General features: G+C 37.5%; 16 protein-coding genes and 2 pseudogenes across 31 annotated transcripts in view; 13 read left to right on the top strand and 5 right to left on the bottom strand.

Annotated features, from left to right (window-relative positions):
• The first annotated feature begins 281 nt into the window (after positions 1-281).
• LOC103321723 (threonine--tRNA ligase, mitochondrial 1) lies at positions 282-7,214 on the top strand. The gene is made up of 20 exons (XM_008223549.2): positions 282-631; positions 757-994; positions 1,075-1,134; positions 1,680-1,769; positions 1,980-2,054; positions 2,177-2,305; positions 2,407-2,496; positions 3,191-3,279; positions 3,368-3,464; positions 3,543-3,629; positions 4,097-4,181; positions 4,423-4,517; positions 4,597-4,629; positions 4,720-4,806; positions 4,921-5,013; positions 5,313-5,405; positions 5,503-5,727; positions 5,917-5,988; positions 6,353-6,424; positions 6,759-7,214. Exons 1-20 carry the CDS (start codon positions 363-365, stop codon positions 6,852-6,854), a joined length of 2,175 nt encoding a protein of 724 aa, XP_008221771.2. The 5' UTR covers positions 282-362; the 3' UTR covers positions 6,855-7,214.
• An 882-nt stretch (positions 7,215-8,096) lies between these two features.
• On the bottom strand, positions 8,097-11,092 carry LOC103321722 (Serine/threonine-protein kinase WNK (With No Lysine)-like protein). Its single transcript, XM_008223548.2, has 7 exons — positions 10,036-11,092; positions 9,822-9,872; positions 9,529-9,720; positions 9,242-9,347; positions 9,033-9,074; positions 8,885-8,941; positions 8,097-8,794 (listed from the first exon to the last, which is right to left on the bottom strand). The coding sequence occupies exons 1-7, from the start codon at positions 10,170-10,172 to the stop codon at positions 8,210-8,212; spliced, it is 1,170 nt and encodes a 389-aa protein (XP_008221770.2). The 5' UTR covers positions 10,173-11,092; the 3' UTR covers positions 8,097-8,209.
• Positions 11,093-17,617: 6,525 nt separating this feature from the next.
• Positions 17,618-19,712, top strand: LOC103321721 (WAT1-related protein At4g15540-like). 2 transcript variants are annotated; one of them, XM_008223547.3, is made up of 7 exons: positions 17,624-17,967; positions 18,053-18,118; positions 18,206-18,319; positions 18,412-18,652; positions 18,734-18,892; positions 18,980-19,131; positions 19,247-19,712. In XM_008223547.3, the coding sequence occupies exons 1-7, from the start codon at positions 17,792-17,794 to the stop codon at positions 19,449-19,451; spliced, it is 1,113 nt and encodes a 370-aa protein (XP_008221769.2). In that variant the 5' UTR covers positions 17,624-17,791; the 3' UTR covers positions 19,452-19,712. The 2 variants fall into 2 exon arrangements, with proteins under 2 accessions (XP_088900935.1, XP_008221769.2); XM_089044809.1 differs by lacking the exon at positions 18,734-18,892 and having other exon boundaries at positions 17,618-17,967.
• Positions 19,713-42,463: 22,751 nt separating this feature from the next.
• LOC103321720 (WAT1-related protein At3g28050-like) lies at positions 42,464-44,854 on the top strand. 2 transcript variants are annotated; one of them, XM_008223546.3, is made up of 7 exons: positions 42,470-43,049; positions 43,137-43,199; positions 43,315-43,428; positions 43,588-43,834; positions 43,959-44,117; positions 44,224-44,375; positions 44,491-44,854. In XM_008223546.3, exons 1-7 carry the CDS (start codon positions 42,871-42,873, stop codon positions 44,627-44,629), a joined length of 1,053 nt encoding a protein of 350 aa, XP_008221768.1. In that variant the 5' UTR covers positions 42,470-42,870; the 3' UTR covers positions 44,630-44,854. The 2 variants fall into 2 exon arrangements, with proteins under 2 accessions (XP_088900939.1, XP_008221768.1); XM_089044813.1 differs by lacking the exon at positions 43,315-43,428 and having other exon boundaries at positions 42,464-43,049.
• A 4,851-nt stretch (positions 44,855-49,705) lies between these two features.
• Positions 49,706-54,088, top strand: LOC103321719 (WAT1-related protein At3g28050-like). 5 transcript variants are annotated; one of them, XR_016123727.1, is made up of 8 exons: positions 49,706-50,200; positions 50,316-50,378; positions 50,562-50,675; positions 50,864-51,089; positions 51,201-51,359; positions 51,452-51,603; positions 52,002-52,157; positions 52,249-52,401. XR_016123727.1 is itself a non-coding variant. In XM_089044807.1 (8 exons), the coding sequence occupies exons 1-8, from the start codon at positions 50,019-50,021 to the stop codon at positions 54,071-54,073; spliced, it is 1,089 nt and encodes a 362-aa protein (XP_088900933.1). In that variant the 5' UTR covers positions 49,707-50,018; the 3' UTR covers positions 54,074-54,088. The 5 variants fall into 5 exon arrangements, 4 of the variants coding, with proteins under 4 accessions (XP_088900933.1, XP_088900934.1, XP_016647390.1 ...); XM_089044807.1 differs by lacking the exon at positions 52,002-52,157 and adding an exon at positions 54,051-54,088 and having other exon boundaries at positions 49,707-50,200; positions 52,220-52,389; XM_089044808.1 differs by lacking the exon at positions 52,002-52,157 and adding an exon at positions 53,502-53,641 and having other exon boundaries at positions 49,708-50,200; positions 52,220-52,389.
• On the top strand, positions 53,516-56,595 carry LOC103321717 (WAT1-related protein At5g40240-like). 2 transcript variants are annotated; one of them, XM_008223543.3, is made up of 8 exons: positions 53,516-53,694; positions 53,805-53,864; positions 54,038-54,151; positions 54,604-54,838; positions 54,922-55,080; positions 55,182-55,333; positions 55,456-55,656; positions 56,247-56,595. In XM_008223543.3, exons 1-7 carry the CDS (start codon positions 53,516-53,518, stop codon positions 55,607-55,609), a joined length of 1,053 nt encoding a protein of 350 aa, XP_008221765.2. In that variant the 3' UTR covers positions 55,610-55,656; positions 56,247-56,595. The 2 variants fall into 2 exon arrangements, with proteins under 2 accessions (XP_008221765.2, XP_088900936.1); XM_089044810.1 differs by having other exon boundaries at positions 53,793-53,864.
• Positions 56,596-56,744: 149 nt separating this feature from the next.
• On the top strand, positions 56,745-59,237 carry LOC103321716 (WAT1-related protein At5g40240-like). 2 transcript variants are annotated; one of them, XM_008223542.2, is made up of 7 exons: positions 56,745-57,378; positions 57,480-57,542; positions 57,662-57,775; positions 57,935-58,172; positions 58,263-58,421; positions 58,622-58,773; positions 58,964-59,237. In XM_008223542.2, exons 1-7 carry the CDS (start codon positions 57,068-57,070, stop codon positions 59,109-59,111), a joined length of 1,185 nt encoding a protein of 394 aa, XP_008221764.2. In that variant the 5' UTR covers positions 56,745-57,067; the 3' UTR covers positions 59,112-59,237. The 2 variants fall into 2 exon arrangements, with proteins under 2 accessions (XP_008221764.2, XP_088900930.1); XM_089044804.1 differs by having other exon boundaries at positions 58,263-58,398; positions 58,964-59,191.
• A 544-nt stretch (positions 59,238-59,781) lies between these two features.
• Positions 59,782-67,062, top strand: LOC103321745 (uncharacterized; annotated as a pseudogene).
• A 249-nt stretch (positions 67,063-67,311) lies between these two features.
• LOC103321715 (WAT1-related protein At3g28050-like) lies at positions 67,312-70,606 on the top strand. Of its 2 annotated transcripts, XM_089044811.1 has the most exons (8): positions 67,316-67,653; positions 67,769-67,831; positions 67,988-68,101; positions 68,449-68,683; positions 68,777-68,935; positions 69,039-69,190; positions 69,329-69,535; positions 70,285-70,606. In XM_089044811.1, exons 1-7 carry the CDS (start codon positions 67,475-67,477, stop codon positions 69,480-69,482), a joined length of 1,056 nt encoding a protein of 351 aa, XP_088900937.1. In that variant the 5' UTR covers positions 67,316-67,474; the 3' UTR covers positions 69,483-69,535; positions 70,285-70,606. The 2 variants fall into 2 exon arrangements, with proteins under 2 accessions (XP_088900938.1, XP_088900937.1); XM_089044812.1 differs by lacking the exon at positions 68,777-68,935 and having other exon boundaries at positions 67,312-67,653.
• A 132-nt stretch (positions 70,607-70,738) lies between these two features.
• On the top strand, positions 70,739-82,342 carry UMAMIT36 (nodulin MtN21 /EamA-like transporter family protein). 2 transcript variants are annotated; one of them, XM_089044806.1, is made up of 8 exons: positions 70,739-71,512; positions 71,621-71,695; positions 72,566-72,682; positions 72,797-73,064; positions 73,202-73,366; positions 73,461-73,612; positions 73,740-73,965; positions 81,406-82,342. In XM_089044806.1, the coding sequence occupies exons 1-7, from the start codon at positions 71,310-71,312 to the stop codon at positions 73,897-73,899; spliced, it is 1,140 nt and encodes a 379-aa protein (XP_088900932.1). In that variant the 5' UTR covers positions 70,739-71,309; the 3' UTR covers positions 73,900-73,965; positions 81,406-82,342. The 2 variants fall into 2 exon arrangements, with proteins under 2 accessions (XP_088900932.1, XP_088900931.1); XM_089044805.1 differs by lacking the exon at positions 81,406-82,342 and adding an exon at positions 74,062-74,257.
• Positions 82,343-83,841: 1,499 nt separating this feature from the next.
• Positions 83,842-84,689, bottom strand: MLP423 (MLP-like protein 423). Its single transcript, XM_008246988.3, has 2 exons — positions 84,411-84,689; positions 83,842-84,310 (listed from the first exon to the last, which is right to left on the bottom strand). Exons 1-2 carry the CDS (start codon positions 84,598-84,600, stop codon positions 84,039-84,041), a joined length of 462 nt encoding a protein of 153 aa, XP_008245210.1. The 5' UTR covers positions 84,601-84,689; the 3' UTR covers positions 83,842-84,038.
• A 2,475-nt stretch (positions 84,690-87,164) lies between these two features.
• Positions 87,165-89,770, top strand: LOC103329050 (Protein kinase superfamily protein). Its single transcript, XM_008231485.3, has 8 exons — positions 87,165-87,321; positions 87,427-87,643; positions 87,730-87,920; positions 88,014-88,212; positions 88,305-88,468; positions 88,579-88,683; positions 89,052-89,174; positions 89,263-89,770. The coding sequence occupies exons 2-8, from the start codon at positions 87,574-87,576 to the stop codon at positions 89,500-89,502; spliced, it is 1,092 nt and encodes a 363-aa protein (XP_008229707.3). The 5' UTR covers positions 87,165-87,321; positions 87,427-87,573; the 3' UTR covers positions 89,503-89,770.
• Positions 88,961-92,505, bottom strand: LOC103343323 (Acyl-CoA N-acyltransferases (NAT) superfamily protein). Of its 6 annotated transcripts, none has more exons than XR_016123723.1 (4): positions 91,294-92,505; positions 90,620-90,925; positions 90,205-90,444; positions 88,961-89,595 (listed from the first exon to the last, which is right to left on the bottom strand). XR_016123723.1 is itself a non-coding variant. In XM_089044802.1 (3 exons), the coding sequence occupies exons 1-2, from the start codon at positions 92,070-92,072 to the stop codon at positions 90,655-90,657; spliced, it is 1,050 nt and encodes a 349-aa protein (XP_088900928.1). In that variant the 5' UTR covers positions 92,073-92,505; the 3' UTR covers positions 88,961-90,444; positions 90,620-90,654. The 6 variants fall into 6 exon arrangements, 2 of the variants coding, with proteins under 2 accessions (XP_088900928.1, XP_088900929.1); XR_016123724.1 differs by having other exon boundaries at positions 88,961-89,588; XR_016123725.1 differs by having other exon boundaries at positions 90,306-90,444.
• Positions 92,506-92,793: 288 nt separating this feature from the next.
• TBL27 (TRICHOME BIREFRINGENCE-LIKE 27) lies at positions 92,794-94,944 on the bottom strand. The gene is made up of 2 exons (XM_008246993.2): positions 94,367-94,944; positions 92,794-94,231 (listed from the first exon to the last, which is right to left on the bottom strand). The coding sequence occupies exons 1-2, from the start codon at positions 94,599-94,601 to the stop codon at positions 93,132-93,134; spliced, it is 1,335 nt and encodes a 444-aa protein (XP_008245215.2). The 5' UTR covers positions 94,602-94,944; the 3' UTR covers positions 92,794-93,131.
• A 4,220-nt stretch (positions 94,945-99,164) lies between these two features.
• LOC103343327 (RNA-processing, Lsm domain-containing protein) lies at positions 99,165-100,976 on the top strand. Its single transcript, XM_089047216.1, has 5 exons — positions 99,165-99,343; positions 99,472-99,630; positions 99,739-99,819; positions 100,319-100,442; positions 100,606-100,976. Exons 1-5 carry the CDS (start codon positions 99,213-99,215, stop codon positions 100,651-100,653), a joined length of 543 nt encoding a protein of 180 aa, XP_088903342.1. The 5' UTR covers positions 99,165-99,212; the 3' UTR covers positions 100,654-100,976.
• An 8,085-nt stretch (positions 100,977-109,061) lies between these two features.
• Positions 109,062-109,859, bottom strand: LOC148919827 (uncharacterized; annotated as a pseudogene).
• A 2,064-nt stretch (positions 109,860-111,923) lies between these two features.
• LOC103343328 (nucleobase-ascorbate transporter 6-like) lies at positions 111,924-116,441 on the top strand. The gene is made up of 15 exons (XM_008246996.2): positions 111,924-112,204; positions 112,495-112,638; positions 113,001-113,098; positions 113,226-113,402; positions 113,496-113,596; positions 113,936-114,011; positions 114,120-114,179; positions 114,312-114,496; positions 114,773-114,869; positions 115,007-115,093; positions 115,280-115,338; positions 115,448-115,539; positions 115,612-115,689; positions 115,780-115,940; positions 116,056-116,441. The coding sequence occupies exons 2-15, from the start codon at positions 112,527-112,529 to the stop codon at positions 116,272-116,274; spliced, it is 1,602 nt and encodes a 533-aa protein (XP_008245218.2). The 5' UTR covers positions 111,924-112,204; positions 112,495-112,526; the 3' UTR covers positions 116,275-116,441.
• Positions 116,442-120,679: 4,238 nt separating this feature from the next.
• LOC103343329 (uncharacterized) overlaps positions 120,680-121,896 on the top strand; it is a 1,522-nt gene continuing 305 nt past the window's right edge. Inside the window, exons 1-3 of the mRNA XM_008246997.2 lie at positions 120,680-121,234; positions 121,332-121,483; positions 121,673-121,896. The exon at positions 121,673-121,896 is cut by the window's right edge and continues 305 nt beyond it. Coding sequence (XP_008245219.2) covers positions 120,955-121,234; positions 121,332-121,483; positions 121,673-121,780 — 540 coding nt within the window. The 5' untranslated portion in view covers positions 120,680-120,954 and the 3' untranslated portion in view covers positions 121,781-121,896. The remainder of the gene's footprint in view (positions 121,235-121,331; positions 121,484-121,672) is intronic.

Below are 121,896 nucleotides of genomic sequence, written 5' to 3'. Positions count from 1 at the left end.
GGTACAGTTTTGTTTTACTTTTATTAATTATTAAAAGATGAAATTTTTTTGTTGGCATTCTAGTTTATTATCAAAATTGTACTACCATACATACACGTTTCACTGTTTTTATTTTCTGAAACTATTTTACAATTAAACTACTAGACATATTCTCAAATATTTTAAATGCAAATTTGTTTTCTGATTTTTATTTTCTGAAACGTTACTAGACGGTCCTTAGTTTTGACTTTGGGTGTCCAGAGAGGAGAGACACCTGAACTCCTCAAAATCAAATCATTCCTAATTTGCTTGATATCCACGCTGGCCCTGAGAATATAAGAAAGAAGGGCCAACCTGTGAGAGGAGGCCCAAACAATATCCATATGCAATTGAGTTCTAAAACCTGGACAGCTGCTTTCTCATTTCTTCTCCGCCGTAACTGCTACAGCAGCTCTTCTTATTCACTCTCAGCTCCTCTTCTTCTTCGTCCTCTTCGTCCTCTTCTTCTGTATAGAAGCAACCACGCCATGGTGCCCCACCCTAAAGACGACACTTATCTCGCCGCCGTAATTCCGAAGCGCATTAAGCTCTTCGAGGCCATCCAGGCCCAACAGCGCGCTCACCTCCAGTCCCTCCCCTCGGATCCCATCAAGTAAGCCCTAAACCCTAAACCCTAAACCCTAACTCAAAGTCTCTGTCTTTCTCTTTGTTTCTGTTTTTTGCTCAAGTATATGTATATATGTCTTGCATTTTGATTCATTTTTGGGGTTCTTTTAGGATAACATTGCCGGGCGGGCAGGAGAAGGAAGGAAAGAGGTGGATAACTTCGCCGTTTGACATTGCCAGGGAGATTTCGAAGAGTTTGGCTTCAAATGCTTTGATTTCTGAGGTCAATGGGGTTTTGTGGGACATGAACAGGCCTTTGGAGGGCGATTGCACGCTTAAGATCTTCAAATTTGAAGACGATGTAGGACGTGATACTTTCTGGCATTCTAGTGCTCACATTCTCGGACAGGTGCAGAGAGTTATTTAAATTGTGGTTTAGTGGATGATATTGGAGATTGATAATGTTTTTGAATTTTGATTACGGTGCAGGCTCTTGAGGTTGAGTATGGATGCAAGCTCTGCATCGGTCCGTGCACTACTAGAGGAGAGGTTCGATTGATCTATCTTTATCCTTGGCTATATTAACATGGTCGTTTACTTTGAGTTTTTGAGTAATTTGACTAGTTTATTATCATTATGTCTTTTCGTTTAATTGCACTACACTACAGCTCTTGCTTCATTATTTGTTATTATATCATTTTTTTTCAATTGGTTTTCTTTCTAGATTATGCTAATTCTGTTTCTTCTAAGACTGTAAATATGTGGATGAAAAGTAATCGAGTCTTGGAGATTATTGCTTTCTGTTACTGTTCTTTGTTAGTTTCTAGTACCCACATTTCAGTAAAAGTTCTTCTTTTTCAATTTCAGTACGCAATGCACCTTTCATGTTTCTGTACTTTTTTTTCCTCTTTGGTTGACCAATATGTTGGGTGGAATTCTATGTGCTTATGTGGTTGTTTTCATGTGTAATTTTATTACTTGGATATTGCAATCTTGTGATCTTAGTCTTGGTGATACATTTGTATAGATATCATTCCATGCTATCAGTTTCTGGATTACTCATTTGGTGGGTCCCTTATGAAATTCAATAACAGGGTTTCTATTATGATGCATTTTATGGTGATTTGGGCTTGAATGATGAACATTTCAAGGAAATTGTATCAGCAGCAGAGAAGGGTGTTAAGGTATTGGTTTTTTTCTCTTTGTAGAAAAGTTAATTTATACTTCTTGTATGGAGGAATTTCTTGCTCATCGACTGACTGTAAATTGATAAGGTGTTTCAACATTTTTCTCTTTCCTGTTGAGATTCCTTGACTGATTGCAGATTCATAAGATGTTCAATATATTGCTCTTTCTTGTTGTAGTTCCTTGACTGGTTGTATCTTTATCCCCAGGACAAACAGCCTTTTGAGCGTATTGAAGTATCAAGGGAACAGGCACTTGAGATTTTTTCTGATAATAAATTCAAGGTAAGTGAAGCTGTTGATTTTGTGTCTTACAGATAAATATGATTTTTATCTGCTTTTCTTGTACGCCTTCCATACTCAAAATCAATTTCAGATATGTTTTTGTTTTCACCAACTGTAATCAGGTTGAAATCATCAATGATCTTCCGGCAGACAAAACTATCACTGTGTATAGATGTGGCCCGTTGGTTGACTTGTGTCGTGGGCCCCATATACCAAATACATCCTTTGTCAAAGCTTTTGCATGTTTGAAGGTATGTGTTTGCACGAAATTTTAGTGATGCAGGTTGTATTTGCATCTTGTTTGCATGTGTTGTGTTGTGTGTATATTTAACCTATGAATATGTAATTTCAGGCGTCTTCAGCGTACTGGAGGGGAAATAAAGATCGTGAAAGTTTACAGAGAGTTTATGGAATATCATATCCGGATAAGAAAAGTTTGCAGGTGTGATATTTTATTTTGACCTTTTATATGGTTTTGGTTTTTCTTATCTGCTTTCTTACCTGTATCAGCCACTTCGGTTAAATTTCTGTCTTGTTAAAATTGGAAGTTCCTTGTATGCATAGATGCACCAGTTCCTCAAATTGTATACAGAAAAAGAAGTATGGATAATTAATCTCAATCCTAACTCAGAATATAATTTCAGCATAGGATTGGATATAGCTTAGAGAATGCAGTTCAATGAAAGGAAAAAGGTTTTAGATGTGTGAAGGCAAAAGGATGTTGCCTTCTAGTTAACCAAACATCCCTGCATAGTAGAAACTGAAATATTTTGTTGCTATCTTTTAAACTTGAGTCTGGTGGCTCTAGTCCCTCATATGGAAATTCAATTATCAAAGTCAAAATAGGTGGCAGGTTTGATGATATTTATTGAAATTGAGAAGTTGTTAGGTTGTGAATTGTGATATGTTTTTTATTTTTTATTTATTTTTTATACAAGTGATATTCTACTTTAATCTAATCTAAACTACGGGTAGGGGGATTCGAACTTGGGTGCAGAGTGGGGAGCACATCCGCTCTAGCCAACTTGACTAAGCCCATGGTTGAGGTTGTGAGTGGTGATTGAAAAGGAGTGAAAGCTGCTGGACATTGGTCTTGAATTATTTCATTTTCTTACCAACATCTACTTTTTCTGCAGCTATATATCCAGAAGCTTGAAGAAGCAAAAAAATATGACCATAGACTGTTGGGTACAAAGCAGGAGCTCTTTTTCTGTCACCCACTTAGGTATGTTTTGAGCTAATATTTCTTCATTGTATAAGTGATCAAGATTCCCCATGATTTTCATTTGATTATCTCTTCTTGTCAAGTTCAGCCCAGGAAGTTGGTTCTTCCTCCCTAATGGTGCTCGTATATATAAGAAACTAATGACATTTATACAAAATCAATACATAGAGAGAGGCTATCACGAGGTTGGCAGTTAATCTTCAGTTTTTATAACATCCTATTAATCTTAAATCATTTGCGCCTAAATTACTTTTCCTTGGTAGGTTATATCACCAAACGTGTACAATATGCAACTTTGGGAAACATCTGGTCATGCTGCAAATTACAAAGAGAATATGTTTGTTTTCGAGGTGAGTTTTGACATTATGCCATTGTGATTATTTATATTGAAACACCTTTATGCTTAAACTAGTAAACGAACTGTCAAAGCCAAATTAATAGCAGAAATAAAAATAAGATCAATACACAGATTTGAAAATGTACATTTTATTTATTTACTATTTGTATTTTTGTGTGTATGGATGGATACCAAATATTGGCTACATACATATTAATCTCTTAACAGCTAATCTGGTGCCAACAAAACTTGTCTGATTATTTTCTTGGGAACTTTGTATAGCTGTGGTCATGAAGGGGTCTCTTGCTTGGCTAATAAACAATATGGAAATAATAGTATGGAACTCAATGTAGATGATTAAGATTTTCATTGAGTAGTATTCATGTAAATGAACATGACTATCTTTAAACATGAGACTACTACAGGGTTGTTCAACAAGACGATGCTTAACTTACTGGATATTGCATTTTTGCCTTGCAGATTGAGAAACAGGAATTTGGATTGAAGCCAATGAATTGCCCCGGCCATTGTTTAATGTTTCAACATAGGGTTCGCTCTTATAGAGGTATGCTTTTTAATAAAAATTTCTTGACCTTTTATTCACTTGAATTGCTTAATAGGAAATTCACTGTATAAAGTAGTATTAACACACTTTCCTTGGCCTGACATTTTAGCACTGTACTTTGTCTAACATTTTTGGACCAATACTTTGTCTGACATATTATTTATTTTATTCTAAGCACTTGTGTTTACTTTGTCTGAACTTCGTTCATTTGTGTTTTTTCTTTCAAACCTTGATCACAAAGAACTTCCACTTAGACTGGCTGATTTTGGTGTTTTGCATCGGAATGAGGCCAGTGGTGCACTGACTGGATTAACACGTGTACGGAGATTCCAGCAGGTATACTTTCAATGCCTTTATTTTAGCTTAAACCTAGCTGTTAATTTTCTGACAAGTTTTCGTCCAAACTATGCTACAGGATGATGCTCATATCTTTTGCAGGGAGTCCCAAGTGAGTTGAACTTAATTAAATTGCAGATATTTTTGTTTTTCTTTTTTCTTGGCTTTGTTTTGTTTGTAAGACATAGTGCTTCTATGTCAGGTAAAAGATGAAGTCAAGGGTGTCTTAGAATTCATCCAGTATACCTATGATATATTTGGCTTCACTTTTGATCTGAAGTTATCAACAGTAAGCTTCTTGATCCTTATGCTTAAAGCATGAACCTTTTGACTTTATTGCCTAAGGATGTGGAATTCAAATTTGATGTGTTGTACAACATTTGTATTGGTGTTTGTGTTGTAGAGGCCAGAAAAATACCTTGGAGACGTGGCAACATGGGAGAAAGCTGAGGCTGCTCTGACAGAAGCACTAAATGAGTCCGGCAAGCCCTGGCAGGTACAACGTTTTTACCTTATGCTTAGCTCAGTCCAAACCAGGTTCAAAACTTGATGAAGCTTAGTAGCCGTGTTTTTAAAATGGTTTAGCTTATTGACCTGAATGGATAGTATTGGACCCGCTAGCCATTTTCTACACCACCCATTCACCATGGACATGAACTAGAATGGGAAATTTTTGTGATTGGTGGATTCTTGTTGTGGTCCATTATCTGTTTTGTGTTTTGTTAAGCAGCACTTTAGGTGCCCCTGACTTTCTTGTTTGTGTCTGGATACTTACTCTGTTAGTTGCCTATACAGTTAAATGAAGGGGATGGTGCATTTTATGGACCAAAGATAGACATCAGTGTATCTGATGCGTTGAACAGAAAATTTCAGTGTGCAACATTACAGGTATCTGATGATCACTTTGTTTCAGTTGCACCTCTTGCTATTTTGTTGTGTTTTGTTTCCGTTTAACACGGTCATTTGAAAAATACTGTTGTTGCAGCTTGATTTTCAGCTTCCTGCTCGCTTTGAGCTGTATTACTCAGCAGAGGGTGAAGAAGGAAAGAGGGAGACACCGGTTATGATACACAGAGCTATTTTAGGTTCTGTTGAGCGTATGTTTGCTATACTGTTGGAGCACTACAAAGGAAAATGGCCCTTCTGGCTTAGTCCACGTCAGGCAATTGTTTGCCCTGTCTCAGACAAATCCCAACCTTATGCTCTGGAGGTAGGTTGATATTATGCTTTCCTTGTTTTTTATTGGCTGCTCACTTTAAGGTTCTAGGAACATTTGTTGTTCCCCTTCAGGAAGTTTGCACTGGATCAATATAAACAAAATGCTCGAGTGAGATGTACTAAGGGTTACAGTATTATTTAATCTTAAGTCATGGATAAAGCTATTGTTGCAATTTTGTAGGTTCGGAATCGGATCCATCAGGCTGGTTATTATGTTGATGTTGACACAAGTGATAGAACCATCCAGAAAAAGGTAAGAGTTCATAACTTTGTCCTTTGTTGATACTTTCCATTTTTAAGGTTTCATTTTATTTTATTTTCTGGTTTATTGGAGGTCCATTGAGCTATTATGGGTTTCATAACGGGAGCTGGCTCTCTCTCATTATTGGGTTCTGGGTTTTTTTTTTTTGGGGGTTCAATGGCAATAAAATTTACTGTTTGATACACTTCATGAATTTTGTTTTCCAGTGACGAACAGTCAGTCACAATTGTTTTCTTTAAGAATCTAGCACCGCTAGTGTCAATTTCTTTGACATGAACTGAAGTATTTAATTGTTCAACCGAGGCTTGTGTCCCAAAGGTTGGTTTCTGTATACTGAATTGTTTTGTCCCTGCAGGTACGAGAAGCCCAGATGGCACAGTACAACTACATTTTAGTTGTTGGTGAAGAGGAAGTCAAAACTGGACAGGTTCTATTCAATTCTAATTCTCTTATTTATTTATGTTGTATTTCCCCCTAGTTGCAGTTGTCCAGCCACAGAAATTATGTGATGCCGTTCAACTTTCGTATATAATTTATGCATCAAGTGGTCCGCTTTGGTTTTTTGCGAAATAGCCTTTTACAAGGCACCGTGACAACAAGAATTGTGACAAGTCAACGTAAAAGAAGAAGAAAGGATTACGTTGAAACCATCCATCAAACAACAAGAGTCACCGCACTGTCTAAGAGCGATCCTCTCGTGTTAGTTATGATGAATTATGCTTTTCCACTGAGAAGTTAATCTTTGATCCGTATTGTTCCAGGTGAGCTTACGGGTTAGAGACAAGGGAGATGTTACCGTAATGAGCATGGAAAATCTACTTCAACATTTCAAGGCCGAAGTTGAAGCTTTCCATTAGGATTTTGCTCTTTGAAAAATGCTCAAAGCAATCTTGGACTTCTACCCAGATGGACAAAACATATTTGTGATCCCAACTGGAAATTACCTGTTAATTCCTGCCACCACGTCATGTACTTTTGGTTTACTGTTTGTTTTGTTTTGGGATTCAATGTAGGTTAAGAACTCTGTTGTTAAATCATCAAGATAGAAGGATTTTTTCAGATTGACAAAAAATTGGCGTGTCTCTAGTGTTGTTTGCTTTAGCTTTTGTACGATGCACCGAACCTTGACATGGAAAACTTCTGACTGTCGTACTTGAATTAGGCGCTGAGCTTTTCTGCAATTGACATGCGATTCATTTTATTTGAAAGAAAGAAAAGCTGTGTACGAGTATAACGTGTATGGTACTGATTTCAATTTCAATTTATGGAATGAGATTGAATTGGTGCTTTCTAGGCACTTGCTGTCTGCACCGCACGTTTTCCTACACCACGCTTCTACACAAGTGACAAACGCACTAACTAAGCTCTGTCTAGAGCTTTTTGGTTTTTCTGACCCAAAAAAAAGGCTCTAATTTAAAATTTTATTTTTACCATCAAGGGTCGTATTATACACATAATTCGATTATTTTTTCCATGATGAAATGTATGAAGTGTAGGGCCAGGCATTTGATGTGCTTTCAAGTGGTATTGAATTTAAACCCTTATGGTACCCGTATGCGTCGAGTTTCCCCTACCTAACTTTGACAAAATAATAATAGGGTTCCTTATATAAAAAAATAAAATGTGATGCATAAGTTTTAGTACCTCTCCTCAACATGACAGGGTTCGGTTAACTTCTTTTACAACCCAAATAATTTCCAAGAAACCACGGCCTCTGGACTCTATATATCATCTCCTCAGGCGCTCTTTAAAAGATTACAATATGGAGTGCGAATTCAGGGATTTAATACTAATGAATGCATTTGTTGTTTTACCATTCTTTACTCAAATTAAAGAAAAAAAAGATAAAAAATTATATCAGCTATATTGTCCAAAAGAATTTTTTAAGTTTCTTTTTTCCCACAATTATCTATCTATCATAAATATATTTCCTCTTGCAGTTATCCTATTTTCAGCAAGCCTTTGACTCGTCATTTCCAACGAAGGAAACATGTGCATTCATAAGAGCAACAACACATTACAGTGTAATACGAGAGAGAGAGAGAGAGAGAGAGAGAGAGAGAGAGAGAGAGAGAGAGAGAGAGAGATTGCTAGCAATGTTAGAAACCAATCCTCGATCCTTCTACAATATATAATTAAGCTAAGGACAAAATAAATAACACTATTAATTAATTGCTTAATCAATTATTAGTAATATTAGTTCTGATCTTAGCTAGTGGTGATGGAAATGGTGTTGTTGACGAGCATAAGCAGACATAGAAGTGCTAGTCTCACCCACGTTGTTTTGATGATCTGATGCCCTATTATTATTATTATTATACTCTTCATTATGATCATCAGTCTCCCCCTTGGCCACCAACTTCTGCTCCGTGATTGCCATGAAATCGAGCGGTCCATGGGATAACATAAACTGGGACCCTTGATGATCATGTTCTTGCGGCTGCTGCAGCTGATCATGATTTGATGGTGCAGAGGGCACGACTGAAGGAAGCTTTGAGAGGAGGGCTTCAAGGCTGCTCATGGAGGGTGTTATGTTTTTCAATGGAACTGCTTGGTTGTTGAGATATTGGTGGTGGTGATCATACATGAATTCATGAGTTGGAGTGCCTGCTTGGAAATGCCATGCATGATGATGATCTGGGGTGGGACCATATGCATAGCCATGATGATGATGATGATTATCAACCTTGTAGGGGAAGGGTGGAGATGATGGGTGTGGCAGAAGCACCCCTGGGATGCTTTCAATGTAGCTGAACTTCTTTCTTAGCAGAACTACATAGCTCAAATCTTCAACCACCTTCAGGATTTATAAACATTATTGATCAATGGCATACATACATGTTGAACTAGTTTCTAGAGAGAGAGAGAGAGAGAGAGTATCTCTCACCTTGTGAGTAGCTCCTAACTGAACAACACCTTCTCTAACTGCTATAAGGGCTATGGTCTGCAACATATTTGAATCAAATTAATAAATAAATAAAAACAAATCTATGTGAAATTTTGGACTTTTTGAGGTGGATTTTGATGCTATATACCTTTATGCCAGACTGGAACTGGGCTTCCCATGTCCTAGGGTGCTGAAGGAAAGGAAAAAAAAGAAGAAAAAACCTAAGAAAACAGACAGATCGATGTTTTGCAAAGAAAAACTAGGGTATAAATATAAAGTAGTGCCTGCAGTTAGTATATGTAGCATGAAATCACGAAGTTAATTATATATATAAGCATTGATCAGGAGCAATCATACCGAGTCAGCTGAGTTGTGCCAGGCAGATAAGAAGTTGATTTCTTGATCATTTGGTTCTTTGTGTATCCACTTATGACTATGATCTGCAGCCACTTTCCCTATCAACCTGCCCAACCCCCAACACAACATTAATAAATAAATATTTCTCAACTAATTGCTTTGCTTCCTGTGTGTTCTTTCTTAGAGCTCAGTGAGTACTATATCCACACACACACAAACAAAAAATCAAAGTCAGCAATTTGGTAATTAATTTCTTGATATCGTCATCATTGCTATATAGCTTTTACCCTTCTCCGTAGTTGTAGATTTCATGGGACATCTTGAAGAAAAGCTCTGGTTGCAGGCCATTGTATTGTTGAAATTCACAGTTGCCATACATTGATGACGAAGGGCCTGCAGGACAATCAGAACTGGAGTTGACCTCATGAGCTGTTGAGGAGGCACCAAAGTTGCAGAAACCATCTTCCCAAACCAATATCCTGCCATGTGCATATATAGTATATACATACATATATATAATAAGCCAGAACATCATTTGCAGAAATCCATTTTACTATGAAACTAGAACATCATTATATACCAGTTCCTTCTGTTCCCTCTTGATCTGTCATAAGCTCCATGACCTTCCCATCTGTTACAAAACCAAAATTGTTAATGAAAATTATAATATACACTAAGCTTTTTGTGAACCTGTACTTTATACTTTGAAGAAAAACAAGTAAAGAATCTTTTTATTTTTATTTTTATAATTTTTAAAATTTGGCAAAGTTGTTGTTTTCTTTTTATTTCCTTACTTGGGTGGTGGGTAGTTTCTAGGCAGGATCCTCCAGAAGACGGCGTAAATCCACTGAGAGTTTTCATGAATGCACAAGCTTCTCAGGGTGTGTTGAAGCAGATGAGTCACAGCTAAGGGGTTCAGATGTTCTTCCATCTCTTGGGAGTATCTCTCAATGTTTTCTCTACCTTTTTTTGTTTTCAATTTCTCCTCTTCCAATCTTCACCTATCGTCCTTTATATAATAAGCCTACCAACATGTTCATCTCTCATTTATACCCCCCCCCCCCTCTCTCTCTCTCTCTCTCTCTCAGAGTGTGGAAGACTACTGGAAGTAAAATAAAATTTTCTTCAACTTTTTTTTTACCGAAGTGTTTCCTGAGGCCCCACCTTGTCTTTCTTTCAACCCTTCATTCAAAACTACTATTAAAATTTTATTTTATTTTCTTGGTTAAGTCCTACCTCATGATCCCAATTATGTTATTATATCAGAGAAACGACCAAACCTTAGTTTTCTCAGACTAAATGATGGCAAGTATTGAGTAGCTAGCTCCCCTTCTTTCTCTCCAATCCCCAATGGTATTATTATCATTCTGACTTTCTGACGCACTTACCATTTGGTGTTCCCACTCTCATTTCAGTCCCATGAAAAACTTTCTTACCCTCGACCTTCAACACTGCACCGCCATCAAGCTTAGTTATTGAAGCATGTTATAAAATTAACCAAAGATTGTTTGATGACCAACGAAATATACATAAACAAATAAAGGGTTCTTCCAATTTCTGATTTTCCTGTGGTGTTGAGGAAGGCACTGTATTTGTGTACGTATTTTTCTGCTGGTGTACGATAGATAGATATCTTGTTCAGTAAAAAACAATGGGTGCTAGCTATCATTTAGGTTCGAGAAACATTAGCCCATAATACGTACAGAGTTGCAGTTCGTATAGTAGTACTTGATATTGATGCCCTACTCCTGCCACTTCATAATAATGGCACTTTCCCAATTACAAAGAGGGTCAGCCAGCCATTATTAAGCATTTGCAGATAATAATGTGGAAAAAAGCTGCTTTCTTTCTGGTTGCTGCCATAGAGTTTAAAGAGTGCTTCTCTTAGTCTTTTAGCCCTCACTGAGATAAAGCCATGTTACATATATAAAATGCTGATCGACTATATTGCATTCATTAATTATAAGTTATAACCATGCATCGATTTCAATCTCTATATTTCTCTCTCTCTCTCTCTCTCTCTCTCTCTCTTCTGTGAACAACATGATGACCAAGAGGAGCTATCAGTGATTTCATTTCCTCACCCTCTCTCCCTGACACCAAGGAAAATATTGACAGAAAATTATACTGTCCCTTTGACCGTCCTTTTCTTTTTTACAAGAAAGAAACCGTCGTCTCATTATAACACCGTGTAGTAAATGTATGCATCAGTGTAATTTACAGGATATATAGCCAAACATTTGTCACCTTCATTGCTAGCCTTGATAGTGACACACATTGCTATCTCCATAATTTTCCCTTTGGATTCTTGTTACCAAGGCCAACCCCATCCATGTCTCTACTCAATGAGAGAGAGAGAGAGAGAGAGAGAGAGAGAGAGAGAGTGGGGTGTTATAATTCATAAATGGGTTCTGTTATATTGTAGTTTTTGGGATCTTATAATGCATGAATTCACGATCCCTTTGGCAGAGTAAAATATTAATATTGGGAGACAAAGTCTGATGGTGGTGATGTAAGCAAAAGGAGTGTGTTTTGGGGCAACTATTGAATGAGCTTTGGATTTTATTGGTGCTGGTGATGGTTCTGGTCTACACTTTATATTGTTGTTTTGTTGATTTTTGAAAAAGCACTTCCAAAAATTGATATTGGAGAAGTTGGTATGGAAGCAAAGAATGGCTCAAGATAGATACCAGTGGTCAAAGATTATTGGTGTTGAAATTTGGCCCATCCCTTTCTCCCCATTAACAAGTGGAATCTGTGCTCTTCCCATCCCCCATCCCTTTTTGAATCCCATTTGATATATTTAAATCTCTCAATGTAATGCAAAATATTAATTAACAAATGGGGTTGCTTTGTGAAAATGTATAGTGATAATCAGACAATATGAGACAGTATCTACTAATGCTCACTCTAAGGCAGGCATATGATCTTCTTCTTCTCTCTCACCACACAACTTTAGCATATGATATAAATATAGGAGCAGAGAATGGCAGGGGATCAATGTAATTTGATATTGTTTTGGAATGTTTGATATTGTATTATAATTCAGATGATGGGCTGTTGCGTTGGGTGGATTGCCTCTTTTGTCTTCAAGAAGCAGAAACACTAAATGCTCCTCAGTTATTTGGTTTTGTTAGAAAGGGTTGGTTATTAGCTTCTCTAGCTCTACTGTGAATTTGTGATGAATGTCCAAAAATCTAAATTTCAGTGTTTCTTGGAGTGATGAAATCTCTTATCCACTTAACAAGATGATTTGTTCTCACACTCATATAAAAATGGCATCCACATTTCCCAACATGCATGTGTCACAACAATACGGTGAGTTTAATTCTTTTTCTAGCAAGGCTTTGGTCCATGTTTTTCAAAGTGAGAGGTGCCTTTTGTTTTCTGCACAATTAATAATTTCTAATACAAAGCGATATCAGGAGGAGGAACCGAACCTAAGATGAAGGAAACTATACATGATTAGGGTGTGCCATAATATCCAGAGGGCAAAAAACTCAAATAAGTCCAGAGTGGAGGGGTTTTTAGGCTGTGACAGAAGTTGATCAAATGCATGAATATACTGGGAATTCTTTACCCTAACATAGAAAACTCCAAGGCAATCACGTGAAGGCATTGCCAGTGACAATTTTGGGCTATAAAAAAAGCTGTGTGTACAAGTCCATAACGAAAAGGAAAAGGGAAGAGATTAAAGAAAGATATCCCTTTTCTGGGTAGGTTTTGCAACCTTTTCATTGCTGTAAAATTGAGCCTGTCTTTCAAAGACAAAATATTCTTGGCTCCCACACACACACCACACCCAACTTTTACATGTCATCAGTGTTGCAAAAACCCATCCCATATATGGTATCAAAAAGTGGTCGTAAGCTCAAACCTGCAATCAAAAGATGGAAGATGCTCTTTCATTCTGGACCGTCCATCACAAGGGAAGGGACCAAATAATCAAACGTGTAGAGACAGTAGAATATACATCAGATATTGCATTAGGCATGTGCCTCTGCTCTGTTAAGAAGGTAAAATTTCTGGTGGAAAAAAAAGAAATATAATGGTGCAAGTTCTTGTTCTTGTATGTCTTCACAAAGGCGAATATAATTAGTTCTTTGAGGGGGGAAAAAAATAGGAAAATGAAAACATTCAAACATGATCATTGGTGCTGCTGTGAAAGTCAGAGAAAGATACCCAATGTTTGCTTTTGTACTTGAAAGAATGGAAAATGATTTTTCATCACACTCTCTTTGAAGTCTGAAGCTTGGTCAATCTAGTGGACGATCCATATGAGGATCCACCTACCGTTATTGTGAGATACAGATGCTCTACACATAATATATAATTCAATCTTTGAGGGGACTTGTAAAGATTTTTTCTCCAACGCTCGTTCATAATCATCACCATCCCTTTCACTATCAGCATGCATCAGCATCAAAATTAAAGTGCCACTGGACAACCAAGACACAACTAATATAATATTATATTATATATATATATATACTGGTCCATTTATAAGCTGTAAGCAATGTGACATCGTGATGTCTTTAAGGAAAAAAAATTCTTCTAAGGGGAATAGCTTATTTCTAGCCAATAACATATAATGACACGTTGAAAAGTTATCTTACTTGTCAGTGTGTGTTATTGGTTCGAAATAACGAAAAGTATTATCCCTATTATATGAGAGTTTTTCTCGTCCTTGAGGGGCCTAATTGATTAATTTCATTATTCACTTTGCAAAACATGTCATCTCATATGCATTAATTAATTGATTAATAGGAAACTTTTGTCAATATTACCCGCTTAAGTTGACATTATAAATATAGGCTTTGGTTGATGGAAACATGCATGCACAGAATCTTGTGTACTTTTAGGAGAAGGAATTAGGGGGACAATTAGATTATGCTAATCATTGGATATGATCAATTAATGATAAATTAGTTATGTTGTTATACATATATAGACAAAGTGTTAACAAGGGTTAAGTGAGATACATGCATGGATCGCCATGATTGCACTCATTTGAGTGGGGTTTGAAGGGATGATGCTAGCTTCTTTGGCTAACAGAAGGATGAAAGGGACTAACAATCATAGAGAGATAGAATTGGCATCTAAAGCTCTGCAGTTGAGGACACCATGACTAAGATATGTGGGACATACATGGAGAGATAGGGACTTGATCAAATCACACAGAAGCTGCCTCCTCATCCCTTTTCTTCTCAATCACCAAAACCCTCTCTTTTTCTCCCTCATTTGTGCCCACATGGAGACTTATCAAATCAAACACAATTAACCTTCCAATGCATTCTCATGGTAATTAATTCATCTAACAAATCAAAGACAGGTTGAGATTTTATACACCAAGTGATTACATGTAAAAAAGAAAAAAAAAGTCTGCTCTGCTACAGCTACCATGCATATCTTGATTAATATTGCTATAGTATTTTTGACTTATTGAAGCTCTCTTTACAGTTGGCATGACACACATAAAAACATGGCCATAGTGAAGTGAGATGCTCGTTGTTCTCTACTTTGAAAAAGAAGCAGAACATAAAGATATAATTTTTTTGGCCTACATTATGCAGTAACAACCGAAGCATGGATTTTTCTTTAGGTGTTCAAATTGGACTAAATTCTTGTTTTTCCTATCAAAGTACTATTGACCACTTTTTTTTTATTGTCAATCTTTACAGAATAAACATAAACACGAGACATGTTTACCTGCATCATTTGCAAACAAGTTTACCAAATGAACAAAGAAACATGATGCATGTAACTCAAGAAAGAGAAAAAAAAAGAAAACATGATACATGTTTTTAAAAAAATGGTTGCATGTTGAGTTTGTTTGTGGTAGGTGCCTGCCTTGCAGATGCTCTTATCCAGTTAGGCCGCTAAGTTTGTACTGTGTGGGGCATGGACCAAAGCAACTAAAATATGATCCCACATCCTCCCAAGTCTCAACAATCCCCATTCTAGATTGTCCACCTTATGGCCCCGTTTCTTTGGACTATACGCCTGGGTAGGTTACAGTCAATTCCCAATCTTCTGAGACTTTGATGATATAGGGTTTACGGCTGACGGATGGTTTAAAATGTAGGTTTCTGGGAGTTTGTGTATTCGTTTATAAATAATTGATAGTTTGCGTGTATGAATCTGAAAATACGCTTCTCATTTTACTTCACTTCAAAGTTAATGTTCATATTTTCTTTTGGATTGAAGGAAGTACCATGACACCACTTTCATCATGTACCAATATTTTGATTGTTTTTGAATAATGGTTAAAGCTTTTGTACTGGTTTCGTGAGAAAACAACATTTAATTATGGAGGAATGGAGATCCAGTGATATGCCACTATCAAAGCCCTCAAAGGGCCCCTCATATTGTACGTTTGCTCTCTCTCTCTTTGAAGCTTTTTTTTTCTTCCTTTATTTGCGTCTGTCAGTGAATGAAACAAGGGGGGAGGTAATTGGTACTAGCAGCCAATGGCTTGCATTGACTTGTCCTTCTCTGTGCCTTTGCTAGTGCTTGCAAATATCAGAACCAAATTTTTTTCAGAGACTTATTGATCGTAGAATATTTGAGAATGATCAAGAATTAAAAGGGTTAATTTATCTTCTTATTGTGCATTTTCCTGAAGTTTTTTTCTTAACCAAAGGCAGAAGTTAATTGATTCAAATAGATGCACGTCCTTACCAAGTTTGCCTATATTTGAACACCGACTCAAATGTCCTTTTCTCATTTTATCGTGTCTATTTTCTTTTCCAAGTTCTAGGCAGACAGGGACAATGTCCAAAAATTACTGCTTTTTTGGCAATCTTGTATTAGACTAATATCAAAAGCTCCAGAACCTAATTTGCTCTAAGGGGAGATTTTCCGGCCTACTTTACTGATGGGCACAGTACAATATGAACTTTAGAGTGTGTGGAATTTTATGCATTAGAGTCAAATTGAGGCATGATTCATGTGGCTTTTCCTCTCCAAAATAATTGCTCCCTCCCTCCCTCCCTCCCTCCCTCCAATTATTTCGAGTAAGCATTGACATCACCATATCATCATTGCCAAATGCCTGCAGCAACCCCCACTTCAGTATAGAAATGCAACATGGAGAGACACATGCATACATACATGCATACATGCATGCACACATACTACGTACGCCTGGCATGTTCCAATAGGAGGGCCGAGATCACATTCATTAAGGTTGTGACCTTAAAAAAACAGCTGGAGAAGCAGTGAGTATGTTGATGATAAGTAACCCATCAGAGAGACCACCAGGGAGCTAAGCTGCAGAGAAGAGCCCCCAAAGTGGTCATTGTCGATTTGTCATTCAAACCGAACTATAGGACCACCAGATGGAAGAACTATGTTCTATTGGTCCACTGCCTAAGCATACAACTGACTTGCATAAGTTCAACCAGACTCACATTCATCCTATGTGGTAAATAGGTTCAAATTTCAACACATAAAGGTGCTCGCATGCTGCTTCTTGTTGTTGTTGGTTTTTGTTTCTTAATTTTTTGGCCAAAGTTAGAAAGCGGGAGGGGAATTTTCTTACACACATATTGACAAGGTGCCATAGAGATGTGAATCTAAGACCACTGATCATCAAATCAAGATCATTTTTCATTGGGTTAGACCCGTTGCTTTTGGACTGTATGATCGACCCCGCCGCAAACTAGAATAGTAATGCCCTTAATTTGGCATTAGAAACACAAAAAGAATGATTACTAATCAGATTTTATACTCCTTGCTTATAAAATTTGAAAAAAATTAGGAATTTTATTTTTACACTTACCAAGTTGGACCATGCAGACGCAGAGAGCTGCCCTTGATTGTTGCATCTCTGTGGCCTTCCAATCAGCCCTTCCTACTGCAGGGGAAAGACCCAAAAGTTGGGAAACTAAAAAGGCTTTGAATACTGAGAATCTGATCGCTAAAGGCTTGGATTTACAGACTAGCAGCCGCCTTCATTTTCCATGGGCCACTCTAGATAAAGGGAAAAACTTTCCGGCAAGGAAATAAACATGGTCTCAGTTAAATTTAAACTAAGGCCTCTTGTTGCGAATGCTTTCATGGGCAAAGCCCAAGAAGAAGAGAAGATGGTCCAACAAACACAGCTACTATCTTTCTCTGAGCCACAAAACAACAGAAAGAAATATATCGTCACGTCTCTCATAATTTTCTCTGTTTTTTATATTTTAATAGCGAAAAAAAGAACACTATGATGATCATGAGGTAACATCATTCGAATTTTAATCTGTTACCGCACAAACAGAACATCACATCTCAAACTCCAATCCAAGCCATTGTTCGAGTGCAATTGGTCGAGCATTTAATCACACCTTTGTTGTTTACCAATTATATATAGGTGGTCCATACTCAACCGATATAATTGGTAAACAGTTAATGTCATCATTTCTTGTATACTCAACAACCTAATTCAATCGACCCACAAAAGTAAAATATGATCGTATGTTATGATTGAATTATTGATCTATTGAGCAAGTGGGAACGAGAAGCAAGCATGCATACAGAGGAAGCAGGGCACAGAAGCAAGCAGCAATGTTGGGTTTAAAATCAGTAACAGTGATCATGGTGATGGTGGAGTTTTTGGATGTGGGGTTGAACATTTTGAGCAAAGCAGCTATGAAGAAAGGGATGAGTGATTTTGTCTTTGTTGTCTATGCGAATGCCCTCGCCCTTTTTGTCTTGCTTCCATCTTCCTTCTTCTTCTACAGGTTTTAATCTCATCCAATTAATTACCCAATAACCCTTCTTTTAATTTTTAGTTTTAATGAAGTAGTTAATTATTTATTTCTGCAGAAGAAGAACTTATCCACCTCTCTCATGGTCCTTCATCTGTAAACTGTTCCTTGTTAGCTTTATGAGGTAGCTTAAACTTAGTCATCTCTGCTGATCTATTTTACTATATATTTTGGTTAATCGTGTTTAAATTTGTTTGAACATGATTTTTAGCTCTAGTGCGCAGCTGCTAAGGTTTATTGGGATAAACTACAGCTCTCCAACTATGGCCTCTGCAATGATTGATCTCATGCCAGCTTTTACCTTCATTCTTGCTGTCATCACTGGGTAAATATGCAGTGGCTGTCCCAAATTGATGAATATATATATATATATATATATATATATTTTATAATAAAAAATATGTTTTGGCTTTTTAGGATGGAAATTCTGGATTTGAGAATTACCAGTAGACAGGCCAAGTGCATAGGCACAGTGGTCTCAATCTCAGGGGCACTCATGCTGACCTTATATAAAGGCCTACCACTCATAAGGGCTGATGCATCACATAATAAATTAATCAGTCTGCAGCTTCTTTTATCCTCTCAAACGAACTGGTTCATTGGAGGCATTGTGCTTGCATTTCAAAGCTTTTTGCTAGCAATGATGCATATTACAGAGGTAATTTAAAATCCTGTGCTCACATCAAAACCACCTCTTAATTGCATCATTTCAAAGATTTTTTGATTTTTTTATCTGCAGACATGGGTTATTAGGGACTACCCTGCAGTGCTGATGGTTACAACGATTCGGTGCATCTTTGTGACCATCCAATCTGCTGCAATTTCTCTGATTACTGTCAAAGGACTAAATGCATGGAAGCTAAAGCCTGACATTGAACTCATAGCTATTGGGTACAATGTGAGGGTTGATCTGTTTCAACTTTATAGGCTTAGTTTCCCTTTGATTTTCAACCAAACTTTATGGTGCTGCTTAATTGATTTCTAGGCAACTTTTGAAGTAATGCTAAGGGCTGGTATTCATTTGTGGGCATTGAACATAAAGGGTCCTGTTTATGTTGCCATGTTCAAGCCGCTTGGTTTAGTCATGGCACTTTTCGTTGGCGTGGCATTTCTTGGAGATACTCTTTATCTTGGAAGGTAAAGATTATCTGTTATAATTCTCACATACTCTGCTACCTGCTACCTAATTAACCATGTTTTATTCACCGACCCAGAAAATTAAAAACCATGTTTTATTGCGTTTTTTTTAAAGGTTGCTGGGAGCGGCTATAACAGTGGTAGGGTTCTATGCCGTAATTTGGGGGAAAGCCCAAGAAGAGAAGGAGAAGGCTCAAAATGATCAAACCGGAAGCTTTGAGTCATTTCCTCAATCAAAAGCAGAACCTCTTTTGCCTAAACATTGTAAACAAGGCACTGAGGAGAAAAGTCTTGCACGCCATCAGTTGTCAAGCTCTTGATGATGACTTCGACTTCAAAAAAGAAGAAGAAGAAGCTCTTGATGACTTTCGGAAGGAGTTTTTCTTATTAAATAGTTGAGATGATATGTTGTCAAACCACAAAAAATTCTATTTTTTTTATTTGATATAAGAGATAACGAAGTAAGTAGAATCGATCACAATATGTGTAACGTGGATAAGTAAACATTCTAGTAGTAACAAAAAAATTGGAATAAAGTCCAACTTCTATTGGAGTGAGGTGAAATTGTGGTACAAGAATAAGGTTCCACTTTAATTATGGTTTGGCATATTTCATTTTCCCTTTCTTTCTAAGATTTGTAAGTAGGGCCACTTTGCTAAATTTATTCTCGGCTTAAAATGTTGTATGACAATCAACCAGTGTGGTCATCTTTCAAAATCTTGATATCCAAAGACAACTTTATAGATTCTTTTTATAAAAAATCTTTTGCGCATCCATATTACATACATTATACAAATAATACTAGCGACACCAGTGATGTTGCAGTTTGTTTCATGCAAAGGCTCATTCCAGATTTTATTTATTCTTTCTCAGTAATTAAGAAATTACTATATCAATTGATAACTAAAAGTTAATAGATTTGCAAAAGACTGTGAGAGCATTTCCAACGTATATGTCAAATTGCTACATGAACATGAAATAATAAAAATTGAAGATTAAAATTGCTCCAATCTGATAACTGTATTGTCCAGGTCAGCTTAAGATTGTTTGAATAGCACATGGAGCTCACGTGTTCTAGTTAGAATTGTTAGTAGAATCTGTTAGGTTGTTAAGCTGAGTTTACTTAGTCTCTAAGTCTGTTATCAAGTATATAAGTTGAGCTTTACATTGTAATCATTACTTACTCAAGATCAATACAAAATTCTGAGTTCTTTCTCTGCTTTCTTCTTCAATCTTCTCTACTGTTATCACAATCAAGTAGTCAAATCCTACATGGATTTGAAGGTTTAAAGAGAGATGTCAAAAATAACATATCGATCAAAAAGCTTGATGTCAAATGTTATTTTAATATTTTTTTAGTCATGGACCCCACTATCATTTTTGGTATTTCTTGTGGAGTTATATTTTTTTTTAAATGTCAAGTTGCCACATAAGTCATCAAATTTAAATTTAACATTTTGCATTTCACATCACCCGTAGACATGCTCTAAGTAGTGGTTTGGAAGCAATTGCTTTCCTCAGGAAATGTTCTGAGTTCAAGTCCTAGCATCCGTGTAATGTGTGAGTTTAATATGCTATCACTCCTTTCAATAGGAAAGTTTCTAAAAAAAAGGTTAATAGGTGTAGTACTATTGATAAACCAGTTAGGATCATATCCGAACTAAAATAAAAACGTTGGGCCATTGGCCTTTACCTTTCATATATAGTGTCAAAGGAAATCAGATTTAAATGCCAACAGATTCTTTCATTAATTAGATACATGTATATGTGGTAGGTTAGCTGTAATTAGATACATGTATTAGATACATGTATATGTGGTAGGTTAGCTATTAGATACATGTATATGTGGTAGGTGAGCTGTTTTCAGGGGCTGAATATCAGCCTGTGTTCTTTCCTAATTAACTTGTATTCTGTCCATATAATGGGCAATTCTCGATGAATAGAGACACACTTTTCAGAAAGACTCTAAATTGTCATGGTATCAGAGCTATAGCTCTGAATTATCTCTTGCTCTCAAGTTCCTTAGTCTCAGTTATTCTTGATCAAGTTCTCTTGACATCATGTCTTCAGATAAGTCAGATGTTTCTTTGATTCGTTTCAATGGCAAGAACTACTCTGCTTGGGCGTTTCACTTCGGGATTTTCGTCAAAGGTAAGGAGGCGTGGGGACATGTTGATGGAAGTAACCCAGCTCCTGACAAAAACAAAGACAAAGACCAGCACGCCAAGTGGGAAGTCAAGGACGCTCAAGTTATGACATGGATTTTAGGATCTGTCGAACCTAATATCATCTTGAACCTTCGATCATCTCAGACTGCAGCTCAGATGTGGACTTACCTGAAGAAGATCTATAGTCAACGAAACACTGCTCGTCGGTTCCAGCTTGAACATGAATTGGCCGCTTTCCAACAGGATAGCCTTTCTATCTCTGATTTTTACTCTAGATTCACTAATCTTTGGGCTGAATACACTGATATAGTTTATGCTGACTTACCATCCGAAGGTCTTAGTTCTGTTCAATCTATCCATGAAACTACCCAGAGGGATCAATTTCTGATGAAATTGAGACCTGAATTTGAAGGCACCAGATCCAATCTTATGAACCGGGAATCTGTCCCCTCCTTGGATACATGCCTCAATGATCTCCTTCGCGAGGAACAACGCATTCTCACTCAAACCACCATGGAACAACGGCGAATAAAAGTGACAAAGTATTTGTAATTAGCATGAGAAGTGATTGGTGCCATGCCCCACACATCACTATGTATCATATCAAAAGGTTGAACTATATGTGGTGTGTGAATAGGAAAAGGCAGAGTCTTACTTTTGCCAAGTTTGCAAGAATTGCAATCAAATTGAACAGCACTAAGAGATGGTGATTCTTTATTCCCAAGAAAACCAGATTTCAATAAATCATGAAGGACATTAGAATTTGGATGTCCGAGACGTTTATGCCACGCTCGGTAATCAACATGAGCAGAATTACAGGAGACAAAGGGTAAAAAAGAAGACAAAGGAAATTGAAGAGGAAAAAGACGTCCCACTTTAGGCCCCCTCGCGATCATCCTCCCTGACATTGTTGATCCTGCACAACACAACCAGATTTAGAGAATTCCACTTTGCAATCATTATCAACCAACTGACCGAGACACAAGATTGGTGGTAAGACCAGGAGATACAAAGACATCGGTGAGAGAGGGAGAAACATCACCAGTCGCCGTGATAGGTAAATGATTGCCATCAGCAGTATGAATTTTGAGATTTCCAAAATATTTGTTTACATTGGTAAGAGAATCAGCATTGTTTGTCATATGATGGGAAGCCCCGGAATCAAAGTACCAAGGAGATGATGTAGAGAAGGGTTTACCTGAGAGTCCTAAAGCTGAAAATGCAGAAATGATCATTTGTTGAATCATGTCAAGGGTCACAGGTTGAACAGGAGCATGAGCACTTTGTGTCAATGGTACTGTAGTCACAGAACTTCCAGCACTAGAAGAGCCAACGGAGCGGTATATGCGGTCTCTGATTTCTTGGGGGGTCGAGTAGGACATTCCTTGATGATATGGCCATCCTTTTTGCAGTAGTTGCAGAATTTTCGGGGACAATTTGCAGCATAATGACCAAATCCCTTGCAACAAAAACACTGAACAGTGCTCATATCCCTGCCTCGTGGCTTACCTTGTGCTGCATAGGCCACAGGAACAGATGCAGATCGCCGATATCTTCACCAAATCCATGCCACGTCAGCGCCATCATTTCCTCGTTAGCAAATTGATGCTTGTCGATTTACCAGCATCAATTTGAGGGGGGATGTCAAAGGAAATCAGATTTAAATGCCAGCAGATTCTTTCATTAATTAGATACATGTATATGTGGTAGGTTAGCTGTAATTAGATACATGTATTAGATACATGTATATGTGGTAGGTTAGCTATAATTAGATACATGTATATGTGGTAGGTGAGCTGTTTTCAGGGGCTGAATATCAGCCTGTGTTCTTTCCTAATTAACTTGTATTCTGTCCATATAATGGGCAATTCTCGATGAATAGAGACACACTTTTCAGAAAGACTCTAAATTGTCATATAGGGCATAGAGCAAGCAAGCAAGAAAGCAACCCCATGAGAGGGAGGGGGAGTAGAGAGGGAGAAATGTGTCACTGCTTGAATGGAAGTATAATATCATTCATGTATAGTTTCTGTTTTAAACATCTAACCGTATTGAACATGAAAAATTAAGACATTTGCATTATTTCTGCACAACACCAGATAACATATGCTCTTCTATCAGATGTCGCTCAATTTTCTTGGGCCTGAAATCAATTCTTGACTAATTTAATGCTAGAAAATATACCATGCTTGGCTTCAGTTTCATGCTTCCACCTTTGTGGCTGCGACTCTTATGTTCCTGCCCTACTTTGAGAGAGAGAGAGAGAGAGAGAGAGTTGCATATGTGGATGAGAATTTTAATGCCTTTTGTGGGAATGGTGATGGTGATTCTTGCTCAGGTGACTGGTTTGATACTGAACAAGGAAGCCATGCTCAACCGTTCTTGTTGTCTACTCTAATGCTTTAGCCGTTCTCACTCTTATCTCTCCTTTCTTATTCCTCAACAGGTCTCTGCTTTTTCTCTGTTTAAATTGATTTACTTAACTGTCTCTTTATTTAATGAAAATCAGAGCTTCCTCCACTCAGCTTCTTGTTACTCGGCCTTGTTGGGTTTGTAAAAAATGTTGACGTGAGTTAACCTACTAAATCAAGGAGGTTTATTTCTTAAGTTAATTAGGTGATTTACTTCCTTGTTTTATATAGTTGACATATCCTTGTATAATTAGGAGATATTCTTCTAATTAATTACTGTATCTATTTCCTTGTACAATACCCTTATAAACTCCTATCTATACTTCCTTATGGAGAAGAATACAATTAACTTAAAGTATTCAAACAAAATATCATATTTTAGCATGGTATCAGAGGAATTGATCCTAGGTTTTCTCTAAGCCTTCAAATCATACCGTCAAATTCAAATCCAAACCTTAAATCAAATTCCTTACATCTCAAATCAAATCCTCTTATCAAACCTTAGACCATAAATTGTTGGCTCTTGCATAACTTACTATTAGTATGGGGTGTACTGTAACATTTTGGCCGAATCATTGTGTTTTTTAGGACATCTTCACGGGGAAGACGATTGGTTGTGGTATTAGGTTGGGCAAACTCTACTACTTGGACTGGACACCAGATAGTGAGACCAAAGTTGGTCAAACTTTCACAAAAAATGGATCTAGTTATGAGATGCAGAGAGACAAAGTTTGGTTATGGCATAAACGTTTTGGGCATGCTTCGTTCAGTTATATGAAGAAGCTGTTTCCACAATTATTTTTCAGTTTTGATATTTCTAGTTTCCAATGTGATATGTGTGAATTGGCTAAGAGCCATCGTATTTCGTTCTCGTTAAGTACAAATAAAAGATTGGTTCTCTTTTTCCTTATTCATTATGATGTTTGGGGCCCTCCTCAAATCGCTACTCCAGCTGGAGCTCGATGGTTTGTCACTTTCATTGATGACTGCACCCGAATGACCTGGGTTTCCTTTCTCAAAACCAAAGGGAAAGTTAGTTTAACGTTTCAACAGTTCCACAAAATGGTGGCGACTCAGTTTCATGCCCAAATCCAGGTTCTCTATTCTGTTAATGGCGGAGAATTTCTTAATCATGATCTCAAAAAATTCTTATAGGATCATGACATCATACATCAACGCTCACGTCCATATACTCCCCATCAAAATAAGGTGGTTGAGCGAAAGAACCGACATTTATTGGAAGTCGTTTGTGCATCTTTATTTGTACATTTATTGGAAGTCGTTCGTGCATAAATAGGATTCCCTCAATTATCTTGAATTTCCAAACTCCTTTTCAAACACTTCACCATCATCTTCAAATATCTCCCACCCCAAACCTTGAACCACGTATTTTCGGCTGTGTTGTACTCGTACACTTACATGATCACCAACACAACAAATTGGATCCCCGCGCAGAAAAGTGTGTTTGCATTGGCTATGCCCCTCATCAGAAAGACTATCGATGTTATCACCCTCCAAGTCAGAAGGTTTATATCTCCACGGATGTAGTGTTCCAGGATCATGACACATATTTTCAGAAGCACATGAGGAGAATCTAGAGCCAAACACCCCAACTTTTCTGGACTTTTTCACAACTGAAGAGACTTAGCATCAAAGTGATTGGTTGCCCTTCTAACACAACCAGCCGCCTCCTTTTATCCGTGCACATGAGGAGTCTTTGCCTCAAAGATACCGATTGCATCTCCCACAGGACCGGTCGCTGGTGGAAAACGATAGGTTGACTCAATGTTGCCAAAATAAAGAGGAGGAAATTGAATTGTTATATGAGATTTTGTCCGCTCCAAACCCACCTTCAGCTCTAGTACCACACCAATCGCCTTCTGAGGAAGTCATTCATGTAACATATCCCTATGAAATTGATAACACTAATGAAATATACCATGATGATTTGATTTCAGAAAGCATAAAGGATACAGATACCCATATATACCAACTTTCAAAAAGGAAGAACCGTAGTAAACCTCGAGCACAGTACGAAGCATATCTTAAAGCCAAAAGAAAATACCCCATCAATAATTATATATATTTAAGCAGATTATCAGAGTCACATGTACACTTTGTGAAGTAGTTGATCGTTATATCTGTCCCAATAGTGTGACTAAAGCACTAGAAGACTTAAAATGGAAAGAAGCCATAAATGAAGAAATGCGATCTCTCCAGAAGAATGCCACATAGGAGCTCGTGCTTTTACCTCACGTTAAGAAGATGGTGGGATGCAGGTGGATCTATATTGTGAAACTCAAAGAAGATAGATCCATTGAAAGATATAAAGCTAGATTGGTGGCGAAGAGATACACACAGAGATGTGTGGTGGACTACCAGGAGACCTTTGCCCCAGTAGCCAAGATCAACACTATTAGAGTCTTACTGTCTCTAGCAGCAAATCTAGATTGGCCAATACATCAGTTCGATGTTAAAAATACCTTTTTACATGGAGACTTGGAAGAAAAGATATACATGGATTTACCACCAGGATGTAATTTAGCTCATGACAAGATCAAGTTTGCAAGCCCAGAAAATCATTATATGGTTAAAACAATCTCTCAGGGCATGATTTGACTGATTTACTAAGTCCATGAAGAATTTTGGATACGCTCAAAGTAATTTAGACCACACATTTGTCTTGAAGCGTGATTGAGGAAAAATCATTGCATTAATTGTTTATGTGGATGACATGGTTATAATTGGGAACGGCACATGAGAGCAAAAAAAGCTACAAAAGTATTTGTCTCAGGAATTAGAGATGAATAATTTAAGTGCTCTAAAATGCTTCATCGAGATTGAAGTAGCAATGTCAAAAACTGTTATATTTTTGTCTCAAAGGAAGTATGTGATGGATCTACTTATTGAAACATGAATGTGTTTGCCCGTTTTGCGTTTACTCCTGTGATGGAAGGGCAAAGTTCCTCACTGCCTTGAGAACCATAAACTGGTCAACAAGTCAGCTTTCTTTTGGTGTGCGAGCGTGCCACTGCTAGTAATAAAAATTCTAGCAGACTTAGTTTGGAATAAATAACTTGCGCCCCAAGTTACTGATTTCTGCAAACAAACGATTGTGAATTTGGGTGAGGAATATCTCCCAAGTAAGTTCTTTTCTTGCCTCAGACTGGTGAGGACTTTAACAATTTATCTCAGTATAAAGAGGTTGTTCTGGCCAGAATGGTTGATGGAATTTAAACTGTTTTTAGTGAGCGCCTTTTACAAAACTATAACAATAAATACTCATGCTAGAGAGATGAAGATACTGAGTTGGAACTCCATTTCTGCTGGATGGGAGGCTACATTACAATTTGGAAATGCCCGGCTGGAGATGCCAGTTGAGGCTTGGTTGGACCGTTGACAACTCGATTGCTAAGCTTCAACTATAAATCGATACCAAAGGTTGATTCTGGCGAGCTTCAATGTACCTTAAGCTTTTGTGAAGCTTCAGGGGCGAACTACGGCTTCTTTAGTCTGTAAGGCGTGGTGTTCTCGAGGACTTGATGGGCTAGAGGCGCTTTGTAAAATTTGTTGAGGTTTTCATGTTTGGGAAAAGCTCAAGCTCTACCTGTCTTGGCTTTTGCTAAACCAAATTTGTAACGAGAGAAATCTCGTTTTGAATGACTTATTTTCTAAGTCTGAACCTTGGGAATTCTAATCTAAAGCTGGTTTTCACTTGGAATTCAAGTGAGCTTCTGGTTGATTTTGAGTTGTTTGTTTGATTGATGACTTGAGTGTTGGATTGATTGTTGTTGTTTTTGTGTGTGGCTCAATGAGCTTTGGTTGCTTCAGTGTTTTGAAGGTTTTTTGAGATCAAGTGATCATTTTGAGTTTTTGTTTTTGATTGATTTTTTGGTTGTCTTGATTGATTTTTTGGTTGTCCTTTCCCCTGTTCACTCCTTCTTGTATTTATAGTAAACTGTTTCTTCTCTGGAGTAGGGTGATTGTGTTTATTTATTGGGCGGCAAAGATATTTCCCCCTTTTCCTCTTCTTCTTCAGTTTTGGCAGATAGGCTCTCAGATAGGCAATCACTTCCCTGATTTTCTTGAAAAGGAACCTAATCTCTTTCCCAATTTCATTGCCCCTTGTGATATTTTACCCGTGATGGTTAGTTTGATTCCTTTTACGGACAGCTGCTGCTTTCCTGCTTATCCCTCTCGAGATTGTAACTTGCTTATCTCCTTGGGAGAATTACCTTCTCTGTAAAGACAGAAGAAAAATCTCTGAATATACATATATAAGAGGGATTTGATCTTCAGATTTTCAGAATCAATTTGATGTCATGAACCCTTCAATCACTTCTTCTATGACAGTTGCCATTGCTGACTTCCGCCATTGCTGACTTTCTTTATCCCAGAGATGTCACGTGGGATTGTTCCTATTCTGGGCTCCCTCTTCCTATTATATTGGGCCTGTGAGACCCAAATCAGCCTTGTTTGCTCTGATGAGCCTTGGTGGACTATTACAGTTTTTGGGCTTCCATCTTTTATTTGGCTGGGTGTGTCAATTTTTGGCCCAAACAATGCCCCTTAAGTCTGAATCGTTTTGGAGCAGTTTGGACTTAAATATTATGGCCATTAAATTGGCGCGGTAAATTCCCGTTAACGGAAAACAGAAGTAGAAGTACAACAAAGGGACAAACTCAAAACAAATCTAAAACAAGGGTAATTTTGAAAGGAATCAAAAGATTTTTAGTGTAATCTTGTGTCTATCCCAGGGTCTGTTTGTACAGCCTGCGAATCCCACATGGTTGGATAAAACTTTTTTAACCATTTGCCATTGATTGGGGCCGTATGGATTTCTCCATCCCTATCCTGCAACCTGTATGCCCCCATTCGAGGATCGATTGATTATGAAAGGGCCTTCCCATGTAGGCGACCATTTTCCATAACCACCACATGGGTTCAGGAGAAGCCTTTCGGACTATCTCCCTTCTTCAAAACTCTTGTCCTGACTCTCTTGTTGTAGGCCCTTGATCTGCTGTTTTCTGCCGGAGTTTGTTGAGAGTGTCAGTGCTGCATCAATCCCTCAGTTCGGCATGGCACAGGGTAGTTTTCTCCTACTAAGTCATGTTGGTGAGCAATTCGAGGGTGAACAGCTATCTCCATAGGCAGAATTGCATCATGGTGTAGGTTACGCATAGGAGTCATGCGATCGCTTCTCTTTTTGAAGTTCTATATGCACTGAGTTTCTGACTTCTCATGCCATTGTTTGATTCTTCTCAATCATTTTCTGATAATGTTGATGATCACTTTGTTGCTTGATTCCGCCTTTGTCCATTGGCTTGGGCATAATAAGGAGTGGATTGGAGCAGTCTGATTTTGAATGCCTCTGCCATGTCCAGCATTTCTCCGGATATGAAGGAGGATCCTCTATCAGTTGTGATTGATTCTGGGATGCCAAATCTTTGGATAATCTGCTCTTCTATGAAAATGATGATCTCTTGAGATGTAGTAGATTTAACATCCTTGGCTTCCACCCACTTAGTGAAATAGTCTGTGGCAACAATGATAAGCGATCTTTGTGGCTCTTTGGCTGGATAGATCTTACCAATGAGATCCATTGCCCATCCTTTAAAGGGCCATGGTTTTACCACTGGATTCATAGGGAACTGATGGGGCTCTTTGGTGGGCCGTGTCTTTGACAAGATTCACACCCCTTGGAATAGTTAATGCAATCTTTCATCATGGTTGGCCAGAGTAGCCATATCTCCTAATTAACCAGCACATTTTTCTCCCACCTTGATGCGCTCCACAGATTCCTTCATGGGTTTCCTCCATAACTTTAATGCATTCTTTCTTTCCGAGGCACCTTAAAAGCACCTCATCCTTGCTCTTTCGGACCAAATCTTCATTCCACATAAGGTAGTTTAAAGCCATGATTCTGACTCTCTTCTCGGAGGGCAAAGTTGGATATCGTAGATAGGTCATGATAGGATTTCTCCAATCATCTTCAGTGATTGTGGCAGAGTTGACATCTATCTCCATCCCCCTGGCGGAGCGGATGATAGGCTTTTCTTTGTACACGATCTTGGGTATTTATGCGCTGTTGCCACTGGGCCAATTCATTGGCATAAAATTTTCTTCCTTAGGATATGTTCCCAAGTGGCTTCTCTGATCATCGGAAGATTCTAGCTGCCACCAAGTAGACGACCAAAGAAGGGCTTAGGCACTTGTATTCCCGCAATTTATTTTAAAACCAGCATGAAATCTCCCAGAATTTCCACAGATTGGATTCCTAGTTCTACCAGTATTTCTAAGCCAATGATTAAGGCCTCATATTCTGCCCTGTTGTTGGTGCATTGGAAATCAATTGGAAAGATGTAGCAGTGTCTGATTCCAAGTGGTTCTTCAAGACAATTCCTGCCCCATGAAGTTATATCAGTTTTTGATCCATCAAAGTATAACTTCCAAGGTGCAAGATGAACTGAGTAGATAGGATTGTTGAGGCAGGTGTGAGCTCTGGTTAATAGATCTGCATTTGCTATGTCTAAAAGTCCATATTTTTAATCTCCTCTCCGGGATGATCTGCTAGGAAGTCTGTCATAGCTTGTCCTTTGACGGCTTTCTGAGGAACATATCTGAAGGCAAATTCTGTCAAGGCCAAGGTCCATTTTCCAATTCTGCCTCTTAGCATTGGTCTTGTTAGCATGTATTTGATCAGATCTATTTTGACAATGATATAGATGGTGTATGGCAGCATGTAATGTCTGAGCTTTACAGCAGTGAAGTACAAGGCTAGGCAAAGTCTTTCAAGCTGCAGAATATTTTCTTTCCACTTACTGTTAGAGTTACCTTAGGTAATAAACACTTTGTTCCTTTCCTTCCTTGTTATCCTGAACCAATAAACTTCCAATGGATACTTCTGATGCAGATATATAGAGCTTGAGTGGTCTGCCTCTCTTTGGTGGGGACAGCTGGTGGATTTGAGAGGTAATGCTTGATTTCCTCAAAAGCTTGTTAGTCTGTTCTTCCCACTTAAAGGTTTGTTCTTGTTTTAATCTTAACAAAGAAGAGAAGGGCTGGATCTTTCCTGCAGAATTGGATATGAATCTCCTTAAAAAATTAATTTTTCCTAAGAGACTTTGCAATTCCTTCTTGTTCCTAGGTGGCAAAGCTTCTATGATGGATCTTGCTTTGTTTTTGTCGATCTCTATGCCTCTTTGGTGGACCAAGAATCCTAGGAAATTTCCCGCTTGAACTCCAAAAACGCACTTCTTTGGGTTCATTTTCAGTTTATGTTGCCTCATTCTTAGGAATGCTCTTCTTAGATTTGTCATGTGGTTTCCCTCCTCTGGTGATTTAATCACAACATCATCAATATAAACTTCCAGGGAATGTCCAATCATATCGTGGAAAACAGAATTCATTGCCCTTTGATAGGTAGCCCCTGCATTTCTCAAGCCAAAAGGCATTACAGTGTATTCAAAAGCACCTATATGCCCTGGACACATGAAGGCTGTCTTGTGGATATCTTCTTCTGCCATCATGATCTGATTGTAACCTGCGTTGCCATCCATAAAAGATAGCATCTGGTTGTGGGCAGCTCCATCTACTAGCATGTCTGCCATTGGCATAGGGTACTCATCCTTGGGAGAGGCTTCATTGATTTACGTAATCCACAGATTACAGCGCGATTTTCCTTTTTAGAACTGGTACAATATTAGCTAGCCAATCAGCATAGATGGCAGGCCTGATGAATCATGCATTGAGTAGCCTTTCTATTTCTTCTTTGACTTTTAGTTCTGTGTCCATGGACATCCTTCTTCTGGCCTGTTTGACCGGAAGGTATTCCTCTTTGATTGGCAGCTTGTGTTCTACCAACTCCCTGTCTAATCCTGGCATCTCATGATAATGCCAAGCAAAACAATCTTTGAACTCTTGTAGAAGTGCAACGAGTTCATTCTTAAGTGGCTCTTTCAATAGTGCGCTGATAAAGGTAGGCCTTGGATCCTCCCCTATTCCTAAGTTTATTTCCTGCAAAGGATCTTCTACCTCTGGCAGAGAGTCATTGATCTTGGTGGTGCAAAATCTAGCACTTCCTCCTGTAGTTCCTCTTCCTCCTGGCTTTCCGTGCTTTCATGAGTGAATTCTGCCATATTGATGGCTGGAATTCTGCGCAAAAAACTTTCTTTCCTCAGTATATCAACAATCTTTTTGTAATGGACCGGATTGTTGCAGCTCGATCATTTTCTTGTTGATTGGGACTAGACATTAGTGCTATGGAAATTTAGAACAAAAGGTCTGCATTCCAATCCTCCAAGGAATTGGTTAGACCTTCTTCAATGAGCCTCTGGGCCGTGACACCATGGGGGCGGCCGTTCTGGTTGACTCCAAAGAAGGTGAAAGGACCAAGGTCATCATGATAATACCTTGCCTCACAACACATGGCAGAAGGTAGAAATGGCCGTGGATCGGCCTCTATTATCTCCATGTAGCCTTCTTCATTCCATAAAGCTAACTGTTGATGAAGAGTGGAAGGAACACATAGACTCTGGTGAATCCAGTCTCTGCCAAGCAATGCATTGTAAGTGGTAGAGGTAGTATCTACCACAAAGAATGCAACCTTCAGCTTCTTGCTTCCTACTAAAACATCCACATCTAGGATCCCAAGGGTTTTGGTGATGCCTCCTGCGAAATTGGTGACGGTCAGGCGGGTTGGAATTAAATCCTTTTCTGTTCTGCCCATTTTGCTCAGCATTCTGTGAGGCAGAAGGTTGATGGCTGCACCTCCATCTACCATAGTTTTGGGAATAGGAACACCCCCAAAGTTTGCTTTGTTATAAACAAAGTGCGAGGTGGTTTGCCATTTCTTTGGTTGGTTTGGAGAAGCAAAGCGATCTGTAGCCAACTTGTGGGTTATTCATACATCACGGGATGTTTGTTGTTACGGCATTTCTTCGCCAAGCTGCATTCAAAACTTTCTTGGGAAAATCGTCTCAGTCAGTGCTCTTACGTCCTTCTCGCCCAGAACTTTTCGCGGAATGAACACCATATTGATGCCTAGGTCGACCACGTAACAAGTCCTCCAATTCTGCACCGAAGGCCTCGGTTTCCACATCCAATTCTCCGTCATAATACATCTGTTCTCCATCATACTCCTCCGTCCATTCTCCTAGTTCTTACATTCCGAGGAGCGCATTCAGTCATCTGTAGATGGTTCATAATCCAGCTGCTCCTCTTCATATTCCTCAACCCAGTCTCCTTGCCCTTCTCCTGGAATAGGATCGGTTTTTTCCTCTGCAGTCGGGGAGTTTTAAGTAGATTTTCTGAGGCGGAGGTAGAATGGATAGAAGGTTTCTTTGAGGATTCTACTTTGTTCAACTTCTGTGGTTGAGAGATTGCTTGTTACATGCTGGGAAATATTTACAGCTCTTTCCCTTTTTGGCGAATTGTTCTCTGAAGCACACATGCGTTTTCTCGTTATTGAGGAATGTGCGATCTTGTCTCTGAACCCTCCTCCTTTGGGTTCTTGTCGGCTTCATTGTTGGATGCCACTTTTCCCGACGAATACCACACGCCTTCAATGATGGCGTCAAAGGTTTATCATACAGGCACTCTTATTGATTTTTCTTCCTTGGGCTGCTTAGTCATTCTTCTTTGGATTGGACAGGCCTAGGGTAGTTTCTCTGTCTGGCCTTATCTGGGCGTGGTTCCAATCCGGTCAAAAACACTTGGAGTGGCGGATCCTGTTTTTCGGGATTACCTCCGGCATTTCGACCTCACACTTGCACTTTGCGAGCACTATTCAATTGAAATGGTTGCTTTTAGTCTTTCCATAGTTTCCTTTGAAACTATTGCTTCTTGAGTCGACCTCTATAGTATTCTGTCCTTCTTTCGTTCTGGCCAATTTAGGTTGACCATATTAACTTGTGGCGGGGGAAAAAGATCTGTGGTGACGGATGGAGGTTTTTCTACTAGCTTCAGCCTTCCTGCTGTTATCCCTTCCTGTATAACATCTCTGAAAACAACACAACTATTGGTAGAATGATTCCAAGAATTGTGCCATCTGCAATACTGTCTGCCCTTGAGTTCTTCTGGTTTGGGCATTCTGTGAGGCGTCTCTATTGCTTTCTGTAGCAACATTTCATCAAACAAAGCATCTACTTTGGTCAGATCGAAAGAATATACTTTGTTCTGCATGGGTTTGTTTGGAACGAACCCTCCTGTGAATGGTGGCGACTTTTGATCCCTTGGAGGCTTTGTAAGGGTTTTACAACTGATGGGATGCTTTAATTTTGCCATTTCCGCAACTGCAACCTCTCTCTCCTCCGATTCCTCTGCATCTTCTTCTGACTCCACCTCAATCATATGTATTGAGGAAGAATGGGATTTGTAATACGTGCCTTTGGAAGAGTTCCTCTTCTGCTGTTCCTCTCTGAGCAATTCCTCGTACTTGGCGCTTTATCTGCCAGATTCTGCAGATCTCCAAACAACATCCCATCAAATCTTTTCGTCAGAGAAATTTTGAGGGACTGAGCCATTTGGATGAAGTGTCTTTCTTCGATGGGGATTCGGTACTTCATTTTGAGCTTCTGAACTGTTTATAAAGTCTTGGCAGTTCATCTTCACTCTGTTTGAGAGCGGCAAGGTCACTGATGGTGACTTCTGGCTGAATCCTGTAATAGTAGTCATGGAAGACGCTCTCCATTTGCTCCCAAGTCTGAATAGAATTTCTTTGGCGAGGTTAGTGTACCAAGTGAAAGCTTGTCGAGAGAGAATTCCCAAAAAGTCTTAGCTTTAACAGTGGGTTATTCTCTATGGCTATGCATTAGGTGGAAAATCTGCCTACGTGCTCAACTGATGAAGCATGAGGATCCTCTCCGTTGAATAAAGTGAAGTTTGGTACTTTAAAACACAGGGACAAGGGTATCGATCGATGTAAGGTGGATATGGCTTCCTATAGGTGGGTCTTTCCCCCTCACGGCTTCAGGCTCCATCATTTCCTGATCATCCTCTGCAATGCCCCACGTCATTTAGAGCATTAACGAGGATGGGGTTTTGTCCACTGTTACATTTGAGCAAATCGTGGTTACGCCTATATGGTCTAAGCGAACTTCTTCCCTGTGCTCCTCCGGCTCTTCCAGTCTGGGTGGTTCCTCGGTTTGCCCCTGCTGTTTACATCGTCATTGGCATAAGGATAGTTTCCCCCTGCTTCTCCTTCCTCTTGCGGTGGAGGAATGGATTAGGGTTCATCTTACGGGCTGTAAGGTAATATTCTGCTGTTGAGAATTTCCATAGATCTTGTGGGGCGCTTGCTGCGGAACAAGTGAGGCTCTGGCGGATTCTGCGGGACTTGTCTGGCGCGAGCTTACGGCGTATTGGGGCCACGTTCTTAGACGGGAAAAACCATTTCCACGTGTCGGCTGGATTTCTCCCGTTACAGTATCCGGCTACACTGTGCACGAGAGAATTCTCTTGACATGGCCATGCCAATCGGTGGGGACCATAGGAAGGTCTAGTTCTTTGGACCACCTCATCGGGATTAGGAATTACAGCCATGGCGACCTCCCGATCCTTCTGAATTGCTGTTGACCTGCCATTGCATCATGGATGTCATATTATTTAGGGTATCTTGGCTCCTTTGTGTTGTGACCTCTTGTCGTAACACAGATTCTATGTCAGTTCATCCTTCGAGCTAGTCTGGACCTCCTGCTCCTGTCTTTGCCATGTCTTGAATCGGGCATCACTTTCTTCGATTCAGTCCTTCCCGAGGCCACTTGGTTTATTTCCATGTCGTGATGTGGGTTACGGCTGGAGCTTCCGGTATTCATAGGTGGTAAGAACTATATCTTGAGAAGTCCCAGGTGTGCCAAATTGTTTGCCCATTTTGCGTTTACTCCTGTGAAGAAAGGGCAAAGTTCCCCCTTGCCTTGAGAACCATAAACTGGTCAACAAGTCACTTTCTTTTGGTGTGCGAGTGTGCCACTGCTAGTAATAAAAATTCTAGCAGACTTAGTTTGGAATAAATAACTTGCGCCCCAAGTTCTGATTTCTGCAAACAAACGATTGTGAATTTGGGTGAGGAATATCTCCCAAGTAAGTTCTTTTCTTGCCTCAGACTGGTGAGGACTTTAACAATTTATCTCAGTATAAAGAGGTTGTTCTGGCCAGAATGGTTGATGGAATTTAAACTGTTTTTAGGCGAACGCCTTTTACAAAACTATAACAATAAATACTCATGCTAGAGAGATGAAGATCTGATTGGAACTCCATTTCTGCTGGATGGGAGGCTCGGGACAGTTTGGAAATGCCGAATTTGGAGATGCCGGGCTGGTGGACCGTTGACAACTCGATTGCTAAGCTTCAACTATAAATCGATACCAAAGGTTGATTCTGGCGAGCTTCAATGTACCTTAAGCTTTTGTAAAGCTTACAGTGGGCAGAAGCTGCGGCTTCTTGATCTGTAAGGCGAAGTGGCTGTTCTCGAGGACTTCAGTGGGCTAGAGACTGCACTGTAAAATTTGTTGAGGTTTTCATGTTTGGGAAAAGCTCAAGCTCTACCTGTCTTGGCTTTTTGCTAAACCAAATTTGTAACGAGAGAAATCTCGTTTTGAATGACTTATTTTCTAAGTCTGAACCTTGAGAATTCTAATCTAAAGCTGGTTTTCACTTGGAATTCAAGTGAGCTTCTGGTTGATTTTGAGTTGTTTGTTTGATTGATGACTTGAGTGTTGGATTGATTGTTGTTGTTTTTGTGTGTGGCTCAATGAGCTTTGGTTGCTTCAGTGTTTTGAAGGTTTTTTGAGATCAAGTGATCATTTTGAGTTTTTGTTTTTGATTGATTTTTTGGTTGTCTTGATTGATTTTTTGGTTGTCCTTTCCCCTGTTCACTCCTTCTTGTATTTATAGTAAACTGTTTCTTCTCTGGAGTAGGGTGATTGTGTTTATTTATTGGGCGGCAAAGATATTTCCCCCCTTTTCCTCTTCTTCTTCAGTTTTGGCAGATAGGCTCTCAGATAGGCAATCACTTCCCTGATTTTCTTGAAAAGGAACCTAATCTCTTTCCCAATTTCATTGCCCCTTGTGATATTTTACCCGTGATGGTTAGTTTGATTCCTTTTCTGGACAGCTGCCTGCTTTCCTGCTTATCCCTCTCTAAGATTGTAACTTGCTTATCTCCTTGGGAGAATTACCTTCTCTGTAAAGACAGAAGAAAAATCTCTGAATATACATATATAAGAGGGATTTGATCTTCAGATTTTCAGAATCAATTTGATGTCATGAACCCTTCAATCACTTCTTCTATGACAGTTGCCATTGCTGACTTCCGCCATTGCTGACTTTCTTTATCCCAGAGATGTCACGTGGGATTGTTCCTATTTCTGGGCTCCCTCTTCCTATTATATTGGGCCTGTGAGACCCAAATCAGCCTTGTTTGCTCTGATGAGCCTTTGGACTATTACAGTTTTGGGCTTCCATCTTTTCGCTGGGCTAGGTGTGTCAATTTTTGGCCCAAACAGAATGCTTGGATGTAAGCTTGATGTGTGAGAATCCATACTCTTAAAAGTTTTTAAAGAAAATTAAACGTTTATATATATATATATATTTATATATATATGTACTGTTTTACGTTTACAATGCTATTTTAATAATTATTTGTACTTAGTAAATATATATATACATAAGTTCATTTGAATAAATTATATTATTTGTTTTTCTCTAAATTCTTAGATATTTCTTGGGTATTTAACTTATATAATCGTATATATTTATAATAATATTCAATTATTAGAATTGTGTTATTCACATCTTGTGAATAGCTAAAACAAATCTCTTTTTATCTTTCTGAGCAAGTTAACTTGGACAAGAGGATTGACATAGTAATTTATATATATATATATATATATATATATGAGTTTTAATCATCTTAAGGTGGAGTGGACGTGTGGCACTTGCATATTTCATCCTTGTCACCAATATATGTGTCATTGTTTCAAAGCTCAAAGCTTGTATGTTTTAATAGCTCCTGTAAGAAGTTAGTTAATTAATAGTTTGATTTTATCTTCCTATATTCGTATTTATCCTTATTCATTAAGCTTATCCTTATATCTATTCTTACTTCATGCCCAAGTTTTGTAAGAGTATAAATAAGGCCTCTCCCTTATGTTGTCAATAACAAAACGAGAAACAGAGAAATGAAGTAAAATACAGAGAGAGAGAGAGAGAGAGAGAGAGAGATTCTTGGAAGAGATATAGAAGTTAGCTTGTATTTTCTTAACTTGGAGCAATGCTTTGGAATCGAGGTAGGGATTTCTTGGGAGCCTTTACATAAGATTGATTTAATTAAATTTCGTGAGCTCTATATTATGTGTGATATTGTATAATGTTCTTGATATGAGATATTTATGTATAGTGAACTATTTGAATAATGTTGGCATAATTATATCATGTCATGGTAATTGGTTGGAGTTGTTGGGTGGAGAAGATAATAATGGAAAAGAGGGTAATGGATATAGTCTTTTGTGTAGTTGAGTCTAACTCTTGGCAGGTACCAGGTCTCAGGGATCCCACAGTGCCCATGGTTTTTATTGGGTGATTCGGGACTGGCGAAAGGGAGTTAGACAAGATGACTAACAAAAGGGGAATAATGGGATGATTGAAATGGGTGTTAATTCATATAAATGGGCATTCGGGACCAAGTGGTATAAGCATGGTATGGGACGTGCAGGTCTGCTTGTCCAGTTATATGAATTAACGGGATTAGATGAAGAGCATTCATACATTAATATTATTAATGTGATATTTGGCTGTGTGATTGCATGTCACTTAATTTAGTTATATCAATCTACTGTGGTAAGATCTCATGTTCCTACTGAGCTGTGGATGCTCATCCCTCACCCTGTTTAACTTTTCAGATGAGTTAGTGGGCAAGAAAAGGACTAAACCAGTTGAGGCTAAATTAGTTGAGAGTGTTAGAGCTTTGTTTGTTTATTTCTTGTAAAGTTGTAATTTTGGAGCTATTTTTATAAGAGAAGTTTATTTCAAACCTTATTTCAGTTTTCTTTTCATTTTATTTTATTTTATTTATTTTCTCACGCACCGGGCGCGGGATTTCCACCTACCCCCGGGTCCGGGGCGTGACATGATGACACACCTATTGAGATGAATCACAAGTTGTGTGAAGACGTGGACCGATTGCCAACCAATAAGAACACTATCAACGCTTTGTTGGAAGGTTGATATAATTAGCACACACAAGACCAGATATTGCATATGATGTGAGTGTGGTTAGTTAGTTTATGCATTCACCTAGTGTTTCTCATAGAAATCCAGTTGATCGGATCTTAAATACTTAAAGTCAGCCATTGGAAAAGGATTAATGTTCTCAAAGAATGGAAATCTTGAAGTTTGGGCTAGTTCCATTACAGATAGATGCTTTATATTGGGTTACTTTACATTTGTTGGAGGTAGCCTAGTCACTTGGCGGAGTAAAAAATTAAAATGTGGTTGCTCGGTCTGGTGTAGAAGAGAGTATCAAGGAATGGCTCAAGGAGTTTGTGAATTATTGTGGATCATAAGACTCTTAACAAAATTGGGTTTCAAACTAGAAAATCTAATGGAGTTATATTGTGATAACAAGTCAGCTATCGATATTGCTTATAATCGAGTTTAAAATGATCGAACTAAACATGTTGAGGTGGATAGACATTTCATCAAAGAAAAAATTGAGAACAAGATCATCTATTTACTCTTCATAAAATCAAAAGATTAATTAGCGGATGTCTTAACAAAAGCTGTCTATGGATGAGTGTTTTATGACTTACTTAATAAGTTGGGCCATGATGACATATATGTACCAACTTGAGGAGGAGTGTTGATGTGAGTTAACCCACTAAATCAAGGAGATTTATTTCCTAAGTTAATTAGGTGATTTACTTTCTTGTTTTATATAGTCGACACATCCTTGTATAATTATGAGATATTCTCCTAATTAATTACTATACCTATTTTCTTATAAAACACCTTTGTAAACTCCTATATATCTCCTTATGGAGAAGAATACAATTAACCTAAAGTATTCAAACCAAATATTGTATTTTATAAAAAAAACCTTAGTTCCATTGTAATTCTGGGCTTGCCTTTATTTTATTGGGCTTCAAGTTGTTCCTGTCTTTGCTTTTTCCACTTTTCAGCTAATTTTATTTTCATATATACAGATCTTCTAGACAGTTAATGGGACTTGCTGGTTTAAACTATGCCTCTGCTACACTTAGCACAACCATGCTTAATCTCGTTCCAGCCTTTAATTACATTCATACTTGCATTACTATTCAGGTTTCTAATTTCCTTCAGTTTGTGTTTTTCTTACTATTCAACGTCAAGCTTTTTCTTCTGTTAAAATCATGATTTTTTTCTTCTTCTTCCAACTCACCATAGATAATGACTAAAGCCACTTTTAATTATTTGTCAAGCAAGTCTCACGATTACTTGTATTTTATTGTTTAATTAGGATGGAAAAGCTAAGGGGGCGTTTGGTATCCTATTCAAATAGGAAACTCAAAATCTTTGATTTTTCTTAAAACAAGGAGTTCTTAAATCTATTTTTAAGATTCAAAAACTTGTTTGGTGTGCAACTTGAAAACTGTTTTCAAATCTTAAAATTTTGAGAACTTGTGGGTTGTTAGAAAAAAAATTGAAAAAACAGATATTTTTTGTTTTTAATAATTAGGGTGTTTTTTTTAGTTGTTCTTGAGTTTGAGTTTTTAAAAATAGGACTACCAAATAGTTTTTCATTGTTTGAACTCAAATTTTGTTTTTGAATTTAAAAAGTTGGATTCAAGTTGAATGCCAAACAAGTCCTAAATTGCTAAGGCTATAGGAACTGTAGCGTCAATTGCTGGGGCATTTGTAGTGACTCTCTACGAGGACTCAGTGCTGTCATTTCATGTGTTTGATGTATATCATGTATGTAAAGCATTTTCAATATAGAATCAGTGCTGTCATTTCATTTATCTGCAAACATGGGTTGTTAGGGACTACCCTGCAGTGCTAATGGTAACAACAATTTGCGGCGTCTTCGTCATCATCCACTCTGCTGCAATTTCTATGATTGCTGTCAAAGGAGCTCATAGCTATTGGGTACAATGTGAGAAAAGAACTTCTTCAACATTATTGGCTTAATTTTCTTTTGATTTTCAACCAAACTTTATGTGCTGCTTAATTGATTACTAGAGGCAGCTTTTGAAGCAATGCTGAGGACTGGTATTCATTTTGTGGGCATTGAATCAAGCCACTTGGTTTAGTCATCGCACTTTTTGTTGGCGTGGCATTTCTTGGAAGGTAAATGTTATCTTTTATGATACTCTTTATATTGGTTGCAAAGATATAAATTATGAGATATTTAGTTATATACTTATTCTTAGTACTAAATCTATAAATAAACCCTACATAATTTAATATCTATAAACAAACCCAAAAAAAAAACTCAAAAAATGACAGTTGGCCCTATTGAATTTAATTTTGATTATTAAATTACTTTGATACCCTATTGAGTGTTTTGAGTCTTTTTTTTATAAGGTTTTGGGGTTGAGTTTGTTTTAAGAAATCAATGACAGTTTTGTAATTCAAAAGAAGTTAAAAGCCTTTTTGTTATGTTATAAATGAGATTTGGGTGTTCTAAAGTCCATTTCATATATATATATTTTAAATTTTTATTTATAATTTGGGCTCCTATATTGGGTATAATATTGAATCTTCCATAAATTATAGCTTATGTTTCAACTTATTTCGACAGTGGTAGGGTTTTATGTTGTAATTTGGGGGAAAGCCCAAGAAGCGAGGGAGGAGATCAAAATGATCAAACTAGAAGCTTGAAGTTGGAGTCATTTTCTCAAACAGAACCTCTTTTGCCTAAACAATGAGAAAGACTTCCATGAAACAGGGATAACACTAATAACGCTATGATACGTGTGATAACACTTTCATGTGGCATAACATTATTGACTGAGATAACAAAATAGTGCTATCCCCTTTTTAGCCAATATAGGAAAAGAAATTGAACCATGACCCTACATTTTGGGTGGGTTAGATGTTATTGTCAATCTGTCATTAATAGCATGCAAAATTGACATCTTATTGGTGGTCAAAGGCATTTGCATTCAGTAGTAAAAGAACATTGGAATAAAGTCCAACTTTTACTCAAGTGTGAGGTGGAATGATGTTCCACTTTAATTATGGTCTGGCATATTTCATTTTCCCTTTCTTTCTGAGATTTTGTAAGGTTTTTTAGGTTTTAGACATAAAAAAATTTTCACTTTTGAAAAAGCCAAAGCTTTTTCAAAAAAGACAAAAAAACCACTCAACTTTCAAATCAAAGACATGCAAATGTATTGGATTTCTTGGGAAATCTAAAAATAAATAAGGGCATTTTTGTCCATTTTTGCTTCTTTTAAAATTTTTCTCTCTCCTTTTGCTTTTTCTAAAATGTCCCATCTAAATTTATTGTCGGCTTAAAATGCTGTATGACAATCAGTGAGGTCCCTTTATATATTAAAAAAAAAAATGTTGTCCATATTACATGATACCTCAAATAATACTAGAAACACCAATTGATGTTGAAGAATTTCACTTGTTTCATAAATGGGCTCATTCTTAATTTTATTTATTCACAATAATTAAGAAATTGTCGCATCAATTAATAACGGCATCAGATAAAAAAAAAATTAGTTGGGCCATTGGCCTTTACCTTCATAAACATATACAGGGCATGAAGTAAGCAAAGCAAACAAGCAACCCCATGAGGGGGGTGGGTACGCGTGGGCCAAGATATCTTAGCATAGGCGGTGGAGAGGGAGAAACGTGTAACTGCGTGAATGAAAGTATAAAATCATGCATGCATAGTTCTGTTTTAAACATCTAATCGTTGACGATTGAACTTGAAAATTTAACACATTTGCATTATTTCTGCATAACAACAGATTTTTCCGTGATAAAATTCTTCCATCAGATGTGACTCAATTTTTGGGCTTGAAAAATCAATCCTTGACTAATTTATGCCAGAAAAGTATACCATTCTCGGCTTCAGTTTCATACTTCCACCTTTGTGGCTTTGACTCTTACCAGTATAATTCCTGGAGAGAGACAGAGAGGGAGGCGGAGAGAGACAGAGAGATTTGGATATGGCGATGGGGATTTCAATGCCCTTTGTGGGAATGGTGATGGTGATTCTTGCTCAGGTGACTAGTTTGATACTAAACAAGGAAGCCATGGCCAGCGGACTGAGTGAATATGTTCTTGCTGTCTACTCTTTTGCTCTAGCCGCTCTCATTCTTCTCCCTTTTTGCTTCTTCTTCAACAGGTCTCTGCCTTTTCTCTCTGTTTCTCTCTCTCTCTCTCTCTCTGTCTTTAAGTTGATTTACTTACTTGTCTCTTCATTTGATGGCAGATCAGAGCGTCCCCCACTCAGCTTCTCCATCATCTTGAGATTATTCTTACTCAGCCTTATTGGGTTTGTCAAAAAGACCTCAGTTGAAAGTTGAAACTAATAACCAATAAATAAATACAAGTTGTTCTTGTCTTTGGCTTTTTCCACTTTTCAGCTAATTTTATTTTCATACAAACAGATCTTCTGGACTGTTAATGGGACTTGCTGGTTTAAACTATGCTTCTGCTACACTAAACACAGCCATGCTTAATCTCATTCCAGCCTTTACATTCATACTTGCCTTACTGTTCAGGTTTTTAATTTCCACAGTTTCTGTTTTTCTTACTATTCAACGTCAGTCGTTTTCTTCTGTTCAAATCATGACTTTAAAAAAAGAAAGTATTTTCTAGAGCCACTTTTAATTATTTGTAAAGCAAGTCTCATGATTACTTGTATTTTACTGTTTAATTAGGATGGAAAAGCTAAATTGGAAGAGCTCAAGCAGCCAAGCTAAAACTATAGGAACTGTAGTGTCAATTACAGGGGCATTTGTTGTGACCTTCTACAAGGGCCCTGCAGTCGTACACGCACGCTTGTCCTCTGCTGGGACTGGCCTATTCAGTAATCTATTTCTCTTCTCAGAAAAATCACATTGGGTCCTTGGAGGGCTACTTCTAGCAGCTGACTCCTTCTCAACCTCATTATGGTTTATTGTGCAGGTGATGAACTTTTGTACAAGAAGTTCTAGCTGACATAACACCCACTTACCTCAAGTACAAATTAATATGATATGACCCTTCTTTTTTTCGTCTTTTCTTTCTCTTTAACCTTGAATTTTTGCAGGCCTCAATTCTTAAGAAGTACCCTGCAGTGCTGATCACAGTCTTCTTTTACTGCTTCTTTGTCTGCATACAATGTGCATTAGTCTCACTGATACTTGTACAAGACCTAAGTGCTTGGAGGCTAAAATCTAATATTGCATTGCTTGCAGTTTTATACTATGTGAGCAACTCTGCATATAATTGTGATATCATATTGTTAGTGGATTAATTAATTTAAGTTATACATAATTTGTTACTTAACATGAGGTATAATTTGCAACATGTAGGGGATTGTTGGGATTTCATTTCGTACCAACATGTGTACATGGTGCCTGCAGAGAACAGGACCTGTGTATGTTTCTATGTTCAAGCCCCTTGCCGTGGTTTTCGCAGATGTCATCGATGTAATTTTTCTGGGACAAGCTCTCTATCTTGGAAGGTATAATATAGATATATGTAGCGGATGAAGATGCAGCTTTTCACTTTTACCAATTACTGTATATCTTCCTTTTTATTTCCATGGTACATAAGAAGTAATCAAAATTTTACTGCAGCTTGATTGGAGCAGCTGTAATTATCTCTGGTCTTTATGTTGTGATATGGGGAAAGGCCAGAGAAGAGAAGTTGCATGAAAACAGTGGAGAAGGGCAGAATTGCTTAGAATCATCCACTGAAAGGGTTCCCCTGCTGTAAAATGTGACACAGAATTGCCTTGTGTAAATATTATGGTCTTAATGTGTTCAGTATAGAATCAGTGCTGTCATTTCTTTAAAAATTGAAAACAAGAAATGGCAGATAAAAAAGTGAGATCATTGTCATTTCTTTATCTGATTTTTTTATCTGCAGACATGGGTTATTAGGGACTACCCTGCAGTGTTAATGGTAACAACAATTTGTGGCATCTTTGTCACCATCCAATATGCTTCACTTTCTCAGATTACTGTCAAAGGACTAAATGCATGGAGGCTAAAGTCTGATATTGAGTTCATAGGTATTGGGTATAATGTGAGGGAAGATCTGTTTCAACATTATTGGCTTAATTTTCTTTTGATTTTCAACCAAAACTTATATGTGCTGCTTAATTGATTACTAGAGGCAGCTTTTGAAGTAATGCTGAGGACTGGTGTTCATTTGTGGGCATTGAATATAAAAGGTCCTGTTTATGTTGCCATGTTTAAGGCACTTGGGCTAGCCATCCTACTTTTGTTTGGCGTGCCATTTCTTGGAGATACTCTGCTATCTGCAAAAACCATGTTTTATTCACCGACCCAAAAGAAAAAAGAAAAAAGAGAACGTGTCATTGGTTGCAAGGATATAAGTTACAGTGATGCAGTAGGGAAGCACGGATTTATGGATCGACAAACGTCTAAATCAGAAAAGATAAACTAAAATCCACCAGAAAATAGGATGAATCTCTAAAATTGGATTAATAATTTGAATAAACTTCTTAATACAATACCAATATGCATTCCTTCTTTTCCTAGTGCCATAGATGATGCTCAAACATGATTTTCCATATGTGAAGCCCAATTTTCTGATTTTGAAAGAAGCCCAATTTTCTGATTTTGAATTCGTCTCCTTTTTCAAATTTCCTTCGTAGGAACAAACCCATGATTTGTCCTACATCATATATCTTTGTTCCAACTTATTTCAACAGGTTGCTTTGAGCGGCTATAACAATGGTAGAGTTTTATGCTGTAATTTGGGGAAAGCCCAAGAAGAGGAGGAGGCTCAAAATGATCAAATGGAGTCATTTTCTCGAACAGAACCTTTTTGCCTAAACAAGAAAAAACACTTGTGTGCAACTGGAATTGCAACATTTCACTTCACACAAGCTTTTCAACTAAACAAGGCACTGAGATGAAAAGTCTTGCACACCATCAAATGCCAAGCTCTTGATGACTTGACATGATATTTATCACCACCACCATCGCCACCACTTGAAATGGTCATTACCACCACTCTCCTCACCAACATTAATGTCTCTACCATCCCCACCACCACCGTCTCTACTATCATTCCCAACATCAAACATGATGGCCTACTATTATTTTGAATTTATAGAAATTTATAAAAATCTATCAAACTCTATGATAAGATTCTAACAAATTTCATCAAAATTCTTATGAAATTCAATCAAAGTATATGTGGAGTTTATGAAAGTCAAATAAAATCCATTAAAATCTTAATTGAATACCAAACAAGCTCTTGATGACTTTTGAAAACAAATATTCTTGTTAAATAGTTGAGATGATATGTTTTTTTATATATATAAAAACTCCATTTTTTTCCTTTAATATAGATGAAGGAGATAAAATCGAACACAATATGTGGATAACTAAACACTCTCAATCACTTAAACGTAAACATTATGGTGTGGCCATTTTTTCCTTTGTTATCCGATGCAACAAAGAAAAAAAAAACATAATGCCAATAGAAGAAAAGAAATTGAACTATGGTGTGGCCCTTCATTTTCGGTGGGAGGGATGTTACTGTCAGTATGTCATCTCATTAGTGGTCTAACATTAAAAGTAAGTCTGTCCCCTCTCTACCTAAGGTGTCCCCTCTCTACCTAAGGTTTGTACATAGGCCTCTTGCTAAATTTATTATCGGCTTAAAATGTTGTATGACAGTTAGGATTGGGCATCAATCCAGCCGAATCGATGAAACTGGATGAATTAAATTATAAATACCGGTTTGGTTTGATTTTGATTTAAAAAAAGTCAAACGGTTTAAAAATGGAACTAGACCGTATATGATAGTTTAACTTTGAACTTTTGTAAATTGGCCTAAAATAAACAGGACCGTTTATGCGTATATTTTTTTATTTATATTATATTTTACTGTGTAATATTCTAATTAGGTAATAATTATATATGAATATTTGAATTGAGATATTGAAATTTGAATTGAGATGTTGAGCTTTGTGAATTTGTTAGCTGTAATTGGCTAACAATGTTGAAAAAATGCAAAAGAAAAGAGAATTAGGCTTAGGCCCAAATTGGCCGAACCAAACCGTTTTAAATTTGTTTGGTTTGATTTTGTTTTCTTTATGACTTTTGTCAAAATCGAATCAAACCAAACCATTATATTGTAATTGATTTAGCTGTGATTTTGAGGTGACACCAATCCAATTCAGACCATGCCCACCCCTAATAACAACCAATGAGTCATTGTATAACTTTCATAAATTTTCATTTGTTTCAGATGTTGAAGCTGCATAGATTATTTGAATTGTGCCTACTATCATCAATCAGGGAGAAAATATCGAATGAACGTGGGGTAGGTGTTGACGGTGATTCTCAAATATCGTAGAATAGAATGTGATAGAATGTAATAGAAACAAAGATATAAGGAATGGGTTATCTACTCTTAACGGTCAAAGTGAACCCTTTCATTCTGGGTATTGGAGTAACAATACCTATTGATAAGTCCTTAACTTTAGGTCTTTTTTAATTTGATAGTACTTGTATGCTTTTAGCCGGAATCTTATTAAAAATGGGAGCATATGGATTGGTTCGGATCAATATGAAAATGGGCCATTGTATACTTTATTTAGTAATTAAGAAATTGCCACATTTATTAGTAACCGAAAAATTGGTATGTCTAGTATCAGATAAAAAACAAACACGTTGGGCCATTGGACTTTACCTTCATATACAGGGAATGGATCAAGCAAGCAAACAAGTAACCTCATGAGATGAGGGGGTCGGTACGTGTGGAGAAAGACTTCTATAAAACAAGGATAGTATTAATTTTTTATTTCCGGCTAATAACGTTCCACGTGGTATAGTATTATTGGCCGAGATCATAGCAAAATATTGCATTATTGGTATCCTAGTGTAGGGGTAGAGAGGTAGAAATGTGTACCTGCGTACATGGAAGTATAGAATCATGCATGCATATTTTCTGTTTTAAACATCTAATTGTTGCCGATTGAATATGAAAATTTAATAGATATTTATAACAAACCCCATTTTTAACATTGATTTTATATATAAATACTACAACCTACAACTCGAAGAAAAAAAAAACCAAAAAGTACTAGCTTTCTTATTTTTTTTAGAATTTAAAAGTATCAAACTTCGGTGGTAATATTATAATTTTTAGGATTTTTAAGGCTTGTATGGTATATTTGGCCATATTGAATGGTCAATTGAGTTTTCCCCTAGAGTTTAAGTATTATAGAGTTTTCTTATAATTCAGGTCCATTTGCGGGCTTATAATTAAGTGAAACTGTTAAAATTTTAGACATTTGCATATATGATGTATGTGAAACTGTCAAAATTTAAGACATTTGCAGTATTTCTGCATAACAACGGATATTTCCAAGATAAACTCTTCCATGTTGCCACTCAATTCTCTATCTTTTGCCCTGAATTTTTGCAGGCCTTAATTCTCAAGAAGTACCCTGCAGTGCTGATCATAACCTTCTTTTACAACTTTTTTGTCCCCTAACAATCTGCATTAATCTCACTGACACTTGTACAAGACCTAAGTGCTTGGAGGCTAAAACCTAATATTGGATTGCTTGCGGTTTTATACTCAGTTAGCAACTGTGCACATATAACTCTGATATCATATTGTAACCCCAATGACACAGAGGTATAATTTAAGGCATATAATGGACTAGATTTTTTGTTAAATAACATGAGGTATAATTTGCAACATGTAGGCGATTATTGGGATTACGTTCCATATCAGCATGTCTACATGGTGCCTGCAGAGAAAAGGGCCTTGTATGTTTCTATGTTCAAGCCCCTTGCTGTTGTTGTCGCAGATGTCATTGATGTAATTTTTCTGGGACAAGCTCTGTATCTTGGGAGGTATAATAAACGTGTATATCTCTGTATTTTGTTGACTAAATACGTACAACACAAGATACATATGAGCTCAAACTGATATACACCTAGTGGTTAACCAAAATTATTGTAGCAGAGAAAGATGCAGCTTTTCACTTTTTTTTTTTTCATGGTACATAAGAAGTAATCACAATTTTACTGCAGCTTGATTGGAGCAGGTGTAATTATCTCTGGTTTTTATGCTGTGATATGGGGAAAGGCCAGAGAAGAGAAGTTGCATGAGGACAGTGAAGAAGGGCAGAGTTGCTTAGAATCATCCACTGAAAGGGTCTCCCTGCTGCAAAATAAGACATAGAATTGTACGACGGTCTCTGTAGCTTTTATGATGTGTTTAATGTATGTAAAGCATTTTCAATATAGAATCAGTGCTGTCATTTCATTAAAATTTGAAAACAAGAAATGATTTACAAAGCGCATTCAATTTTAATTTTTAGTTTTCAGTTTTTGTGATAGAGTATAGGGGAAAATGAGAGAGATGATGAGAGGGGAGAGGATGGGAACGAGGAGTAACAAAAGTGAAAACAAAACTTGAAAGTGAAAACAATTTCAAATAGATTTCAGTTTTTAATTTTTGTTTTCACTTTTGTTACTCATTCCTCCCATCCTCCACTCTCATCTTCCCTCTCAATTTCATATTTACTCTCATTCTCACTTCCATTCTCCCTCTTTTTCCTCTATACTCTAGCACAAAAATTAAAAATTAAAAATTAAAATTGAAATAGTTATCAAATGGGAAAATCAGATGAATGGAAAGGAAAAAAGTTTTTTTGGTTCTTCTTCTGATTGGTTGAGTCGGTAGATCGAAATAATTAAGGCTATTGGACCCAACTCAAAATGTCTCATTCCATGGTCCAGTTTGTAGTGAGCGAATATATAGCATAATTTTAATTTGAGCGGAAGTGAAGTCACAGAGTATACACCACTTGTGGGTTTTTGCTCAGAAAAATATCTACATGCTTGCTCAGAAAAATCATCTCTTTATACAACAAATACAACGTTTTACAAAGAGGGTCTGAAAAGAAAAGCATAACACTGCTGCCAAAGACAATTGGCAGTTGCCTTGAAAATATACAAACTAGCCATTTCCTCTATCCTACAACAAAATTACAAGTGCAAAGGGGAAGAAAACGGAGAAGTGGTCCGTCTTTGTGACCTTGTGACTCTGTGTGTGTGTGTGCCAGAGAGAGAGAGAGAGAGAGAGAGAGAGAGAGAGAGAGAGGATGAGCATGGAGAGTTTACTGCCATTTCTAGGAATGGTGATGGCGGTTCTGGCTCAAGCTGCAAATATGATAGTAAACGAAGCAGCCATGTCCAAAGGGAGCAACAAATACATTATGGTTGTGTATGCCAACGGCCTCTCCACTCTCATTCTTCTCCCTCCAGCCCTCTTCTTCCACCACAGGTTCTTCTTTCTTTAATTCTCCATCTGCCTTAATTCTTTAATTTACTGTGTTCATCACTAAGGTGTGTGACAATCTTTCCTCTTCATGTTACTTTGATTTTCTGGTCATTGGCAGATCAGGGCGCCCTCCCCTTACATTCTCCATACTCTGCGGATTCTTCATGCTTGCCCTGTTTGGGTTGGTAACATAGTACTATGAAACTTTACACTACTTTTTTACATGTGAATTTGCAATTTCTTACATGTAAATTGTAAGATAAATAACTCAATCAATTGACATGCGAATTTTTTAGGGGTTCTTTATTGATGCATATTTAGAAAAAGAAATATATTCTGGTTGATTTTAGTTACTTCCATGCAGATGTTCTGCCCAGATATTTGGATATGTTGGTATAGAATACAGCTCTGCCACGCTTGGCACCGCCATGCTTAACCTCATCCCAGCATTTACTTTCATACTTGCCATCATTTTCAGGTTCTGTTTTTTTCTTTCTGATTGGAATATAAGAATACTGATCTGAATTATACATATTTAGAGCTCATGGCAAATGACTAAAACTATTAAACTTTTTCTTATAAGTTGATTTCTTAAAAGAAAAAACCAATTAGATTAATGTGTATGTGTAATCACATGCATTGATTGTTTGAAATGGGTGGTTTTAGGATGGAAGAGGTGCAGTGGAGAAGCTCAAGCAGTAAAGCCAAAATTTTGGGAACCATAGCATCAATCGCAGGAGCTTTTGTTGTAACATTCTACAAAGGCCAGCCAATCATGCTGCCACCATCATCACATCCACCCAATCTCTTCTCATCAAAATCAAATTGGGTTCTGGGAGGCCTTTTTCTTGCAGCTGACTCCTTCTCCAGTTCCTTATGGTACATTCTGCAGGTAATTAGGCGTATCATTCAATCATTCAATTACCCTTTCAAGAGCTCAAAGCAAAGAACAAGCAAATCAATTAATGAATTGTTTTATTTTCTTAATTCCAAACATCTGCAGGCATCAACCCTAAAGAAGTACCCAGCAGTTGTGGTCACAGTCTGTTTTCAAAGCTTATTCATGACCGTTCAGTCTGCATTAGTTACTTTAATTGCAGTTAAAGATGCAAGTGCTTGGGAGTTAAGGTTGGATATGGGGCTGATTGCTGTTTTGTACACTGTAAGCAAGCAAGTAGCAATGTCTATAATGTCTTCAAGTTCAAACTTTATTCATAAATTCATTTTTGTATGCTCATATATCTCATCATGTAGGCAATTGTTTCAATCGGTCTCCGTTACACTTTAACCGCCTGGTGTGTGTGGAAGGCTGGAGCTCTTTTTTGTTCTATGTTTAAGCCTCTTGGAATTATTTTTGGTGTGATCATGGGTGCCATCTTTTTGGGAGATCCATTCTATTTTGGAAGGTACGCACAATTGTAACTCGTGTTATTAAAGCATTTGGATATAATCGTTAAGAGATTTGTAGCTTAAGTAGTTAAACATATTTATCCGTTTATCCAAGATCTCGTTCCAATTAATTGTAAGGGTTAACTTGTAGGTTTTTATTTATTTATGAATTTTAGTACCTGCGTGTAAAATTTTAAAAATTGAGTACTAATTTGAAACGAGCTCAAAGATTGAGTACTTTTATGTAAACTCTAATTATAATTTGTTAGAGTCAATAAGCGGTGGTCTCACTCTTTTTAGGTGCAATAAAATAGTATATGTTCTATAATTATGGGTTTTGTAATATTAAACTTTCGTTAAATTAAGGTGGTTGAGAGCATAAAATTGATTGGTGGAAAACTTGTAAAATAATCAGAAACGACAACCAGTACATAATCATGGAAGAGAAATGGGGTGCCCCAACCTCGATTAGTGACGGGCCAGTGGAGAATCTTTTATTTCATTGATTGATTGAAAGTTACTGAAAGCTACAGATGGTTTACAAAGTCTTTGCCTCTTAACGAGTGTGCAGGTTTATGATTAAGCCTTCTTGTCAGCAAATTAATTAATGATAATTGTTCAATAATTTTGCAGTTTGGTTGGTGCACTTATAATTGTTACAGGGTTTTATGCGGTGATGTGGGGAAAGGCCAAAGAAGAGAAGCTGGTGGAAGGTGGTAGTCGTTGGGAATCATTAGGTCATAATAAGGTCCCTCTACTACAAAACAATATCGAAGAAAAGCACAACTGCACAAGTATCTTGTGTAAATAACAAGGCAGGTTCTTTTTCGTTTGTGCACATAAGCGGTTAGATTATTAAAATAGTCTAAATGTAATGAAATGCAAATAAATTTAAATTTTTTAATGGTGATTGTAAAGATTTGAGATCCCATATGTGAAAAGAGACGTGATTTCCCCACTTCTTTTTTCTCCACTTACACTCTCTTTTGCTTTTTAATACTTTTTAATCAATTTTGTTCTTTCTTTTTCCTATTTAACTCTTACCCTACATTGATTTCTTTTTACTTCACTTTTATATTAGTTCCTTTTTTTTTTTACACTTAATTTTTTAACTTGCCCTCTATTTTTATTTTTATTTTCCTTTAATCGAGTAAGAAATTAAGTATTTTTTTTCCCTTTGACACTAAAAATGGAGTGTAAGTTGAAAAATTAAGTGTAAAGAAAAAGAAATAATATAAAGTGAAGTAAAAAAGAAATTAATGTAAAGTAAAGATAGAATAGGAAAGAGAAAGAACAAAATTGATTAAAAAGTATTAAAAAGTAAAAGGGAGTGTAAGTGGAGAAAAAGGGAGTGAGGAAATCAGATCCCTATGAAAATTACACTTAAATTATCTTGACTCACTAATTTTAAAATTTATAATATTGATTTTTGGACTGGAACGATCGAGCATACAACTAATTGAAATGCAAAGCGACGTTTTCACCATTCAACTTATCATTTGATAACTAACTAGTTTTTAGTCTAATGAAACTCATCATTTAATCACTAATTAATTTTTAATCTAATAATATTTCCCTTAATTTCATGAAGAAAATTTTAAGTTCGAATCTCACTCACAAGTTGAAAAGAGAGATGAAATAAACATTGAATTTTGGAGTTACAAGTTACAACTGGTAAAAACAGGACAATGCTTGAAAGAAAATTGAAACAATGTTTTTCTTTTATCTTAAAAAGAACAGTTGCAAACAACGTATTTAAAAAAATAGTAAAACCAAGTGGCGGGCAAAGTGAGACAAACAGACACACCAATTATGAATTAAAAAATGAGTCTTTAGTCAGTTGAAATTAAGCGTAGCTGAACGATTTTGACGAGTTTGATAGAAAGTGTGTGTAATTCTGGTTGTGGGATTGAAGAGAAAAACAGAGCCATGGGGAAAGTTGCAGCACTACCTATAGTAGGGATGATGATGACTGAGTGTGCTGGAGCAGGGGTCATAATACTAAGCAAAGCAGCCATGTCCACTGGCATGAGCAACCTCATCTTTGTCTTCTACTCCAACGCTCTTGCTTCCCTCATCCTCCTCCCTACTTCTTTAGCCTTCCACAGGTAATTAAATCTCTCTTTGTGAACTACCCAGAAACCAAAGATTTTGTTTTTCACTATAATTTCCTACTTTGATCACAAATGTAATTCCTTTCTTTGAGTGTTCTTGTTAGATCGCGTCCTCCTCTCACTTTCTCTGTCCTCTGTTGGTTCTTCTTGCTTGGTCTAATTGGGTAAGTTACTATTTTCATCTACAAACTACAATATTAGAAAAATCCCATATAATATGATAAATTAAAGTTTGCATTTTGGGATGGTTTTGTTTGCACAATTGACACTTTTAATTTGTTGCCTTGTGGTAAGTGGATTATGTTTAGTGGGTTTGATTGGTATTAGCATTTTGCAGATTCGTTGCGCAGTTTGTTGGGTATGCTGGGATTAATTACAGCTCTCCTACTCTTGGCACGGCTATGCTCAACCTCCTTCCTGCTTTTACCTTCATACTGGCAGTCATCTTCAGGTCACGCCCTCCTCTTATTACTCACCCCACCCTCTGGGGTTACCTATTTTACTTTTGTCTTAGTGGAAGCTATTTTAGCTTGTTTCTATTTTACTTGGGAAATTTATCTTGTGTTTTCTAAAGAAACCTTCTAGGGCAAAATAATAATAAAAAAGTTTCTGAAAGGTTATGTTCTGAGTCTTGAGTCATTGGCCTTAGTTTCCCGGGAGAATCAAGTTTCTTCTGCTGTATCCACATTGCAGTACTTGTTATGTTTTTCAAAGATTTCTGTAGAAGAACCAGTGTAAAGAGTTCAATAATCTTATTTTCTTGTCTCCAATGAGAATTTCAGCTGATGAGCTTTCTCTCACCACAGATAAGAGTTGTACAAATTTTGAGACAGTGGTAGACTGGTAGTTTGGTAATGTCACGCCCTCAACCATTTCTAAATTCATTCAACTGGGTATTTTCAGAATGGAAACAGTTGACTGGAGAAGCTCCAGTACCCTAGCTAAATCCTTGGGAACAATGCTTTCAATTTCAGGGGCATTCATTGTGACTCTTTACAAGGGCCCTGCACTTCTGTTGACATCCTCAACTGATATATTGTCTCATAAACAACTTTTCTCACAACAGTCAAACTGGGTCATTGGAGGAATTCTCCTTTTGGTTTATTGTGTCTTGGCTTCATCATCTTATATTATACAGGTAATATCTGTGAATTTAAATTATGAAACTGTGGAATTTGTGTAGAAAATTGAGATTAGTTATTATTCTATTATGTGTTTCAGGCATCAGTCATAAAGAAATACCCAGCAGAGCTAATTATGGTATTTTATTATTGTTTCTTTGTGGCTATTCAAGCTGTAGTAGTCTCTTTGATTGTAGAAACAGACCTAAGTGCTTGGAGCTTGAAACCTAAAATGAGGTTGATCGCTGTTGTATACTCGGTAAATGGAAAATGTAACTCAACCATTACATACCTATTGGATTCAGATATGTGCTAAAACATGAACCTAAGCTGTTCAACCTTTAAATTATATTATTGTAGGCAGTTTTTGGCTCGACATTTACGATTGGTGTAACCACATGGTGCCTTCATAGGGCAGGGCCTGTTTTTATAGCTATGTTTAAGCCTTTGGGGATTATTGTTGCAGTTTCCATGGGTGTTACTTTCGTTGGGGATACTTTCTACCTTGGAAGGTAGGATTTCTACCTTGTTTTTCCCTCTTAACTACCATATCTAAATGCTGCAGAGTGAGAGACATTAACTTTGTTCCTGGTGAAAAAAAAGAAATAAATCAGTTGCTTGCTGAATCCTGCAGTTTGGTAGGAGCAATTGTAATTGTCATTGGTTTTTATTCGGTGATGTGGGGCAAAGCCAATGAAGAGAAGATGGATGGTGGTGCTGAGACAAAGAGCTTGGCAACAAGCAACCAACGGGTCCCTCTATTACAAAACACTCTTGATGAAATATAGAAGTTTACAGTAATCACACCATGAGGTTTATCTTGCCAAACAAATGGGTACTCTATCTCCTCTTCTTCGTTCTTTCAGAATGCTACCATTTCTGTCATTCTTGAAAATTGGGATAGGTTATTGTGGAATTGTTTGCTGAAGGCCATGGAAAATTGAGGATAACTGGAAAACTCATCCTTTCCATCAGTTGTTATACTCCAATTCAGGCCTGATTTGGCTCTGGGTTGGTCTATTATTTTTGGTATTTTAACTGTTTAAGATAACCAGACAATCCATGATGCTGTTTGTATCACCAACAGATAGTGAACTACCACCATCGTGCACATGTGGGGTTGGAAATATCTAACAACCACTGTTGATGTGACAATTAGAGAAGATGGCAGCCAAACGTCAAGTTTTATTTTTATTATTTTTTATGCAAGTGATATTGGGTGAGGGGGGATTCGAATGTAGGACCTCGGGTGCAGGGGAAACTGTCAAGGTTAATTGCAAGCAATGACCTGTTTGCCAGTGGGTACTTGCGTAATAGGCACAATATGGAGATTTATGTTTGGTATTTTTCTGCATATACATTTGGTACTTTTGTTCATAATATGCCCATACCTGACTGGAGAAGTTATGTATCTATAAAATGTAGGGTTGTGAACATGGGGAGCATGATCATACATATCATATCAGAATGAGTTGGACGTCGAGTTTGCAGGGTCAAACTTAAAGGCAACCGTAACAGAAACATTTATGTGAAAGCAGCTTCTTGTTTGGAAATGAAATCTAGTTGTGGTAGTTGGTTTAAGATGTATGATCTCCTTCTTCATTAGTTGTACCAAATAAGGTAACAATAAGTTAGTTAGGCTTGGGAGGGAAGGAATGATGGCAATTGGCGAGGGCTAAAGTTCTTGAAGAACATATTTTCCACTATTTAATTGAAACATCTGTTGACATCTTTTGTTGTTTCTGTAATTATATATCATTATTTTTCTTTCTAATCATACTAGTACTTCAAATTGTGCAATTGAAATGCAGGCTCTTGTAGGCTGATATTGATGGGTATTATGAATTATATATGCTGAAAATATTGCTAGATCTGGGTTGAGTTCAGATTTTAGAAAAAAAAATCTAAAGCAAGATACAAGAGAAGCACAACTGCAGAAGTCCTCTGTTTATGCCTAATGGAAATGGAATTCCTCTGTTTCTAGTTGATGCATTTTCAAATTTTATCAATTCAAAAATGTAAAAACGTTTGCCTGCCTAAATGGAACCAATAACTTAACCTAAAAATTAAGATAATTGCGTTTTTTACAAGTAAATACATAATCACACCACCTAACTAGAACTGGCAACGAATAATTTGACAAAGAAACCAACTATACCATCAGGTATCAATTTTCATGCGCCTTAAGCCAGTTGGGCCTGAAAGACAATCATGACAGATATCAATAGCTTCAGTGTCAAACTTGCATGCTTTCAACTGTGAAGCCGTGGTCCCTTTTGTTTGTATATGTCACAAGGCACAACACAAGGTGCATGCTTACAGAAACACACACACACAAGCACACACAGGTTTTTCTGGGTTTTTTTTTCCTTCTTGGCATGGGGAAGGGAATTTCAGTGGCTTTTGTGGCACTGGTGATGGCAGTTCTTGCTCAGGTGACTAGTATGATATTGAACAAAGAAGCCATGAGCAGCGGACTGAGTGAATATACTCTTGTTGTCTACTCTAATGCTCTCTCCACTCTCATCCTTACCCCTTCCTCCTTCATCTTTCACAGGTCTCATTTCCTTCTCTGTTTCTTTCACACTGTTTATACATTTTGAAACTACATTCCCCTGCATGTTTATAATATATATCTGACTCTTCATTTAATGGCAGATTAGAGCGTCCTCCGCTCAGCTTCTACATCATCTTCAGCTTCTTCTTACTTGGCTTTATTGGGTTTGTAAAAAAGACCTTGTTTTTATTTTCGAAGAGGTTCAAGTTGTACGTACTACTCAATTTTCGACTTGTCTTGCGCTTTTCCACTTTGCAGCTAATTTAATCCTCATTATGTATAGAACTTCTGCACAGTTAATGGGACTTGCTGGTTTAAACTACGCCTCTGCTACGCTTAACACAGCCATGCTCAATCTCATTCCAGCCTTTACATTCATACTTGCCTTACTATTCAGGTTTCTAATTTCTCAATTTGTAGTTCCTACTTCTTTCTATCTATCAGGCGTTTGAGTAATTGAGTTGAGACCAAAAACGTAATAATAATAATTTTTCTTATGCTAAGTTGAGGATAAAATTGTTCTCCAAGTCACCCATGATTTTATGTGATTAATTAGGATGGAAAAGCTGAACTGGAGGAGCTCAAGCAGCCAAGCTAAGTCTGTTGGAGCTGTAGTATCAATTACAGGGGCATTTGTTGTGACTTTCTACAAGGGCCCAGCAGTGATCCACCAACGCTTGTCTTCTGACCCGTTGAGTGGTCCATTTCTCTTCTCACCAAAATCAAATTGGGTCCTTGGAGGATCACTCCTAGCCGCTGAGGCATTCATGTCCTCATTATGGATTATTCTGCAGGTAATTCGATTTAATATTTATATTGGTGGTGAGTTTGTACAAGTACTAGGCTTCTAGCTAATTAAATAGGACCCTTTTTTCTTTTTGCAGGCCTTAATCCTTAAGAAGTACCCTGCAGTGCTGATCTTAGTCTCCTTCTACTGCTTCTTTGTGACCATACAATCTGCATTAGCCTCACTGATACTAGTAAAAGACTTAAGTGCTTGGAGTTTAAAACCCGATATTGGTTTGTTTGCAGTTTTATACTCAGTAAGGAAATAATTACCGTCTCAATGTTCTGATTTCATGTTCTAACTCCAATTATACAAAAATTGGAATTAGGAAATGAGTAAGAATTAGTTGAAGGCATAAATCTACTTTGACCTTGAACTTTGGCCTAATTTTTTGTTTACTCCTGTTTGTTGTGAAGTGGTGAGTATGTAACATGGGGTACAATTTGGAAAATGTAGGCGGTTGTTGGGACTGCGTTACGTACCTGTGCGGTAGCATGGTGCCTGCAGAGAACAGGAGCTGTATATGTTTCTATGTTCAAGCCCCTTGCTGTTGTTGTCGCAGATGTCATTGATGTAATTTTTCTGGGACAAGCTCTGCATCTCGGAAGGTATGAACACATAATTCTCTGTATTTTGTTGACTGATCTGATTGTGCAAAATACCTCTGAGTTCAATGTGATATACTTGATGCAATTTGCTAAAATGTAGTAGATGATGGTGTAGCTTTTCAACTTGTACTGAATACCATCTTTTTTATTTGCCAATAGTGCATAAAAAGTAATCAAAATCTTACTGCAGCTTGGTTGGAGCAGCTGTGATTATCACTGGCTTTTATGCTGTGATATGGGGTAAGGCCAGAGAAGAGAAGTTGCATGAGGACAGTGGAGAAGGGCAGTGGTCAGAATCATCATCTGAAAGCACCCCCCTGCTGCAAAGTGCAAAATAAGACAGATTTGTCTTGTATAGAAACCATGGTCTTTGACGTCTTTGTAATTTTGATGTGCAATTTGATGTGATTTATGTTAAGCATTTCCATCCATCAAAAGAAAAATATGTTGAGCATTTCCGTGCAGATGTTCATATCAGATATTTGGAAATATCTGTATAGCATACAGTTCTCCCACGCTTGCCACGGCCATGCTTAACCTAATCCCCAGCATTTACTTTCATACTTGCCATCATTTTCAGGTTCTGCTTTTTTCTGATAGTAAGAGTAATTTGAACTTGGGGACCCCTACTCAGCGAATATATGTGCATGACTATGACTAAAGATATTAAACTTTCCCTTTATAGTTGATTTCTTATGAAACTAAGTAGAATGGGATAATCTTATCCCATGAGTTGGTGAGAAGAGAAATAGGATAGTCTAATCCACAGCTTGATTGGCTACATTTGAACAAGTGACAAGGACTTTCATATTCAAAAACAAAATTTTCAAAAATGACTTATAGCAGCAGCTTTTATAACCTCAGTCTAGTTGAAATTTCCAAGGGTCAGCTGTCCTCCAGTTTTCCACTAATTGTTACAGAAGATGCGAGTGAAAATACTGCAATTAGGTCCTCTTTGTTGTTATGTAAGAAAAAATATGCTTCAATTGTTTGAAATGGGTGATTGAGGATGGAAAAGGTGCACTGCAGAAGCTCAAGCAGCCAAGCAAAAGTTTCTGGAACCATAGTCTCAATCACAGGAGCATTTGTGGTAACATTCTACAAAGGCCTGCCAATCATACTGCTATCATCATCACTCTCCAATTCACCCAATCAACTCCTTTTTCTCATAACAATCAAACTGGATTCTGGGAGGGCTTTTTCTTGCAGCTGAAGCCTTCGCAACTTCTTTATGGTACATTATGCAGGTAACTAGGCCTATTATCAACTCAATTACCCTTTCTAGAGCTGAAAGTAAAGAACAAGCAAATGTTTGCAGGCATTTGTCGTTAAGAAGTACCCAGCAGTGGTGTTCATAGTCTTTTACCAATGCTTATTCACAACCATATCTGCAGCATTTACATTAGTTGCAGTTAGAGATGCAAGTGCTGGGGAGCTAAGGCTGGATGTGGGGCTGATTTCTATTTTATATGCTGTAAGCAAATAGCAACCCTGTCATGTTTTGGAGCTGAAAGATTTTTCATAGTTCATAAAGGATACTTGTAGATGCAATTAAATTCTTTTTGCATGATCACCATATATAGGGTATTGTTTTGAGCGTTCTTCGCTACAGTTTGATCACTTGGTGCGTGTGGAAGGCTGGAGCTTTTTTGTTCTTTGTTCAAGCCTCTTGGAATAATTTTTAGTGTGATCATGGGTGTCATCTTTTTGGGAGATTCAGTCTATCTTGGAAGGTATAAATATTGGTCATCTGGTTTGTTTCAACCTTCTCACTTGTGCTTTTCAAGTGTTTATCATATCTCATCATATAGGCAATTGTTTCAACCATTCTCCGTTACACTTTAACCACCGGTGGGTGTGGAAGGCTGGAGCTCTTTTTTGTTCTATGTTCAAGCCTCTTGGAATTATATTTGGTGTGATCATCATGAGTGCCATCTTTTTGGGAGATCCATTCTATCTTGGAAGGTACGTACAATTGTAATTCGTGTTATTGAAGCATTTGGTTAAACTTATAAATAATCAGAAACGACGACAAGTACATAATCATGTAAGAGAATTGGGGTACCAGGTACCCTCAATTAGTGAGGGCCCAGTACAAGTCTGCAGATTTATGATTAAGAAAGACTTCTTGTTAGCAAATTAATTAATGATAATTAGTCCAAAAGTTTTCAGTTTGGTTGGTGGGGAAGGTCGTTGGGATACAAAACAATATACAAGAGAAGCACAACTGCACAAGTATCTTATGTAAATAACAAGGCAGGTTCTCTGTTGTTTGTGTCATGTGATTATTAAAATGGTTCTAAACTTTTAATGTAATGAAATGTAAATAAATACACAATTTTTAATTGTAGAAACTCGGGATTGCATATGAAAACACACTTGAAATATCTCAACTCACTAAGTTTAAAGTTTATAATGTCGATTTTTTGAACATTTTTTGGACTAGAACGATGCAGCAGACAACTAATTGAAATGCAAAAGGAGTTTCAGCATTCAACTTATCATTTGACCACTGACTAAGTTTTAGTCCAATAATATTTCCTTCATTTTATAAAGAAGATTTTAAGTCCGAATATCTCTCACAAATAGTAAAAACAGGACAATGCTTGAAAGAAAATTGAAACAATGTTTTTCTTTTATCTTAGAAAGAAAAGAAAAGGTGAAAACAGTGTATTTAATAAATAGTAAAAACCAAGTGGCGAGCAAAGTTAGACAAACAAACACACACCTAAGCAATGATGAATGAAAAAGTGAGAGTTGAAATTCTGAATTATTTGACGAGTTTGATAGAAAGTGGTTGTGTAAATTCTGGTTCTGGGATTGAAGAGAAAAGCAGAGTCATGGCGAAAGTTGAAGCACTACCTATAGTAGGGATGATGATGGCTGAGTGTGCTCAAGCTGGGGTTACGATACTCTGCTAATTTAATCCTCATTCTGTATAGAACTTCTGCATAGGTAATGGGACTTGCTGGTTTAAATTACGCCTCTGCTACGCTTAACACAGCCATGCTCAATCTCATTCCAGCCTTTACATTCATACTTGCCTTACTATTCAGGCTTCTAATTTCTGAATTTGTAGTTCCTACTTCTTTCTATCTGTCAGGCGTTTGAGTATTTGAGTTGAGGCTAAAAACATAATAATAATAATTTTTCTTATGTTAAGTTGAGGATAAAATAATTGTTCTCCATGTCACCCATGATTTTATGTGATTAATTAGGATGGAAAACCTGAACTGGACGAGGCTCAAGCATGTATCATAGTTTAGAGCTATCCTAGTTTGATTACTGTTTCGTTACACCACTAGGATTACAAGAGAACAACGAGATAAAATATGCAATCAAACAACAAAGGCAGAACAAAGAAAAACATAGTAGAAAAACATAGTTCCATCTCTTGGAAGGAACAAAATCGATGTGGAGAACACAACCCCACTTTGTTTTTGGGTAGTTAAAAAAAAGAAATTGGACCTCCAGCATCCTTGACTCAGAATTAGTTTAAGGCACAAATCTACTTTGACCTTGAACTTTGGCCTAATTTTTTGTTTACTGTGAAGTGGTGAGTATGTATCATGGGGTACAATTTGGAAAATGTAGGCGGTTGTTGGGACTGCTTTACGTATCAGTATGGTGCCTGCTGAGAACAGGACCTGTGTATGTTTCTATGTTCAAGCCCCTTGCTGTTGTTGTCGCAGATGTCATTGATGTAATTTTTCTGGGACAAGCTCTGCATCTCAGAAGGTATGAATACATATTTCTCTGTATTTTGTTCTCTGTATTTTGTTGACTGATTTGATTGTGCAAGATACCTCTGAGTTCAATGTGATATATGCCTTTTTGAATGCAATACTTGATGCAGTTAGCTAAAATGTAGTAGATGATGGTGTAGCTTTTCAACTTGTACTAAATACTATCTTCTTCTTTTTTTGCCCATGGTACATAAGAAGTAATCAAAATCTTACTGCAGCTTGATTGGAGCAGCTGTAATTATCACTGGCTTTGATGCTGTGATATGGGGTAAGGCCAGAGAAGAGAAACTGCATGAGGACAGTGGAGAAGGGTAGTGGTCAGAATCATTATCTGAAAGCAACCCCCCCTGCTGCAAAGTGCAAAATTAGACACAAGAGACACAGATTTGTCTTGTATAGAAACCATGGTCTTAGACGTCTTTGTAATTTTGATGTGTTTTAGTATATATATATATGTTAAGCATTTCCATCTATCAAAAGAAAAATATGTTATGCATTTCCAAATATAGAATGAGTGCTGTCATTTCATTTAAAAGAAAAAAGAATTTACTTGCAAATAGTTGGTTTAGTTCTTCTTCTTCTGTTTTGTTAAGTCAGTACATGGAAGGTTCTTGGGTTCAAATAAAAAAAATAATTCATGGGTTCAAATAAAAAAAATAATTCATAAGTACAGAATGCAGTGCGAATAAAGCATATGCTTGTAGCGTTGCTCAGAAAAATATCTACATGGTTGCACATAGAATGCTCTATGAAAAATATATCTTGCATTGCATCCAATAATACTTTTGACAATGAAAGAGAATTGACTATTGCAAAAATACCAACCATGCATTTCTTCCACTACAACAAAATTAAGTACGTGGGGAAAGAATTGAAACAGGCCAAGTGGTTTAGGAACCATCAATAATAACCCACATCCATAATTCAGGAAAATGATTATGACAAAATAAATAACATGGATGTGCATTCTTCTGCATGTGTACCTGTGTTTGTGACTCTGTGTGTGTCAGAGAGAGAGAGAGAGAGAGAGAGAGGAAGGACGAGCATGGATAAATTTCTGCCATTTATTAGAATGGTGGTGGCGATTATGGCTCAGACTGGGAGTATGATGCTGAACAAAGCAGCCATGTCCAAAGGGACCAACAAATACATCATCGTCATCTACGCCAATGCCCTCTCCGCTCTCATTCTTCTTCCCTCATCTTCCACAGGTTACATATAATTCCTCTCTTTCTTTCATTTATATATTTATTTTACAGTATGGTGAATAAAGTGTGACATTACTGTCTTTTTTTTTCTTGTCACTTTGAATTTCTGGTCTATATGCAGATCAGAGCGCCCTCTACTTACCCTCTCCATACTTTGCAGAATCTTCATGCTTGCCCTGTTTGGGTTGGTAACAAGCAACTTCACTCTTTTAGAGACCTTTTTTTTGTTGTTCTTTTGTTCTTATTGATGCACATATTCTGGAGAAAGGTAGAGGTCATTTGAATTTGTTTTACTTACTCCATGCAGATGTTCATCCCAGATATTTGGAAATATCGGCATAGCATACAGCTCTCCCATGCTTGCCACGGCCATGCTTAACCTCATCCCAGCATTCACTTTCAAACTTGCCATCATTTTCAGGTTCTGCTTTTTTCTGATAGTATGAATGATTTGAACTTGGGGACCACTACTCAGCGAATATGTGCATGGCTATTACTAAAGATATTAAACTTTCTGTTTATAGTTGATTTCGTATGAAACCAAGTAGAATGGGATAATCTAATCACAAGAGTTGGTGAGAAATAGGATAATCAAATCTACAGCTTGAGTGGCTACACTTGAAGAAGTGACAAGGACTTTCATATTCAAAAACAAATTTTGGAAAATGAGTTAGCGCTGCAGCTTTTATAACCTTCAAAGGGTCAGCTGTCCTCTGGTTTTCCACTAATTGGAACAGAGGATGCCAGTGAAATTAAGGGTGAAAATGCTGCAATTAGGTCGTCTTTTTTGTTTTTTTTGGGGTTAAACGTCTTTTGCTGTTATGGAAAAAGAAATATGCTTCAATTGCAGTCGCAGAGCCACCAAGCCTCAGTGAGCTCCACCATTTCGCTCCTCTCCAAGTTCAATCCAAGCCTCCCTCTCGTCTCTCCCTCGGCAAGAACAGTAGAAGACGTGTCTCCTCATGTGTTCGTCAAGGCCTACGCTGCTCACCTGAAACGCTCTGGCAAAGTCAGTCTCTCTCCCTCCCTCTCCTTATGTATTTGTATACGTATTTTGTCAGTATTAGTCGTGTATGTAATAATGTAGGGATGCAGATATTGCAAGCTTAGATAATTTAGGTTCAGTTTTGGTTCTGCAACATAGAAATTTCTGATAGTTTGTGTATTAAATTTGATTGGGAGTTAGTCTAGGTGGGTGAGAGGGAAAGACTTTGTGTTCAGTTTCAGGAGGACCCATGTTGACAATGCCCTTAGGGAAAAAACTTGAAATGGGAGGCTGCGTTGGTGGGATTCATTGGATCTATTATATGGGTCAATTTTGGTTTTTCTTGATTTGTTAAAGATTGAGCTTCCTGACTGAACGGATATTGTGAAGACTGGTTCATTCAAGGAGCTTGCTCCATATGACCCTGATTGGTACTATATGAGATCTGGTATGCAGACTTCTTTTTATTATGATGGCTGGTGAACAGAGATATGAAATGCTACAAGCTTTGAACGTAATACAAACTTCGTAACGCTGAACACTGCAGACGTTCATATAAGAAATTAACACTTTTAGTACAGTATCTAGAAAGGATTAGCAGTGATGCTAATAAATCTAAATCATACCAAGTGTTTGGCGTAGCAATAAAGAAGATGATCGCTGGAGTTGTTGACTGGATAATCTGAGTACTGAGTTGGCTGTTTTGAAAGCTTTGAGGGTTGTTTTTTGTTTATAGACGTTGAGTCTCGTTTGGAGAGAGAGTCCTCGATCCCTGCCGTGAGGACTGATGGCTTGAATGCGCTAGTGATGAGTAGACAAAAGGAATGTTGGGATCCCACAACATCATTGCAAGTTTTTATCTTCTTGCGAATTAAATTGCCTATATCGAAAGTCTCCAAGTTGGCCTTGTGGTTGTCCTGTTTTGGCTCTCTGAGTGAAAGATAAAATATTTTTATTTTATCATAATTTCTTCCCCCATATCACGTGCATTCTGTGCAAGAAAGGTTGTTCCCCTTTCACTCTTTTGCTGGGTCACAGTCTGACTTCAATAATGGACCATGGGCCTTGTTAATCAAATCAAATTCTTGGTCCATTTAAGCCCTCAAAAGAAATTCTGCTCAGTGAGTTGGGCCTGGATTTCTCAAATATGAATGAGGACCAATTTTGGGCTTTTTCCATTATTGGTTCAAACAGCAACCATTCAGTCTGCAGCAGTTTCTTTAGTTGCAGTTGGAGATGCAAGTGCCTGGGAGCCAAGGCTGGATATGGGGCTGATTGCTATTTTATACGCTGTAAGAGAATAGCTACCCTATCATGTTTTGAATTTGAAAGATTTTTCATAATTCATCAAGTATACTGGTGGATGCAATTAAATTCTTTTTGCAAGATCATCATATATAGGGTATTGTTTCGAGCGTTCTTCGCTACAGTTTGATCACTTGGTGCGTGTGGAAGGCTGGAGCTTTTTTCTGTTCTATGTTCAAGCCTCTTGGAATAGTTTTTAGCGTGATCGTGGGTGTCATCTTTTTGGGAGATTCAGTCTATCTTGGAAGGTATAAATATTGTTCTTCTCATTTGTTTCAACCTTGTCACTTGTGCTATTCAAGTGTTTGTTGTAACTTGTTGCTGTCATCTTTAGTCTTTATTAATTAAGTGGGAGGTTGTGGAGGGGCAAAAGAATAGTAAACTTCAGGCTGAAGTAAATTCTAATCTTTGTTTGATTGAATAATTGAAGTTAGTGAAAGCTACAGCTGGTTCACAAAGTTTTTGGCCTGTTAAGAAGTCTGGTTCATGATTAAGAAAGAATTCTTATTGAAAATTTTGGAACAATTTTGCAGTTTGATTGGTGCACTCATAATTGTTATTGGATTTTATGCGATGATGTGGGGGAAGGCCATAGAAGAGAAGCTGGTCGAATCATTAGGCCGAAATAAGGTCCCTCTGCTACCAAACAATATACAAGAGCAGTAGTGCAGAAGTCTTCTTTGTAGATATGACGTCAACGTACACCATACAACGACGATGTATGGGATACATTGCAGATCCAACGGTGATTATTGCTTTATATTCTCAGGGGAAAGATCCTCAACGGTGGTTATCACTTTATATCCTAACAGTTAAAGGAAGTGATGATAGTATACATTGTTGTATAATAGAGTTTTCTCAATGTAAACATGAAGGAAAGAAGTGTGAAATTCTAGTGGAACATTTCAAATTATAGAAAGCTACTGAATCTCACAACTTGGGCTCTTGTCCCTTCCTTCCGGGTTTTTCTTTCCTTAGACAAAAAAAAAACAACGGAAGATTGTAAATGGTTGTATATTGTTGGGCTCTTATGAACCTAGCCAACATTATGCATCGAAGAATTCTTGCACGTGTTTCCTTCCAGCCTATAGTGGCGGCCGTGACTCACAGTAGACATAAAATGATGCAATACAAACGAACCGTGTATATAAAACAATAGTTTTTAGCCTACCGGCTTGAAGATAACATGCAATTGGGCGACCCAAGTGGTGCCATTCAATCAATTTTTAATCACTTGGAATATTCATCTTCGTTTGTCTTCACTCTTCTTCACATTATTTGACTCCCTCTAGGCTTTAGGCTTCTACCAACTACATGTCTGCATATGGTGGGGCATCGAAGTTGAGTTCCAAATTCACGATTTAAAACTTTCCAAGAGACGAGTTTGAGTCTCTGAATTCTGGCTCTGAGATTGAAGAACCAAAAACAAGAAGAAGAAGAAGAAGAAAAACAGAGCCATGGGGAAGGTTGCAGCACTACCAATAGTTGGGATGGTGTTGGCTGAGAGTGCACAAGCTGGGCTAATTATAGTGAGCAAAGTAGCCATGTCTAATGGCATGAGCAACCTCATCTTTCTCTGCTACTCAAACGCTCTTGCAGCCCTTATCCTCCTCCCAATTTCCTTAGCCTTCCACAGGTGATTGAATCTTACTCTTTGTGAACTACCCAGAAACCAAAGATTTTGTTTTTACTATAATTTCCTACTTTGATCACAAAAGTAATTCCTTTCTTTGCTCTTATGTTTTTGGTAGATCCGAACGTCCTCCTCTCACTTTCTCTACCCTCTGTTGGTTCTTCTTGCTTGGTCTAATTGGGTAAGTTACGATTTTCATCTGTAATAAAATCCCACATAGGAAATTAAAGGTTGCATTTTGGGGGTGGTATTGTGTGCACATTTGACGCTGTTAATTCGTTGGAGTGTTTTTAGCGGATTCTGTTTAGTGGGTTTGATTGATATTAGCGTTTTGCAGATTCATGGCGCAGTTTTTTGGATATGCTGGGATTAATTTGAGCTCTCCTACTCTAAGCACGGCTATGCTCAACCTCATTCCAGCTTTTACCTTTATACTGGCAGTCATCTTTAGGTCATGCCCTCCTCTTATTTACTCACACTGCAAATTGTGACTACCCTCTATGATTACCTATTTCACTTTTGTTAATGAATCCTGAACCTTAGGTTTTTTTTTTTTTCTAGTGATGTATCCATGAGGACCATGACATTGCTTTTACCTGTTCTGTTTCTAGAGGTCTCTGTAAAAGAACCATGTAAATAGTTCAATTATCTTGCTTTCTTGTTTCCAATGAGAATTTCAGCTGATGAGCTTTTCTCTCATTCCAGATAAGAGTTGTACAGTGCAATTTTGAGACACTGGTAAACTGGTAATCTTTGACTGTCACCTGTTTCTAAATTCATTCAACTGGGTAATTTCAGAATGGAAAGAATTGATGGGAGAAGCTCCAGTAGCCTTGCTAAAACCTTGGGAACAATAGTTTCAATTTCAGGGGCTTTCATTGTTACTCTTTACAAGGGCCCCCCACTTCTGATGACATCCTCAACTGATATATTGTCTCATAACCAACTTTTCTCGGAACAGTCAAACTGGGTCCTTGGAGGAGTGTGCATTGCGCTTAATTGTGTGTTGGCCTCATCTTGGCTTATAGTACAGGTGAAATCTGTAAAATTTAATTAAATCTGTCGTGAAAGTGTGGAGTTTGGTTAGAAAATTAAGACTAGTTACTATTCCTCGTCTATGTTTCAGGCATCAGTTCTAAAGAAATACCCCGCAGAGCTGATTATGGTATTTTATTATTGCTTCTTTGTGGCTATTCAATCTGTAGTAGTCTCTTTGACTGTAGAAAGAGACCTAAGTGCATGGGAATTGAAGCCTAAAATCAGGTTGATCGCTGTTCTATACTCGGTAATTAGATTACCAAATCCAAACCATGTATATACCTATTGCATTGAAATATTTTCTCAAACATCAACCTACGATACTCAAACTTTAAATTCTACTCTTGCAGGGAGTCTTTGGCTCAGCATTCCAGGTTGGTGTATCTACTTGGTGCCTTCATAGGACAGGGCCTGTTTTTGTAGCTATATTCAAGCCTTTGGGGATTGTCATTACAGTTTTCGTTGGTGTCACCTTCTTAGGAGATACTTTCTACCTTGGAAGGTACGGTTTCTCTCATTTTTTTCCCCATAAATACCATATCAAAATGCCGACTTTGGAGCAGCACCAATTTTGTTCCTGTTGAAAAATCCTAAAGGTCATTAATTCAACATCTTAGTTTACATTTTCTGAATGCTGCAGTTTGATAGGAGCAATTGTTATTGTCATTGGATTTTATTCTGTGATGTGGGGAAAATCAAAAGAAGAGAAGATGGATGATGATACAGGAGCAAGGAGTGTGGCATCAAGTAGACAACGGGTCCCTCTATTGCAGAGCCATATTGAAGAAATATAGAAGTTTCTATGCAGTACATCGCCCTGTGTGGTCTCTCTTGCCAAAAAACATGGGTACTCTCTGTTGCTTTTGTCTTAGTTCTTTTAAAATGCTACCCTTTCCATCATTTTTGAAAACTGGGATTGGTTATTGTGGGAGTTGTTTTCCTCAGGCCATGCTTGTTGGGAATTAGTCACCCTAAGTAATGCAGGACAAGGAACAACCATTTGATATTGTCCAAGTCAAGGCAATCATTTGGCACAAAGATTTCTTCTACTCTTTTTTCTTTTTCCTGGTAATCCTGCATACATCCAAAGGCAGTTTGTTGGTGCAAACTGAGCATGGTTGCAAGTTTGTGCAAATACCATGAGAAGTATGTTGTGCTCATTGTTACTACATGTTATAATGCATCTGTTTCATTTTAAATAATGTCCAAGAGAGAGTAGAAATTTCAAAAGACGATTCAAGTTGGATTGGCTGGCACTATCTGGCTCCTCATTGCATGAGGAGGCAGTTTTATTGGCTTGCCATTAATGAACCTTTCAAACTACTAAAGCGTTTGTAATTCATTTGTAGAGTTTCTCTGTATTGTATATTGTCCATGCACTTGTAGTTATACTCTTAATTGATGATTATCTTGTCTACTTTCCAATGAGTATATGGAGACTTATGTTTGATGTTTTCCTGCACATATATATTCTTTTTAAGAAACTTTGTTTGTCAGTTTTGGTAGTTATCTTCATAATATGCCCCAAGACCTGAGGGAAGAATTTTCTGAAAAGTATTAAATAGAAAATAACAGTTTATTTTCCATGTAATGTAGGGTCATGAACATGTGGAGCATGATCAAAGATATCAGCTGCATGAGTTGAATATTGAGTTTGCAGGGTCAAAGCTGCCTCAAGAGCAACATGTCAGTGAGGAGCAGCTCCTTTGCTTGGAAGTGAAATATACTCTCTCTTTGGTTTTTAGATGTATGATATCCTTCATTACTTGTGGTAAATAAGGTAATAATGTTGGAATTAGGCATTGGGGGAGAAAATGATGGCAAAGGCCAAAGTTCTTGAAGAACATATTTTCAACTGTGTAATCAAATACAATATAAGAATATTATAATCAATATCAAGAGCTTTTCATACATCCAATACTGGGTGAGTTAAAATTGAAATGCAGGGTCATTTGGGAAGATGAACATATTCACTGAAACAGGAATTTCATCCTGGAAATATGCTAATAGTAACAAAAGCTGGCATGAAATTCCATCCAAAGCAGCACAAATACTTGCCTAAGAAGCTATGAAGTAATACTATAAACTGGTAAGGTGGTTGAAGATGTTACTGGAAAATCCCAAGTAAGACAGAGCTTTCATTTTCAGCCTGTGGTTCTAAATTATTTAACTGCAAACATAATTTCTAGCTTTGAAAAAGAGTCATAAGCCCACCAAACAACATATTAGTAATAGAGTTGCTCAGTTGGGGAGCACTAAAAACAAATATTAGAGTGAGGGACGAATGAATGGCAAACATGTAGCCAAGTTTGGGCCAAAAACGAAAGCAATATGTCCAACAAACCTTTGCCCCACAAAGGTCAGCCTCCTTAGCTGCCATTAATAATAATTCGAAATGTATAATATATCCGAGTAGCTACTTCTCCTTGTCAAGTAGCTGCTTCATTTCCCCAAGGGTTGCCCTCCCTCTCCCTCTTTTATTGTTGCTCCATAAATATATAGAGAAAGAGAATCAAAACATATACAGTCTTCTTCTTCTGCTGCTGCTGCTTGTTCTTGTTCTTCCTTTCTTCTTACATATTATGTACATACATGCAAATTAAGAGAAGTGATCACAAGTGATGTGGATGAGAAGTGTTCGGCTATGGGAAGCGGTGCCGTTTTCGGTTATGGTGACAATGGAAGGTTGTACCATAATATTAACCATTTGGGCAAAAACTGTCATGCAAGTTGATGGCATGAGCCCTTTTGTATTTGTCCTCTACACCCACTCCCTTTCCTCTCTCATCCTCCTCCTCTATTCTTTCATCTTTCACTGCCCCAGGTTCTCTTTCTTTCTACCTCTCTCTCTCTCTCTCTCTCTCTCACAAACACACACAAACACATACTTGGTTTGTAACTTGTTCTTCTTTTTCTCGTGAATTTACTGCAGAAACGGAGGCAGAAGAGAACAGTCACTCTTCAGCTTGAATCTGTTCGTGCGATGCTTCTTCTTGGGTTTAACAGGGTCGGTTTGTTCTTCTCATTTCATCTCTTCTCATAGGCTTTTACGTAACGTAAACTTTAAACACCTATGTCTCCACCCTCTCCCTCTCCCAAGGGAAAAGGATACCATTCACCCTGAATCCATGGATTCTCGAGTTGACCCCAACAAGAAGCCTCAGAATATTCTGCTATAGTATGGTGGTGGGCCTAGTCTTTCTGTTAGTTGAAGGGCAACATTGCAAATTGTCAATACGTTCATCAATTTTTGGGTTATGTAATATTCAACAAACATTTCATTTTAAGTATTTTATTTTTTTACAAATTGATATTTTAGACTACTATAATATAATAGGAGGGGAATCAAGCTTGGATACAAAATGACGTGCACATTGCCTTAATTAAGTGGCCTAACACCCCAATATCATCATTAATACCAATTTTAGCCTAGTTTCAAAAATAAATAAGTTCTCAAATTTTTGCCTGCTCTTCTTTTGTTCTTCTTCCTTTTTTTTTTTTTTTATCTGAATCCTCATTTACTCATTTTTTTTAAAATAAAAAATAAATTTCCTTCCCTGAATCTCCTGGCCTAGAAAACAGAGAGGTCAATTAAATTCCAAGTTTCAAACCCAAAGTAAATTTGCAATCATACCCATCATTTTGTTTCTCCAACTCTATCCAAGCCCAAAGTACCAAGTCTTTGTTGGGCTTCTTCTTTGATTAGTCCCAGGCATTATGCTTTTGGATGCTCCTTCTAATTTAGGAAAATAGTCCTAATGAAAAGATGTTCATCCATATTCTCAACCTTCAAGTAATGTTTCAATAAAAATATAAATATAAAAATATAAAAAAAAATGTTCTTGTAGCAATACTTACTTTAATTCTCTCTTTGTAGGATAACAATATCTCAGAACCTTGGATTCCTAGGCCTAAGTTACAGTTCTCCAATTCTTGTGTGTGCCATGGGCCTAATGATCCCAACTTTTTCCTTCCTGCTCTCCATCATTCTCAGGTTAATTCTTCCCTCAACTCAACTTGTTCCTTTCATCATCTAATGTTTTAACATTTTTTACCATTAAAGAGAGAGAAAGGTGCTGCTTTAAATTAACCCAAATTATCTCTACAGAAGGACAAGGCTAGATTGGAGAAGCTCCAACTTCCAGGCCAAAGTAAGTGGGACGATAATATCAATCACTGGGGCAGTAGCGGTTGAACTCTACAAGGGTGCATATATAAGAACATCTTCAGTTTCTTCTTCACCTGGGAAGCAACTTCAAGTCTTAGCACAGAAAGCACTTTTGGTCTTCTCCTCAGAACCAACGGAACATTGGGTTGTGGGTGGCATTTTACTGGCATCTGCTTCTTTATCTGTCTCAGTATGGAACATCATTCAGGTAATTAATTAACGGCTTGTTTGGGAGTGATTATGGTTGACGAATAATCACTTCTCCATATAATCTCTTTAATCTCCTACACTTGTTTTTTTTTGTCCTCTTGTTTTTACTTGTTCAATCTCTAATTGGTTACTTAGCTGGGAACCATGAAACTATATCCGGAAGTGGATGCAATGGAAGTGGTAACTTTTTATAGCTTGCTTGGGACAATACAGAGCGCAATATTATCCTTGTTCTTAGAAAGAAACCCAAGTGCTTGGAGATTAAAACTCAACATGGAGCCCCTTCTCATTATTTTAACAGTAAGTAATTGATTAGCACATAACATAGCTATTAATTAAGTTGATCAACTTCGCTGTATGTCACACAAGACTTTGCATATATGCTCTGTTGTAGGCACTTTTTGGGGGTCTAGTTCGAAGCCGGGTTCACAATTGGTGCATGAGCATGAAGGGTCCATACTATGTGCCGCTGTTCAAGCCATTTGGGATTGTTTTTGCTACCATTTTTGGTGTCAGCTTATCTGCAAATAGTCTGCACTATGGAAGGTAATTTATTAGAAATTTGTCTTCCAATCTATTTCCTCTAGACATATGAGAACTTAAGGCAGAGCTCAAGGGCTAAATGCTGACCAAAATAAACACATTGGTTTCCTTTTTATTTTTGTTTTTGCAGTGTGATAGGATCAGTAGTAATTGGAATGGGGTATTTTGCAATATCATGGGGACAAATCAGAGAAGATGAAGGGCAGCAAGACCAACAATGTGTTGATGAGAGGCTGGAACCTAATTCTGAGAGGAAAGTCCCTCTCTTGCAAGAAGAAAATAATGTATAGATTAATCTCAAACAGAAGGGAAAGCTTGAGCCTTGAGAAGAAAGAAGGCTCCTAGCATTCTCACTAGTAAGTCTCAAACTCAAATTGCATATCAGATCATTTTGTACATATTTATTGCCTTTACCTTTCGTCTGATACATTGTAGCATATATATATATGCAGGGTTTCGAGATCATTTCATCAAGCTTTATATCTGATAATTACAAGGGAACATGCATCATTCTTTTATTCTTTTTCTTTTTTATGAATATGGTGATGATGGTGGTATGGTCTATATTTTGTACCTGAATGTTATTGGATAATGTGAGTGTACGGAAAGAAAAGCAATGAAATTATAGCAAAGGGTGTCTTAAATTCATCCTTTTTCTGTCTTATTAGTGTTATGATTTGTTTGAATGTAATTAACTGATGTTAGAGTTTTGACAAAAACCGTTTTACTGAAGTGAAGAAAGTGATGATTGTCTTGACAAAAATTATTTGTACGATGATGGGTTTATTATGAGTGATTTTCAGGTTCAACATTTGATCCACATTGGATGTCATGAATCTTGAGCATCCTAAATATCATATCAGATCATATCAGACCCAGGTTCTATTGTGCAGAAACACTCCTAGACATTGTCATTGATAGATTATGCGATGACACACATATAAACCCCTTTTGAGAATAAAACACACACACACCGAAGAGAAAAAACAAACACACAAGAACACAAAGATTTATAGATGTTCGGCCTTGTGCCTATGTTCTCTTGGTAATCACCCGAGAAATTCACTAGTATGTAAGAACAATTTGGTTACAACTTGAACCCCCTTAGCTCTCACAAGAACCTTAGCTCTCTTGTGTCTCTCTCTTATAAATTAACCTAGCCCTAAAAGTCCTATTTATAATGCATACGACTTTTGCTACAAGTTACCTAGAGTAGGAAACTAAAACCCTATTAAATTAGGCTAGAAAACCCCAAAATAATGGGAGAAGCTCGTCAAAACACGCCAAAACATCAAACATACGTGCAACATTGTTCACGTGGCGACCGGTCTCTAGGAATGAGCAACCTCTCATTGGAGATAGAGATGCATAGGACTTTTGCTACAAGTTACCTAGAGTAGGAAACTAAAACCCTATTAAATTAGGCTAGAAAACCCCAAAATAATGGGAGAAGCTCGTCAAAACACGCCAAAACATCAAACATACGTGCGACATTGTTCACGTGGCGACCGGCCTCTAGGAATGAGCGACCCCTCATTGGAGACAGAGACGCCAACAAGAGCATCGGCCAAAACCAACCGGTTACATGGCCAAAGCGACCGGTTGCCTATTCTGTTGTTGCCTTATTGCAACTTCTTCTCCTTCCTTGCATCCCTTTGTTTCCTCTTCCCATCTCGCATCTATGGTGAGCCAAAACACAACAATCTCCACCTTGGCTAACCATTAATCACCCATGAACAATTTTTGACCCCTAGAACGTCGTCAACCTCTTGGAAACTGTTCTAGTACTTTTTAGGAGGTCCACCATGACAAGAAACCTCTTGCCTCAATGCACCTTAGGTGAGAAGGTGCTCCACCCAAGCTAAACTTGGGCTACCCAGACCTCTTGTGTAGAAGAGAGATCCCCTATGCAAAACTCCTTACTCCTTGCCTTCCTTGATAGGCAAATCGCATACCAACCCTTGTTCTATAAATCCCCATGTAGCCACCAACTTTGCTCTTGTTTCATGAAAGCACCTATCCAACTTTCCCGCTTCATGCTCCTCAAAGCACTCTTAAACGTAGTTAAATCTTCTTTGTCCACCATCCAAAATATGGGGATGGTTTGATAGATTCCTTAGGCTCGAACTTTGCTTGTGATGAGGGCTTCACCTCAAGTAGAACCCCTTTGTGAGTTGAGGAATGCTAGCAACCTTCTCTCTAACCTTCTCCTTTGAACCTTCTCCCTTTTTTTGCTTAACATGTGTCATTCTCCTTACACTTAAAACAATGTCATTAATATATTATACAAATTAACTTTTGCTTTCCAAGTTTGCCCTTATTAAATGTATACAATTTATCCAAAAAAATTCACAACTTTCTTACCATCTTATTAATTTTTTTCTAACGTCAATTATTTTTTATAAAGAAAATATCTGCTTTTAAGAGGAAATGTCCCTTCTTCTTTTTTTTAACACAAAGGGTTTAGATAGGAAAAAAAAAAGGGTCCTTCTTGTTTAAAAAAAAAAGGGACATTTCCTTCTTCTTCTTTTTTTTTTAAAAAAAAAAAGCAGACATTTTCTTTATTAAAAAATTGACATTTAAAAAAAATAATAATAATATGATAAGAAAGTTGTGAAATTTTTTTGGATAAATTGAATACATTTAATAAGGGTAAACTTGGAAAGCAAAAGTTAACTTGTATAATATATTAATGACATTGTTTTAAGTGTAAGCAGAATCTTGCCTTCCTTGATAGACAAATCGCATACTAACCCTTGTTCTATAAATCCCCATGTAGCCACCAACTTTGCTCTTGTTTCATGAAAGCACCTATCCAACTTTCTCACTTCATGCTCCTCAAAGCACTCTTAAACATAGTTAAATCTTCTTTGTCCACCATCCAAAATCTGGGGATGGTTTGATGGATTCCTTAGGCTCAAACTTTGCTTGTGATGAAGGCTTCACCTCAAGTAGAACCCCTTTGAGAGTTTGTTATTCACGCCCATTTTCTTAAACCTTTGTATCAAACTCTACCTGCCTTGTAGTCCCTTCTATGACCACCTTGGTAAGAAGTAGTTTTTCGGTTGTTACTAACCAAACAACGTTCTCCCCATCATCTCTTATCTTGACTTCACCTTTATGGACCTTGTTCTCTGGCACTGCTACCAATACACCTTTGAAATCAAGCGCCTTTGATCATAAACTGTTAATCATACAACCTTAATTAACCTTCCTTACCCAACTACCCAACTAGTCTTAAGTGAACCTATAGCTTCATTTTGTTGCACCGACTCCTTGACCCCCCCCTCCAAAAAAAAAAAACTTATAAACTTTGTTAGATTGAATCTCCCCCCTCATCATCACCACCAAACCTTGTGCAATTAAGAGCTTCCCTTCTTTGGCCTTGTATAAGTACCCTTCTCTATTTAGAGGGTCAAGGGAAATAAGATTCATTCTTGGTGTCGGTACATGCCTTACCTCACTAAGGCTCCTAAGTACAGCATCTTGCGTCTTGATCTTCATTATTCCCACACCAAATACATCACAACTTGTTTTGTCTCCCAATGAAATCTTGCTACCCTTCTTTTCTTCATATGTATCAAACTTCATCCTATTTCAATACACATGAAATGAACAAGTGGAATCTAGAATCCAAACTAAAGTAGAAAACTTACCCGAAGAATTTGCCACGACTTCCCAATTACGCCCTTTATCCATAACTGTCAAAAGTTCGTCATCGATATCACAACCAGTTCACACGTTTGTTGCACCTGAATTGTGAGACCCTAAAAAATTCCAGAATATTTTTACGCACACAGTAAAAATTGCACGGTCCATTTTGAGGTAAGTGGCTTTTTTTTTCCAAGTAAACATTGCCATTATGTTTGAGAATAACTTAATTCCAAAAATATGAAGTTATAATTTTGGTGTTCTGATTTAATAGAAAATTAGTAGACGTTGTTACGAGCTTGTGGTATTTTTCAGATAATTTTGAGAAACTTGGAAGTATTTTTAGTGAATTTTCAAATTTGGAAAATAGGAAAAGAAAATAGATTTGACACATGGAATTTTCTGATTGGTTGGAACACATCACCATGCCACATGTCAACACTTGATTGGTTGAACAAAACGGAAGACTTTGACTCGGACTACTATTCGTAGGTTGACTAGGGTGTACGGTATTATTCCGTGAATTTATCTCATCTAAGCCATTGATTTGATTCTAGATCAAATCTGGACCGTAGATCAAAATCAAAGATTTTTGGCTTGATCTAGGTCTTTGGATTGGTTATTGGGAATGCATCTAGACCATCCATCTTGAAGCTATCATGTACCTTCCTTCACCTGATCAAAAACTCTTTTTTTTAATATGGGTCTTTGAATTAAATATTCCGTCAAGGAATTCTATAAATTCCCCTCCCATCTCTCATTTTCCTTCATACAGAAAATTCATATTTTCTATCTTGCTCTCCTTCTCCTCTATTAGAGTTTTGTTTCTGGCATTCTTCGGAGTTACTATTCATCCCAAACACTATTCACCTCATATACTATTCCATCACATTAATATTCATTCAAAATCTACTATTCACTTACCGTACGTAATATCAGTCGTTTCCTATCCATTTCGGGAAGTCGCTATTCATAGTGTACTATTCACATCAAATGTCACTATTCATCGTTACTCTGATCGAGGCCATCTCTACTGACTACCTTATATTCTCTTCTTTTTAATTCCATATTTTTATTTCCTAAATGTTACTCTGCCTAATTTCAATTTTTCAAATACTCAATTCGTACTATTAACTGGGTAATTTTTAAGTGATTCCTTAAATTTACACCATATATCGTTACTATGTCCATTTGAAATCTAATCAAATTGGATAATCTTTTTATCATTTTCCTTCCACTAAAATTCTTGAACCAAATTATACCTATTCCTCTAGTCCATGTGTATAACCTGTTAGTATTTAGACTTTAACTTTACCGTACTGTGATTTTTTGGACTAGAGATGGAACTTCAAGGACTATTCTGACATTTTTGGACTTTTCAGAAAGTACAAGGACTATTTTTGCAATTACTAGAAACTTTAAGGACTTATAAGGACTAAGATGTAATTTGGATTAAGTTTAAGCACTAAAGTACAATTGATTTTTCGTAATGTTTCTAAATCTTGGATTATGATTCAATTGCTCAAGAGTAACCAGTTTAAGTTCGAAGGTGCGGAGGGCAAGTCAAGCTTGAGCTTGGAATTCCAAGTAGAGGGATTCACTCTGGGACTCGTATTTTTTATGTATATGTATGACATAGTAAATACTGTTATGTGCAAAAGATGCATTGTTTTTTATGCCATATTGTTTGGTTTTATGGATGCTTGGCCTTGAATTTCCAAATTTTTGGAGGGTATACGTGTGCGGGCATTATCCTCGACGACCTGAGGGTGAAGGGGGCATAACGACTTCCCTAGGTTTAGATTCCCTAACCTTTAGAGGGGCAGATAGACTTTACCAATACCCTTGTGTAAGGTTTAGATGATGAGGTGTAGCCGATAAATGGATACTCTCGCTACCGTACTAGGTAAGTTGGTTATACTTTTTTATTTCTGGTAGGGGTAGTTGGCCTTTAAGGATCGGTTGTCACACGAGCATATTTGGGTGCTCGAAAAAAGTTTGCGAAAGTTGTGTGAGCATGCCAACTATTTTGGATCTTGTATTTATATGGAAAATGGTTTGTGTTATGCATATTGTTTTCATTGTTTTTCCTAAACACTATTATGTCATTTCACTATCTATTTTCAAACATGGCCGGGAGCCCCCTAATGGGCAGATGAATGTATGTGATGCACACCCCTACTTTTCCATGTAGATTACAGTCCTTGAAAGTCACTTGGTGCTATTCCTAAACCTGTTAACACTTTGGTTCTTGTATCTCATCATCTCTGACAAGTCGTGGTTTCCTTTCTGAATAGTTGAGGGTGCTTCTTGTTCATTTCCTACCTCTGTATAAATTTTCGATGGGTTGGTGTGTATTTAATCTTTATGGTTTGTGAAATAACTTTTTGAGGTTACTAATACTCTTCCTCGACCTCTAGAGTCGGTTTCTAATCAATAAAGTTTGTATAATGTTTTATTCATTTTTTCCGTTGTTATTAACAACTCTAATCCAACCCATTTTATTTAATTAAAACGGCTTAGCATATTTTGGGAATCTTAGGAGTATAAACCCTAGGACATATGTGTTATATTTTAGGGATCCTCAAGGTACGTGATGCTATCACGTGTCTCGATTTTGAGGTGTGACATGAACTTTCGACCGTATACCCACACTCGAATCCCCTTCATTGTCCCCGGAACTAGAATTTTCGTCATTGCTTGACTTGCCCCCATGCTTGCTTGAACAACCCTGCCCTCCAGTCCTTGCCATGAGACCTTCACTTTGAGAGCCTTCTTTGGAATGTTGAACCATCCGGTGATGCATTAGGATGTCTTGCATCACTTCTTCACACTTCAGAATTCTCTTGCCGAACATAAGTGTAGTGCAGAAGTGCTCATAAGACGGAGGCACGGATGTCAACAACATCACAGCCTTGTCTTCCGACTTATAAACTTCATCCAACCTTTGCAAGTCTGCAATATGCCTATTAAAGGCGCTAAGATGCTCCATCATGTTTGAGCCATTCTCTATCTTTAGAGAGTGAAGCTCATCCTTCAAGAAAAACTTGTTGGACAATGATTTTGAAGCAAACATCTTTTCAATTTTCTCCCAAGTCTGCTTTACGATGTCTTCCATCGAATTACACAAAATGTCATCCGTGAGATAATGTTCGATGAATCTTTTAGCAAGCTCATCTAAGTCAGATGGTTTTCAACTTCTTTCCCTTCCTTGCCAAGACTACGATGAGTTCTTGCTGCTTAAGGACGTACTTCATCCTCTTTTGCCAAAACGTGAAGTTCTCCTTGCCAGTGAACAGCTTCAACTCGACCTTCACACTCGTCACTGGTTATGGTGTCTTCATGTTGCCCGCCATCGTCAACACAGCTCCGCTCTTAAATTTGTAAAATTACTTGGGCCTAAACCAATACATGATGCTGACCTAGGCTATTGATACCACGTGTTGCACCAACGTGCCCAATAGGAGTCCACTACCTGTCCAAACCATGCATCGACATTGTCCCCACCTTAACTTGCCATTTCACAACATCTGCACTTTTCAATAGAGAGCCCCCGCAACTCCAGGTCTTCCAAAAATGATTTTCTTGAGCCTTGCTAAAAGGCCTTGCTTCACCTACACCCAGAATTGTCTTGATCCTTGCTCCACTAGTGCGCTCCACCTTTCTTTGCCAGTTTAGGAATTTTTGCTTGAGTCGCTTTCTTGAACTTGTCAATGGCTCCACCTTGAACAAAGTGTGTCTTAGCCGAACCAAGTTCTGATAACAATTGTTGTACTAACAGGCCTGATAAGAGTCCACTACCCATCCAAACCATGCACCAATATTTTCCCCACCTTAACCACCTAGGTCCAATCCTTAGGTTGGTTAGGCTCAATAGACCTCTAGGTATGGGGGTTTATCACAAAAGACCTCCGTGCAATTAGGAGTGGACCAGCTATATTTAAACTGTAGATTATTGTTGTATTGTTGGGTTCATTTTTATACATGATTTATCATGTGATTCACCCAATATTTTGAGTTAGTTCTTGACATTTTATAGTTTTTTACTTTCTTTTTGTGTTTTTATAGATTTTACCTTGATTGAAATGAATGTGAGCTAAAAATACATTATTAAATATAAAATCTGTTTTTACTCATTTTCGTAGGCCAACTTCTTGACCGTGGATCATTATGATCCAGTGCTTGGATGCAGTGAAGTTCTTCTTAAAACTTGTTCCAATGGGTATCAACCACAACATATCTAAAATTTAGCTCCATTGAACAAGTATAACCTCCCAAACCGATCTAGTATTGATGCTAACTCTGGAAATCTGTTTTGGGCCAGTTTTACCTCCACTTGATGTCATCTTATGTCCACTTGTTACCATACCATTTGGTAACAATAATTTACCTTGTTGAAATGGGATTTTCCGAGACAAAAGGGAGCCTCTTAATGAATTTAAAAGTCCAATCTCATGATGGGAAGAAGACAAGAAGGAGACAATAGTCAAAGACTTTAGGTAAAAGGTGTATCTTTATATGCAAATGTGAGTTGACAAGGATTGAAGACAACACCACGTGGAGATAGAAAGGAAAATCAATGGAAGTCAGCCACATCAAAAGAGAGGAGGAAGCGTCGCACGTACAGTAAGAAAGGAAAAGAAGATGATAAAGAAATGCATTGGTGGGCTACTTGCTTGATTATTTTAAGATTGAGTGATCCATTCCTTTTGCTATAATAGGGCAAGCACGGTAGATGGAAGGGTGTGCAATTCTTGGGCACCAAAGAGAGTAGAGGTGCAGTTTTTAGGCACCAAATAGGGGACAATGGCATGATAATTGGAGAGAATCATGGGGAGCCATAAGGCAAGGATCCAAGCGGTTGATAATGCAATTCTGTTTCTCCTCCTTGTTTTTAGTTTCTTTCATTTGATTTTTTTCTTGTATTTTCTTAATTTCAATGTAACTTCTTCTTTTTCTAGGGCTTAGGTTGAAGCCCTAAACATGATTACTATTGTTCTGATGCTTTGAGTTTATGATTTTCTAGATGTTTTTTTATGAATTCACTTTCACTGAATTAATCATATGCTATGTGTTTGCTTCCTTTGATTGCTCACCTTAGATTGCATGCATCTAGCTATAGTTGAGAAGTTGTGTAAGATACCCAAGAACACATATTCTAATTAGCAACAAATGATTGAATCATTTCTAAGTGATCTTTATGTGAATTGGTTTCTTGAATGACTAAGGTAAACACCATGTTATTAGGGTTCTTTGTGATGTTCATATTCTCTTCAATCTCAATGGGTTTCCTGATATGGTTAAATCGAAGTACTAAGCACATCTATATCGAGTGTATGGGAAGCATGAGTATTGTAGCACTAGCCACGCACCTTACTTATTTTAGAGAGAATCAATACGCCTAAAGCCACTAAACCCGATCTTGATTGCAAACATTGTCATCAATGTGTCTATAGTTCTTTTGCTTTGAGTATTCAATAACATGAGTAGAAGTGTAGGGATGGCTTCATAGTGTTCTAGTGTTAGTTCTCTTAAATTACATTTTATTTTTCAGATTTGTTAATCTTCTTAGTTAGCATTTCTTTTCATAGGTGTCTCTAGAATTTAGTTTTTCAATTCAAACCCCCCATGTGTGTTGTTTGTTTAAAGTGTGATTTTAGCCTTAGAGTTGTGTGACTTTGTAATTGTGTTTTTCTTTCTTTTTCTTTTCTTATTTCAACTAGGAAATCGAATAGAATTAAGCGATCCAATCTATGTGGGATTGACCTCGCACTTACAAAAGCTTACTACCAATGGTTCGTGCACTTGCAAGTATAATGTGTGTCCGAAATAATCTATGTTTTGTAGGTTGTCTAAAACATCACAACATGTATTCTCCGATGTGGGACTTACACATCATGGCTTGTATCGAGCCATCTACACCAACAGATCCCACATATAAAAAAATTTATAAATAAAAAAATCATATTGATGATGAGTGACAATGCTAATACAGAAATTATAACAATATACCTCCTCACAACTAGTTCTTCATTATTTATTGGTAAATAATTAGAACAATATGCCTCCTCTCAACTAGTTCTTCATTATTTATTGGTAAATAATGTAGACGTTCTTGCTTTTCTTAGCCTATTTTAATGTCAATTATTTATCGGAACTATTTTGATTATGTACGAGGAGAGAGTCAAATCATGGACCTATGCTAATTTTGACATTTTTCATTATTTATTGGCGAAGAATGTAGTTGTTCTTGTCTTTCCGAGGCCATTAAAGCCCACTATTTATTGGAATTTCTTTTGGTTTATGTAGGGGAGCTGAATCCTAGACCTATGCTGACCCTAAACCCATTTTTAATTTAAAATTAAATACTAGCTAGTACAAGAGTCAATACAAGTATACAAAAATGGGTCATGATGAACTTTGCACCAAGGTTGGTTTTAATATTTTAGTTGCCAATAAATGTGAGCAAACTTGTTTGGTAAGACTGACTATTGGGAATTGGTTATTAGGTCCAGTGACTTTATTTTTCATTTTTGCTACTTTAAAATCGTACAGAAACAAGGGGCATTACCGCAAGCACAGAAACAAAAAAAACATTTATTTTGAAACATACGGTACGTGCAAAAGCTGCTTACAAACTAGACATGGATCAAACCAGCTTGGCATGCAAACATACGACTTCAACTCGTCTTATTTATTCGGCCATCACATTATGACTCATAATTAAGGAAAACTCCAATCTCCAATGCTTAAGCTTTCTAGCTAACTAATTAACTAATTAATTAGCCAGAACATAGGCATCGAGCTCCTGGAAGTTCTTGACAGCAAAATCCTTGATGAGACTTGGATCAGGAATCTGTTCGTGGGCTTTCTCATACACAGATGACCATTTCACCAAGCTCCCGTCTCCCTTGGGAGTCACGGTTAGGATGCACTTGAAGCTCTTGTAGTACTTGAGCAGATCTCCGTCGATCACCTTGTAAGCAACTGACTTGTTTGCTTCATCCACTGCATCGATCGCCTCTTTCGATACTTTCACAATTGGAGAACCTACGTAATAAAAATTAAAAAATGTCATTTATAGAAAAATGTTTAGATGTAAGTAACATAAGTCTAACGAGAGAACATTACACATTATTTTTTATGTTACCTTCTGAATATGTTATGAGGCGAACAGAGCCAACAGCTTTTCCATCGCCTTCAAGGACATCAATGCTTTTGTAGTCATGAGGGAACGCCTTGGGGAAGATAGTGGTGGAGTTCCTAAGGCATTCCCAGAACTTTTGTGAAGGAGATTTCACCTCAATTTCGACCTCAAGCTTTCCACCATTTGAAGCCATTGTTGCAAAATGTTGTAGCTAATAATCACGTGGAGTATAACAAAAGAGAAATGGACTAATTGTGTAGAGAATTGCTTGAGTGTTTGAGAACTAGGCAGGCATTATTTATAGTAGATTCAGAGCTTTGCTGGTCTTAAATTCAGTAGGAATAAGCTCACCTACCACTTTATTAGCCTCGCTCAGCGGCACCACGAAAATTGATACCTTTCACATGCGTTGTATCGTGCACTGCGTGGGATGGCCGACGGGCCCAATTACATTTATTGGTGTTGTTCTTTGGTGTTACAAGTTTTTTTATATACCAATGCTTTACCATGGGTGGAACTAGACCTGGGCACGGATTGGTTCGAAATAATGGAAGGCTCTTTCGTTAACTAAATTAAAGACTTCGGACTATTTTCTCTTCTGTTAATCAAACCAAAGACTTCGGTAGACTTCGGATCGGTTAACCTAATATTCGATTCAGATTGGCCGGTACATCGGTAGTATCGTAATAAAAACATACTAATAAAAATACAATTTATAATACTTTCACATAACATAAGTTCTTGAACAAATACACCAAATTATCCATGTAAAATATAAAATCCAATAGTCTAATTCATCCAAGTATGAAATCAAATAACTTAGTCACTATATCATTCAATATGTACTCAAGATGTACTAGGAGCCACTTGTGTTTGTTGTTTGAACCTTTGAGTGTTCTTTTTATTGAATTCTCTACATTTATGTAAATGATTTTGACATTTGTTCAGCGTTGGGTTCTTTAGTTTTTCATGCTGAATCCAACCGTATAAAAAACATAAAATTTGGATCAACAGTTGAAAGTTACAGGTAAAAAACGAGACAAAGGTCAAAACTGGAAAACATAGAAAGTTCATAAATTCCTCTCTGACCAAAAAGTGCTACAGTACCCCGGGTAAATGATACAATGGTGATAAAGAAATGATACAGCAGTGATAAAATTGTGATAAAGCAATGATACAATTGTGAGAAAGAAGTGATACAATAGTAATAAAGGAGTGATACAAAATGCTGATTGTATTTACCTTTGGTTTCTTGTTTTGTACAGGTTTCCATCTGGTTAGGAATTTTGTTTCCGTTAACCAAACCAAACCAAACATTTTCAGTACAAATCGGATCGGAATAATTAAAATTAAAAAAATAATTATTTAACCAAATCAAACCAAACTGTCGGTATGCGGATAATTTGAATGAGATGCCCACTCTTAGGAGGAACCAAGGCAAGGGCTGCCCTTGGCTATAGTCCAGGAAGGTTTGGGAAAATAAAAAATTAAATACACATATAGCCTAATATTTTAACAATAAATAAATAAATAAATATACAATTTCAACACCAATAGCATAATTAGGGGTCTTCCACATTGTATTTGGTGTAAAAGTTTGTCCCAACATCAATTTTAAAACATTTCTATTAATTTTGTCTTCAAAAGATAAACATTTTTCTAAATGAAATTCACCCTTTTGTGAATAATATGGCTTTAATTTCATTTTTTTTCTTGTGTTTACAATTAGCATGATTTATATGATTTAATGTATACTTTTATTTCTAGAAAAACTATAGAAATGTAAGTAAAAAAAAAACATTATCATTAGATTTTAAGCTAATAATTTTAGCTAACCCACCTATTGAAAAATTATGTGACAGATGACATATTTTATAAATGACATATTTTTTTAATTTTTATAAAAATATGTCATTTATAGAAAAATGTTTGGTGTTACAATTTTTTTTTTATATACCAATGCTTTACTATATGAAAAGATTTTTTTTAAAAAAAATACTAAAGCATCACATTTTTAATTCGTTTTTTACGGAATAAATCACATTATGTGACATATAATGTATTAATAATATTAACACGTTAAAGGTAATTCATATAATAAGTGAATACTACTTTCGTACATTAATAATTTGATTTGGTCCCTCTACACGATTATTTACTTGTTTTATAAATATATTTGATATTAAAAAAGTAGGTAAATTCACCTAAATTAGAGGCGAGTTGCTCCACAATGCACAACCATTAAGAGTTGGTGAACTTGGACCAAGATTTCATTCGGGTCATGATCCCCAATCAATAGAGGAAAACCTGGCTAGGCTAACCGTACCAGCATTCATTCATACATATGTTTGTAGCGACAACCACTCGTAACCTCCTCCATTTCATGCAACCATAAAGAATTGTGCTTGTGCGATCTTGCAGAGCCTTTTTACTTTTTAGCACTGCCCATGGATATGTGATGCTTTTCAAAAATGATATGAAGGAAGTAACTTGAAAATGGAAGATTGGAATAATATCAAGCTTGGGTCCCATATTGACCGTCTCATTACATTGTCCATTTCAACTATAGAAAAATGGTCACAAATCAGACAACTAAAACATGATCACATAAACAGATGAAAACTCCCCCTCAACGGCAACCTCCTTTATTTTTTGTGGTTTTGAGAAATTGAAAAAATGAAACTAAGAAGAGAGAGAGAGAAGAGAGAGAGAGAGAGAGATGTAGCAGCAGCTTCCATTTCCTTATCAAACAACTTCCCATCCAATGTTAAGCAAGCAATACCAACTTTTTTTCCTTTTTCTCTCTTTTTCTTTTTCTTTTTCTTCAAGTAGCTCTTTTCTGTGAGAAAACTACTGTTTAGGTTGTTGGCAGATGATTTGTTGGGTACTCTCCTAATCTAACTTCACTTGCTCTGTACGTACACTCTTGAGACAATTCTCATACCATCCAATCTCAGTTTCAACTTAATATAATCATTTTTTTCTCCTTCTTTTTTGTCTGTATTTCTTATTTGATCAGCACCACGCTAGCACATTATGGGAAATTTTAGTTTCTTTTCTGCTCTGCCATGCATTCTGTGATGAGTGTCGCGGATGAATGGAACCGATTCACTTTCTCCATCCAATTATCTGAAAACAGAGAACCACACCAAATTTAAGAACCATTATGCCTTTCAATTTAGTCTCAGCATGGAACAAGCGCCGGAGGTCCAAGTCACATGACCACACAGACCCTTGTATGTTCTTTCTTCTTCTTCTTCTTCTCTTTCTCTGCAACTTTGTTTTGCAGGGTGCTGCTCACCAACTTTTTCACACCTTTCAGGGATTTATAAACCAGTGGAGTATTGGCAACTTGATGATCAAGCCCCACAACCCCCAAAAAGACACCATCATGGTTCATCAATTTTCACACTCAAAGAAATGGAAGAGGCAACATGTTCATTCAGCGAAGAGAATTTGCTCGGAAAAGGAGGATTTGGTCGTGTATACCGAGGAACTTTGCGGTCAGGGGAGGTATATTTCGTTCTATAAATATCTTTGAAACATTATGAAGAATCCAGTTTCCCAGCACATTCTGATGCATACCCTGTGTTTGGGAATTTGCAGGTTGTAGCAATCAAAAAAATGGAGCTGCCACCTTTTAAAGCAGCCGAGGGGGAACGAGAATTTCGAGTAGAAGTAGATATCTTGAGCAGACTTGATCACCCAAATCTGGTTTCTTTGATAGGCTACTGTGCTGATGGGAAGCAACGGTTTCTAGTGTATGAATATATGCAGAAAGGGAACCTACAAGATCACCTAAATGGTTGGATTTCAACTCAATATGCATCAAGTAATTCCCATGTAAAATAATCAGTTTGCTAATCTTCAAATTAATCTTTAATGGTATAATAATAGGGATTGGGGAAGGAAAAATAGATTGGCCTCAAAGGCTCAAAGTGGCACTTGGAGCGGCAAGGGGCCTAGCATACCTCCATTCCAGTTCTGACGTTGGGATACCTATTGTTCACAGAGATTTCAAATCCACCAACATTCTTTTAAGTGCCAACTTTGAAGCAAAGGTAAGAGTTAAACAAGCTAACTTTCACTGAAATTTTGTCTCCTGCTTTTGAACTCTGAGCAAAACGTATAAATTTATTTATAGCTGAAACTTGAGCACCATTTCGTATAGGTATCCGATTTTGGGCTTGCCAAGATGATGCCAGAGGGCCAGGAAATACATGTGACTGCTAGAGTACTTGGTACATTCGGCTATTTTGATCCCGAGTATACATCGGTACGCATATCCGAACATCAATGGTTTTCATTGTTGTACATTATATATGTCGCACCAGTAAATATGGCTGCATTGAAATTTTCTTTCTTATTTGGATATATAATCTATCAAAACTCATGCATTCTCCAACCTCTCTTTGTTTGGTCCTGTTAAAAACTAAGAAAGTAGGGGAATAAAAACAACACATTAGCAAATGAGTATTTCTAGACATTTCATGTGATGCATGGCATGCTGCTTCCTGTAATCTACACTTTTATCATCTAACTCACCACAACCCTTCTCAAATGAATATCTTCGAGATACTTTGATCTTACTATTAAATACTAAACAATGTCACTCATATAACAAAGAAGTGTATTTGGAAACAGACTGGAAAACTCACTTTACAAAGTGATGTTTATGCATTTGGGGTGGTTCTTCTTGAACTTCTGACTGGACGTCAAGCCGTTGACATTAACCTGGGACCAAACGATCAAAACCTAGTGGTACAGGTAGGACATATCCTTTCTCCTTCCTACTTATTCTACTGGTTAAGTACGTTAGGTCGTTACAAATATGACCCAAGTTCATTTGTTTCAGGTAAGGCACATACTGAATGATCGGAAGAAATTGCGTAAGGTGATAGATTCTGAGCTGGGTCGAAGTTCATACACCATGGAATCTATAGCTATGTTCGCAAACCTGGCATCACGATGTGTACGTCGTGAGAGCACTGAGAGACCCTCCATGGCAGAATGTGTTAAAGAGCTCCAGCTGATTATCTATACAAATGCGAAAGGCTTGGGAGCGGCCACAACTCCTAATAAAGCCATGTTCTAATTGGAGGGTGAAGACTATGTACAACAAAATAGAGATCCTTTACTTCTTCTAATAAAAGAGTTGTAGAATCTTCAAAGCTTGTGGACCTATGATCTTAGAAACAAGACCCAAGAAGAGCACTTGATAAGGATTGAGAAAAACAGAATGCAATGAGTGAATATATCAGATAAAAACATCATCCCAAAAATGATCAAAATTGAAGTTCATTTTCTTGTATCATTCTGTCAATTCAGAGAATCTAAATTATGCACTGTTAATTCCGGGAATACATAACATTTAGTATATATATATTTCCCTTTTGAGTTTACAAGGCAGAAAGGACCATATTATAGTTCATACATCTCTACAGTTCTTTAATCTATTTCCGCTAGAATTATTCAAGAAAAAAAGCAAATACTGATACAACAAACGCCAAGGCCAGACAAGGAAAGGGAGGGAGGGGTTTATTTGGAGCAAATTATGTATATAAACTCTTTGATGACTGTGTATTCTAGTTTGAATCTTCCAAATCGACTGGTAATATACAGGAAGAAAAGAAGTTCCCATTTTTCAGCAATAAATGATATCTTTTGACCTTTTATACGACTTATAAGTTAAAAAACAGAGTTGATTATATGCTACCACAATTCTAGAATTCTTTATTAGGAAAATAATTCTTTATATAATAACTTCAAGATAAAAAATATACAATATCTAAATCACCTGTATCAAAACTGGAGTTGATCTGGTCATTACGTTTGCAAACTGGAGTTGTCTAGGACTACATATGATATACAAGAAATGCAAATGCCTGATGAGTTTACCTGCAACAAAGCAAGTCTCTACCATACACATAACAAAATGCAGGCAACAGTTGCTGGCACATAGGATCAAGCATTCTAGGCAAATTTCAACCCAGCTGGATAATCTTCACAACCTCAAAGGTCTCTCTAATCATCTATCCTGAACGAAAAAAACAAAAACAAAAACAAAAAAGGATTTGAGGACCAAGGAAACAGAATGAGATTTGACTGCAACAACTTACAAAAAAGATCATTGACAAATAAAATAAGGAGAGAGAATTAGAGACAGTAACAGAAAAGGATGAAGTACTCTGTGTAGCAGTAACTGCATGTACCTCATAAACACGTATTTTGATTTTCAAATATACATTCATGATGTTAATTCCTCTTCAGAACAGAATGTATCTGATTCTGAAAAGCTGGTTAAGACTGGAAGTTTCTTGCACATTAAGTGCTTGCGCCTCTGCAACAGCAACATAACCAAAATGTTATCCGTCTTTACAATGTCGTAACCTGCTTTTTTGTACATGTTGAATGGAGCTGTATCAATCATTCTGCAATGCAAATACGCCTCTCTTGAGGAACTCATCTGAGATATAAGTTCCTCGCTTGCCTTCAAAAGATGCCAGCCGATGCCCCTCCTGAAAATTGAAAAACCCATAATCTTATATCCGGTCTCATTCGAGACATTGTGAAGAAATCCTCTATCTTTTGAATCTAGTGATATATGCTGAGAAGTTTTGTGATCAGTCATAGTTCGTAAAAGAGTGTCAATTATGAATAACCACATTCAATCTACCCATCATAACAAGAATACATTATGACAAGCTGACAAGCTGACAAGTACCCAAATTTTCCAATTACAAGCTATAAGCTAACATGCCCAAGATTTATAGTCCTAAGTAACATTTAACAGACAAGTACATAAGCAGAACAAACAGTTGATAAAGAAATAAAAGCATTGGTGGTTCTGAGTAAGAAAAGCCTTAATTGGAAAAGCAAAACGAACCTCCTAAGCGACTTCTTCACCGCCATGTTGCTTATATAAGGCGAGTTCTTGGGAGGAGTGGGTGTAGGAGGAGAAGCGTTGGCACCCTTTTTGTCAAAGCAAACTTCCACAGTCCCAGCCAAAAATTCAACTTCATCCACTTCTTCTTCATCTTCTGTATTTTTTTCTTGTTGTTCTTCACCCTCTTCTTTACGTCTTCTGTAAAACCCAATAAGCGTGGCAGTGTGTGGCGATAGCTCCATCCGCTCAAACAAGTATTGCTTGACCAAGTAGCCCAACACAGAGACATATCCAGAAGGCAAAAGCATCGACTCTGCAAACGACTCAGACAGCAACCCAACAGTGATGTCCATTTCCTCCGGCCTCATCACCCGAACCCACATCGACCCAGATTCCAATTCCTGATAATACCTGAAATTCTCAAGCAATTTGAGTTGCTCGAGCTCTTCACTGCTCAGAAATCGACCTGTTCTAAGTGGGTATTCAAGAAATGACGAAGATGTTGTGGTTGTGGTTGTAGTTGTAGCTGTATCAGTAGCAGTTGTATCAGAAGCAGTTGTTGTTGTTGTTGTTGAAGAATGAGATGGAGAGGAAGAAGATTTGAAAGCGGAAGGGTGTGATTTATGGAAAATAGCAAGTGGGTATTTGGGGAAAAGAGTTGACGTTAGGGGAGAGAAGGGAAGAAGCGGAGTTTGGTGAGGCTTGAAGTGGGTTGTGTTGGAAAAGAGATGGTGGTGCTGTGGATCTAAGGAAAAAGAGAGTGAAACTGTTGCAGCCATAGAACTCTCAACACTCTGCTTGATTGCAGTGAGCGAGTGGATGAGAACACAACAATTACTCGTCACTTTGTTAATTGGTTTGGTTCGAAATCTCTTTTTCTTTCTGTTCTCTATTGATTCTTCTCCCCCTATCTTGTTGACACTTGTCCTGACCCCTCTGAGTTTTGCTAATAAATTTCACAGAAGAGAAAGAGCTTCTTCCGTATGGGTTCATGGAGCTTTGGGAAACTCTTTGGTGGTTTTTTGTGGGAATGAGGAACAGAGGCCCAAATGATGGCCCAACAACTGGGGATGGCCCAGGTGGGCAAGAAAAGAATAGAAAAATATTTATGGATCTTGGTAATATTTTGAAGTCTATATGTCAATTAGAATGTAAAGGGAGTTTCTTTTATTGAATTTGGAGACAGTTTCACAAACCACAAACAAACTTGTTTATTGATCCTTCTTGGAATGTAAGCATCATGTGCATGCATGAGAATGGAAGCTAATCCCTGTTGAGTTTAGAAATTTCCACAACTGCTAATCACAGATTAGAAATTTCCATCCTCCTAAGAAATTAGATTCTCATCTCACTGAAATTTATGACCAAAGAGGAAACAAAAGGATCAAAATTGAAGCAAAGATATAACAAAGACACAAATTTGCATCCACACAAATTCCTGAAAAGGATATTTGAAGGCTGGAAAAATTGTAGGCAACGTGGCAAGGTTTACATTATGGATTCTGAGAAAACCCACAGGAACTGCCATTGATCTTTTAAGAATTCTACACCACTTCTTCCAAATGAATTCATTTGTACAATATATAGACCAAAATGGAACTACCTTCCAAAACATACAGATTATAATATGTCATTGATCTTTTAAATCTTCTTGTTTTCTTCCATTGCAGGAGAGAGAGCCCAAACGAAACCACTCAACTCAATACTTGTTTGTCTTCTTCTTCTTTTGGCTTTCTCTCAGAGCTATTAACCACCACCAGCCAAATTGAGAATAAATTTGAAAGAAACAGACCCACCAATCTGATATACTGCAATAACTCATTTTGCTCATCCTTAATTCACTGACCCTGATAATTCCATTTGTTCAGAACCTCTAGCATTATCTCATTCCATGTGTCTATAGGCCCTGGCAAGCACCAATGAACACAATCATTTTGGACCCTCTCTTGAACCCCATCAACTAATGGAAATGGATTCATATAAGGCCCTGGATGACCATCTGGCCTCATCAGTGATAATTTGGTCACATCCAATGCTTGCAGCCTAAACCCTGCAAATTTTTTACCATTTGCCTTAGCAGCTTCTACTTCTTCAACCTCAAGTTGCCTCATCTCAGCATCCATTCCTTCAAGCTGCTTCTCTCCCTCCATGTAAGGCTTGGTCTTGGGGCAAGCCCCTGCCTTGTCCCACTCACCTTCAAAATGTGCAGGTGAAAATGTTGTCACAATTACATTAACCCCATTGCCATTAGCATTAGCAACTCTCCTTTCAATTATGGTCTTGAGGGTAGTCTTTATGGCTTTTCTCAGCACATCATAGAAACCAATCTCACTGTGATTAAGACCAGGGCAGTAATGGCAGCCAAGAACTGAATCACCCTCAAAATAAACTGCTGGATGTAAAAACCAATGCCCAACAGACAACACAATCATGTCCATTTGACCCATATCCGCTGCCCACCTTTCACTAACTTGATCCAAATACAACCTGTTGTAATTTGGACCATCTTGTGATTTCTCAATACCTTTCACAAGAAATGGTGACCAATAAACTGACACACTGACATTGTGAGAAGAAAAATGCCATCTTCTAAACTTGTTCTCCTCACCATCAGTATAAACAAGGTTAGGAGGAGAGACAGTGGCTAGCATGCAAAGAAGAGACTCCAATTGGTTCCTGGCCATGGAGTCACCCACAAATGCTATGTGCTTGTTCCTAAGGATTTGGAGAAAAGTGTTGGGTTCAAACCTTGGTATGTGGCATTGCTTGGGTTTCCACCTCCAAAAGAGATAGCCCAAATCAGGTCTCCCATGGGTGATGCAATTCTGTCCTTTCTTGATTGTACCACAGGTGGTACCATTGTACAAAGGGCCCAGCTTGTCTTGGACCCAATCCCCACTGGTGTAGTCACATGGAGTCTCTTTACCTGTTTCTACTTCTGCACAAAACACCGACATACAAAATCCTTGTTAGCCATGAGAAATTACCAAGTTCAAGTACCAAAAAAAACCCATGTGAGCAAATTAAAGAAATCTATGACAGAGAGAGCATATATGTATGTAGTTATGAGTACCTTGAGAAGACGGAAAAGGAGGCAACGAAGAAGGAGAAGAAGAAGATGATGAGGTGGTGCTGATGGTAATGGCAGTGGAATGAGGGAGCTGATCTGTGGATTGAGGGAGAGAGGGAGTGTACAAGTATAAGCGAATGACAGCTATGGGGAGGATGACATAGATGGCATAAGGTAAGAGCTTTCTGGCAAGAGAGTGATGAGATGGGTCTTTGAATGGGCTTGTTATTGTACCCATCTCAAAACCTTCTTCCTTTCTTCTTTTCTCCACACTGTTTCCTTTTTCTGTATGCTATCTGATGGGAAAGCTAAGAGGAAGAAAGTGTTGTTTTCTTGGGTTGGCTTAAGCTTCTAGAGAGAGAGAGAAGGAGAGAGAGAAGGAGAGATGTGGGGTGATTCAGTCAAAGAAGCATTGAAAATCCCATTATCTCTCTGGTTTGCCAACTAATTCCAAACCATTGGCGTTGTTATTGTTGTTGTCTTCTCTTCTGTGGGAAACATGTGGTACTCTGCTTGTGCTTTTCCTTTCTTTTTCAGATAAATTTTCTTTTGGTACGTCTTCTCTTCTTTGCTATTTTTCTACATTTTTTATTTGGGTTGGCTTTCTTGTCTTGTACATTGGTAGAAGAGAGAACAATTATTAGCTCCCTTTTTTTTTTATCTAGGCTGTGACAAGGTCGCCACCAACATAATTGGTAAAGTTCCTGTAATGTAATCTGTACTTTCGAACAGTAAATACCTCAAATGGCCCTTGTAGTAGGTTTGGGGAAGGATGTGATTGTCTTCGATCATTGCAATTATAGATGTCTTTGAGGATGATCAATTTTATCCTAGCCTCATGCATTGAGGATTAAGAGCAATTTCAAATCACGATACGAACTATTTTGTACCACATCTTTAATTTACTTTTGGGTAATTCGTATCTTTAATTTTTTAACAAAAAATTCATAGAATAAATTAAAACCCACTAACAAATTGGTATTTGGTAATGATGATGAGGAAAAGTGGTACCTACTTCCACATGCTTTAAAACAAGTTTCAATTTGTTGCCACGTACCTCATACCATCAACACCATTTTTGTTATTTATGTTCCTGTCAATTTCGAAAGAGAGCTTTACAGTTTGCCATGTCTCCCCACCACTTGGGTTGGGCAAAACCATCACTGCTTGTATGCCCTGCCTTGCTTAAGCTTCTTCTTCCAGATCTTTCATGGAGCTAACTCCATGATATCGACTCTTGGCAAGTTGAGTTAAGTTGCCATAATTATATATTAATTGAGTGAAATGCATACAGATGTAGATGTCCAGCTACAATACATGAACATGATGACTCCCCCAAGCCCAACTACTTATAAAAAGGCAAGTTGCATCGTGTAAAGTAATAAAACAAAAACCACTCATAATAATAATGTGAAACAACAACAAAAAAGGTTGTATCATTGTTTTCATATCAAGCCATCGGAGTCGGTGGAGTAGTTTATACATCTTTTATTTTATTTTTTCTTATTTAGAATTATAAATAGAGAGCAATAAGCTCGTAATGAAAAATAGTGCGAAAGATTCAGATCCAATCTGGGCAACGCAGGTAAGTTCCAGAATAAAACACGTGTATATAGGGTTAGGAGTGTTAAGAACAAGTTTGGTTTTGAAATTTGAAATGGTACACATATAAAATGCTCCTGCTCGTTAATCGTGCCAACCACAATTGACTTTCATCCAACTTTGTTTGTTGGTAGAGTCGGGGTCTGCAACAATGATTAAATTAATGACACCTTTTAAGTTGGTTGAAATTGAATGCGTACATTAACCTATCTAATCTTAGAGCATTCATAATGAACTTCTTGAACTACCTATTTAGATAAAATTTAGGGAAGAAATAAGAAAACCCAGCTCCAACTATGCTTCTTATTCAACTCCTAAAACGTGGAGACTTCTAGGAGCTCCTAAATCTGAGGAGAGAGAAATGATTCATAGTGGCTCTTTACAATTAAATACTACTTTACTTTGATGTGATTTTAATTATTTATTTAATCTTAACTATTATTTATGATTATTCTATATGAAGAATTCGCATTTATGTTAAACTAAAAATTATTTTTAAAAATTATTTATGATTTCCTAAATTAGAGATGATGGTTGGAGTTGAAATTTTATAAAAAACTCTAAAAAATAAGGAGTATGATTGTGATACTAAAGCACATGAGATGCGAGTGGCCGTGGGTGGCATCATATACAATATAATACATACATTAGTATGTAACAAAATGTTTATATAATATGTTATATATACGTACCTATATATAACTTAAATATGAATTGTATAACATAGAAACAAAATATATATAACGTATACACGTAAACACATATACACATGGATGCACGTTGTGGTACAACGAAGATAAAAAGAAACATTGTATCGGCATCCATCAATCATAGTCACTGTGAACTGCAAGAGTGCATCAATCATGTTAACTTAATGTCTAGGTCTGTATATACAAACTTTTAATGAATTACCTACCCTACCTCTCAATCTCATACTCTCAAAAATATTAGGCTTGTTTACGTTAATGCCCTCCGAAATTACAGTTAAATTTTATATTGCCCTCCTAAACTTAAAGTAATTCACTTATTCCATTTCACCGTGATTTGGTGACCTACTTTGCCTCATGCCATCAACTCCCTTCCAAAAGCTTGTTAATTATGTTAATGTAATAAAGGTTTTTTTGTAATCTTATATACATGGATCAGTATCCACCAATTAAGGAAGTGACGTGGCAAGTAGAGCCGAACTCCACATAGATAAGAACATAATTAAATATTCTAATGATTAAAACTAATTAAAATAAAACATTAAAAAAAATAATTTAGACCCCAGCTGCCCCAATCCTCAACCTCCATCCACACACACCCTTCTTCTCTCCTGCAAATACTATTGGAAGAAACAAACCCATCCCACCCCCAGCTCAGCCTCCCCAGCCATCGTCCCTCCTCCTCCCTTGACCAACCACAACAACAGCCACCCCTACCCCATCTCACGAACCCCCATCCCCATCCCCATCCTCAGCGTATCAATCCTACCCACGCAGCCCCCAGCCGCCTCCCCACCCACACAGCCCCACCTCGATCTCCCCAACCTGCGCACCTCACCAACCCTCAAACCCAGTAGCCCTGACCCAACCCAAAGCACCTCTTTGATTGGGGTTCTGCGAAGATGGGATATAGGTTTGAGAGGAGAGAGAGAGGAGGAGGAAATGGAAATTGGTTTCAGGAATTGTTTGTGGTGTTTGACACACGAGGGTTAGATGTTATGGTTAGTTGATAACTCGATAGGTTCTTATGGGATCTTATTGGATGGCTATAAGGTTGAATTTTATACTGTTTTGCGCATGCAATGCAATGTTGAATTTCATAATTGTTTATCTGGATCTATTGATTTACAAGAGATAAAGTAATAGTATTGCGGATGGCTTTGAGGGTTGGGGAGGTGCTGAATGGGGTGGGGCTACTGAAATTTCTAGAGAAAATTTTCAAGTTATGGGTTTATGCTGTGGGTTGGGTGATTGGGTAGGGTTTGGATCGGATTTGTTGTAGGAGGTGGTGGCTGGGCATATGCCGTAGACCGGACTAAACAGCTGCTGTTTGGATTTTTTTGTTTTTGAGAAGATGGTCGGAGGATGGGGCGCGTCTAGAGGCAGAGAGAGGAAGAGAATGAGATAATAGAATTTATTTTAATTTTTTTGAAGAATTGTTTAATGTAGTTTTTTATGTTTTTAATTTTATTTTTAATTATTTTTAATTATTAGAATATTTAAGGGAGTTTTACTAAAACATTCAAAATGGGGGCTGAAATTATAAAAAAATCTAACACCCAAAACATTTTATAAATACACTCAAAACCCATCATTACACACACTCAAAATCCATTTATAAACACACCCAAAAAATATACAATTGTTGATTTTGGGGTTAATTTTGGGTGTGTTTTTATGTTTAAATAGTATTTGAGTTTTTTTATAAATATATGTCTAGAATTGAGTTTATTTATGAATTTGTAAATATTTAATTATATGGAGGTGGGTTCCACTTGCCATTTCACCCATTTAATTGGTGAATAATGATTTATAAATACGAAATTACAAAAACGTTCATGTCACATCATCAAAATTAATAGATTTTTGGACGAAAGTGATGGCATGGGCCAAAATGAATTATCAAACCACGGTTAAGAGGGAGAAATAAGCCATTTTAAGTTTGAAGGGCAATGTAAGATTTGATCGTAATTTAAGGGACATTGTTGTAAATAAACCAAAATATTATAACCTATATAGTGTAATGAATGAACATTTGAACGTTTGAACATTTATACATTTTACGACCCCAAAAAAAAAACATTTATGCATTTAAACGCCGTGCCCGGATACAGAGTGGTGGCCAGCTCACCTCCCACGATGGGGAAAAGAAAATGACAACGTGATGTTCTGTGGGCCCCACAGTCTGAACAAAGAATCTGGAAGAATAGAAGAAGAAGGACCACTGTGCTGTCCACAGACTGATGCACAGAAGTGTATGACAAGACAAGACAAGACATATTTTACTTCAAATAAAAACAAACCCAAAAATTAATGGGTTTGTTGATGAAGCAGTAGAGAAGTTTGATTTGGGTTAAGGACACTGGCCCAAAGTAAAAAAGTTGAAACAAACAATAAAGGCCAAGGCTTGCTTGGATTATTAAGCTTTGGGCCAATTCCAACTAAGCCCACTAGCACATCAGGTGCAGCGAAAATAACTAGGGCTTTGTATCACAAATCAGAACACTCCAATTTGGGGAAAAACCAAAAAAATAAGGGGCATGGCCATGGATGGCAGCAACGCGGAGGAGTTGGCCATTGGGTGCTTCGTCTCCATCAAGACCACCTTGAGTGACGAGTTTCAGGGGCAAGTCATCACCTTCGATCGCCCCTCCAACATCGTCGTCATTCATATCCTTCCCTGATCGCTATTATCAGTTGATTTAATCGTTTTTCCTTTCATTTTTACTAACCCTAGAGAAATTGAAGAGAAAAAAATGTGATCTTGCAATTTAATTTTCTTTAACTTTTGAGATTACAAGAGGGTTCGAAAGGAGGGTCTCGGCGGAACATAAGGCTGCTGAAGGCGAACTACATAAAGGAGTTGTCGTATTTGGGTCAAGCCGAAGACCCACTTGATGTCAAAAACTGTTACCTTGATCTCAATAGTCTCCGCGCCAGAGAGGAATTGGCCATTAGGTAATTCATGAGCTACCCAATTGGAATTTTGTTGAATAGTTGTTAATTAAGTGTTTTTTTCTTTGAAAAAGAATTAATGAAGTCTTTGGTTGCGTTTGATGATTGCAGACAAGCAGAGGCAGAGTCCGAGAGGATTGGTGTTGGGGTCACCAGCCAGGCCCAGAACATTTTCGACGCCTTGTCTAAGACGTGAGTGCTTTATCCAATTATTGCTTGCTAATCTAGTTCGTAGCTGAAAAACGATGAGGATAACTGAATCTGCATCATGGTTATCCGCAAAAGCAACCCATTTCCCTGTAAAATGAAAATGTTGTTTCATGAAGCCGATTGTACTGAATTTCTTAATTAGAAGTGGACTTTAAAATTTGTTGAGATAGAATAACTTAACTCTACAAGACTTGTTCTTTTGAAGTAGCTTAAAGATTTGAAATTTATGAGATTTTAGGTCTGCATGTGTATGCATGAGGAGAAACCAAACAATTTTTTTGATATTTTCACTGGTTGGAGAGCTTTTGAATTTGATAGATTGATCATTCTTACATGAACACAGATGCAAAATGTAAAATTTCAAGACTTTAGTTACAGTGTAGATCATTCCATGGTTGGGACTTGTGGAAAGTTTATAATTTTCAAGTTTGGAAAGTTTACATTTCCTGGACTGAGTGTAATTGGTGATGATGATGATCAGGCTTCCAGTGCGCTGGGACAAGACTGTAATAGTTGTGATGAATGCGGTGCGTGTAAGCAGTCCATATACTCCGGAGTCTGTCAGTGGAGGAACACCTGCTGCCAATGAGCGGGTGAAGAAAGTGGTAAGATACTTAAAGGATCACACTATTTATTTTAGGCTAATTTTTATCAGGGAAACTTAAGCCACAAATGCACAAACAAAATCTGAGCACGTGAGATGCGATTGGCCAAGCCAACTGCATACATATATACACATATGCTAACATATTCAAAATTTGCTTTTAGCTTGAGCTTGAGAGGAAAAGGTTGCAAACTCGTGGCAGTGGTCAATGATGGATTCAGGTTTGCACCTGATTGGCCAATAGGAAAAGACTTTTCCCTCGAGGGATAAATCATGATGGGTATGTAGGTACACTCAACCTTCTCTGAGGGGAACATGTTATCTATTCTCTTGAGACATTTGAACGCCTGAATCAAAGAATCAATCCAATACTTGCATATCATTCGATCTGTAGTTCTTTGGTCTTGCCAACAATTGGCTCGTCTGTTGTGTTTGCTATTGCTCATGACTTGAGTTTGAGACGGTTTGTATGCTATTAAGAGATTGAGTTTTACACCATCGCTATACCCCTGTTGAATATTTGGGGAATTGCTAATTGATTGTGCATTTCTCGCCGTTGTCACACCAGGGGCAAGTAATCTGATAAGACTCGAAAAGTTAATAATTCTGAATTTGTTTGGCATTTATGTTGTATGCTGCATTGTATACCAGAGTACAGTTAAATTTTAAATTATAGACTTTCCACACAACTTCAAGATTAGCACGATAGGTTAACAATTTTACTTCAAAATTGATTTTGAAATGAAAAGAATAGTCAATTTGATCTATTCCGGTAGACTGACCTGGCTCCTAAGGTTGAATAGGAGAAGAGATGTCAATTTATTTTTAGTTTAGAGATAGGGTAACAGTTGAGGGAAAATTGGATTTGTCCTGTGTTGGCTAGTTATGGTTCTCTCGAGTGTTGGTCAAACGGCATCCTTGTTCATATGAAAGTATGTTTGTGGGTCGGTGTGTAGAGACAGACTGAGGTGGTGGGGAGGAAATGGTGAGGACAGAGGAGTGTTAGGTGTAGGATCTGTTTCCTTGGAGTCTAAAGTAAAATAAAGTTGCTCCTTTTGAGGGAGGTTTTTCTAGATATCTGGATTCTCGGTGAACCCAAGAAGACCAATTTTCCAATGCATCATTTGTATTTGGAGATTTCATGTTTGAATTCGTACAAGTATATAGGTAAAAGAAACCATGGATATACACGGTTTTGAATTCTAAGAAGTTAAGAAGGATTTAAAATTAAAAATGTAAAATGGTGCGTGATTTGTAAGCAACTGGAAGACCATGAAATGAAATTAACTAAGGCTACAATTAACAATTTGAAACGGGCTAGCATTTGTAGAGCAATTTTAACACGTAACCGTAACCGTCATAGAAAGGACATGATTAACCAGGCCCCATCCAACTGTGGCCACTCCGTCCCAGTTTTGAATGAGATTTACTTTCGAGACAAGGAAAGTAAAAAGAAAGGGAAAGAACGCATGTTCCAATTGATATTCCACATGAGACAGGTAAGAGCACTTCCACCAGTTAGCGCTTGCCATGGCAAGGGAGCCCTAGGCGGTACTATTCACTTGAATAGTGGCTGCTAGCACAAAAAAAAATTGTGTTTCCAGCAATGCAAGGCTTGCCATGGCAAATACTATTCATTTTTTTGTTTTTTTCACAACTTTGTTTACTTAAACAATTAATTTGGATAATATTTTCGGATAAGATTTTTGGGTTAAAAGTCAGTATTGGTTGGTATTTATAGAAAAAAAAATTCAGTATTTTTTTCGTAATTTTTTAAATTTTTTCCGATTTTTTTCATTTTTTATTGGGCAAAAAATTGTCTGCCGTTGGATTGCTGGAAAAACTAATCGGAGAGCCCAGGAGCTTCCACGTGGCATAGAGTTGTTGGGGTTGCTTTTTGGATTTTTTTATTCGCAAAAAAATGGATGCCGTTGGATAATTTTAAAAGCAAATCGGATGGCCCAGATGCGACACGTGGAATCATGCCGTTGGCCATCAGCGTCAAATTTTTAAACCGAGCGCGTGCATTGCACGCGCCACTTTAAAAATTTTAATAGCAGCGACGTCGTCATGACGTCACGACGCAGCCCAAAACTCGTTTTGCTCCTCTGGACCTGCCCGAGGGCTAGCCCAGAGCAATTTTTTTTTTCTGGGGCCCACACCTTGCCCTGGCAGCATTGTGTTGCTGGAAACAGCATTTTTCCCCAGCCCCCCCCCAGCCCTCCCCCCAGCCTGCTTGCTGGAAATGCTCTAAGGCAATAGTAGGGGGTTATCTTAATTGGCTAACAATCTCCACCTGGTAGATTTGATGGTTAATCTTACAGTTCTTACATTAAAAGGAAACATTAACATATGATTTTGCCAGTACGAGGATTCAATCAAATCATTCATGAAGTGACCCCCATCGACCAACATTGCCACCAATGTCGTTGGTTAGTAAGAAGATTACTATGCAAATGCAAATTTGTTTAGACATTGGCCACCGATGTGAAAGGTCAAAGAAGAAATTACTATTTTCAAAATTACGTGTAGCCGAAAGAGACTTTAAAGTGTCTTCAGCAAAAGATTGAAGTATATTAGCCAACAGGATACAGCCTTTAAGCACAAAAAGGGAGAAGAACTTAACATGTAATTGAAATGTCATCCTTGCGCTATTTTAAACATATTACGCATTACCATATCAGAAAGTTAAAACACATAACAATAAATAATTGGTTCGGGATAGCACCACAGTGATATCTCAAGTATAAGTAAGTTTTTCTCCAAAAGAAGATTCGTTCAGACCATTATTTTCTCATAACCAGAGGATGGAGTATGATGGGAACTTAACTAAGCAGCATTTGCAATCATACTACTTAAACTATGAATATGATCAGTCAAATTATATTAGTTGGTGGAGTGATAGGGCACTCAATTACATGAGAATCAATTGCCTCCCTCTCTTTTGCATACCTGATTAAGCTTTCTATAGTTTATAGCTGTTTCTCTTTCTTCTTTTCTTCTTTTCTTTTATAAAGTTGGTTACTTGATCTATTTATATAATGTTTTTGTTGGGGGGGTTAGGGAAAAGAAGGTAAGGTGGGGGGTCTTTTGTGGGGGCATGGAATGGAATAAACCTTTTGATGTTTACTTCATTTACTTGGAAGGAAGGTCAGAATCATGGAAAGTTCTGGTTAAGTACTTAGTCATCAATTAATGAAGTGACACCAACCACACTCAAAACTTGATAAAAAGACAATTTCAATCTTTTATCCCAGTGGAAATAACGTCAAGTTTCCCAAAAGAAATCATTTTTATATACAATGCAACAACTACGACATCCACTATTTGGGACACTAAAATAAAGCATCTTCTTTGGCATCTTGTTCTTAAAACTTGGTCATTGTTCAACGAAAATTACCAGCGTCCTTCACTCCCCTGACCCACTTGGGCCCAAAGTTGATGCGTTAACAAGAGTCTCGCAGTTCAAAAGTAGCACCCTCATGGTACCATTTCTTGAAGATGGTTAAATCTTTAAGCTTAATCAAATTTACAAGTCTTAAATGTTCGTTTACAATTTTGATAAAAAGACAAACTTGATAAACAAACAAAAAAATCATGGTTTTGGTATTGGATTTTGAAAAGTAATATTTGTTTTGAGTTTATATGTGAGAGAGGAAGATGGTGGCAAAGGCAAGCTTTGAGAAATTGATATTTGACTAGAATGATCTTTTCATTGATAGGTACAATTGATTTATACTAGAGTATATTAATGTATAAGGAAATTAATCATGTAATCTAGGAAACCAATTAGAAAGCAAAATCCGAATTACAATATGATTGATATTAATAGATAGGGTTAATGACCGAAATGATCCCCCAACTATTGCTCCAGTATCATTTGGGTCCACCAACTAAAATTTTCATTTGAACCGTCCTTAAACTTTTCATTTGGTATCAAAACGATCCTACCGTCAAAGTCTGTTAATTTTATTGTTAAATTGAAGAGTAAAAATGTCTCTATGAATTTAAATAGTAGTATATAATTAAAAATTAAAGGAAATTATTATAAAACTTATAAAATTTTAAAAAATTGAATCTCACTAGCCACATGGCTTTTTTTTTTTTTGTGTGTGTGAGATTGACCTAACAATTTATACAAAAACACTGCCTTGCATCCCAACTCTGCAACCTCCCCCAACACACCCATCTGCTTATTCTTCCTCATAACCTGACCACCTCATCCCCACCCGCAATCCACATTTAGCCCCAAGGCCCAAGATTCTAATTTGGGCAAAAAATTGAGGAAATGATATCGCCCAAAAATTGAGGAAAGTTGTGCGTATGTTATTGTAGATGAGAAAAATAAAACAGAGGGGAGTTGGGGGAAGGGGAGAGCTGAGAGCTGAGATGAGGTTTAGTTTATATGGACGGTTTTACCCCTCAATTTAACCATGTTGACAGACTTTGACGGTAGGATCATTTTGATACCAAATGAAAAGTTTAAGGACAGTTTAAATGAAAATTTTATTTGGTGGACCAAATGATATTGGAGCAATAGTTGGGGGACCATTTTGGTCATTATACAAATTGATTTCTTAACACTCCCCCTCAAGTTGAAGAGTAGATAACAAAAACTCTCAACTTGTGAACAAGATTGTTGAATTCTTCTTTTCCCAATGCTTTGGTAAGAATATTGGCCAACTGAGAGGACGAACTCACATGTTGTGTAGCAATCAAACCTTCCTAAATTTTGTCCTGAATAAAATGGCAATCCATTTCAATATATCTTGTTCTCTCATGAAATACTGGGTCAGCGGCAATATGTAAAGTTGCCTTGTTGTCACAATATAGCAAAGCAAATTGGCAATGAAGGATGCGCAAATCCTTGAGAAGAGATCAAAGCCAAGACAACTCACAACATGTCGCTACCATAGATCTATATTCGACTTCTGCTGAAGACAAAGATACGATTCGCTTCAACTCCATGAAATTAAAGAAGATCCCAGAAACACACAATATCGTGTAGTATACCTTTTAGTATTAGGACAGCCTGCCCAATCAAAATCACAGAATGCACACAAAGTCAAGTCAATCTGAGAAGACAACAATATCTCTTGACCAGTGTTCTTCAAATAACGAAGAGTGCAAAGCGCCGCCTCCATGTGAGGTTTACGTGGGCATGCATAAACATGCTTAAGACATGAGCATAATAAGTAATAATTGGCCTCGTGATGGTCAGATAAATCAAACGACCAACAAGTCTTCTATAATTAGTTGGATCTTTAAGCAATTCACCCTTATTAGAAAGCTTAAGACCTTTTTCCATAGGAAAATCAAAATGTGTGGCACATAGGAGCTTTGCATCCTTCAAAATTTCCAACGCATACTTGTGCTGGGATAAGAAAATACCTTTCTTTGATGTTGATATCTCAATCCCCAAAAAATATTCCAAGATGACTGTGCAAAAATCCTTGAGTGCCGAGATAGATGTAGGGTCATTACCCGTAATTACAATGTCTTCAACATAAATCAATAATGCTGTGAAAGATTGCCCCTTATTGAGAGTAAATAAGGAATAGTTAGCTTTAGACTGAACGTAACCAGTGGAACAAAGGGCTTGAGAAACTTAGCAAACCATTGACGAGAAGCTTGCCTTAAATCGTAAAGAAATTTATGAAGGCAACATATCAAGTTCTCCCCTTGTCACCGAAGATCAGGTGGAGGGATCATGTAGATTTCCTCATAGAGATTGTGGGAGCGATTTTCATCCCCAAAGAATATTCGTCTGAAGATTCCGTCTTCCTCTTCTCTTCTCTTTCTCCCTGCATAATAATACGGAGTAAAAGACCACATCCGAGGGGTGTTGGACAAAGGCCCTTTGATGCCTAAGTTAGGTCGAGTGTTTGTAGGAAAAACAATAGCTAACAAAGGGTACGAAGATTTCTTTAGGGTGAGAACCGAGTGGCCGGAGCCATGTGTGGTGACCTGAAGCCTTGTATGAGAGAGAGAGAGAGAGAGAGAGAGAGAGAGAGAGAGAGTATGGCAACTAGGGTTTATGAGAAATGATTTTTGCAGAGTTTCAGACAAAAGTTTAGAATTACCTCAACCCTTGGTGTAGCCATGTATATAGGAGTATCGGAGGCTTGGGTTTTTGAAGAATAATTTCACAAATGGAAAGGAATTATTCTTCCACAATTTGGAGAGATTGACTTAGTTAGGGATTTGAATCAAATCCCCAATTAGGGTAAGAATCAAATAATTCTCAATTTGGTCAAATAATTTTCAAAATTGATTGGCTTAATTTTTTGACCTATGATCCATAGATATTTGCTTCCACAGAGGTCACCATAAAGAAAGGCATTGTTAACATCAAGTTTATGGAGGGGCCAATGACTGGTTGTGGCAAGAACAAGTAAATAGTGAACTATAGGCATCTTGGTAGTAGGAGAAAAAGTGTCATGATAATCGACACCTTTCATCTGAGTAAAACCTTTAGCAACCAAATGGGCTTTATACCATTCGACAAACCCATCGAATTTGAGCTCAATTTTATACACCCACTAACAACCAATGGGCTTCTTTCCAATAGGTAATGCAGTAATATTCCAAGTGTAGTTATAGGACAAGGCATGTAATTAAGATTGCATGGCTTTGTGCCAATAAGAGTGGGGAACGGCTTCCACGTAAAAACTAGGTTCAACCATTTTATTGACTTGTGCAATGAAAGAAAGGTGAATCGTGGAATAACGATGATAGGAGAGGTAGTTACAGAGCAGAAAACATGTACCTTTAGTAGGACCCGGCAACAAAGAAGACAATTGATCAGGGATGGGCAACATGACCTGATTGCATATGTAGTCAAGTAAGCAAGGGATGGCTCAGAGAGACAGTCAAATCGGTGGAGAGGGAATGGTTCAGGTGTGGGTGTAGGTGGATTGGTTATGGGTGGACTGGGTGCAGGTTCGGCCGATGGAGATAATGGCATGGAGTCAGGCGCACCAAGCCCGGCTATTGGATGAGATGGGGATGAAGGCATGGGGCCATGAGTAGGTTCAACAGTATGAGCAGGTTCAACGATGGAGGGTGGTGAGATTGGGTTGGTAGAGGATAACCTAGGTGGAGTAGTGGCAGGAGAAGAAAAAAATTGGTCCAGGTCAGATGAGGAAGAAGCAACTGGAAAAGAAAAGGAGACTAAAATTGGAGAGGGAGAGAGAGAGAGAGAGAGAGAGAGAGAGAGAGAGAAGATAAATATTGATATGAAAAAATATTTTCATAGAATATGACATTACGACTCTCGAAAATTTTGTGAGACTCAAATCATAAAGTTTGAAGGCTTTTTGACTAAGGGGATAAACAAGGAAAATAGAGGGAATATCACGATGAGTGAATTTATTTGCCACATGAACATTGGTTGCATAGACAAGACAACCAAAAACATGAAGATGAGAGAAATATGGTTTTTTTTTTTTGGAATAAAGACGTTCAAAATGAGTGTTAATAGAAAGAAGAGGAGTAGGAAAATGATTCATGAGATGGACTGTAGTTAAAACACATCCCCCCCTAAAATTTGGAAGGAAGATGGGCTTGAATTTTTAAAGCATGAGTTGTTTCAAGAATATGTCGATGCTTGCGTACTACGCCCTGTTCATGAAAAAACTTTTGGAGAGAGAAATTCCCCTTAATTTTGGAATTAAATTAAGTACCAACAAAGGAAAATAATTTTTTTTAAAAAGATTTTATGTCTCATGTTTATGGCACATTAAAAATACCCAAGTAAATCGAAAATAATCATCAACTATGATATGAAAATAATGAGCACGAGAAATTGACAAATGCTTATAAGGGCCCTAAATATCACAATGGATTAAATCAAATGATGTGATAGAGGAAATTGCACTTGTTCCAAAAAGTAGACGACTCTGCTTTGCCAAGAGACAAACATGACAAGGATTATTAGATACAAAAGGGAAATCTATTAAATGCTACATAAAATTTAATCTAGATGAAGAAACATAGCTAAGACGACGATGCCAAAGATCGGTTGAGGTGACAGTAAGATTGCATGATGGATAGTGAGGGGTAGAGTGATTGGTTGTGTTTTAGGGTTTCTCCACCGATAGTGCCACCAAATAATAAAGCCTGTCATGTTGCTTACCTCAAGCAATCGTCTTCCTCATAACAAGGTCCTGCAAAATACACCAATACAGGAAAAAAGTCACTTAACAATTCAAATTTTTTGTAACTCTACTCACGTACATCAAATCTACTGTGAAAGTAGGTACATATAGCACATCACATAAAGTATACGTAGAATTGAGAGGGAATGATCATGTGATGGTAATTGAGGTCTTTTCCTCATTGGGCATACGGACCAGTTGCAGAGAATGATCAACATTATGACGAACTAACAATTTGGGAGATAAAATAATGTAATCTATCGTGCCACTGTCCGCCGTTCACCGGGGCTTTCGCCGGCTCCGCATCATCAGTCACCAACTTCCTTGACCTTCGGGCACTGGGCAGGCGTCAGCCCCCATACATGGTCTTATAATCCATCGCTGAAATTTTAATTTGGACAAACCTTTATTGGTGGTGGCAACGTTAACTTAAGATTTCTTGTCAGTCAATCCTTTTTCATTCATGATAGCCAACATTTGTTGAAATTGAAGATCCGAAAGGCGTACATAACAGACTGCATATCATCCTTGGTTGGGCCTTCCGAAACATAATTTGAAGATGGACCACCACGATTTTTCTTCGGTTTGTGGCATGGATGACCTTCTGGATACTCATGAAGCTTCCAACAAGTATCAATGTGATGACCATTGTCATCACAGTAAGTGCAATGAGGCCAATTTTTGGAAGATCCGGCATGGCGGTCATCACGGTTGGAGGTTTGGGAATGGTTTTGGTTTGACCAGTCAATGTAATGATCATCGTGGCTAGTGGACCAATTCTGATTTGGTTGTCCAATTCTAACATCCATGGTTGAAGCATCAGAGGTTCCAGCGGCTCGTAAGGCTCCAAGCATGCATTGCTTCTTTTCTTGGCTGACAGAAGCGTATGCTTGGTGAACAGATGGCAAGGGATTCATCAAGAGAATTTGGCCACGAACAGCACTGTAAGACTCATTTAATCCTATAAGGAATTGCATGAGTTTGTTGCAATCGTCATGGATTGCACAGGTGCAGGCAAAAGAATCAGTGTATGAGGCTAGTTCATCCCATAAGCCTTTCAACTTGGTGTAATAGGCAACAACTGATAATTGATCTTGTGTCAAAGATGAAATCTCCCGTTGAAGTTGGAGGATACGAGGAGTGTTGCTTTGAGATAACCATTCACTAAGATCTTTAAAAATTTATCGGGATGTGGTGCAATAAATTACACTATCGCTGATTTCGGGATCAAGTGTGTTGACAAACCAGGAGAAGACCATGTCGTTACAACGCATCCATGCTGCATGTTCATCAAGCTTGGATTCCGATGATGGCACTTTGAGGGTTCCATCAACAAAACTCAATTTATTCTTGGCGTTCAATGAAACTGTCATGAATCTATGCCACATTGCATAATTATCTCCATTCAAGGGCTTTGACACAATTACCAAACCCAGATGATCTAAATTACTGAGGTAATAAGGGCTTGAAGGTTCAAGCTTCAATGTGTCAGAGAAATCACCCGTGGTGTCTGGCCGTGAAGGGTCTGAGGCACAAGAAGGTAGGATGCGATAGAAAAATATTATGAGCTAGGGTTTAATTGCCCTACTATGATACCATGTGAATTTGATATTTGACCAGAATGATCTTTTCATTAATAGGTACAATTGATTTATATAAGAGTATATTAATATACAAGGAAACTAATCCTAAAATCTACAAAACCAACTAGGAAAGCAAAATCCTAATTACAATAGGATTGATATTAAGTGAAAAAAAAAAAAAAGAAACCATAGCCACACAATGGTCCCCTTTCTCCTTGCCAACAACCAATTGCAAGAAAGCTAAGGAGAGAGGTGGCCACTCCCCCCTCCTTCCCTCCGCCCATCTTCCCCTTCCTCTCCTCATGTCTCCTTCTTTTTCTCCCATATTTTTCCTTCCTCTTATCCTCTATTCTCCTCCCCTTCCCTTCCCTAGATAGTCTATATCTGTTTAGATATAGGTTTGTTTGTCTGTTTGTTTTGTTTGGTTGTTTTTGTAGGGGTCTAGGTGGCTAGTGTTGTCTTTGTCTCAGCAGAGGCAACAATAGAGACTTTGGATCGTGTCTTTCCTCAGGGGATACATGGTGGATGATGTTTTATTTCTGTTTTAACGGTGAGGGCAGCAACAACATTGGTGGTAGTTGTTGGGATGTGGTGCTCTTCTCTATTCTGCACCGACCAAAGAACTATGCTTGGTCATAGAAGGTGTTCTTTGTCTAGTCTTGAGTTGAAGTGGAGTGCTTCTTAAAGGTCCTTTTACTGTTGTTTTTGTGTTCCTCATCCGTGTTCTCTAATGGTTTCTACTATAGTATGCCTTGCAGTTTGTGTGGGTGTCAAAGGACTATGATTTTGCTCATAAAAGGCTTCTTTTGACAATTGGGATATTCTACGGTCCTTACCAGTGGGTTTACTATTTGGGTTTCTGCGGTCCTTTCATATGAGTCTACTGTGTTGGTCTCTAGTTGTGATTCTCCTCGGAGGTCTTTATGTTAGTTTTCATTTTTGAATTGTTCTTTTTTGTAATGGTCCAAAGTGACCTAAATAGGACTCTCTTGTTAGTCCATGACATATGTGATACTCTTTCATCTCCTGAGGTTTGTCTCATAAGGTTGTCCTAAAAAGATTTTAACGAGGCTATTGTATCATGTCCTTTTTTGTACGTCTTTAGTTGTATGAATGAATACTCTTTCTATAAAAATAAAAAAAAAACAAAAAAAAAACCTGGATTGATATTAATTAATATTATACAATTTGTTTTCTTAACAAGCTTTGTTTAGGAAGTGGCCCCACTTTCCCTTTGACAGACAGACAGCTCAGGGCCAAGTGTCACTGTCATGCAAAGCTCTGAATCAAAAAGATCACTGAGACAAAACGGAGATATGTTGTGTATACGGTTTGACACCATACTTGAAGAGAAAGGGACTGATCGCTTCATCAGTCTTAGGAGCCCTGCAAACAAGGTATGAAAATGGCCTCTTCTCTGCAATTTTTAATATTGTAGTCTCTGCTCTCTGCAAAAAAAAGGCTTCTTTTACTTGCCAAATAAATAAATGACAAAAGAAAAGAGACTTCTTTTACTTCCAAAGAGCTTCAAAGTTTACACCTTTGAATATTTTTTACTATTAGCGAAACTGTAGTTGGTCATAATAAGATTAGTAAAGGTGGTGACGGTGGAGCTGCTTTTATACAAAGCTTCATCCTTACGTGATTGAGGAAAAGCAGGACGACCCACATTGCAAAAATTAAAGATATGCATTTGATAATGATAAAGATATGGAGCAGGAGATTCCTTTGGGTCAGAGAGGTGTTTTGGTTTAATTTCTTTCTCTCTTTAGGAGGGGAAGGGTCTCAGTTTCTTTCCTCCTTTTGCTTTTTCTCCACATCTTCACACTCACTTTATGTTCCTTGGGCTCCAAGTGGGTTTTCGGTTGTAAATCTTTCTCTATGCCACATTTTCATTACAATGCACACTCACCCCTGACCCTGAGTTTTAGCTTGAGCAAACTTTTCGAGACCATAGAGAGTTTTCTCACTGCAAGAGCTTGCCTTCTGAAGTTGCTACTTTAGCTTCTTCAAAATCAAAAGTAAGAATCTTTGCTGTCATCCTTGTTTTTTGATTTCCTTTCTTTGTAAATTATCAATCTTTGTAGGTGATTTATTTGAGTGGGACTGGGATTAAAGCTGGTCGTCTGGGTGTTTGCTTAGGATGGTAGCAGAGTTGTTTGTTGAGGATTGGGACCTCTTGGTTTTATCAAACACTTATTTTTATTTCTTTTTCTTTTGGGTGCTTTGTGTATATGGGTATTATCAGGAAATTCGGTTATTATGCTGAGTAAATAAACCAATAGTTAACTGAACTCTGGATGTCTTACAGAGAGAAGGAGAAGAAGAAAACAGGAAAGGAAAATGGCAGGAGGTGGACATGCACCACCGCCAAAACAGGAGGAGCTACAGCCTCATCCAGTCAAAGATCAGCTACCAAACGTTTCCTACTGCATTACCAGTCCTCCTCCTTGGCGTGAGTGCATAATTCCCTTTCCTCGTTGTTTACATTTTCACTGCTATACTATATAAAGATTTACTCGGCAATTTGGAGTCGTTTGGTTCAGACTTGTGTAACCGATTTGACCACCTTCATTACCTTTTGTTTTGTTGATACGTTGAGTTTTAAAACCCCAGTTAGTTACTATTATTTTTTCTAATCTGTGGAAACTTTAAATCTTTGCTTGTGTATATTTATGTTCTGTTTGTTGGGATCCCTTTGGAAAATGACAAATGAAACTATTTCACCTTCCTCGGTATTTATCTATTTTCACTTACATTAGCATTTGTTTCTCAATGTGATTTTGTGTATAAGTGTGAATTTTTTTCTCTATGCAGCTGAAGCTATCCTACTTGGCTTCCAACATTACTTGGTGATGCTTGGCACAACAGTTCTCATTCCTACCTTTCTCGTTCCCCAGATGGGAGGAGGACATGTAAGTCTTTACAAGGATAGTAGCAAGCAATTAACAATTCTTGATCATCTTCTCTCTGATATGCTGATCTATTCACAAGTTATATGACTCTTTTGCTATCTAAGTAAGTTTTCCACCATCCTTTTAGGAGGAGAAAGCAAAAATGATTCAGACTATCCTGTTCGTTGCTGGATTAAACACCTTGCTTCAAACATTCTTTGGGACTCGTTTACCAGCAGTGATTGGAGCATCTTACACCTATGTGCCAACAACCATTTCAATCATCTTGGCTGGTCGATATAGTGATGTTTTGAACCCCGAGGAGGTTGTTTAATTGTAATCTCACTTACGTTTTCAGTTACTATTATCTTTTATGTAAACATAACAGTGTCTGTCATGTTCTACAATGGGTATGCAGAAATTCGAGAAGATAATGCGCGGAACCCAGGGTGCACTTATTGTTGCATCAACTCTGCAGATTGTTGTTGGCTTCAGTGGTCTTTGGCGCAATGTGGCGAGGTTTGTTAAAACTCTGCCATATGATTAGACTTAAATTCTTTTCAGTTGCATTCTGGTATTTTGGCCTGGTTAAGCTTTTCTTCATGAGGTTTTTAATAAATGTTTTGGTTAGCACCTGGCATTTATTGCGTCTCTTTGAAGTTTTCACTGCAAATGCCGACTTACTTCAACTACAATTAAATTGTGTCCTAGAAGCATTCAAAATTATATGGATTGGGACTTAAATGGTTTCCAACTGAAAGTTCATGCTGAGTTGGAACTTTCATTTGTGTTTTATAATATGTTAAGCCTCATGAACCTATGTTGTTGGTTAACCGTTATTTCTTTCTGCTTGTCCAGGTTCATAAGTCCACTTTCTGCTGTTCCTTTGGTTGCTTTGTCAGGCTTTGGGCTGTATGAGTTTGGTTTTCCTGTGGTATGTGTATACACGTTCGTTTGTTGACATGAGATTGCCTAATAAATTGTTCCTTCCCCACCCTTCTTTTATTTTACTAGGTTATTAACTTTGTCTTTGGATGTGTAGTTTGCAAAATGTGTGGAGATTGGGCTACCACAACTCATCATTCTACTGATATTTTCACAGGTAATCTCCAATCATTCGATATTTTGCTCCTTCCTTGGTATGGCATTCACAACAGTATTAAACAATATCAACTGTATCCCCTCAGTTGAAACATTTGTATGGAAGTGTATTAACTCTAATGAATTTCTCCAGTACATACCTCATTTGATGCGTAGTGAGACACTCTTCTTTGATCGCTTTGCGGTTTTATTTTCGGTGGCGATTGTGTGGGTTTATGCTCATCTGCTCACTGTGGGTGGGGCCTATAAGAACACAGAACCCACAACTCAATTGACCTGTCGAACTGATCGTGCTGGCATTATAGGTGCTGCTCCATGGTAATTCTCTTGTGGTGCTTCCTTCTTATAGGGTTATGACAATTCATGTATTCATACTTAATACCAGCAACTCTAGAAGGAACCCTCTCATGTGGTGTTAGAGATAGATGGTAGTCTCAGTTGTTTTCTATTCAAATAAGAATGACATGACAGAGAGCCGAGTTAGTTTGGTCCATACTGCTTCTCATTGTTTAACGCTTCACTGGATAAGAGATCAATATCCTGTTAAAGTATGAAGCTCCCACTTTGGATGCTGATTGTTTAACACTTTCTCAGGATAAGAGTTCCATATCCTTTTCAATGGGGAGCTCCCACTTTTGATGCTGGAGAAGCTTTTGCAATGATGGCTGCTTCATTTGTTGCTCTTGTAGAGGTTTGCGTACTCCTCTTGTTCTCATTCTTAAGTTTTTATAACTTAATACAGTATCTGTTTTGGATTCAATTAAATATATGGCAGATCAAATTGATGTTTGATTTAATTATTCTAATGCAAGTTTTATGGTTGAACAGTCCACTGGCGGCTTTATTGCTGTGTCAAGGTATGCAAGTGCAACTCCGCTGCCACCTTCTATTTTAAGCCGTGGTGTTGGTTGGCAGGTAATTACATATGATTGCATATTTTATACTTTTCCCTTGTGTGGATCAATTTCACCTCCCTACGAACAATCTTCTACAGACAAACTGAAAGCAAAAACACATTTTCAAGCCTAAAACATAAAAGACTTCAGTTTATTCTTTATAAACCTAGCTTAACGTTATTTATTCATTGTATTCTGATTCTAGGGAGTGGGCATTCTTTTCTGTGGTATATTCGGCACTGGGAGTGGTTCATCAGTATCTGTGTAAGATTCTTTTGCAGCTAACGTATATCTAGAAATAACATTTCAAGTTTTTATATTACTACCTATTTTCACCAATTGGCCTGATAACCATTCTTGAATTTATCTCCAGTGAAAATGCTGGTTTGTTAGCATTAACAAGGGTTGGCAGCCGAAGAGTTGTTCAGATTTCAGCGAGTTTCATGATATTCTTTTCCATACTCGGTAAGTGATTTATGTTAGGATTTTTGTGTGATCTGTCTTCTTATAGGTGTTAAACAAAACATGGATTTTCAGGAAAATTTGGAGCTGTCTTTGCCTCAATTCCTGCACCGATCATCGCAGCATTGTATTGCTTTTTCTTCGCTTATGTTGGTATGTTGTCAACTGATGAGTCAGATTTTGATTATAAACCTCAGTTGAAGGTCAATTAATGCATTTCTCCATAATTGTGTGCACGAGCAGGTTCAGCAGGTCTTACCTTGCTTCAGTTTTGCAATCTGAACAGTTTTAGGACGAAATTTATTTTAGGGTTCTCTATTTACATGGGCTTGTCAATACCACAATACTTCAATGAATACACCCTTGTTAAAGGCTACGGCCCTGTGCACACTGGCGCAAGATGGGTATGAAACCATTCCTATCCTCTTTTAAACTTCTTAACACTATTATATTTTCTTGTTTCAGTCCCATGTCTCATGCAAAAGACTTAATCACTCATTTTTCCTTATGTTTTTGCAGTTCAATGATATGGTGAATGTTCCTTTCTCATCGGAAGCATTTGTTGCCGGTTTCCTGGGCCTATTCTTGGACATCACGCTGCATCGCAATGACAGTGCAACGAGGAAAGATCGTGGCATGCATTGGTGGGATAGATTCCGATCATTTAAGACGGATACAAGAAGTGAGGAATTCTATTCCCTGCCTTTCAACCTCAACAAGTTCTTCCCCTCAGTGTGATCGTCAAATTGGGGTGCTTCAGTGAACAGAGTCAAGTGGTCGCACAGTATCTCAAAAATGTGTGCATCACACTAGAGAACATGGATGTTTTGTTTCCTCCTAATCTTTTTATTAACTCCAAGGAAGAACACAATAGTACTTTAAACGAAAAATCTTTGTTCTAGCAAGTCCCCTTTCTCCAAATACCAACTGGGAGTTTTACTTTCCTGCATTTGCATGTGACTGGATTGTGCATGAGAAACTTCATTTGTTGCGCCACATGGCTCCTACCACCTTACAATTAGGACCTCACAGACACTTCAGATTAGCAACAACAACTAGAATTTAAAAACGACAAGCCGTCCTGGATTGGTTCCATTTCCACCTTTATTTTGGGAAAGTTAGGCAGCAAATAAGGTAAAGGGACACACCACAGCAAATAAGGATGAGGGGCCTTCAGCATTGCTGCATTGGCCAAACCAACAACCCCTCTCTTCTCTAACCTCTTTGATCATTTTCTTTTATTATCTCTAACAGCTCTCTCATGAGCCAGCCATGGTGTGTGGTTTTTTACAGCAATTTTTTTTGCCACGTTTCTCAATGAAGTGTAAGAACTAAGAAAACCCAGCTGTATCTTGGGCTCTAAGCTTTCTAGAAAAAGCTCAGCTGGGTACAGACAGAGGCCCATTTTGCAAAAGCAAAAGAAAATAGGTTTTGGCCCCCTAATTGCTCTATTTACTTCAAAAAGCATAGATTAGAAGAAAAAAGATAACACCACCAAGATTTATTAGGTACAACAGATTCCTATTAAGGCAAGGAATTAGCCTATTATGTTGTTAATGTGTCTCTAAAAACCAAGACAGGCCAATTTTGATGTGATTTAACCAAGACTCATAGGGGTGACATGGTGACCACCACAAATGCTTGTGTCCATTTCAGATTTCTTCAAGGCCATGGACGGATGAGGGTATCTTTATGCCGAATCAATAATTCAACTCTCAAGTCCCATTTGTTCTGTCTGATGCGCAGATTATGCCAAGGAACCATTGCAATCATAAATCATAAAAGTTTTATAAAGTGTTAAATAACTTTTATCATGCATGAATTTGCCGGTAAACATCATAGAAAGATGTATACAGCAAGACTGTTCCTGATAAGTCAGAAAACGTAAATTTGTTTAGAGCCAAATTATCTAATGTTCTTTGAGAGAGAAAATAAAATAAACATTTTGATTTTGATTTTTTTTTTTTTTTGGGGGGGGGCCTAAACCATCATCACTGGTCAATCTTTTCTTCTGTTGAATATGAAGTTCTATAATCTGTTAATAATTAGGACATATTATTACCTCGAGCTGATCAACCACTGTTGTTGACCCATTATGATTTTAGAAAGTTGTCAAAATGATAATACAAAATCATATCCTGGGTGTGGTTCTAACATATCAAAAGAAAAAGGCTTAATCTCTGAAGAAAAGAGATTTCCTTTTAACTTAAGATATTAGTGAAGATCCTGGTGCCTAATTAACATTAGTGCTACATCTTTGATAGTGTTTTGATACGTATGACCACCTTTATAACAAAAATCTCATCCTCAATGCTAAAGATTGATGATATCAAGTTCAAACAAGAGGAAAAGGGTCGTGACTTGCAGACAAGAGGTCTCAGGTTCGAACCCTCATGACATCTTAATTGTGTGTGTGTGTGAGAAATTCTCATCCTCTTTAGTTTAAACTATCGCTTGTACTAAAAAAAGATTGATGATATTTTTCTGTTAAAAGTTATTTCCACTATGAATTAAATAAAACCCTTATTTTAGAAAGAAAAAAAAAAGGGGTTCTTCCACTAACTGTAGTGCAATGGTGTCTAGTTAAGAACCATTAGATGCTTTATTTGAAATAAAGAATATACGATTATTGATTGTGATATCATGCTTTTCAATAATGTGTTCGTGAAGAGTACCCTTGGGAAACAATGACAAAGAAGCACTAAAATTTGGTTTTATGAGGGAGAAGATTAGCATAAAAAGAAGCATCTTCTAAGGTTTTATATATACATGTTAGCTTGGCTGGCTCTTCTCAAAGCAGGGCAAATTACAATAACCTCCCTCTTAATCTAAACTGTTGTAAAAAATTACAAACAGAATAACAGCTAGTTTAGCCTAAAAGATCAAATTTCAAGTCTAGTTTTTACTGTAATATTTGGTTACCATTTACCGTACGCAGTAAAAATGCTGTGTGACCGGCCAACTCTTTTGACCTCTAAATTGAAGGGCTCCCCAGTAAGAAAAAGACCTCACAGTGGTCCTAAAAATCGCAACTGTCCTTATATAACACTCACATGGTTCCCCATGTGAACTGTATATGCCTCACTTACAAGTCACACAGAGTTTATTATATTCCAACATGTCCTTAAATACCATTAATCTAGTTCTGTACCAATTGTACTGAAACCTAAATTCGAAGTAGATCTTCAAGACTAATGCATGAACATCATTAACAGCAAGTGACATCAGTAACAGTTTCCTCTTGTTTCCTAAATTTTATTTTTGTTGTGTCGTGGGGATCTTCGACAACCTGATTCATTCCATTGTTTAAAGAAAAGAAGAAAATAAAATTTTAAACTGAGAATGGATAGTTTGTGTTTAGTATCATGGGGTTGGGGGGGAAGAATGTGGAGAAAGACACATTGAAAACCATGTGTCCAAAACAAGAAGAAAAGAACAATAAGAACAACCCCACTAATTAAACGAGACCCTTTCAGAGAGTCAACTGGTTGTTGGCGAAGGTTTTAATTAGATTTCAAGAATGTTTAAAAGGCAAGAGGAAGCAAGGAACAGACATTCAAGACCTAATCTTGCCGCCCCCACAGGCTGCAATCCATGGACAATTATTATTATTATTATTTGAATTGATAGGCTTATAATAATTTTATTAAATATTAATGACTGTCACAACCAATGCCATAAGGGCCGTTTGGTGTATATAAAATTATTGGGTGTTTGAACAAGAAATAGTCCATTCTCATTAAATCTGAGTGCCAGAAAATCTGCAACACCTCACATGGCTTACACACACTGACATTAACCATGGGATGTTTACATGTTTAGATGGTTTTTAATTAAACTCAGAGAGAGATATATATATATAATTAGTTTAAGTTAAACCACATTTACAGTAGTCAAAGATTGTCAGCGAGTATTTCCACCTCTCTCTTAACTTGGTCAGGCTTTTGCTCATTATCCAATGATAAATATATTTTAAGGATAGAACAGAAAATTTGAAGATTTTCATTCTTCATTTGGTCAATTTTTATGTTCACCTTGTCTAAAATCTGGGGTTCGAAAATCGACTGTGTGACCAGAGATGTTGAAGAGTCAGGAGGGTTTGCTCCCAAAAATTTATACAAGATTGATTCTGGCAGTCCACTTCAGTGATTTTCTCACTTTTTTCTTTTTTGGGGGTAAGATGTGATATTCTCATCCTCAGTCCTGCAATTTTTTATTTTTATTTTTATATATAAGTGGATTAAAACGATTGTTTTTGTTGTATGTGCTTGTCCACATCCTTAATTTTCATTCTTTTTTAAAGAATAGTGAAACCTAAACTTCTTGATAAGGATGGCAACTGGCCTGTTGGACGAAAATCTTGTATCACTAATCACGTGATGAAATAAATACACACATAATTAGTAGTTAAGTACTTTGAGATATCCCTTGGATCCGACTCAAATTGCATTGCATTGGACTCTGAAGCTTGTACGAAAAGTTGTGCATGGTGTGTTAAATATTCCACACCAAGAAAAGACATATGAGTGGGTTGCTTTGCTTTATATGCATATTTGCTCCCATCTCCAATGAGTAGTACTATCTATACTACACACTATACTCATAGATAAATTCAAAAACTAGAGAATATGAACTGGCTAATGCGTATAAAGCTGAAGTTCCAATTGTATTCACATTTGGAACTTGTCTTTTTCCCACCATTTTCCCATCAACCAAACAGTACAAAAAGCTAGAGCCTAGCAAAGGAACCAAAGTGTGTGTGATGAGATGAGGGGGTAGGATGTCGTTGTCCATGGTGTCTGATCAACGCAAAAGAATCTTCACCGCACGTACGCACGCACGCTGTGCCCGTCTTGCCGTTTTGGTCAGAAATAGTTGGTCACATAATTTAATCATTTTTACATTAATTAGGAACTTCGATTTTTCCCAAGTCTGAAAACCTTGACCCCGTCGACAGCGCCGAGTGTGTCCTTCCAAATCACTACCATCTGACATCTCTCCACGTGGCACCAAACCCGCTTCCAAATCCCATGCCGGTGGTTGTCAATGTGTCATATATAATAATCCTTGTTATCTTTGCTTAATCTCGGAGTTATTAGTACTAGTGCTAATCTAAAAAACTATTGGGATTTTTATTTTAGACATGATGTTTTAATGTGAATTTGGTTTAAATTGATGCACGTAGCATGAGTTAGTTGGGGAAGGACGGCCTTTGCTTGAATTTTTAGACACTTTAAGCTTAACCCATTTTTACTTAAATCATTGGGTGTGGGGTTCGGGCTGAGAGGAGCTGTATAGAAAGTGACTTCTGCTTCTTCCACCTCTCCTATTCATTCTTCTTCTTCCTTATCTCTACCTTCGTCTTCTTCATCTTTCATTGGTTTCTAGAGAGAGACAGAGAGACAGAGAGACAGAGAGATGGGAAACTGTCAGGCTATTGATGCTGCAGCTCTAGTGGTACAACATCCAAGTGGGAAGATAGAGAGGATGTATTGGCCCATCAGTGCAAGCGAGGTGATGAGATTGAACCCTGGTCACTATGTTTCTTTGATCATTCCATTGCCGGTTTCTGATCAACATCAGGAAGAGGTAGAGAGCCAGGAGCACAACAAGACTGTGCGTTTCACTCGTGTTAAGCTTCTTAGACCCAACGAAACTCTTGCTCTTGGCCATGCCTATCGGCTGGTCACAACTCAAGGTATACTTCTGTTTTGTGTGTAAATATATTTTGGAGTATGAGGCTGTTGGGTTTGAAGAGTCTTTAATTGATGTTTGGTTTTTGTTTGTGGTTATAGAGGTTGTGAAGGTGCTGAGGGCAAAGAAGTACGCAAAAACAAAGAAGCAGCAGCTGGAAACACTTGAGAAGTTGCAAGCAGGGCAAGAGAAACAGAGTTCAGGTTGTGATGAGGCAGAAGAAGGGAAGTCTGAGGAGGAGAATATCAACCATGTATGTCATTTCATTTCATCAAGCAATTGTCATCTTAGTTTGTTTTCTGTGCTTTCTTTCTGGTAATCTTCATCTGTGATGAGAAATTGAACAAGAGCAATCACCAAAACAACCCTTTTAATCTTTGATTCTGAACTACTGGTTATAAGTCAGAAATACTAATGCTTTCACCATGTCAAAAAATTTCAGGCAACAAAACGGGAAAGGCACCGACCAAGGACGGCGAATGCTGCTGCTGCCCTGAGGTCAAAGTCTTGGCGCCCCTCATTGCAGAGCATCTCTGAGGGTGTGAGCTGATCAATGGTTCAAAGTTTCAGTAGCAAAACGCAGAGTAGGCAGTAGAGTGAGTGTAAAATGGACTGGCTCCTTCAGTTTCTTCATATCCAGGTGCACGCAATCCTGGAGCATGGAAA

This window comes from Prunus mume, linkage group LG2, assembly GCF_029339155.1.
Source record: "Prunus mume cultivar Tortuosa linkage group LG2, ASM2933915v1, whole genome shotgun sequence".
Lineage (NCBI taxonomy): Eukaryota > Viridiplantae > Streptophyta > Magnoliopsida > Rosales > Rosaceae > Prunus > Prunus mume.
The sequence above is the reverse complement of the archived record's forward strand: the minus strand, read 5'-3'. Positions and strand labels throughout refer to the sequence as shown.

Coding starts and splice junctions, on each gene's coding strand:
- TBL27 (XM_008246993.2), bottom strand. CDS start 94,601: ATGGGTACAATAACAAGCCCATTCAAAGACCCATCTCATCACTCTCTT. Junction 94,232..94,366: donor TCCTTTTCCGTCTTCTCAAG/GTACTCATAACT, acceptor TGTTTTGTGCAG/AAGTAGAAACAGGTAAAGAG.
- MLP423 (XM_008246988.3), bottom strand. CDS start 84,600: ATGGCTTCAAATGGTGGAAAGCTTGAGGTCGAAATTGAGGTGAAATCT. Junction 84,311..84,410: donor CCTCATAACATATTCAGAAG/GTAACATAAAAA, acceptor TTTATTACGTAG/GTTCTCCAATTGTGAAAGTA.
- LOC103321723 (XM_008223549.2), top strand. CDS start 363: ATGCAATTGAGTTCTAAAACCTGGACAGCTGCTTTCTCATTTCTTCTC. Junction 995..1,074: donor GTGCTCACATTCTCGGACAG/GTGCAGAGAGTT, acceptor ATTACGGTGCAG/GCTCTTGAGGTTGAGTATGG. Junction 6,425..6,758: donor AGGAAGTCAAAACTGGACAG/GTTCTATTCAAT, acceptor GTATTGTTCCAG/GTGAGCTTACGGGTTAGAGA.
- LOC103321720 (XM_008223546.3), top strand. CDS start 42,871: ATGGCGATGGGGATTTCAATGCCCTTTGTGGGAATGGTGATGGTGATT. Junction 43,429..43,587: donor ATACTTGCCTTACTGTTCAG/GTTTTTAATTTC, acceptor CTGTTTAATTAG/GATGGAAAAGCTAAATTGGA. Junction 44,376..44,490: donor CAAGCTCTCTATCTTGGAAG/GTATAATATAGA, acceptor ATTTTACTGCAG/CTTGATTGGAGCAGCTGTAA.
- LOC103321719 (XM_089044807.1), top strand. CDS start 50,019: ATGAGCATGGAGAGTTTACTGCCATTTCTAGGAATGGTGATGGCGGTT. Junction 50,201..50,315: donor GCCCTCTTCTTCCACCACAG/GTTCTTCTTTCT, acceptor GGTCATTGGCAG/ATCAGGGCGCCCTCCCCTTA. Junction 50,379..50,561: donor TTCATGCTTGCCCTGTTTGG/GTTGGTAACATA, acceptor ACTTCCATGCAG/ATGTTCTGCCCAGATATTTG.
- LOC103321717 (XM_089044810.1), top strand. CDS start 53,516: ATGGGGAAAGTTGCAGCACTACCTATAGTAGGGATGATGATGACTGAG. Junction 54,152..54,603: donor ATACTGGCAGTCATCTTCAG/GTCACGCCCTCC, acceptor GGGTATTTTCAG/AATGGAAACAGTTGACTGGA. Junction 55,334..55,455: donor GATACTTTCTACCTTGGAAG/GTAGGATTTCTA, acceptor TGAATCCTGCAG/TTTGGTAGGAGCAATTGTAA.
- UMAMIT36 (XM_089044806.1), top strand. CDS start 71,310: ATGTGGATGAGAAGTGTTCGGCTATGGGAAGCGGTGCCGTTTTCGGTT. Junction 73,065..73,201: donor CAGTATGGAACATCATTCAG/GTAATTAATTAA, acceptor TTGGTTACTTAG/CTGGGAACCATGAAACTATA. Junction 73,613..73,739: donor AATAGTCTGCACTATGGAAG/GTAATTTATTAG, acceptor TTGTTTTTGCAG/TGTGATAGGATCAGTAGTAA.
- LOC103343327 (XM_089047216.1), top strand. CDS start 99,213: ATGGCCATGGATGGCAGCAACGCGGAGGAGTTGGCCATTGGGTGCTTC. Junction 99,631..99,738: donor AGAGAGGAATTGGCCATTAG/GTAATTCATGAG, acceptor TGATGATTGCAG/ACAAGCAGAGGCAGAGTCCG. Junction 99,820..100,318: donor TTCGACGCCTTGTCTAAGAC/GTGAGTGCTTTA, acceptor GATGATGATCAG/GCTTCCAGTGCGCTGGGACA.
- LOC103321715 (XM_089044811.1), top strand. CDS start 67,475: ATGGGGAAGGTTGCAGCACTACCAATAGTTGGGATGGTGTTGGCTGAG. Junction 67,832..67,987: donor TTCTTGCTTGGTCTAATTGG/GTAAGTTACGAT, acceptor AGCGTTTTGCAG/ATTCATGGCGCAGTTTTTTG. Junction 68,684..68,776: donor CATCTTGGCTTATAGTACAG/GTGAAATCTGTA, acceptor TCTATGTTTCAG/GCATCAGTTCTAAAGAAATA.
- LOC103329050 (XM_008231485.3), top strand. CDS start 87,574: ATGCCTTTCAATTTAGTCTCAGCATGGAACAAGCGCCGGAGGTCCAAG. Junction 87,921..88,013: donor GAACTTTGCGGTCAGGGGAG/GTATATTTCGTT, acceptor GGGAATTTGCAG/GTTGTAGCAATCAAAAAAAT. Junction 88,469..88,578: donor GTGCCAACTTTGAAGCAAAG/GTAAGAGTTAAA, acceptor CATTTCGTATAG/GTATCCGATTTTGGGCTTGC.
- LOC103321721 (XM_008223547.3), top strand. CDS start 17,792: ATGTTGGGTTTAAAATCAGTAACAGTGATCATGGTGATGGTGGAGTTT. Junction 18,119..18,205: donor TTCCTTGTTAGCTTTATGAG/GTAGCTTAAACT, acceptor CATGATTTTTAG/CTCTAGTGCGCAGCTGCTAA. Junction 18,653..18,733: donor CAATGATGCATATTACAGAG/GTAATTTAAAAT, acceptor TTTTATCTGCAG/ACATGGGTTATTAGGGACTA.
- LOC103321722 (XM_008223548.2), bottom strand. CDS start 10,172: ATGGAAGAACATCTGAACCCCTTAGCTGTGACTCATCTGCTTCAACAC. Junction 9,721..9,821: donor AGAGGGAACAGAAGGAACTG/GTATATAATGAT, acceptor TGCACATGGCAG/GATATTGGTTTGGGAAGATG. Junction 9,075..9,241: donor GGCACAACTCAGCTGACTCG/GTATGATTGCTC, acceptor CCTTTCCTTCAG/CACCCTAGGACATGGGAAGC.
- LOC103343323 (XM_089044802.1), bottom strand. CDS start 92,072: ATGGCTGCAACAGTTTCACTCTCTTTTTCCTTAGATCCACAGCACCAC. Junction 90,926..91,293: donor GTGAAGAAGTCGCTTAGGAG/GTTCGTTTTGCT, acceptor TTCAATTTTCAG/GAGGGGCATCGGCTGGCATC.
- LOC103343328 (XM_008246996.2), top strand. CDS start 112,527: ATGGCAGGAGGTGGACATGCACCACCGCCAAAACAGGAGGAGCTACAG. Junction 113,099..113,225: donor CCCAGATGGGAGGAGGACAT/GTAAGTCTTTAC, acceptor CCATCCTTTTAG/GAGGAGAAAGCAAAAATGAT. Junction 115,690..115,779: donor CTTTTTCTTCGCTTATGTTG/GTATGTTGTCAA, acceptor GTGCACGAGCAG/GTTCAGCAGGTCTTACCTTG.
- LOC103321716 (XM_008223542.2), top strand. CDS start 57,068: ATGCTTTCAACTGTGAAGCCGTGGTCCCTTTTGTTTGTATATGTCACA. Junction 57,543..57,661: donor TTCTTACTTGGCTTTATTGG/GTTTGTAAAAAA, acceptor CATTATGTATAG/AACTTCTGCACAGTTAATGG. Junction 57,776..57,934: donor ATACTTGCCTTACTATTCAG/GTTTCTAATTTC, acceptor GTGATTAATTAG/GATGGAAAAGCTGAACTGGA.